Below are 141527 nucleotides of genomic sequence, written 5' to 3' on the forward strand. Positions count from 1 at the left end.
CCATCTATATTGATTTTGATCACTCCACAAGGAAGGCATCTCCACAAGACTAGTTGCACCTTTTCCACTCAGGTCCTGCAATCATTGCCTCCGCCAAATAAAGCCTGCCTGAACTATCTAAACCTGTTCCTCAAAGTTGGACCTATTGCATCCCGCAACTTACCTCTGTCTTCATGCGCTATCTCATATTAATATTTCCACAATAACCACAAAATAATTATAGCAAATAAAACAAAATCTTGAGCATCATCGTTGTGAATAGGCAAAGCTTCACAAGGATTCAAAATCGCACTCATAAAATTCTCCACTGAAGGAAAACGAGTCCCCATCTAATGCCTCGAGGTGTAGAAAATCAAACCAACCTACCAACATAGCAGTAGAAAAACAAGTATGCTTCATCTTCCATGCACCGAAGAAAAAATAATAATGTAGCCAAAAATGTACTAAATTTAGCTGTTTTATAGTCCAAACTAGTTAGGATACTCACTAAAATATTTTTTTAAAGAAAAGAAAAATATAATTTAGAGGATAACGAATCCCTTTTGCAATATTTGTTTGAACATGATCCTCTAAATATAATGAAATAAATGTTTTATTTATAAGTATCTTTTCATAGCTATTCTAAATTTTACACATAAATTAAAAAAATGGAAAAGCAATAAATAATTTTTTCATTAGAACCAAAAGTTTACATAAATTTCTTTGTAGAACAAAAAGAAATTAAATAGATACTATACTGTTCAAAAAGAATTTTTCTAGTTTTAATTATAGATATATTGTTCTATTAACTAGAGATTAAATAAGTATAATATAGCTAAGAAATTTCTATTAAGTATTACAAGTATAAAATCTAAAAGTATAACAAAATTTTAACTAAAGTGAGAAATAAAACATAAATATAGATAACTAATAAAAACGAAGAGAAATAAATATTTAAATAATAATATATTACAAGTGTAAAATCTATAAGTATAATGAAATTTTAGATAATTACAATAGGAAAGATATAATATAGAAAACTAATAAAAATGAAAAGAAAGATAAAAATAAATAAATAATAATAATTATTATTATTATAATAAATGAAAAGCATCTAGGGTGTAGGAAAATTACCAAAAATAAGGTCCAAGTGTGTAAGAGAGGGGGGGGGCCCAATCATGTTCAAGAGGGTAAATAGTAAAATAGATAAAGAAAATTTAAAAAATAATAAAAAAGAAAAAAATTGAGATGGGATACGTGCCCGTTGGGGCCCTACTTTGGTCCGCCAGCCTATTGTCACGGACTTGTTTGTTTACCTTTCAAGCCGTGCGGCTTTAGTTGTTATTACAACCCTTTATTGCAACTAAGTAAGCCTTTTACTCACAAGAAGTGAAAGTTGAGCAAAGAAGACTAGAGCACAAAATAGAGTTTGGGAGAATGAAAGTATATTACTTGGAAGAGAGCTTTACAAGTGAATGTGTGGATTCTTGGTTTTATTTACAAATGAAGGTTCACCCCTTTTGTATAGAGGGCTTCGCACATAGTACGAGGATACAACATTCTAGATATTGTACACATGGCACTATTCTAGATTAGTTTCTAGATAATTCTCCTAGACATTTCTATGGACTATTCTAGAAAGTTATCTTACTACATAATCCTAGAATGTTCTAGAAAGGTACATAAGTTCTAGATTGTTCTATAGTGTTCTAGAACCTTCCAGAGGTCTCTTGAATCATCTAGAACCTTCTAACATTCTCTTGAATCATCTATAACTTTCTAGAATCCTCTTGCTTAGAAGCTTCTAGAATCTTCCGGACCCCTCTAGATTTCTCTTAAATTATCATGAATTCTTAAGGATTCCTCCATTTTCATGCGGAACGTGACACTCTCCCCCACCTAATCTCGCAACGCCCTCGTCGCGCCTTCTTCCTTGAACCTTCGAATATGATCTTTGAATTGCCAAAATGCATCAGTGGTTTCCAACTTGCTTCGCTATTGGGTAGTCCCTTCCATTTCACCAAGTACTCATGACTTGGATAGTTATCCCTTCCACGAACTACTCAATCAGCTAAGATGCTCTCCACATCCTTGTCATAAGTGTTGTATACACCTATTGGTGCTCGCTTGGACTCCCTTCTTGTATGGTCTTCCTCATCCTTGTAGTATGGCTTTAAGCAACTTACATGGAAGACTGGGTGAAGTTTGAGTGTTGGAGGTAACTCTATCTTATAAGATACCTTACCCACCTTCTTGATGATCGGAAATGGCCCCTCGTATCGGTGAACAAGGCCTTTATGTAGCCCTCGGGTAGACTTGTGTTGGGATGGGAGGATTTTGACGAACACCAAGTCTCCCACTTGATACTCCACATGCCTTCTTTTTGTGTCAGCCCACTTCTTCATTTTCTTGGTTGCTTTATGAAGGTATGACCTTCCTAAGTCCACTTACTCATGCCAAGTTTTAGCAACCTTGAATGCGGTGGGACTCCTTCCTCCATATTTGGTAACAAGAGTTTGTGGCGTGAGTGGTTGTTGCCCCGTGGCTAGCTCAAACAAACTCCGATTGGTGGACTCGCTCCTTTGCAGGTTGTAGGAGAATTGGGCAATATCTAGGAGCTTTGCCCAATCATGTTGATTGGCACTCACAAAGTGCCGTAAATATAGCTCCAATAAAGCGTTAGCTCGCTCGGTTTGCCCATCAGTCTGTGGATGAAAGCTTGTAGAGAAATGCAACTCTGAGCCTATGAGCTAGAATAACTCTGTCCAAAATCTCCCAGTGAACGTGGAATCTCGATCACTTATAATTTTTCTTGGTAATCCCCAATACTTCACCATGTGCTTGAAAAATAGTCGTGCCATCTCCTCAGCTGGACATTCCTTTGATGCGGCAATGAATGTAGTATACTTGGAGAATCGATCAACCACCACAATAATAGTGCTACATCCTTCGGACTTGGGTAAGTCAATGATGAAGTCCATGGAGATGCTCTCCCATGGTCTCTCGGGCTTTGATAAAGCCTCCAATAAACCTGCGGGATGTCGTTGCTCCACTTGTCTTGTTGACAAACAAGGCAAAGTCTTCACATACATCTCTATGTCGTCCCGCAATTGGGGCCAATAGTAATTTGTCTCCAACAAAGCTCTTGTACGCTTTTGCCCCAGGTGGCCGATCCATTTGGTGTCATGGCATTCCTTGATCAAGTTCTTCCTTATATTGCCCCACCTTGGCACATAGATGCGACGTCCCTTCATGTAGAGAAGGCCATCTTCAATCTAAAACCTCTTGGTCTTGCCTTCCATGCAAGTTGTAAAAGTTGTTTGGCTATAGCATCATGATCCATGCCTTCCTTTATCAAGTTGAGCAGCTCCCCTTGGAATTTGGTTATCGATGCTAACTCGACCTTCCTACTTAATGCGTCTGCAACCACGTTTGCCGTACCGGACTTGTATTCGAGCTTGTAATCAAACTCGGCAAGAAAGTCTTGCCAACGAGCTTGCTTGGGGCTTAACTTCTTTTAAGTTTGAAAGTAACTTGTGGCCACATTATCAATCTTCACCACAAACTTAGACCCAAGCAAGTATTGCCTCCAAATGCACAAGCAATGAATGATAGTGGTCATCTCCTTCTCTTGAACCGTATACCTTCTCTCGGTATCATTGAGTTTGCGGCTTTCATATGCAATCGGATGCCTCTCTTGCATTAAGACGCCCCCTATGGCAAATTCAGAAGCATCGGTATGCACCTCGTATGGCTTGGAGAAATCGGGCAATGCCAAAACAGGTTCTTTCATAATGGCCTCCTTCAAATTCTCAAAGGCTTATTGGCATTAGGTGGACCAACTCCATGTCTTATTCTTCTTTAATAGATCGGTGAGTGGTGCGGCTAGGGCGGAATACCCTTTGATAAACCTCCTATAATAATTGACAAGGCCAAGAAAAGATCGTAGCTCACTCACCTTGGTTGGACGATCCCATTCTTGAATGGCTCTCACTTTGGATTCATCCATGTGTAGCTTGCTGTCCTTGATCTTGTGGCCAAGAAAGTACACTTCATTGGTTGCAAATGAGCACTTCTCTTTCTTCACATAAAGCTCGTTATCCTTGAGAACCTTGAACACAATTCGTAAGTGGTGGATATGCTCCTCAAGTGTCTTGCTATAGATGACAATGTCATCCAAGTAGACCACCATGAACTTATCCAAGTAAGGATGAAAGATCTTATTCATGAGAGTGCAAAATATGGCAGGTGAATTGGTGAGACCAAAGGGCATAACGAGGAATTCGTATGCTCCATATCGTGTAACGCATGTAGTATTTGGTTCATCACCCTTTGCAATTCTAACTTGATAGTATCCCGACCTCAAGTTAAGTTTAGTAAAGTACCTCGCTCCTCCAAGTTGATCAAATAAGTCAGCTATCAACGGTATAGGGTACTTGTTCTTGATGATGACCTTGTTAAGTGCCCTATAGTCGATGCATAGCCTTAACGAACCATCGTGCTTCTTTTGGAACAAGACGGGTACTCCATAAGGTGCTTTCGATAGTTGAACGTAACCAACATCCAAAAGCTCTTTAAGTTGTCTCCTTAGCTCCTCTAGCTCCGAGGGAGACATGCCATATGGTGCCATTACGGGTGGTTTGGCACCAAGCTCCAAGTCAATGCAATGATCCACCTCCCTCCTTGGTGGAAGTCTTTTAGGTAGTTCGGGTGGCATGACATCTTTAAACTCTTCAAGGACTTGGCTAATCTCCTTTGGTGGCTCCTTGGAAGTAACTTCTTTTTCCTCACGTAATGTCGTAAAGAATGTAGCATCTCTTTTCCTTATCTCTTTCTTGAGTTGTATGGCAGAGAGATGGTTGGAAGTTCTCGGCTTGTGCATCGTCGGGATCATGCAAGGGCCTCCCTCCATTATACACACCGTGTTGTAGCGAGGGAGTGGCACCACATTGAATTGTCTAAGAAATTCCATGCCAAGCATAATATCAAAGTCATCCATAGGAGCAATGGAGAAGTTGACTTTACCTTGCCAAGTACCAAGGTGTAACTCCACATTACCAGCCATGCCATCCAGTGGTTTAGCTTCAGCATTCACAGTCTTTAACCACCCTTGACCCTTGTCAAGTTTTAGGCCAAGCCTCATGGCCTCCTCCCTCTTTATGAAATTGTGAAATGCTCCAGTGTCCACCATGACTTGAGCATCCTTACCATTAATACGTGCCGCCACGTACATAAGAGAGTTGTTCTTTGCATTGTGAACTGGGATCGGTCTAGCCTTCAATGAGTTGAGGAGTTGTAGACAATCCATTTGTGTTCGCTCTTGAGTTTCCCTCTTTTTGAGCATGACACTTAATGACTTCCTCTTTGGACAATCTCCTGCCCAATGGGGACCGTCACACAGGAAGCAATTTTCCTTCGGCTTTAGTTCGGGCTTGGCTCTTTTCTTCCAATCTTTGCTAGGTAATGGTGGCCTTCTTTGATGCTCCTTACTCTGGGGAATTTTATGGAACTTGGCTCCCCCACATTTAGTATAATTATTCTTAGGCTTGGGGTTAGAGGACTCACCTCGCCTATATTCAATAAGAGTTTCAACCATAGTGAGTGCAGTTGAGATGTCTTGTACCCCCCTTCGTTGAAGCTCTTGACATGCCCATGGATGTAATCCATCCATGAAGTTGAAAAGGAGATCCTCCTCACTCATGTTGGGAATTTGGAGCTTTAGACCGGAGAATTGCTCCACATACTCACGAATGGATCGTTGATGCTTCAACTCTTTTATGCGCTTTCTAGCATCATTTTCCATATTCTTGGGCTAGAATTGCTTCTTTAGTTCGCTCTTTAATTCTTCCTAAGAGTTGATTACACATGTGCCTTTCTTTATTTCTTCATGCTTTTTACGCCACCATACTGCAGCAAAATTAGTAAGATAGAGGGTTGCGGTGTTTACCTTTTGTTTCTCATTTTGAAAATCCAAGGCCTCAAAGTATCGCTCCATATGCCACATGTAGTTGTCTAACTCCTTGGCATTTCTTTTTCCACTAAACTCCTTGGGCTTGGGAACATTCACCCTTGGTGTAGAGACTACTTGTTGAGTAGTAATGGTGCCCTTAGTTGCAGCTTGCTTGCATAATGCCCAATTCCCACGTGTCTCCTCTAAGCTTTTCTTAAACTTGTCCAATTAAGCTTGTATGAGGGACAAGGTTTCAATTACCTTTGTTTAGAAAGCTTGGCTTTCATGACGCCATGCCTCGGTGTTGGCCTCGTTAGTGCTTCGCATGGTACCTTTAAGCTCCCCCACTTGGTCATCCACAAGACCATCGAGCTCCTCCATGCCTTGCTCCACATGATCAAGCCGCTCCAACATGTCGGCAACAGTCAACTCCATCTTGACCACTTTGGTCTCCATGGCAATGAGAACGTCCTTCGACTTTGAATGCCCTCGTCCTTTCCTTCCAACATTAGGGCTGGTCTCCCTTCCCCTTGTCTCCTCAACTACAACCTCTAATGAAGACATGTTGCTCTAGATGCTAGCTCTAACCAAAGCTCTGATACCACCTGTCACGGACTTGTTGTTTACCCTTCAAGTCGTGCGGCCTTAGTTGCTATTCCAACGCTTTATTGCAACTAAGTAAGCCTTTTACTCACAAGAAGTGAAAGCTAAGCAAAGAAGACTAGAGCACAAAAGAGATTTTGGGAGAATGAAAATATATTGCTTAGAAGAGAGCTTTACAAGTGAATGTATGGATTCTTGGTTCTGTTTACAAATGAGAGTTCACTCCCTTTATATAGAGGGCTTGGCACGTCGTACTAGGATACAATATTCTAGATATTGTACACATGACACTATCCTATATTAGTTTCTAGATAATTTTCCTAGACATTTCTATGGACTATTCTAGAAAGCTATCTTACTACATAATCCTATAATGTTCTAGAAAGGTATATAAGTTCTAGATTGTTTTATAGTGTTTTAGAACCTTCTAGAGGTCTCTTGAATCATCTAGAACCTTCTAACATTCTCTTAAATTATCTATAACTTTCTAGAATCCTTTTATCTAGAAGCTTCTAGAATATTCCGGACCCCTCTAGATTTCTCTTGAATCATCATGAATTCTCAAGGATTCCTCCATTTTCATGCGGAACATGACACTATGCAGTCATAAATTTTGTACTTAGTGAAATGATTGGTAAAACCATTATGAGATTCAAAAATTGATTTGAATAAAAAATTCCCCTTCTTCCATGTTGTTTAAAAAAAAAAAAAAAAAGAAGGAGAAGAAGAGAATGATATATATATATATATATATATAAAAGGTCTTCAACATTATAATAATAATGGTAACAAAATATTGGAATTTAGTGGGTGATCACATTTTTATGCATGTCTTGACTTTTTGAATAGTAATGGTGATTTGGAGCAAGTGAATTATATCTTTTGATTCCAAAAGTTAAAGATCCTAAGCTAGTTTTTGAATTTAGGCCAACAATTATTTGTCATATTTTGCATAAAATTATTGCAAAGACTTTTACTAATCTCTTTAAGCTGATATTTTCAGACATAATTTCTTTGAAATAAATTATTTTTTGTCTCAAATACGACATATGACAAAAATATAACGGTTGCTTTTGTGATAATGCATGCGTTGCAAGGTAGAAAAACTAGTACTGATCATTTGCTTTTTTTGTCCGTAGTATGAATCATTTGCTTGCTTTTAAACTTGATATAAGTATAGCATAAATCATGTGGAATATGGGAGGGCATCGATGGAAAAAATGGGTTTTTGTAGCTATTGGATTAATTTGACCATATGTATAATGCATCACCGTGGTTAATTATTCCCTTTTGATCAATGAAGTGTCTTACGGTTCAATTATTTTAGAAAAAGGCTTGAGATTAGGGGATCTATTATTTCTATACTTAATTTTTTTCTTAAAAAAAATATTATTTATTATTATTGAAAAATAATTATAAACAGAATTTATATATTAAACGGTAATTTAAAAAAATTACCACTAAACTTTTTAATTTTAAAAATATTAAAATAAAAAATAATATAACTAAATCCTGTGTGAAACATCGTATTCATGGCATTAAATTTCTAGAAGCAATTCAAGTATATCTCATTTATTTTTTTACTGATAATAGACAAAAAAAAAAATTATTAATAAAGAAATGGAAAGAATACTATAAATGCAAAGCATAAAGCTGGGACGGATACAGGCCAGAATATAGCTGACAGTTCTGGTCTGTTCTTCATTGTTTCGTTTATCAATTGCAATGGCGTATTCTTCTTCATTCCGCCTGGAAATTGACCAGGTTAACCTTCACTCTTATTTCCCATCGTTTCCCTGTATAATATCTTATTGCTATATATATATATATTACCGAACAAATTCATACCATATATATAATTAAGCACCTAGTTTTTTCTTTTTTGGTGCTGAAGTTGATGATCATTTGTGGAGTAGGGAGGCTTTACGACCAGATCAGATCAAAGCATATGCAGATGTGTATATATATATATATATATATACTGAAAATTGTATATGAACTATTCCATGAATATAAAAAATTTATGCAGTAATAGGTTGTGTTCTGCTTTCTTGAAAGAGCAAATATTTAATATTTATATATATATATATATATATAAGCAGATTTTATTAAGTTGAAACAAGTAACTATATTGAAATTTGTCATGTATTCCATTATGTTAATATTTTCCAATTAACTAGTAAGCTGAAATTCCATACACTGTTGAGCAGGTAGTTTTTGAAGAAAGCTCATGTGTGCGCAAGGTGGTGCTAAATAGGCCTCAAAAGCTCAACAGCCTCACTTTTGATCTGGTACATCCGTTCATATAAATATATGTTCACTTAAAATAATACAATTACTTCTTCTGTTTTTTTTTCTTTTTTTCTTTTTTTCTTTTTAAAGAAATATAATGACTTTTTCTAGCGTAAATATTTTTCATATATAATATCGTTTTTTTATTTATGACTTATTAACCAAGTCAATCTCATGTATTACTCAATTTAATAAAAAAAATATAATATAGTATTGAATAATACTGTTGTATGAACTTAGGTATATCATACCTAAATCATTTCCATATATTCCATTAATTTTTTGTTTTTCAAAAAGGCATATTTGATATATAAATTAATTTGTTATCAATTTCAATTTGCAGGTTTCTCAAATATTTAAAGCCTTGGAAGCATATGAAAATGATTCTACTGTTAAACTAGTGATTTTGAAGGTAAAGGAAGGCACATAGACAAACTAGCTATGATTTAGCAAAAAAATAAAAAATAAAAACACAAATAAAGATACGATTAGATTTACTATTAGCGCTTACTATTAAATGTAAATTTTTATTTTCTTTTTCAATATATTACCAACTTCTATTTAAAGTTTTATGGATTTTTTTTTTTTTTTTGGGAGCCTAATCTAATACAATAGTTGACTTTTTTCATCTGACTTTTCTTTTACTTATTCTATATAGCATTGGACAATTTAATATGCTAAAATGAAATTACGAAACTATCGTCCAGCTGGTCTACTGTTTACAAATTCTTCATCTTTGAGGAAATTAGTGCGTTTGGATAATTTTTCATTTTAGAGAAAAAAAAAAAAACTTAATATGGGATTTTTTTTTAATAAGGATAAATCTTATATTATCAATTTTTTTTATTAAAATTTTAGTATTTATGATTTGACAACTTTAAATGGTTTATCTATCTATATATATAAAAAAATATTAATTTAATATTATTAAAAAATTATCACGTAATTGGTTATCAAACTTTTGATAAAAAAAATTTAATACCTATAGCATTATTTTTTTTTTAATTTTTTAAAAATTCGTAACAAAATAGTCATATGTTGTACTTTTTTTGTTCTCAGATTTCGAACTGATCATATGCGACTAATTTCATTTGCTTTTCTTTTACATAATTATTGTAGGCTTTTAATAAAAGTTGGAAGTTTTTGATTCAAAAAGAAAAAGAATTTTATTTAGGTTTGGTCTTTTATACAGGGGAAAGGAAGAGCTTTTTGCGCTGGAGGGGACTTAACGGGATTTTTCTATTCTGCATTTGGAGGTCATATTCTTTCCTTCATTTTTGCACAATAAGTTTACTAATTACAGCATATTTTCCGGTGAATTAATCAACTTGTAATAAATTTTGTGACTAAATTATTTTTCCACTTGAATTGAATGATATTATATTATAGAACACTGGAGCTTCGCTGCGAGATTTTACAAGAAACAACTTGCTTTAGACTATTTGATTGGTACCTACAAGAAACCTTTGGTGAGCCAGACTATATATTTACATATATATATATATATATATATAAATTATATTTATTATTTTTCAATCATAATTTTTTTTATTTATTCTCTTAATCTACTTAAAATATGATGACTAACTAATAAAAGGTTTCACTCATAAACGGAATTGTAATGGGAGGTGGAGCCGGACTTTCAATGCAGTCAAGGTTTCGCGTTGTCACAGAGAACACTGTATATATTCTTTCTTTTCTTGTTTTCTCTTTTTTTTTTTTTTTAAAAAAAAAATTTTGTATGTTACAGTATATATTTATAATTCATACAACAATGATGTAGAAAACCGTCAGTTCATCATAATTGTGTGTGATTTGATAATCGTTACCATCATAAAGGAGATGACATCTTCATGTAGAAAAATTATACATCCATATTTATACACATTGGTAATATTTTGTGTGTACAAGTATAGGAACAAGTATAGAACTATTCCCGGATGTTAGTTCATCCTATTTCCTTTCTAGGCTCCCAGGCCAATTTGGTAACAGTATCTCTCTTTCTCATCTCATCATATACTATATATATATATAGTTGCACTATTTACTAAGTTTAGAGAGTTTTGATGTCAAAAAAATGAAAAAATTCAAGGCTGAACCGAGTAAAATGAAAGAAATCAATAAGTTCATCAGATATTCCTTTTGTATTATCTTTTAACAACCTTAGATTTTCTCAAATAATTTTGTGGTATGCAAAAAGCACATTAATAATTGGGTGTTTAACACTACACAGATGGATAATTGTGTTTTTCTTGGGGCACTATCATATATTACCATTTAACTATTTTTTTAATTTATGGTAAGAAATATAAATCTATAAAAAATAATTTAACATTTGTTTTACGATTTCGTAGTCTAACAAATTACAGTACTCACCACAAAAGCAAGGACTCAATATTTTTTCCTTCTCTCCAATATTTTTTAAAGAAAAATATATGATTTTAACACTTTCACATTACACAAGAAATTGATTGCAAATTCTTATATAAACAAAATCCTCGAGGCAAAATAAAAAAATAATAATAATAAATTTTGATTATCTTAGGATTAAGAAAAACAACTAATTAAGAAATTGAAAAGTAGGAAAATATAATTTTAACAGCAAAAATTTGTAATTAAAACTTAAAACAAAATACAGCTTAGTTTCTCTATAATTAATACAAAATTTAAATAAGAATTATATTATAATTATTTCTTTATCAAAAAAAAATATTTTTGTTATCAACTAATTGTATGAAATAATTACACTTCTATATTCTATATTTTTTTTGAAAATAATTACACTTCTATTATTGTTTTTTTTAATACGCCATACACTTTTATCATAATAAGAACCTTGATTAGATAACTATTATATTGTTAAAATATTATAGATAAATACTATAATTACATTAAATAGCTTTCATAATGTGATAATTATGAACAAAAAATATATACAAATAAGTTAGAAAATGAATTAAAAACAGGAAAAAAAAAGTAAAGAAAATGAAAAATTAAAAACTAAAAAATACACGTGGCTTTTGGAGAGAGAAGGAAAGAAGCAATTATAGAGAAACTAAGCTGTATTTTTTGCCAATTATGTTTTTGCATAACATTAATTAAATAATTGTAATAATGTTATGTAGGAGACTACCTGGCACTCACCGGAGCTCCAATCAAGGGTGCTGAAATGCTTGCCTGCGGTCTATCAACACATTTTGTCCCTTCAAAGGTGGTTAATTGAGCTCCAATTTTTTATTTGAAAATTCCAACAAACTCAAATTATTTTGGGTTAGTAACAATTTTGCCGCCAAACTACTACGCACTTTTAGTTTCCCTGCAAACTTAAAAATTAAAACCCTTTTCCTTGTCAAATTTAAGTCTAATCATGTAATTGAAAAAAACAAATTTGATGAAATTAATCATGTACATTTCATGTAACTAACTCTAAACCCCTTTTTCTTCAATATCGTATCTTTTATTTTTTGTTAGATTACTTATTAGTGTCTAAAATTTTTAGACATGATTTAAGTTTGGCACATAAAAATTTAAGTACCACAATCCCAAGAACAATTAAATACCTATCTAGCTTCACTTCCACATCCTTGATGCAATTATGCCACAGGCTCGATAATTGGTTCCACTGGCAAGACCTAACTGGTACTCAAATTTTAATTTGTTCGGTAAAGATGAGCTACACGCAGATTCACCAACTTACTCTCCTGCTTTATAGTTCTTTTACCAAGTTACAACAAGTTTGCATTGATAGATTCGTCCATACGTGATGGAATTTAAACGGATCGCATTGACCAAGGTCATAGCATCGCAAAGCAATTTAAGAAACCACCACCAAACAAGCAAATAAACATAGAATAAAAATAGCAACTGACAAATTGTGTGCGATTATTTACTTCATACTCCTAATTTTTAGTAGTTCCAAACACACAACATACGAAGAACATAATTCCCAAACCTGAACATTCACAATCAACCAGAATCCAACACTACCACCACGCACACAATAGGCTAAAATCCATAAAGGTCAAACTCAAACATCACCACCTCCACGAAGGCGGAGCACAAGGTGGAGTGTAGACTCCTTTTGGATGTTATAGTCAGCCAGAGTGCGCCCATCCTCCAGTTGCTTGCCGGCAAAAATAAGCCTCTGCTGATCAGGAGGGATCCCCTCTTTGTCTTGGATTTTCGCCTTCACATTGTCGATTGTGTCCGAACTCTCCACCTCAAGAGTAATTGTTTTGCCGGTCAGAGTTTTCACAAAAATTTGCATCCCACCACGAAGGCGCAGTACAAGATGCAAAGTTGATTCCTTCTGGATATTATAATCTGCCAAAGTCCTGCCATCATCGAGCTGCTTTCCTGCAAAGATAAGCCTCTGCTGATCAGGTGGTATCCCTTCCTTATCCTGGATCTTTGCCTTGACATTGTCTATCGTATCAGAGCTCTCAACCTCAAGAGTGATGGTCTTTCCCGTCAAAGTCTTGACAAAAATTTGCATCCCACCCCGCAGACGAAGAACAAGATGCAAAGTGGATTCCTTTTGGATATTGTAGTCAGCTAGTGTTCTACCATCCTCCAGCTGCTTTCCAGCAAATATAAGTCTCTGCTGATCTGGAGGAATCCCCTCCTTGTCCTGAATCTTTGCCTTGACGTTATCTATGGTATCGGAACTCTCCACCTCAAGTGTGATAGTCTTTCCAGTCAAAGTCTTGACAAAGATTTGCATTCCACCCCTCAACCTTAGAACAAGATGCAAAGTGGATTCCTTCTGTATGTTGTAATCAGCAAGAGTCCTACCATCCTCCAGCTGCTTTCCAGCGAATATAAGCCTCTGCTGATCAGGGGGAATACCCTCTTTGTCCTGTATCTAAGTCTTGACATTGTCAATTGTATCAGAACTCTCCACCTCAAGGGTGATGGTTTTTCCAGTCAGGGTCTTAACAAAAATCTGCATTCCACCCCTCAACCGAAGGACAAGATGCAAGGTGGACTCCTTCTGGATGTTATAATCAGCAAGGGTCCTACCATCCTCCAACTGTTTTCCAGCGAATATAAGTCTCTGTTGGTCAGGTGGGATTCCCTCCTTGTCCTGTATCTTAGCCTTGACATTGTCAATAGTATCGGAGCTCTCCACCTCAAGGGTAATAGTCTTGCCAGTAAGAGTTTTCACAAATATTTGCATGCCACCTCTCAACCTGAGAACCAAATGAAGGGTAGATTCTTTCTGGATGTTGTAGTCTGCTAGTGTCCTGCCATCCTCAAGCTGTTTCCCAGCAAAGATGAGCCTCTGCTGGTCAGGTGGTATCCCTTCCTTGTCTTGAATCTTAGCTTTCACATTATCAATGGTGTCGGAACTCTCAACCTCGAGAGTGATGGTTTTCCCAGTGAGTGTCTTCACAAATATCTGCATCTGTTGCATGATTCACTTAAGTGTTAAATGGAATCAAAACTCCAAAACTAGCTCGAGTTATTATGTGAAAGTTTTTACATAAACAACATAACAAATTTATTTCCGTACCATACTTTCAGTTTTTCTACAACAATCTTTACCCAAAGAAATCAACCTCATTCATGCGTGTTATAATAAGCGATAAATAAGAATGAAACACACATAGTTCCTCAAGGCATTATCAGAGAAATACTTCAGGAATAGCGTACAGAAACTAAAACCAGAAAGCTTTTAAAAGAGGAGGGACCGCAAACCTTCTGCAACAATCTAAACCTAATGGAAGTACCAAAGAATTGAACACCACATATATACAGAAAAGAAAAACGCATATACAGATGCTCTGGATTGAAACAAAAACAAGAAAATAAAGAAAATCGAACCACGAAATAAGGAAAATAAACAATTTATTACGATACTTCCAATCAAGGAACAAAAACAACCAATTTATTACATAAAATTTCAATTGTTTCAAAAAAAGTAAGAACAATAATATGATCTCGAACAATTTTTATCTCCAAAATTTTCATCAAAAAGAGAGAGAGAGAGAGAGAGAGAGAGAGAGAGAGGGGGGGGGGGGGGGGCGGGGGAATTCTTTAAATCATAAATCAAAATTAAAATCGAACCTTAACGACACCGATTACACAGCAAACTCCGCCAACGATTTGCCCTAAATCTACAATTTCTAATAATTTGATGATAATTTCCTCCAAAAAAAAAAAAACCTATGCAGACAGATCTCTATAGATCTACTATTTTTCTTATTCAGATCGAAGGAAAAAAAATAATATCGCATATAATTCGAAAATTATCAGACTTACCTTGAAAGCAAAAGAAGGAGACTCTGTATCTTCTTGCTTTTTCTTTTTTTTTTTCTTTTTTTTTTTTTAATGGTTTTGAGCAATGGTGGAAATAAAATCTATCGAAGGAAGGTATATATAGGGCGGGTTCGAGGCTTGAGTCGGTGGTGGTAGCCAGTTGGAATATGAACACGCGTCTTTTTGACTTTCCTTTCTTCCTAAGAAACCAAACGGCGTCTTTGGGCTTCGAAAGCCCTGGACAATCCTAGATATCCCTCTAAAGCCCAATTTCCCCTCTTTTCCACTTCAATATATTGTATATTTTAAAAATATATATTTCAAAAATTATAATTTCCTCCCTTTTTTTTTTTTTTTTTTTTGTGGCTAGGAGCACAATAAATCTTTTATTCTAATAAGACAAAAATCAATCTAAATCAGCATTTCTTTTTCTTTTTTTTATCACAATTACTTTTGTTATTTAATTAATTTTATTAAATAATATATTCTTGTAAGCAATTGTACATATAGTGAAATAATAATAATAATATATAAAAAGGTAAATGTTTTAAAACAAGAAGAAAAAAAATGTAATATATGCATGCAACTTTTTATTTTGAGCGCAAAATTCTTTTTGGGATAATCGGGAAAGATAATTAATAAATAAGAAAAAAAATATTTAACATATAAAATGAGAGAAAAATGAATTTAAAATTTATTTTTTCCCAAAATTGATTTTTAAAGGGGCTTGTTCAAAAACTGTTGAAGGACATTTTTCTCATGGAATCCAACGGCAGGTGACAAATGCAATTGAGAAAAAATGTCAGGGAACCTTTTGCAATTAAGGCAAGCCTTATGGGGTACAGGTGTAATATATTCTAATTTAAATAAAGTTTTAAGTGTTGGATTAGTGTATAAGAATTTTTGAATTTTTATTGCATACATATGTAACCAAATTTGATTATGCATTGTCCCATCATCTAGGAGGATTAGAGAATTATATCGTAATAACATAAGCATTCAAATTGAAATTTATTTTAAAAGTGGAGGTGAAGATGGTTTTGTCTTAGTCACGTTTTTCTTCTTCAAAATTGAACTCGCAAATGAGTATGCTTTTTTCCGACTAAATCAGAAGCCTAAGTAGGGTAACCAACCAACCCATATGGCTCATTGACTAAGTATTAAACAAGGCATACTAAATTCAATTAGCTTCCTTGCTTTAAATACTCTTTGATATAATAAAAATTGGAATCAAATTTTCACAGTATATGAAACTCCTGCAAATTACAAGTAAGACAAGAACTATAGGACGATCTATTTCTCATTTGTTAATTTCTTTTACACCTTTTTTTTTTTTTTTTTTTTGGCCTCTATTAGACTCTACACTTTTAGGTCATATTCAAAATTGGGTTGAATATCTAAGTCCAGTATTCTTTGAAGTTCCTCCATCTAGTTTTAACTTGAACTTCATGTCCTCATTATTCCTGTGTTTCCAAATCTTCTCCCACATTCTTCAAGATTCTTCTATGAATACTAAATTAGAATATGTACACAAATCACGAAATTATTAACTTTTTTTTTTGGTACAACATGATTTATATATATATACATATACAAGTATAACTCAATAATGCATCTACTCGAGTAAAAATGAATTTTACATCGAATTATTTATGATAGGACACGTATATATAGCAGTGGACCTTGTATCATTTATGATACAGCATATATATATGTGTGTGTGTGTGTATATATATATAGCAATGGAAACCCTCAAGGATAGAGCTAGGCCTAGGCAGTGAAAGAAGGGTGAATCAGCATTTTCTAAAACTATAGATGTGAATTGGGAAGATCTTCAACTTCCTCTTTGGCATAATATGACCAACAAAGCAAAGGCACGAATCTAGCCTAATTGCACTATATAATCAAGGAGACACAGGTAGCGCTTTCAACATTCAAATGCCATCAGTACGATGATTATTTCTGTGATAATTGAACGCTCCAAGTTTCCAACAATAAGAAAAATGAAAACTTACAATATCAATTCAATATCATGGTTGAACAAGTTTTCATATTCATGTTCTTGTCATATGATTGATCATATAACAAGTGATAATAAATTTTCAATATGAGTTTAAATATAAGCTCATTAAATCAATAGTCATTAGATTAAAAGTCCATAAATGAGGTAAATAACATTTACCATATGAGAATGAAACAATGAAGTATTTCAACAATCATCCAAGATGATACAATTTCAATTGGACCAAGCTATCCTCTATTACAACCATAAACAGATCTTAACAAACTAAACCAATCAGTTAAAATAAAAGCTACAAGAATATGATTAACTAAAACTTGGTTAAAATTTCTACATCCTTATAAGCAGTTCTACTTACCAGTCTCATGATATCAGACTCAGCAGTGTCATAACTAGATCTCAGCACTGCTACTTTTCTTTTAAAAAAATTTATCTGCACTTCCCTTGCAAGATAGAAAGATGACAAACACGCTGTAGTTCCTGTATGAGTACTAATATAAGGAGAGTTTAGTTATGAAAAAACTTTAAAAAATGTGAGAAATATGAATGATGCTGCTTAACTGAAAGACTAGAATTAAATTCCATTTATTGGTTAAAAAACTGAAAAGCATCAACCACAAAATCAATAAAGCATTCAAATTTATAATCCAATTGTGTTTCTAAGAGAAACCTCCTCTCAGACTAACTGTTAAAAAGAAAAAAATTGATTCTTTATTGAACAAACTTTATTCAACAATCTTGCTGTAATTGTTTCATCCAAAAACATGAATGAAAAGTTAAGAACTAATTATCAGTCTTTCTCATTAAAGCAAGTCACATCGACAAATAGCCTTCCAAAGAAGGAAAAAAATAGAAATTTCACCTCTAGTCCACTAGAAAAGGACTGTAATGATACCCACTGTGAACTTGTGTGTGTGTGTGTGGAATAAGCAGATTGCAATCAAAGGGCATTCAGAAACAAAAAGAGGTGAAAGGGCTCGCTTACATAAAAGACCTGAAAACATAGGCATTGAAGCAGAAAATTTGTGTGTCTCCTAGATATTACAGGGTGCCCTTCACGAAGATAAGAAATTATCTATTGATTTCAGTAAATGGTAAAATCTAAGCAGTAAAATCAGCCTAAGGTACCAAATATAGGAAGCGCCATAATTGTTAAGGTTGCACAGAAGAAAAAGGAGAGACCCCAAAAACAAAGAGATAAAAACACAAACAGGTTAAACTAAATACTAGAAAACAGAACTTAAAGGATCTAAAATAAGTCAAAGAAACAAAAATGGGGGAGGAAATTGCTTTTTTAGTCATACAAACAAAGAATGCGAGAGTGCCATCCACCAAATAGGGATGTTATATTTGGTCCACCACCTACACATATCGCCATTCTTTTTCACAAAAAATTTACCAAACAGTAAGGCAACCTTATATTTGCCTTGCCAATCTTCAAAAAACGGTTGAGAACCAACATAGGCACCATCGGACTTCCCCTTCTTGACCCTCTTCCCATTCAAATCACTTGTTTGATTTTCACTCCCACAACCTCTAGATTCTTCCCAAGTTACCCTAACAAAATGAATAATTCAGACTGCTATTTTCATAGAAATGCCACTTGTGACTTTCATTTCTATATATCATCATTCTAATACTTAAATTCAACAAATTTTCTATCAAGACTTCTACTTCAGAGACTAAAATGTCAAATGGAAAAACTTAAAAGTATAATGCAACAATTTCACATGTAACAAAGAGCAAAACAATGCATATGCAAACAACAAGACAATAGTAATTACAAAAAATTAATCATTAGACGAGGAGCTGGTAGTCTCACCTTAATTACCATGTCATGTGAAATAACATGTTATATAACTTGTTTCTTGCTTTGATACATATCCAGAAGCTGTGGAAGTTTTTCCTCATATTCCATGACAAAGTTCTTCAAGAATTTATCCTCCGGCAAAATAAACCCAGAGCCCATCTTTTTCTTGTCAATATGACCCTTTAAGATCAAAAACTTAAGTATAATTGACCTCGGAAAAACCCTCCTCTCAAAGCTAAGAAGAAGAACAGTTGGATATTTGGAAATATCATCCACACTCCATCCCAACTTGTTCATGAAGAAATCCAAGGACTTGTTCAAACGCTCACTAGACGAGTTCATCACCTTCGGTTGCTTAACAACCAATGACCGGACCTCCTCCTCCGACCATCCAAACCTCTTAAACACTTCCAATTTCGATACCCACTTGTCCTTCTTCATCCCCGAGAAGGTACACACGCCATGGATGAACATCACGCTCGAAGGGTCGAAACCCATTTCCTTAACCACCCTCACGAATTCACTGAAGTCGTCTGCGAATCGAGACAGAGCTGCCGGCCTCACAATTATCATCTTCTTAATACAAGCATCCGACACGCCATGGCTTCTAAGAGTTTCGATGTTCGGGGCCATTGTCTCCGAGAACTTGTGAATGACCCAAGTTCCGCGCTTGACTGACAAGAGAGAAACGATTTCAGCCTTGTTATTTTTGAAGAATGTCTTGAGGAACCCAATACAGGGTTCGATTTGCTTGTTCAAGCTCCGCAGGAGAATGGTGGGGTCCGTGGAGACAATGCTGAGAAGAGCTTGGCCGGAAATGCCGTTCTTAGAGAGGAATTCGAGCTTGGGTTTGAGATTCTTTTGTGGGTCCGATAACAGGAGAGAAGGGAATCTTGAAAAGATGTCGGCGATTTGGGCGGAAGAGAAACCGTAGTGCCGGAAAAGCTCGAGCACGGAATCGGATTTCGCAGTGGGTTGACGGCGGATGAGCTTGGCCGCCGTGAGAGCTGAATCTGGGGAGAGGCCGAGGGAGTTTATGAAGTAGTCCACAGTCGAATCTGATGAAGAAGAAGGAGGAGAGAGGGTGGAGAGGGATTTGAGGAATAGTTGTTGTCCAATGGCATTGGAATTGGCATTGGAGGTTGGGATAATGAAAATGGCGATTTGAGGAAGACGGATAGGTGTTTTGGAGAGAAAACGAAACATTTTTGGGAAATGAAGAATGGAATCGAAGATTTTGCTGCAAAGAAAGAGTTTTCACGGAGCTAAAGACATGGAGGTTTTTTCTCTGCTCAGTCTGTTCTTCCCCTTTCTTTCTCTGTTTCTATGTTCTTCAACGGCAAATTAAAATATTACTTGAAATCTTTCAAGAAGAAAATAACTAGCGAAAAATCTGCCTAAAATAAAACCAAAAAACTCTCGATTTTTATTATTATTGTTTTTGCAAAATGTTTATTTAAATTTTTTCAATTTTGTATTAATTATAGTTAAAAACTCACATTTTTTTAAAATCATACTTTGACATCTCTATTAGTTGTTTTACTTAATTTTTATAATTAAAAATTTTGTATATAATTATGACCAAATTAGATGGTTTAAATAAATTTTTTCAAAATTATAAAACTAATTCAATTTATTAAATTTGTACAGTTAAACAAAATTCCTAATTTAACTGATTCAATTTATTAAATTTGTATAGTTAAACAAAATTCCTAATTAACAAATTTTATTTATATTATATATATTTTCATTTTTGGCCTTCTCACACTCTTTGCATAAGCTTTTCCCAATTTTTTCTTCCCTCAAATAAAATCAGAGTCGCACAAGGAATAATATTTACCTCGCACTTGTAACAGCCACCGAAGCTTAAGATAAAAATCACGATTTGGGGAAGATGAGAGGGGTTTTGGAGAGACAATAACATATTTTGGAAGTGCAAAGAAGAGTTTCATTGAGCCATAGCCATGGTCTTCCCTTCTCTTCTCTTTTTCTTTTTATAGTTCTACAACAACAAATTATTATTATTACTATAAAATCCCTTTTGGACATTTTCATAAAGAAGAAAAAAAATTCACACAAAAAAAAAATATATATATATATATATATTTATTGTGATTTTGCCGTTAAATAAATATTAAAATATTATTTTATATTATTTCAAGAAGGAAAAAAACCAGCTAAAATTTTGAGTGAAATGGAACAAAAATGCTCTCAGTTTTTTCAATTTATATAGGTTTTTTTTAAAAAAAAAAAATCATAGTTATTATGTTTGTATAATTCGTCTTTTATTGATTTTGTCACATGAAAGTCACGTGCCAATATAAAAGAAAAAATAACAAAAAAAGAAAAAATAAAAACTCACGAGTTGGCGCGCAATACAAAGCTCCAAATTCCGACACTGCTTAGCCCATTCCTCTCCCTTTCTAGGGTTTTAGGACAAAACCCCTCCAATCCTCAACTTGCAAAACCATAGAAATGGAGCTCCAATACCTTACCCTATGAACCCGTCTTTCTTCAAAACCTCGTCGTTTCGTTCGGACCTTTGTCCAATGGCCTTCTCCTACTCCGGACTCCGTTTCTCTTCCATCCTCCGCTGCCGCCTCTCTTCCCCTCTCTTCCCTTCTCGCTTCTCCCGGCTCCGGCCGGACCTCCCGGAGCTCCGATTCCTCTCTTCTTATTCTACTACACCTCGGTTCCGGACTCTCCGGCCGGTGAAAGCCAGACGCAGGGACGAGCCTGTGAAGGAGGAGGAGGGAGAGGATGGAAATGGGAGTGTGTTGGTGAAGGATAGGAATGGGAATGATGGTAGGGTTGTGCCAACTGAGCTTCATAAGGAAGCTACTGATGCTTACATCGCTTATGCCATGTCGGTTTTGCTTGGCCGGGCTTTGCCAGATGTTCGTGATGGTTTGAAGCCTGTGCATCGAAGGATACTGTGAGTTGGTTTTCTGTGGATTGTGTTGTGTTGTTTGGTTGCTGAGAAAATGTAGGATGTACTATGAGAAAATTAACTAGAAATCTGAGAAAGGAACTTCTTTTTTGTTGTTTGTGAAATGAACGGAAGACAGATAAGGAAATTGGAGTTTTATACTCAAATTGGATATTTATACTTCAATCTTTGCTCGAGTTTTAAACATGTTGAAATTAATTTGTCTTTTTTCATATATTAGAACGAATTAAGTTGGTTTTTATGTCATAAATCTCAATTTTTGGCTTTTTTTAAAACTTTTTTCGAATTTAACCTTTCGTTTATTGTAGGAAACTTCTGTTCAATGGACGAAACGTTCACTGTTAAAGTAGTTAGAAACCGACAGCCGAACAGTCAGTTATATCTTTGTTTTCTTGTTTTATAATTATTTTGAAAAACGTTGCATGAGATTTTCAGTAAAGAATCTGGGAATTTGTATCTTCTGTTTATATATGTTACCCATCTTAAGATTTATTGGACACTTGTCAGCAACTTTTAGAAAGAGAAACTAATGAGATTCTATGGGATTTTATAAACTAATTGGAGTTGTATTTACATGGTTATTTACAGGGACATATATATCCCATATGTAATAGAGATTGACCGAAAACTATGTCTATACTATCTCTTTGTCTGATTTTCCTGTGTCTGGTGATCTATGAGCGGTATACTGATGTTTTTGTCGATTGTCAGTCTCTTATTAGATGCTCAAAGAGAACAGTTTCTGTTATTGTGCGTTAAAATTTTCTCATATTTAATGTTTGTTTAACAAGTTGCTAATTAGGATGAGTCTTATGTTCATGTGCTTGTAAGATTTAAGCATCATTTGCCATTATGCTTCATAAACACATTTTGAAGTTGTATCAATGATGTCTGAACATTGATTTAATTTGTATGCTGCAGATTTCTTTCAATTTGGATGTTTTCTTGGTATGGTATTGGCATACACATATATTTTCCTATGAAATTGGAGTAACCAACTAGTCACTGGTTTGTTTTCAAACTAGGTTTGCAATGCATGAATTGGGCCTTTCTTAGATGCTCAAAGAGAACGGTTTCTGTTGTTGTGCGTTAAAATTTTCTCGTATTTAATGTTTGTTTAACAAGTTGCTAATTAGGATGGGTCTTATGTTCATGTGCTTGTAAGATTTAAGCGTCATTTGCCATTATGCTTCATAAACACATTTTGAAGTTGTATCAGTGATGTCTGAACATTGATTTAATTTGTATGCTGCAGATTTCTTTCAATTTGGATGTTTTCTTGGTATGGTATTGGCATACATATATATTTTCCTATGAATTTGGAGTAACTAACTAGTCATTGGTTTATTTTCAAACTAGGTTTGCAATGCATGAATTGGGCCTTTCTTCAAGAAAACCATTCAAGAAATGTGCTAGAGTTGTTGGAGAGGTAAATAATTGAAATTGTTGTTTTGTTTTGAATGAAGCATCAATACCCTTTTTCCCCCTATAAATAATGTGGTGTTATATCTTTCTCTGCTTTATATGCAGTTAACTTCTATGACGCTGTATGTCAGGTCCTAGGTAAATTTCATCCACATGGAGATAATGCAGTTTATGATTCTTTGGTGCGAATGGCTCAGGTAATTATTGTATTTTCATTGATGAATAAGTAAATTTATTAGATAACAGAAGAAAAATGCACATTGAAATGAAACTAGAGAATCCCAAATTTTGGTTTTACTGGACTTTGGATGTTGTGCATAACTTTGTAGAGATGTTACTGTTCACTGATTGTGTGTGTGTGTATCTTTCCTCTCCTTTCCTTCTTCCTTTCAATTCTATAAATGTTACTATGTGCATTGCAGAAAAAAGAAAAAAAATAGAGTTTTTTAATTTCTTTGGAATGCTTGATATGTTCATTTTCGGTCAGAGCCCTGTTGAAGCCCCCACTTGCTCTTTCATTTTTATTTGGTCTATGTAAAAGTTATTCACCTCCTTTTTTTTAATTACTTGAATACTATTTCAGGATTTTTCCTTACGATGCCCGCTAATCCGAGGGCATGGGAATTTTGGTTCGATTGATGCTGATCCTCCTGCTGCCATGCGGTACACAGAGTGCAGATTGGATGTATGTTCAAATGTTTTAGTTTCTCCTTATCATATTATGGTCATGCTCAGAAGAACCTTCAATACCTATGATGCAGACTGAATGATAAAATTCTCCATCTTCTATATTAAAAAAAACTTTAAATTCTTTACTGCTTCTTCATCTTTCTTCCTCATGATATAAATGGGAACTATATTGTAACTTTTACCTACATTTAAATTAATCAAAAATTAATGGGAAAGGTTTTGTCCATTGTTAAATCTTTGTCTATTGCACGTTGACTTAGAGTGGTGCTCATGTCCGTTGCAGTTAACATTTTGAGAGTGCAGGAGAGCTGTTATTCTTCAAGACATGTTTATCTTGGACAGATCATTCATGGAAGTCTGTCACATAACCACTTAGCCAAACACTTGTGTCATTGACAATTTGTATGCTTTAAATTATATTCATTTGGAAAAACCAAACTTTTACTTCACGTAAATTGCTTGTCTGTAACTTTGGAGTGTAATGATTTCATGCTGTTGCAGGAGCATGCAGGCATTTTGTAGTGCTTTTGTCCCATATTTGCATAGCACTTCATTAGTTTAAGCTTGGAAGAAAAGATGCATCTTAAGTTTAGTTTTTAAAACTTACAAGACATGGAAGCAATACCACATTTATGACGATCTTTTTCCCAAAAAAAGGGAGTTTTCAATATTGATCTTATCACCATATCTTAATTGTGTATGTATCTGAAAGATGACCAAACACATCTGCACAAAAATAGGACCTATTAGTGTAAGATTGTAAAATCTGCATAGATATTTTTGGATGATTGTTGTTTTGTTGATTTCCACATTGTTTTACTTACCATACTCGTAAATTTTATTCACATGACTTTTCTACATGTATACCTTTAATTTTTAAGGTGTTTATGTATCTTGTGATACACAAAACCGTAAATTTAAAAATTTTTAGTTGACAGAATTGATGATTGAGAAATTTAGGTCTCAAGGAATAATTTTTTACATATTTTTTTTTGCAGGCACTCTCCGAAGCAATGTTACTAGCCGATCTAGAACTGGATACAGTGAGTGCTGTTCCTTGCGTTACATTGTCATGAAAAACTATTTTTCTGTCATGATCAATATCTTTGTACATTATATGTTTCATTTACAGGTTGATTTTGTTCCAAATTTTGATAATTCACAAAAAGAACCATCTCTTCTGCCTGCCCGACTTCCTACTTTATTGCTAAATGGTTCTTCTGGGATTGCAGTAAGTTGGCTTTGCTGTTCTTTTTCAATACTTTATTATCCTGGATTTCAAGAGTTGCTTCTGCTCCTTTCTCTTATCTTTTACACAATTGTCTATTGTTTATTCTCACTAGGGTACAATTGTTTTCAGGTTGGTATGGCAACCAACATTCCTCCTCATAATCTGGGGGAGCTGGTTGATGTTCTGTGCGTTTTAATTAACAATCCAGAAGCTACAGTAAGCACTGAAATCTCCTGGCCTTATTTTACAAAGTCTAGTAACAGTTGGAATTTTTGGCACTTAGGGAAAAACATTGGTAATCTTTTTGGGATGAGAAAACTGCATGTGATTATATTAGAATCATTTTGTTGGCATCAGTTTGCTTAGTCTAAAACTAGATATTAGAATCATTTTGTTGCATCAGTTTGATTAGTCTATAACTGGATACATGGGTTAGTATCAGTTGGACTAGACTTTTGTGTTCTGTTGTTTTGAAAGATTAAATTTTTCCTGTTTTTATCCCAGAAATCCCATTGTGGAAAGATGGCCCTAAGGATATTATTTTGGTCAGTCCAACTGTTGGGGCATTTGTTCTGACATTCTGTTGGGCAAGTTTGATGTTTGAAACTCCTCAATTCTTGGGGTGTATGTTTACTCAACCAGATCATCCATCATCTTTGTATTAATATTTTCTACAATTGGGCACTTTCTAAGTGTCTGAGTAAAATGAGGGAAACTGGATATACTTATTCACTATTGCTTTTGTTTTCCTTTTCCCTTCATGCTTGATTTTGTGGTTCTCATATTTTTGTTTGCTCTGTGGTAGCTGCAAGAATTGTTGGAATACATGCCTGGACCTGACTTTCCAACTGGAGGGCTGATTATGGGAAACATTGGGTAAGTTAAATATTTGTTGGTTTTTTTCACATATGCAATGTCATGGGACGTTTCAGTTCTTTCTCTAAATTGTTTTTACTTGCACTATGTCTTGTATTTGAAAATGTTTTGGTGTATATTTATTTTGTTAAGCATCCTAGAGGCATATCGGAGTGGGCGAGGGCGTGTTGTAGTTAGAGGAAAAACTGAATTTGAATTGGTTGATTCGAAGACAAAGCGAACTGCAATTATCATAAAAGAGGTTAGACTGGCTATTATATATGTTTTGGTATTAGTCGATTAGATAAAATTCATAGTTTTTATTTAAGAGTTAATTAAGTAGTGTTTTTTTTTTTTTCTTTTTGAATGAAACAGATCCCTTATCAGACCAACAAATCCGCACTTGTGGAGAAGATTGCAGAACTTGTGGAAAATAAGGTAATGATTCAGTATTGCAAATTATGATACAAAAGTTATTAATTTGCATGTCTTTGTTGAAGTCAGTTTGGTGATGTTTATGTGTATATTTGTTGGATGATTAACATTTTAATTCTAGTTCCGTGATATCCATTATGTCTACGTGTTTTTTCCCTGTGATGTTTGATGAGTGCCTGTTCTATATATGGATGAGTGTGAAAGACTTTTGCTGGTTTTTAATTGCCCTATTTTTTATCTTAGCTGATATACCTTGTTTGTAATTTATGAGAAAAAGGAATGAGAAGAATGATTGAGTGGTGAAGGTCTAAGGAAGGGACCTGCTCCTTCTATCTAAGTTTACCTGTTTGGCTGACTGAAAAAGAAAAAGAAATAAAGGAATGTCTATGCTAATTTTAAAACTTGTTACCATTTTTGTCATTGTTCTGCCAATTGGATTTTTGGTTGCTTTATCATTTACATGACAGTTTTTTTTGTTTTGTTGCTATTCTCATATGATGCAGGAGACTGGATTATACTAATTTTATTCATCTTTTCTCTTAACAGAGTCTAGATGGAATAAGTGATATTAGGGATGAAAGTGATCGTTCAGGAATGCGTATAGTCATCGAGGTATGAAGAATAATTGTAACTGTGTACTTTGAGTCATCTAACCTCTCCCAGTAATTAAATAAGAATTAAGTGATTATTCACATATCATTGAAAGTTTGTGAGGAAAACAGTTCCTTTTAGGTAACAGTACAATTTTTTTTCCTCAAATTTTCAGCTCAAGCGAGGATCAGAGCCATCAATTGTCCTCAACAATCTCTTTCGGCTCACGTCTCTTCAGTCCAGTTTTAGCTGTAACATGGTGGGGTAAGTTATTCCTTCTAGCTGTCGATAATGTGAAAAGAAATTTAAGATTATGAACTTTGTTGCATTACTGTATGTGAATCAATATGATATTACCAATATGTGGTCATCTGTTCTAGATTCAATTTTAATGCTTGGGTGTGTCTTTGACTCATAACCAGTATATTTAACTTTTGTTTTTTTGACATATCTCTATCTCATCCTTTAAGTTAGAAGTGAAACTTAAATGTGGTTTTGGGCTTAGGGAAATGCATTGCTTTATTGGAAATTCTGTGGAAAAATATCTATAGTCGCTCAAATTTTAGAATCTTCATTGTGAATGAGAAACGATTTAAACTACAAAATAGAAACATAGCTGGGAATTAAAAAAAAGGTTGAAATACAGCCTCAAATATAACTTAAATTTTGTAAAATTGGTTATTTTTTCTTTTTTAAATAATAAAACCAAATAGCCCACTAGAAGTTTGTGGAAAGAGTAATCTCCTCTGTTACTGTGTCTCATTCTATTGATGAGCCATGTAATAAAATACAGTTTTCCTTTAGATAATTGAAGTTTTTTCTGTTGTTCACACATGTTGCCACTATTGATGAATCATGCTTTCCCTTTCTTTCACCATGCCTTCTAACTGATGTTTTATTTGGATCTCAATATTCTGTCTTTCAACAGTATTCTCAATGGACAACCTAAACTGATGGGTCTGAAGGAAATGCTGCAGGTGAGTCGTTAATTTTCATGTCTTACATCTCTTTCTCTTGTTTAGGCAATTGCATTCATGCACAAAGACATCCATATATAGTTCTCTTTCTTATTTATTCCTCTTGCTTATTTTTTAAACAATAATGGTGGAGGTTTTAGCACTGTGTTGAGTTTAATGATTTACCATTTTATTTGATAAACTTAAGTTGGGATGAGTTTTATTTTTGGATAGGAGTATTTAAATTTTTGGCTACTTATACTCCTTTTTGGATTTTAATACAAGTATATTCTTCTTTTTGAAGAATAATAAAAGAAAAAGTAAAAATTTGGGTAAAGTGCCTTTGTAACTTAAGTTTTAGTTTTGAAACAAAAGTTATGCATTGTGTAGTTCACTTCTTATCTGGCATCTTATTTAACTAGTTTTATGATGCACTTCACATTTTGATTGTAGTATGCTTTAGTGCTTTTCTTATTTCTGATACATAAGGAGCTTATAGAGGAACTTTTGTAAAACTATTTATAGGCATTCTTAGACTTTAGGTGCTCTATTGTTGAAAGACGTGCCAGGTTCAAGCTTTCCCAAGCACAAGCAAGAAGACATATTGTTGAGGTATGTTTATTTTACTATAAAAAAATTGTTAAATCATCTTATTTAAAAATTATTTAGAGATGCTCTTTGGTATCAATAAATTATGTTTCGTTAACACTAAAAAAAAAAAAAAAAAAAAAAAAAAAACACTAAAGATTATTACGAGATGCTTAAAAAAGAAAAGATTATTACAAGATGCTTAGGCATCTATCATATGCTTCATGAATTATTTAGTTTTCCTTTTCACACTGCATATGGGGTTATTTTATCCTCTATCTGTTTTATAATATCTGTTGTTTCTATATAAGTGTGTGGTTATAGCTACCTTGTGGGTCTTGCGGTTGGAAAAAATTCCTTCTGGGTAGAATTCCATTTTTGGGTCCATTTGGGCTTCCCTTGTCTAAGGATTTCATTGATTTAAAAGAGCTGGAAAGATCTTATCTAATTTCTTTTATAGCCAGTGGTATATGTTTAACTTTAGATGATACCTCATCCTCTTCAAATCTTGTACTGTATTCACAAACAATGAAATGTATGTTCATTATTAATATATCTATAGATATATATGGTCTTTCGGTGACTCCATATTTATCTGATTATGTCATCATGCTGCAAAATGAGTTGATCCTTACAAATTTGTTACTTTGAATTAGAAATGTTGATTGGGTTATGGGCTGTATAAACACTTTTTGAGTGATTCCTGCTCTTTTTTTTGGCTTTGTCATGTTTAATGTATGCTTTTCGCTGTGAAGTTAACTCATACTTTTGTGTACCTATAGGGTATCATTGTGGGGCTTGATAATATAGATGGAGTGATTCATTTAATAAGGGAATCTTCAAGCAATGCAGTCGCATTAGCTGGTCTGAGGAATGGTAAGCTTCATTATTTGGTTTTCTTCCTCTTAAATGGAAAATTGAATCTTTTTGTAAATAGTGATACTATTTTGCCCTTCCTTTTTCATCTACTGTTTGATAATTGTTTTACATCATAGTTTATTTATTTTGTTTATGAAGTTTCCATTCGTTTCGTCTAGTACTTAGTTGTGGTAGGGTATATAAGTTATTGATCCATTCTCCTAGTGAGGCTTGGATTTTGAAGAAATGTCTAGTATATGCTTTCCATATACTATCTACCTAACTAGCGTTGCTTTACTGGAACAAAGAAAAAAACAATAGAAAAGCTTTTGACTAGTGGATGAGAAATCAGAGACATGAACTTTAACAGTTAATCCTTTTCACATTTTTGTGTGACCAATACTTTTCCATATGTTATTAGTTATGTTTGTATAATAGTATGTTTCTTAACTTCTGTTAACAGCTACTCATGTAGTCTTGATTATTGCAAACTTGTCATATGCCTGTTTTTAGTATCCTTAAATTTATTGTGATAGCTGCTTTCTAAAAATTTATGTTGTTGAATGAATGATTTTTTCATTTTCTTGACTGCAGAATTCAATCTCTCTGAGAAACAGGCTGAAGCTATATTAGACATTAACCTACGAAGACTGACATTGCTTGAGGTATGTTGTTATCCAGTTATGGATGTATTCTCTATTTGCTTTCTTAGATCCCTTAGGTTTTAGTGTGCTATGAAATTATATTAAACATATTTTCTTCTCCAAGTACAGAGGAAGAAATTTGTTGATGAAGGTGAATCCCTGAGGGAGCAAATATCAAAACTGGAGGAACTTTTGTCAAGCAAGAAACATATATTTCAGGTAAATTACATAATTGATCAGGCTTTGAGTATTACTGCAAAGTTCTATATCTGAGCAATCACCAGTCAGGTTATTTAGATGACTTGTTGGGTCCACCTTGTAATTTTATGAACCCTTTCTATATTGTTAGAGGTTGTTTGCCTGTGTGTTAATTTCAGTTTAAGCTTCATTATTCTTGACATATATATATATGTATATATATTGTCTGCTAACGAAAATGCATTAATAAACTTGAATATATAACGGGCAATGATTAAAAATTATAAAAGATATGGATGTTTGTTTATTTTGATTTCACTTGCTCAAACATTGATTTCACTTGCTCAAGATCTATGAATGTTCCTTTTCTATGCATCTGTTCTGTGCCTGTATTAATATTGCAGTTTGAAACCCGCATCTAGGTTCTTTCATTTCTTCCAATTGTACTATTATCCATAAATTATGTTCATTACAGTGTGCTGAACGTTTTTTTAGGTAATAAAAGAAGAAGCAATTGAATTGAAAAACAAGTTTTCTAGTCCAAGGCGATCAATGTTGGAGGATACTGATGATGGTCAACTTGAAGACATAGATGTGATTCCAAATGAAGAAATGCTACTGGTACAAGAAAATACCCAAAATTTTCATGAATATTTCTTGTTTCTTTACTTAAAAAATATTTATATAATCTGCTTATGTTATTTTTCTGTTGTTTTATAACAGATAGTTCTTTCGTTAGATTAATTTCTCTTAAATTTTCAGGCCTTTAGTGAAAAGGGTTATGTTAAGCGAATGAAGCCCAGCACCTTTAATCTCCAAAATCGTGGGACAATTGGTAAATCTGTTGGGAAACTCAGGGTAAATGATGCAATGTCAGACTTTATTGTTTGTCGTGCACATGACCATGTCCTCTACTTCAGGTATTCCTAATTTGTATTGGTCTATTTATTCTATTTGGTTTAGTTTTATTGATCCAAGTGGTGTGTGGATCAAGATTACATGAACTCCTTTTTTCACTTTATTGTATATCCTGAATGATATAATGAAAGGTTAGGATGTCATCAAATGCTTTTATGCAGCTTAGTCCTTTGCTTCCACAAGAGACGAGGAACTTTAGGCGTGAATTCCTATTTAAATTGCAATTTTCCTATCCATGACTTTGATAATGCTACTACCTGTGGCATGCCAAACAATATTTTTTGGTTAGGCTATCTTAAACTAGTATCATAAGGAATCATTAATTGTTAAAGATGGCCTTGTTTAATTCCAATGAGGTTTTAATTTGTAGATTTAGGTGGCTTTCGACTCTAAGTAGTGCCCTGATAGATTTTACCTTTTTGAACCTTACAAAAAGATGTGAATCCAACTGGGAGAGTTATACCTTGTATTTTTCCATCTTGAAGATGATTTTGTTTCCTAGGCTCTTGCCATCATAATTAGTTTGCAGCAATTATATTTCCAACTATCCAAAAGAAGAAATGGTTCCATCTTGTTTGGATTTTTAGTTGTTATTGTTTTATCTTAATTTAAATATATTTTCTTCTAAGATGACTTATAAAAGTTATTTTCAGTGACAAGGGAACAGTGTACTCAGCTCGTGCATATAAAATTCCAGAATGCACCAGGACAGCTGCTGGTACTCCACTGGTTCAGGTATCACCTTTTTTTATTTTTTTGTTTGTCAGTTGATTCTTTTGTATCACTGAATATTTGTCTTATTCATTTTATGCTGGAGCCAGATCCTGTCTTTGTCTGATGCTGAGAGGATTACATCGGTTATACCTGTTAGTGAATTTGCTGGAGATCAGTTTTTAGTAATGCTTACAGCTAATGGATACATCAAGAAAGTCTCTTTGAGTTCTTTTTCATCAATAAGGTCAACGGGAATCATAGCAATCCAACTGGTTTGTACTGTCTTCCTGATTTATCATTGGCTTCTTGATTGTATATATTGTTATTTTTCAGCTTATACATTAACTGAACAGGTTCCTGGGGATGAACTTAAATGGGTACGCCGTTGCACAAATGATGATCTTGTTGCAATGGCTTCACAAAATGGAATGGTCACTCTAAGTGCCTGTGAGAATGTAAGTTATATTGAGGAGTTTCTAGTATCTATTCATGAGTTAAGATGCAGTTTAAACCTAAATTAGTTTCATATATTAACGTGAGGTAATGTTATAGATGCTCTATCATAACTGGAGGCTCCTCTGATTCACTATTTCAGAGATTAGTTTTGAGTATTATTACCTGTAAATATGATAATCATATAAAGAGGTGAATAGAATTTGAATGGTTTGTAAACTTCTTGTTTCCAAGTCAAATTGTTTTCCCGAGATTCCATTATTTTGTTTATTTATAAAAAATAATTCTCCCCTTTCATGGCTTCATCTTGTATGCTTCCATGTACCTGGGTTGCTCTCCACCTCAATGGTTACTTATATAACATAAAGTTGTGAAGTAACTTGAACCTCATGCCCACCTACTAAGGAATCAACCATCTTAAAAAATATAACCAGGGGTGGTTATAAACTCTACTATGAGAATTTAATATAACCAGGGGTGGTTCCTACCTGTAGTTTGTTTGAAGGACCATGTATATTCTTGGGATATTTCTGTTCCTTCACTAATGGTTTTTGTGATACAGATTCGAGCACTAAGCAGAAATACTAGGGGTACAGCGGCCATGAGACTTAAAGGAGGGGATAGGATGGCAAGCATTGACATTATACCAGCAGCTATACGGAAAGACTTGGAAAGGCTGTCAGAATCTCCACATAGCAAGTAACTTCTTTAACAATCTTTTGGATGCTTTCTATACTTTATTACTGATTAACTGCATAGTAATTTGTAGACTGCTAGATTAATAGGTAATGCACTAGAAATACCTACCTATATGATCCTCCAACTAGAAAGATAAAGAGGTTGAGGTTTGTAAAAATAGAAGGTGATTAGATTCGTTTCATGCTATTTTTCGAATTTGGATTCTACTAAGGAAGAGAGAAAGGACTTGTTTCCATGGAAAGTTAAGAATTCTAACATGCATATTTTTTAAGTTGTGCACATTTTTCTCTGTAATTTTCTCTTAACTAAACAATGGAAACCTACTTTTCTTTTTCACCTTTAGGGGGAGGTGGAAGGCATTTTTGGATAAGATGAAAGAAAGTCACTTTTCAGCATCATCTACAATTAACAACTATAAATCACTATTTAGAAAGATTTAATTGATTGAGTCGAGAACAAAAATTGCTCATACCCGAAAGTACCATGGGTAGTTGTGAGGAAAGTTATGGTTATTAAGAGAGGATTTAAGTAAATATGGTCTAGGAGTGGGGTTGAAAGGTGGAATAATATCTAGTTGAAATTGAGATTTAGTTTATATCAGAATTGTTTTTCTTTGTCAAGTAAATATTTCCATGATTTTATGATAATAGCATATTATATTTGCATTCTCCATTATTTTCACAGTGCTAAAGGCCACAACGGTCCATGGTTGTTGTTCATATCTGAGAGTGGATATGGAAAGCGTGTCCCTGTGAGCAGCTTTCGTTCATCGCCTTTGAATAGAGTTGGTTTGATTGGATACAAGGTATTCCCAGCATCAATTCGTATTCCCAGCATCAATTCAAACTTCATTTAAAACTCTTAAAACTCTTTAATTTCTCTTGTCTTGATATCTTTACTGCTTTGTTTTCAGTTTTCAGCTGAGGATCGCTTAGTAGCAGTTTTTGTAGTTGGATTTTCGCAATCAGGTAATCCTGTGATTGGCATTCTGAGGCTAGTTGATAACTTCTATGAGCATTCTCCTAATATTTTATTCTGAGGCTAGATGATAACTTCTATGAGCATTCTCCTAATATTTTTGCTTTTATTTTATTTTATTTTATTTTTTAAAAATAAACAGAAGATGATGAAAGTGATGAACAAGTGGTTCTAGTAAGCCAAAGTGGTACAGTGAACAGAATTAAGGTGCGGGATATCTCAATACAGTCTCGTTACGCAAGGTAATTGTGGATTGAGTAATTTCTATTTTTAAAAATAATATTGGCTTCATATTACTTGTCTGTTTTCTTTTTATTATTCATTTTATTTATCCAAAAGAGAATATGCTTTGTATAGATACTGAATTGTGGGATGATGTCACTTCTGCTCCTGCATCCCTTCCTAAAACAATATGATAATTTGTATTTCCTTTAACAACTATGTAACAATTTGATTTCTATGAACTGCGACAAGTACTTATTGTGGCCTTTTAGTAGGCAGTGCTTACTTGTTCTTCACTTATATTTTCGAGGTTTTTCTGTTCTTTTTTTCTCAGAGGAGTTATTCTGATGAGGTTGGACCATGCTGGGAAGATTCAGTCGGCTTCATTAATCTCAGCGACAGAGTCCGAGTCCGAGGAAGAATCGACGGTTGCTATTAATGGCTAGGATGCTGATTTTGTTGTCAACTTATTTTTTGGCCCTTTGTTTTCGGATTTCATCCACAACTATATGGTCTCATATGCAATGTAAATGAATCAGGAAGAAGTGAATACTCCATGTATGTAGCTGGTAGGATTGATGAAAGTAGCCGAAGTCTGTACAGGATTATTCCTTTGTATTTGTAGATCGATCTGCACAAGGGTCAAATAGTGTTACAAACATATTTCTTCCCTAGAGTTTCTGCTAATTTTGACTGTGCCTTACTAAAACCTGTTGTCTGGAATGCCACAGAATCACCCCCCCCCCCCTGCCCCTTCTTTTTTTGGCTGAAGAATGCCACAAAATCTTTTTGAAGGACAAATTACGTCTAGTAGATTCAACAAGGAATAAAACTAGGGCAACTTGTTTACTCGATTCTTAATATAAATTATAGGATGCCAATGGTTGAAAATAAATGGATATTCAAAGTCTATGTATGTAAAATATAATTATTTAGTACATCCCTAATCTTTTATAAACGCTTATTTTATTGGACAAAGTTGGGAGTCTTTTGTCGCCAGCCATATGGAACATTTAAATAGTTAAAATGTATATTAGGAATTAATATATAATTTTTAACATTTAAATAGTTAAAATGTATATTAGGAATTAATATATAATTTTTGTATTAACTTATGGATGACCACATCAGGCACCTTGAAATAAAAGAAAATTGCAAATATCCGCAGGCAGTAAAAAGACTAAGGGATAAACAGGAAAATATAAGAAAGAGAAAAGATGAATAAATAAAGAAATAAATAAAATTGTCCCAAGATACATGGACTTGATTTGTATGTTAAACTTATTGCGTCTTTTACATTTAACACCCCATGTTTTACCGTCAACTTTTTTTGAGTGCTAGCATAATTAATTGTTTTAAGAGTAATATATTATAATAAAATTCCACTAAAGATGACTTAAAGAGGGGTTGATCCCCAAAGAGAGAAAAAAGTTGTCTTTTCTTAATTTTATGATTATTATTTTTTAATATTATAATTAAAGCTGCAGTGGAGAAAAATGAAATATTAACCTTAAGAAATTAAGGTGTTTGTTTCAAGGTAGAAGTATAATATTTTCCTCCACCTATTTTTACAATCGTTCATACATGCCATTCCCATTTGCATATGCATGATCACTTCTTTCCTATATAAATAAACAAATCTCAGGCTAAGCTTTACTGAAGCTTCAAAAACCTTTAGAAACAGAAATCTAGAGCAAATCATATCCTAGAAGAATATATATGGATCCCCATTTACATAGAGCTGCAATCAATGGAAGCCAGGATTTGGCTGTGAAGCTCAATGGTGTGGATTCGAATCGGATGGTGGTCAACACCATGCCTCATTTTGAAGCAAAATCTGGGAAGCTGCAGATTTCAGAAGGTGATGATCATGATCATGATATCATCATGTGCTGCTTTATCTGTCCGAGCAAAACAAGAAAGGGAACACTCCACTTCGTATTGTAGCAAAACTAGGACGTCTGGAAATGACAAAAACTCGAGTTAGTAGAGCAAGAAAGACGGATGTTGAAAGGGATTTGAAGCTGTTGAGGATGGTGAATCTGGAGAAAGATACAGCTCTACATGAAGCTGTTCGCCATAATCGGTTCGAGGTGGTGAAGTTATTGTTAGAGGAAGATCAAGATTTGGCGTCTCTTGAAAACAATTAATGATGGAGAATCCCCTCTTTTCATAGCTGTGGATAGATGCTTTCACCAAATTGCTTTCCATGTCATTAATCATACCATTCCAAACTGCTCTTATTCATGAAGGAACGGCATGAATGTCTTGCATGCAGCTGTCATTCGCTCCCAAAGACATCAGTGTATATATAAATATATTTTCTTATGATGTTGATATTTACAAGTTTTAGTTTGTAGATTCGTAAGTTAAAAATATTTATATTTGCAATTTTAACTTTTTTATTACATTTGACAAAGTACCTTATTTTATTTTATAGTGTTATTATATTATATATATTATCAAATTATTTGATCTCTTATAATTTATGGGATCACTCTCACGTTATATCACCCTAACACACTCTTACATCATATCACCCTAAGGGGTCGCTGATTTTTTTTTTTTTTTTTTTTCAATGAATCTGTTAATGATGTTAGGAATGTTGCAATTTTGAGCTTAATAAGAACAATAGATTAATATTTTTTTTGTTTTTTCAGATCTGGAATAGTTGAAAGCAATAGAAGGACTAATTCCCCCGGTAGAGCCTTAGTTACCCGCAAATCATGAGCTGGTAATCAATGGAAGAGCAAGAACTTTTAGGTGAAAAACCTCATTCGAACTCAGTAGGAAGGCAAGCGCACAAGAAAGAAGCTTCCGAAGCTGCTGCCTTTACCTTCTTCCTTGGGAAAATAGTCTTTCTTTCATTTGGCCTGTCAATCACTGATTGTTCTGGATCAAAACTGATGGTGGCACTTGGAATCTGTGGCTTGTGATTTTTTTTTTGGGTAAATGTAGCTTTTTTTTCTTTGAATATCTATATATATATATATATAGATATATTTTTTTTAAGATCTCTTTCTTTTTCTGAGTTTTTTTTTTTTCACAATATTATTTCTTTCCTTCTTTGAATATTGAACAATTTTTTTTAATTAAACTGTTATAAAAGGATCATGAATACTAATTCGGACTGAAAAAATATTAATAATAATAAAATATATAAATTTGAATATTTTATTTTAATAAATATATAATATATAATATATAATATATAATATAATACATTACATTACCAAACATAGTATAGTATTAATATTATACAATTCATTCGAATACAATCAATTCCAATTTGTTTCAGACACACCAAACAAGTCTTTAATAATTTTAGTATTAGATTTTTTTTATTGTTCTTAACTAGATCAAAAATTAAAAATTAAAATTTAAAATTTAATTAGTAGTCAAATATAAATTTAATGATATATTAAAAATTTATATTTGGACAAAATGAATTTGTAGAGATTTAAAAAACCATAAATATAAAGAAGTTATGACGTGATACTGGTTGGTGCATTATACAGCAATCTATTTGATAATATAATTTACTCTTTTAAAGGACAAAAGAAAATTATGACGTGATACTGCAGGTTGGCACATTATATGGCTATCTATTTGATAATATAATTTATTAGGCTAAAGGATTTCAGTGCTCGTGATCTAATGATTCCATAGTAGGTGCTAAAACTACGATTGGTGAGGAAGCTCTTTAACTTTTTCTTTGGGAATCCTATTAATATCCTTCCTTGTAAATTATTGCCTAGAAAGATGTGTTATATATTTGTGAATGAAAACTTTTAGTGATAATTCATTGGAACAGGAAGAAAACAGGAAGAAATAGTTGATTATTGTTAGCACAAAACAAAGGTAAACCAAATATATGTTTTGTCTATGGCAATTAAATTTCTTTTGTGATAACTAATTAGCTACTCTACTCCTATATATATTATATATAGATTTCCTCCTTGAGGTGTTGAGAAAACTTCAATCTTCAATACTTTTAGAAAAAGCGGATAATTTTGTTTGGACTCCTCTTCACTATGCCGCAAATTCCTGGGAAAGATGAAATTTGTTGAACTGTTTCTGGATCAGATGAATAATGATAAGTTCCTTGCAAGGGACAAAGAAGGTATGACTGCCCTTCACATCTCAGCGACGAATGGACATGTTGATGTAATTACAACACTGATGGACAAATGTCCAGACATCTACCAATTGTTGGATGAAAATGATCCAACAGCTCTTCATGTTGCAGTTGAAAGTAGAGAGGAAAAAGTGGTGAAATTTTTTCTTCAATCGATTACATTTCAAGATCTTGTAAATGAGAAAGACAAAGAAGGAAATACAGCTTTTCATTTGGTCTCTGCTCAAGTTGATGTCCAAATTTTAGGAATGCTGGCAAATGACTCTAATATTGATAAAAGGGCTACAAACGATGAAGGAATGACATTTGTTGGCATTATCCTATCAAACAAGAAGCTCAAGGATATAGAAATTGTAAGTTTTTTCTCTCTCTCACATACGCATACAAACATAGGATACAAATACTTAATTTGGGATGCATCTTATTTCAATCATCTATATCTATATATATATATATATATATATAGATATACAGAATGGATCTCGGAAAAATAGTTGCTTATCCTTCAACAAATTCTGATGTGGATGCTTAAAAAATAGTCATTTTAATTCAATAGTCTCCATTTTTGAAAATGACCATATGGTCGTTTTTAAAACTGAGTCTTGGTAATTCTATCTAGTACTCTAGACATATATGTCATCAAATTAAAATATTTATCAATAAAAGAAACATGTTTTCCTTGTCATGATTTATTGATATATTCAAAATTAGGCAGTAACTAACATGCATACACGTGCCCAGTTGAAAATAATGCTGGAGTTGAAGATAGATACTGGTGTAGCAAGTTCGGAACAGAAGTTCATAAGAAAAAAATAAAGAAGCAGAGAATGAACAAGAAGTTGAAGAAAAAAATGAAGGAGAAGAAGACGTACAAAAGCAGAAAGCATCAGATATTCCAGAAGTAAGAGAAAGGGCTAAGATTTCACAAACGTCAATTTACTGATAGCCACATCATAGCTGCTGCTACCTTTGCAGTGACTGGTCAACAGGAGGCAATTTCGAAAGCTGCTCAATTGGAAGCAAAAGTAAGTATCAAAAGTTTCCTGAGTGGAATACTATGGCTTTTGTTTTTTCCACTGCCTCCATGTTGATCCACTTTATTGCCCATTATTCGGACAATCGGTAAACCACAAATCCCCATATTTATTCTGACACTACTAACAGGAATTTCACTTTCAGCAATGGTTGTTGCTACAGGCTTACAAGTAGCCTATCCTGGAAGTCTTCCTCGTGTCATCTTATTAACACTTGTGTTACTGTTTCCCATCGTCTTCACGGCTATTATGTTTACAGCAGTAAATACTATTAAAATGTTCAGATCTACCAGGAGAAAAGAGCCTCACAACACCGTTAGTGGACTCTGGAGCTGAGACCCACCAAGATCCTTAATGCAATAGCAGGTGTATTTGAAAAAAAAAAATTTTGTCAAATGGGATTTGCCAACAATAACAATATAAATAAGCTTCCTAACTTGTTTCAGCCACTGTACAGAAAATTTGCTTCCTTAACAAGAAGTTCAATGTTTTGTCTTTCTCATTTTATTCAAAGTTTCAGCCACCCTGCGGAATCAGACTTTCCTAATTTCCATCTGTCAAAGAGCAAGGACATAGGTTCATGGTTTTCTTCACTTGAACTTTGACACTGAAATCTTATTACAATATGGGCGTCTTTCCAGTTGAGTACATGATAAAAAGGTTTTGCAGTCTAAAAGGTTTTGACCTGCCAATGATAACTTTTAATAGTTTCAAAACTCAGGACCCAAAAAAAAAAAAAAAAAAGGAAAAAAAAAAAAGAAAGAAAAGGAGAGATCGAATCAAATGAGCAAAACGAAGCTAGCAAGAAAGTATTTCCCATAACATGAGTTGGTGCCCATAGTATTGCTCCGACAGCAAACATATTGCAGTAAATTCAATCGGTTGGCCTGACTAGTACTTGAGAATCTATGACTTACGTACATGTTACCAAGTAGCAGATCTCACACCTGGATTTCAACCAAACCACTATAAATTACCATTTTTCATTTTTTACCCAATTGATATTTTGTTTCTTGCTCCACACACACTTTTGTGAACTTCCATGAGACTTTCTTGCCAAGCAATCTACGGTTAATGAGGATTTTAATTCACTCAGATTCAAGGGCAGCAATTTCATATCTGATCTCTTCCAAATGCTCATTTATAGCAGTCACAGTATCCTGTACTCCTCTAATCGCCTCGTTGAGAGCATTATCATACTCAGCATCTGCTTCTGCCTCTTCAGTTCCAGCAGCTTCTGTTATTTCATGGACGTGCACACACTCATGCTCCATTGGTTTCTTAAATCTGCAATTTTCATGACTCACTAAACGTTCCGATGGGCGACCAGCCTTCTTTAATACCTGTATTGTAGCTGTCTTCAAGATATCAAAACTCAATGTTAGTATTAGAAAAAGATAATAATAATAATAATAATAATAAAGCAAATTCTACAAAAGTATTGTCATAAGTATTAAAAGAAAAAGAAAAGAAAAAAAAAATTTCTACTTAAATATTGTTGCAGGAACAAAATATGTTGAGCTCGAAAATAGGACCAGTGTACACGAGCTTGTTAATATGTATATTGATTATAGTACAGCATATTTCTCAAAGAATCGGAAATGTACTAGACATGTCATAGAAAATCAAGTCACCAGTCAGAATTGGATCAATATGTTTCATAGAAAAGTAGTTTAAAGCAATGCCTATATATGTACATTTAGCCAGGTTTTGCAACAAGATCAACGATTTTATGATTGGTTATTCATCTCTATTGTTCCACAACCAACCTTCCAAGCAATTAAAACACAATTACCTCCTTAAAATGGGAAATTTTCAAAAAGCATCACCTTCAGGTTGCATAGTTCTCCATGACAACCCCAAAAGAAACCTGTGGATCCTTGTGAAGGTGAGTCATCTAATTCGAAACTTAGAAGCAAGACGTTAACATTATAAACTAAATTTAATCAAGGGCATTTTATTATAGAGATGCATAAAATTATCAAAAATCAGATGCAATTTTCGATAACTAAAGCTTCTTGTTGATTCTACTTTTCAATCAACAAGTTGTCTTTGTATGCTTCTAGGGCCTGCTGAGAGGATTTTAACACAATATGGGAGCAAGATTTCTTTAGTGCTTAGTGGCTTGGCTACCTTGTAATTCATCAGGATGCTTACCAGCAGCAGGCATGTAAATTTCTTTTTCATTCCATGTGCAAACTTCCAGTTTTGCGCAATCACCATAACATACTCTATCACCCTTCAAAAACTCCCTAACTGTCTCAATCATTTCCCTAAATGCATTTATGGAGTCTAACCACCATAAAATATTAACCAAGGGAAAGTAAATGTTTTCTTAACTTGGTACAGGGTAACCTAATTTTGGGCTTTATCCAAACAAAAATATTAATATAAATTGTGTTTAACATGGTAAGCAAATTCAATGGTGAACATTTATGCAACAAACGTCAATGTGAATTATGTGAAGCATAGAAAAATGATTATGGGGTTATAAACAGTTCAACCCATTTCAAGTTTTCTAAGCAATCAACCCATTTCAAGTTTTCTAAGCAACATAGTGCTCAACAGCAAAGGAAATATCTAAATTCTTAGAAAAGGGAAAGAGCAAGCAAATACCAGATTCAACTTCTGCTTTTCCTGATCTTGAACAGCTCTTAAAAGTTGAGCCAGATCAAGCCGACTATAATCGGGCTTCTTAAACAAAGCCTCCATTTCCAGAACCTGCCGAAAATAAAAATAAATAAAACCCAACAAATTTACTTTAAAAAAATAAACGAAAAGGGAAAAAAAAAAATTAAACTGAAATTTACAAGAAATGGGTATGATCGAAGACTTTAAACCTGTTTAGAGCAATCGTTGAATTCGACGGTTATCTCACCGCAAAGTTGCTGGTATGCCAATTCCCCTCCCGAAACCATGTAGTCCGAAAACCCACTGTTCAAAGATTCGTCGTCAATAACACAACCCAAAAAACCCTAATCACTATAATAAAATAAAATAAAAAAGTGAAATTGGAAAAAAAAAAAAAAAAGATTACCTTTTGAGCTTGGAGTAAGCTTCGGCTCGACGCTGCTGAATGGCAAGAAACTTCCGAAGCAAATGCACAACGGATGAGGACGACTCACAACGTCCGGTTTCCTCTTCCATGTCCGTACTCTCCTCTATTCTCACCTTCTTCGCGAAATCCTCCATTCTCTCTCTCTCTCTCTCTCTCTCTCTCTCTCTCTTCCTTGCTTGCACCCTGTTTCTGTTATTCACTCAGGGGATTTTAAGAAAATGGGAGTTTTCTTTCTATAATTTTAAGAAAGTACAGAGGCATATTTGAAAATACGACAAAAATAGGGGGGCATCATTGCAGTTTATAGAAAAAATTGAAATTTCATAGCAATAGAAAAATGGGAACTTTCTTCTCCAACCCACAAAGTCACATACAGAAGCAAGCTGACGCAGAGTCGGTCCCACCGAGACCTTTTCCATGGCCGCCGGGAAATTCCTTCCGCCGGTGGAGCTAACCACAAGCGGCCGACCGGTCCTCCTCCCGAACGAAATCGAATGCTCTCTCCTCTCCTCTGTCGACCTCGAATCCGATGAACTTCCAGCTTTCCCTCTTCTCAAATCCGGTCTTCTCATCCTCACCACCCACCGCCTCATATGGATTCCTGAATCCTCGTCCACCACCACCACCGCCGCCTCTGCCATCCCACTCTCCGCCATTACCCATATCTTCTCCCCCAAGAAGTCCCTCCGCTCCATGTTCGCCTCCCCAAGGTTCCGCTTCCAGCTCTCCGTATCCTCCGATGGCCGCGGAGTCGGTTCGGGTCCGGGTTCGAGATCGGTGGTGGTCACCGTCGTGGTGAGGGGGAAGGGGGACTCCGACGCGTTCTATGGGAAGTTCTGGGAGAGTTGGAGGGCGAGGGTGTGGGAGAGTGATGTTGTGGTTTCGAGCTCCAGTTCGAATTCTCAGTTGGTTTCCGGGTCTGGGTCGGGTTCGGATTCTGGTGGGTTGTATACGAGTCAAGGGACGTTGAGGATGGCCGGAGTTTCGGGGATACTGAGGAAGGAGCAGGAGATGTGGGAGAGTACTGATAAGAGTTTGCAAGATGCTTTCCAGGATTTGAATGCTCTCATGGTAATGCGGTTTTGTTTTGGGTGCTCTTGGATTTATTGGAATATGCTGAAGAATTTAATTTTTTTTGATTGTTTGGAAACAGGGAATATATAAATAATGAGAGTTTCTGAGGTTTAGTTGAACCAGATGGTGAAAATGTATGTTATCCATTTCTTGTGAATGAAGTAAATAAAGACCAAAAAGAAAGCACTTGAATACTAAGACTGCAAAGGATGATGATGAACGTTCAATGTTTAGAATTTTTATGATTTGGGTTTAATAGTTACATTGCTTGTTTGCTTTTAAGGTTAGTGCTTTTTGGTCTGTCTCTTTGGATGCAAGAAACTTAGATTGCTAAATCAACCCTGTTAAAGCTTAGGAAACAATAGCATTACATGTATTTTCTTTTATGGAGGGAAAAAATAATTAATGAAAGAAAACGAAATATTCTTTGTATAGGTGTTGAGAAATGGTATCTAAAGGTTAGCTAATTGTTATTCTAATTTATATCATTTCAGACTCAATGTGTTTTTTAATACCTATTTTATGCGTTTTATGTATATTATACTCTTTTGTAAAACCATAGTTATTACATGTTTGATCATTGAAAAACCAAAAGAAAATAGGCTTCCAGTTATAAGGTTCTAATCTGTATGTCTGTATAGATCATACACCATGGCTAGATTTGATATGTATATTTATATATTATTTCATGAATAGTTTGATATTTCTTCGGTTTAGCTGTTTTTGAGGATTTAGAGTGATACTGGGTTTACAGAGTAAGGCTAAAGAGATGGTGGTGCTGGCAGAGAAAATGAGACTGAAACTCTTATCTGGCACAAATTCTCAAACTGGTGCAACAGCTGATGAGGAAATGGGCTCTAAACAAGAGATGCAAGATTGGTTGCTGAGTGTTGGTATTGCATCGCCTGTTACCAAAGAGACTGCTGGTGCTCTATACCACCAACAATTATCCCGTCAGGTTGTCTTTGCTTCTTATTTTCTGTAAACAAAAAGGAATTTGTTTTGAAATTGCCTTTATATTTTTATTATTGATATTTGAATTGGATCCGACATTTGTGAGGTGTAATTTGCACTTGAGATAAACACACTGAGATGATCTATTTATTTAAACATTTGGTTACTTTTGTTAATATGGATAGTAAAACTTTTGGTGTTGATGGATTTTCTGAACTTTGAAAATGTCTCGAGCATATTGATATTGATTTTTGGTTTAGTTGTCATTCTTAGAAAATGAATTTTACCTTTCCTTCATGGCATTCAGTTGGCAGATTTTGTCAGAATTCCACTTGAGAAAGCTGGAGGAGTGATTAATCTTATTGATGTCTATTGTGTCTTCAACCGTGCTAGAGGCACAGGTTTACTTAATACTTCTTTCAACCTTTCTCTTTTCCATAGTTTGTGTATTATTTTTGAGATATTGATTTTGCTCTTTTATTTGTATAGGGTGAAAGATCTTAACGTACTTTTATTTGCTGCAGAATTGATCTCTCCAGAGGATTTGCTGCAAGCGTGTTCCCTTTGGGAGAAGTTTGATGTGTATGTGAGGCATTCTACTTATTTATTTGAAATTTTAGTCATATTTGAGAAAAGATTTTTATAAAAAGAAAATAAAACAAAACACAAAGAAGTGAAATTAAAAAAAACTAGTTGAAATAATTAAGAAATTCCACTTATTTGTTGTTCTTTCTTCGCAGACCAGTAATGCTTCGAAAATTTGATAGTGGAGTCATGGTCATCCAGAATAAGTCCCATAGTGATGAAGAGGTGATCTCTTTTATATTTATTATCTATTTCATGTTGATGACTGCAAGTTTTAAATATGTTTTGAGTAAAGGAAAAGCTGTTTTCTTTATTTTTTCTTAATGTTGGTATACACCATGAATGAGGCATAGCAAGCAAATCAATTTAAGCCTTATCATAGACCTTGGAGATTTTTTAAAATGTTTCAATTATGCTCTTTATTTTTTTCTTCTTAATGTTATTATTTTCTTTTTGCATCATCAATTATAACATCTCCTATCATTTTAGTAACCATTTCAAATTGCGTGACAACAACTAACTAGGTTTGTGAAGTGTAGGTCTTTGCTAGAATCAAGACCCTTGTAACAAAGCCTGACACTCTTCGATCTGGGATAAGTGCCAGTGATGCAGCAATGACATTAGGGATTGCACCTGCAATGGCCAAAGAGCATCTTCTTACTGCTGAAAGCAAAGGTAAGCTGCTGCATAACTTGAATTTGAAATTTCTTTGGAAATTGTTAAGGTCTAAACTACTATTGCATATGTTGGCAGGTATACTGTGCAGAGATATAAGTCCTGATGGGTTTCGCTTTTTTATAAACCTCTTTCCTGAGATTGATCCCAATGGCGTGTACTCGTGAGTAAAAATCTACTATTGGTTCTTTAGTTAGATATTTAATTTGAAATATTATGTTCTTGACTCGATATATTTAAATTCCATGCATCCTTATTATTTGTTATTGAAGCCTATCCAAGTTATATCTGTGATATCACATGTTCAAGTAATTTTCAATGTATGTGGTGTTTGACAGTGTGTTGGACATCAAAACAGCCTCTCTCAAGGCACATTGAGCTTTCTTGATCATTAAGAAAGCAATTGGGATGTGTTGGTTCTTTTGCTTGGTTTTGTCAAAATTTTGATTCTTGGACCACCTTTTATCTATCCATTCATTATGTTATTAATTGTAAGATTTTTTGAACATCTCGATTTATATTTTGGTGACCGTGATGAATCTTTTTGTGTTTGGACAGAGTGAAGGAGTATGGGATTTATGCTACATGGATTAAAGCAACTTCTGCATCGAGATGATATTGGCATTATCTGTTAATAACTTTTCGTACTGCATAATGAGAAGAACTAAAGATAAAATCATGTTCAACTAATGGATGTCAAGAAAGAAACTGAAGTTTCACGGCCAGTTCACAATAATATACCATTTCTATTTCTCTTTGAAATGACCACTTTTCTTCTAGATTGGGGTGATTCCAGACACTCAAGGTTGGGTCGATTTTAAAAAGACTCTCCGAAGGCAGTGGATTCTACTACACTAATCTTGCTTTTCAGGACTGTTCTTTTTTCTTTTCTTTTTTTTTTTTTTGTTTTTTTGTTTTTTTTTTGTTTTTTGTTTTTTGTTTCATCTTCTTCTTCTTCTTCTTCATTGTCAATTTTGCCTATTGCTTCTCAATTTTCGTATTGTTACTGTGTGAAAGCCTGCAAATATGAAAGATGTGAAGCCAGGGTTGACTGTACTTTGGTCTTGTAAAGTTGTAATTTTTATGTCGTGCCAATTTAGACCTTAAAATACAATTTCTTATAATTGAGATCTTCAATTTACATTTTATACTATTGAAGTCAATTTTAAAAAATTGAAGGGTTGTAGTTTTTTTTTGTATCATTATCTAATTTGCTGTTATACTTGGGATTTAAAAAAAAAAAAAAATCTCTTTTTTATGTTTAATTTTTAATGAAAATAAAATATAAATGTGTACATGTTTTAAATGAAAGAAATATGTTAAATTGGATTGCCTAACGATGTAATTCCTTTTCTTCCAATTTCATTTTGTACAATTATTCGTTAAATATGCAAATTACTCAGTTACAAATTATAGTATTTTGAATTAGAATGGCTAGATTTAAAAATTAAAAACAACTAAAATAAATACAAGCAAATTTATTTATCATTTATCAATTTCATTTTATTTTTATATGTTTTAACAATGCATTCTAAAAATCGATACAAAAAAAATATACATATATTTTAAAAAATTGTTGTGTGGTATTCTATTAATTTAGAGAAATCTTAACTTTTATTTTATTTTTGCTTAAAATATATAATTCCATCCTTCCTTTTTTTATTTTTTATTTTTTTGGTTATTTAGATTATTTATTTTTAAAAATACAAAATAAAGATAAAAGGCTAAAGCCTTAAACCCTAAGCCCTACCTCTGCTGCTGCTTTCCTCTTCCAGCCCCAACTAGATGCTTCCTTTTCACTCTTCGTTTCCTCAGCTTCCCAACCAAACCCAAACCCCTTCTTCCTCTGCTCCAAATCGTCAACAGGTACTCTTCTTCTCTCTCCAAAGTTGTTTCTTTTTGTTTTCCCGGTAGTTTCATTTTTTTATTTTTTATTTTTTTTTAGCTTTCCCCATATAGGAGGTTTTGTAATAATCTAACTATTTCTTCCTTGCAAATTTTTGTGTTCTATTTGCAGAATTCCATGCCAATTCAACCTCATTTTGGTGGAGGCAATCCTCAATTTCCGATTCCTTTCAGTAATTCTGGCAACTTCTTGAGCAATGGCCATGGAGTTCCCATGACCAATGTCCCGCCATCAATGGTAACTCAACCTGGTTTCATGAATGCTCAGAACCATCTTCTTCCCTTGCAAAATAGTAATCTGGGTATGCCTTATTTAGCTTCTTCAGGTCCTATTCCTCAAATGGGTCAACCCCATGTGGGATTTGGTTCACAGGGTAGTGTAAACAATATGAACTCGGTTGGATCGTTTCCGTTTCGTGGGCAAGTATGCAATTTGGCACAGCAAGGCAATCCATCTCCATCTCCTGGGCAAGCATTTGGGAATAATTTATTGAATTTACCACAACAGCTCAATCAGAGTATGGGTTTGCCGTTTGCGCAATTATGTATGCCGAATCAGTTTCAGAATATTAACCAGTTTTTGCCCATGCAAATGTCTAATCCTTCTCAGTTTGTTCCTCGTAATAATGCATTTGGGTTTCTGAATCAAGCTTCTCAGGCTACGGTTCCTCATAATCCCACCTTTTTAGCAAATTCACAGTTTGGTAATGTGCAGTCCAATCAAGTTGGACAGCAAGATAACCAGAATCAGCATAACTTGCATCCACCTACGGTGGATGTGAATGCGTGGAGACCATCACAGGTTGGAACTCAGCAATGGCAAGGGAACTCATCTACACCGAATATACCAAGTTCTATTCAACCAGATAAAACTGATAACTTGCAACCTTCTGCAGTGAAGGGGTCACAGGTAAACAAAAAAAAAAAAAAATTCTCTGTTTTCTTAGCCTTGTGAATTTTTGAGTTTATTTTCTGTGGAAACAGTTTTAGTAAGCTTTCTATTACTTGCAACCTGCTTTATAGATGTGTTATCAGAACTCTAGTAAGTCAGTTTATATGTGATAAATGAATTGTTGAATTTTTTTATGAGTTTGATGGAAAAATTCATTTCAGTACATAGATATAATGAGCTCATTTTTCTTGAATGAATTTCTTTAGTTTGTTTTTCTATCGTTTGTAATTGTTGGCATCTTGGCATCTTTTTATATGATATTATGGCTTGGATTTATTTAAATTCTTTTCATATTTCTTAATAATTACTTTTCAAATAATTTCTGTTTATAAATGAGCTACGTTTTTTTTCGTTTCATGTAATAATTGCAGGGAAATCCTACAAAACTTAATGGACATAATAATTCAAATTCCAACTGGAGAAATCCCCAGGGCAAAAATTTTACAAGGAATCCAAAAAGAGGGGTGCAGCGAGGAGGGTGGGTTATTTTATGAAGATATTTCTTCATTTTGCTGACGTGTTGCTTGTGATTCACAATTGGTTCAATTTATGTAGATTCCAGAATTCTCAGTTTCATCATATGAAAAATGGAAAGAAAAAGTTTGGTTTTCCTAACGGACAGAAGGGAAAAGGTTTGTGGAAGCTAACTATTCTGCCAAGTTTGTTTATTATGTAAACTTGAAAAGAATACTTGACTGAAACAAGATAAGTTGTAATGTGACAGAAGGGAAAAGTTTTGTGGAAGCTAACTATTCTGCCAAGTTTGTTTATTATTTAAACTTGAAAAGAATACTTGACTGAAACAAGATAAGTTGTAATGTGACTTTCATTGTATGAAGATCTGAAACATGATAAGTTGTAATGTGACTTTCATTGTATGAAGATCATTAGATTAAGTAGTTGACATGTATATTTTTTACCATAAACATGAATATTCACAATTGTCTAGTAAATTAACGAAAGAGGACTGGCCGATAATGTTTTTTAAGTTTAAAAAAGAAAGCCTTAAGTAGAAATTTACTGAAGCCCTACTCAAGAAGAGCTCCATTTATGTACGCATATTTTTCTATCAATGTTAATATCTATCTTATGCTACTTTTATTAAGAGCTCAAACTTCTGCAACATATTAGAGATTGTAAACCCTAAAGGTGTCCCATTGATCTGCTTGTGCTATCAATATGAGATCCCGAGCATCTATGAAAGCTTTTTGCTGGTCATAGAAATTGTTTTATTTAACTTAGGGTGTGAGGATGTATATGGGTGAGTTTTCATGTGAAAGTTGGTTGGGGATGGAAACGTGAGTGTAAGGCTACAAAGGTGTGTTACTTTAGCAATCTTTGAATATTTAAGCTGCAATGTAAGCATGATGTTTAATGTGTTTAATATATATTTTTGTTCCCAAAACAGGGCTAAGAAATGAGATGGCAGGAAAGGCTGGTATTGCCAACTCTTCCAACCAAGGCAGGGAACAGAGAAGGTACCTTCTGTGTGATCTGTGTTCTATATTTTTATTAGTGAGTCCTTATTTTTCTTGTTGAAATTAAAAGCAGTATATGCGGTTATAGATCACCAAGCTAAGTCATGCCTTCACACTTTTCTTGTTGGCTCGTATTGAACAATCATTCTTATACCTAATTGTCACGTGTTTCGTATATAGAATATTAACTATTTGTTTTTGTTTTTGTTTTTTTGTTTTTTTGTTTTTTTTTTTTTTTTTTTTTTTTTTTGTATGTGTATTTTTCATTCTGCAATGAGAAGATCTCTTTCTTTGTTGTACTCGGAAGAAGAAATTAAACAGTGGCGTGAAGAGCGCAGGAAACACTACCCATCAAAAGCCAACCTAGACAAGGTTTCGTTTTCTGTAATACATTCCTTTCTTAAATTTTCACCTGTTATAGATGTCCTGATAGTTAGATGACCTGCAGAAGCTAGCTGCAAAGATGATAGGCACAGAAGTCATTGAGAGAGAGGCACAAATACGACGAGAGGTACATTTATGAATCTTCCATAATTTGATTGTTCATTTTATTTCTATTTGTTGCAAAGAGCTGCGAAGTTCTTTCAGTTAACCTCATTCATGCAATTAAGGTAGAACATCATTACCTTTTGTATTTTCCTCAATTTAGGAAGAGGCATGGAGTGGTCTTGTGTCATATCTTATGCTAATTATAAAATCAATCTTAGCCTGTTAGAGTCTTATGCTAATTATAAAATCAATCTTAGCCTGTTAGACTCATTAGTCAGTCGCTAGCTTGTATTAAACATACTTCAGAGAATGTCCTCTTAGTTAGCTTTCAATAAACTTTCTTCTTGTTACATACCCTTGGGAATTTGTCATGTTTTGCAAGGTGATAGACTGGTTTGTCTGATCATCAGATAACGATGAACTAGATTTCTATCATCTTGTTGTTTACAGTAGATTGACTTTTTCCTTTAGGAGAGAGCCAAAATCAGTGCCCAACTATGAGCTAGCATACCATGTGAATTCAATTATAGCATTGGTAATCTGTAAATCCCATGTGTTTAGGTTCCTGTTTCCTAAAAATGTTGAAGATATATCTCATTGCATTTCTTTTGATTTCAGTAAGGATACGTTCCTGTTTCCTGAAAATGTTGAAGATATATCTCATTGCATTTCTTTTGATTTCAGTAGGAAACTCGCTTTCATTTGCGTACTGTTACATAAATACTATTTCAGCTTTTGGCAATTTATTGAACCCCTTTTGTGGCAGCAACTCAAGGAGATTCTAGCTAAGCAGGCAGAACTGGGAGTTGAAGTTGCAGAAATACCATCTCACTATCTCTCAGATTCAAAAAAACAAGGGCATGGAAGAGAAGAGAGTAGAGGACCAATGACAAGGAATGAAAGATTGCAAAACAAGTTTGATAAAAGAGGAAGATATGATAAAAAAGACCGGTTTGGAAAGAAGCGAAGATTACATAATGATGGTTCATCTGATGTTCCTTCTTTGAGTCGGAGGAAACCAACACTTTTGCAGAAGCTTCTTGATACAGATGTAAGGAGAGATAAAAGCCGCTTGCTGCAGGTTTTTAGGTTCATGTCGTTGAATTCTTTCTTCAAAGATTGGCCTGGAAAACCTTTGGACTTTCCTTCTGTAATAGTCAAAGAATCTGGGTGTGGGGATAATGTGGTTGAAGCAACGTCTCCACATGCAGGAAAGGATGTCGCTCAAGTTAGTGTTAATACCATGGTTGAAAAAGTTGATGATAATGACAATGACGATGATGACGAATATGAAGATGGAGATAACAGCACTGATGAGAATGAAAATGACGAAGATATACAGGAAGAGGGCGAAATTATCAACTAGATTCTCTCTCTCATAACATTGTAATATATACTTTACTCTCTCTCTCGTAACATTGTAATATATACCGTCTTTTCTTGGTAATTATGAGAAAGTTGTCAACAGTTTTGAATTGGAACTTGTTGGAATTGGTAACAAAAAATATGATGTTCATACTAATCATTGGTAAAAAGCCCTGCCAAACACACCAAACCTGCATTATGAAGCACACAATACCCTGACGGTGCTTATTTATGAGATTTCTAGAGCTAATTTTCAGGGAAGTTCTACAAGTACTGGGAGGCATTTTCTAATATCATTCAAATTTCAAAACTTGTAATCTTTAACCTTTAGGTTTTAAGCACAAATATTATAATTATAAATATTTTGAATAAAAAATTTCTTTATAGATTATTAATGTTTGTTTGAAGATGGTTATGAATTAAGATAAGAGGCATATGTGCAACCAATCAAGCTTGTTAATTACAGTATACTTTTGATGTTTTTCATGTAATTAAGTTGTTAATTTTTATTTTCTTGTAAGGGGTCTTTTCAAGACTACATTGGATTAATGTATGTAACAATTGTAAAAGGAGAAAAACTCCTATATAACGGTGGCAACAACCAATATCTATTTACTTGTTACATTTACTTGTAAGATTAGATTATCAAGTATTTCCCTCTCAATGTCATGTGTGTTCTTCATTCTGCAATGAGAATGATCTCTTTTCTTGTTGCATACGGAACAAGAAATTAAACAGTGGCGTGATTGGCTTTTTTTCCTAATTCAAGTGTGTGCATATTCCTGTTTACTAAAAATGTTGAAGACATCTCTCATTACGTTTTCGTTTGATTTTTCAGTAGGTAAACTCGCTTTCATTTGTTTATTTTTACATAAATGCTATTCTCCGCTAATTTTGACAATTTATAGATAGATACGTTTTTTTTTTTTCTGGCAGCAACAAAGGAGATTCTAGATAAGCAGGCTGAAATGGGAGTTGAAGTTGCATATATACCATCAGAGTATCTCTCAGATTTGTTTTAAAAAAATAATAATAATAATAAAAAATAACCAACGTCAAAGCCATGGAAGAGGAGAGTAAAGGACCAATGACAAAGAATGGGTGATTGCAAAACAAAGTTAATCTACACTATCGCAGAAGCTTCTTGATACAGATGTCAGGAGAGAAATAAAGGCCACTTATTTGGCCTGAAAAACCTTCGAACTTAATTTTCTTGTGTAATAGTCAAAGAATGGCGTGTGGGGATATATATTGTGATTGAAGAAGAAATGTCTAGGAAAAGACGTTTCTCATGTTGTTGTTAATAATATGGTTGGAAAAGTCGATGATAATGATGAGGAAGATGATGATGATGATGATGATGATGATGATGATGATGATGATGATGATGGTGAGAATGAAAATGAGGAAGAGGCTGAAATCATCATTGTAATATATAAACTAATATTTTCTTGGTAATTATTTGAGGTTGTCAACAGTTTTGGATTGGAATTTGTTGCAATTTGGGAATGAAAAATATGATGGTTCATACTAATTTAAATTAGTTAAAAAAAAAATTTGTAGGAATAATTACAATTTTTTAAATTGAACCCTTCAAACCATTCTAGTTTGGGATTTAAAAAAAAAAGAAAAAGAAAATGCTTGTTTCTATATTGTATTTGTTTTTTCTACTCCAATCTAACCATAAATCTTTTTACTTTTCTAAGCGGTCATTGTTGGATGACACCTAAAATGTGTTTATTAAATTATATTTGTCATTAAGAATGAAACAATTAATATATAAAGTAAGAACAATGCATGTGGACGAATCTTTCTAAAATTAATTTGTTGTTTTCAGCCTATTATTATTATTATTATTATTAATTGATAGAAAGTGGAAAAACTACCTAACATTTTAAAACACATGTAAGGTAGAATAGATGATGAGCTTTATACGAAGGGAATAGAAAGAATAGGGTGGTTAAACTACTACTAATTCAAAAGCATATGGTGACAATATTAAGATTTTTAACAATATTTTCCAAGACTAGAGGAGGTCTTGATGTAGCTCCATACGAGATTGATTTTGTGCTAGGTACAATATATTTAGTTCCAAAAAAGTAAAAACAACAATCTATGTAAAAGGCTTTTTGTGACATGTCATCCTTTTTTTTTTTTTTTTTTTTTTTTTTTTTTTTGGGGAAGAATGAAAACGTTACCTTCAACCGGATCATCATACTACAATACAATCTTTTATTAGAAAAAAATCTTCAATACCGTCATGATCTTAAAAAATATTATATGTAGTGTCACATAAAATTTTATGTAAATATATTTTATTATTAAACGTAGAAGTACAATTGACTCATTAAAATACTAAATTATATTGAATTGAACTAAACTATTTTAGATTTCTAATGAATTAATTAAATCTAATTCAATACAGTAATAACATTTTAAACATAAAAAGATCAAAATTTTCCCATTAATAACTCATTTCCATATCAATCTCCAATTTATAAATTAAAAAAAAAAATACTTTTGTCGTTTGTATAGGGTTGCCTTAAAGCATGAATATACCAAAAGGCTAAATAGCTTAGAGGATGTGGAATTAGAAGATAGAACTAGCCAATGCACATCCTATAATGCTCTACCCATGTGAGAGGCTTATAGAAGAGCCCCATAGAATCTAAACCATCTTAATAAGAATTAACATATAGACAATAAAATGCCATTTTGTTTGATAGTAATTTAATGACCTAAAATCCCTAAATATGTAAGAGAATGTATGTCATGCAAAGCCATAAAATTCCTTTTAAAATAATTGACAGATAGGAAGTACCTTATCATCGTTATTTAAAAGGATTGAGATTTTATTTTATTTTATTTTTGTTATTAGTTTCAAAAGAATCAAAATTTTTAATTTATTAAGTATCATACGGATTAATTATTTTGATGTAGTTTTAATAGTTTAAGAAGAAAGACATCGAAGAAACTAAACAATACAATTTATACAAATGCAAATTATATATATACAAATCAGAACCCCCTTAAATGCAAATTATAAATATCTTTTTTTTTTTTTCCATCAAACATCCAAGTGGGCCAGAAAGACATTAATTGCATGACAATTTATGTACTTGCATAAAAAATAGTAAAAAAAAAAAAAAAAAAACATAAAAACAAAAAAATGAAAGGAAAGCAACAAGACATGAAAAACTCTCTGCGTGTCTCAGAGTTTGGATGTGGATGTTTAATGGTAGTACGAAAAGTGTGTTGTTGAGGGAGTGAGTGAAAAAGGGCGTCAAAATCAAAAACCAACAGGAAATTTGAAAGAAACGGCATTGGAAACTCCGTCTTCAAGGGTTTTTGTTTTGGATACTTTCTCACTATTTGGAATTTATAAATAAAATAAAAAAAAAAAACAATCTTTTGGGGTCAAATTCGGACAATCTCTTTCCTCTGTAATAACTAATAATATATAATCCCAAAAGTTATTTTTAATACAAAAATCGTTTAGCAGCCAAACAATAGTTCCAGAAGAAAGAATTTTTAAACCCAAAATTGAAAAAAAAAAAAAAAAAAGTCTCTCTTTCTCTCTCATTGGGTTTCTTGCATCTGGAAGGAAAAGACTTTTTTTTTCCAACTGACCAAACAGAAGAGGAACTCCTTTTCGGTGTCGCCACCCATTACGACTTCTTCCACATTTCTTGCGAAAGCCGGCTCCTTTCCCTCTTCCTCTCTTTCTAGATTCTCTCTCTTAAGTCTTTGTGTCTCTGTCTCTCTCTAAATGCAATGCATTTGTTTGACCTTTCCCAATTCGACCTCGACGACACGCTTATTCAACCAACCAACATTTTAGTATTAGAAAAAAAGAAATAAATGAAATGCATTCCCACCACCATCCCATCTTTTGTATAAGCTTTCTCTATCTCTATCTCTCTGTCTCTACCTCTAAGATGCCTTGGTATACAAGCGAGTAAGTTCTAGCAGAAAACTCAGCTCAGCACTAGAAGAAGAAGAAGAATAGGTTCTGATTCTTTCTCCAAAATAACATCTTTGTTTCGGCTTTCGACATCTTTTAGCTGAGTGGTGAATTGGATTTTTATTATTATTATTTTTCTACTTTTGGGTTCTTGGGCACAGTTTGTTTATGCTTTTTTGATTAGTTGTTGTTCGAGAATTTCCTGTTGGTAAATTTTTCTTTTTTGATTGGATTCAGAATCTGGGTTTTACATGAATTTGTCCATTGAAGACTTTTTGCTGCTCCAGAGACCATTGATCTTCAGATCATGGCCTCAAAGCGGCCCCTTTTGATCCCATCTCCAAGAACTCCTAACACCCAAAACCTCCCCACCACCATACCTGTCTTTTTTCTGATTTGACAAAACCAAATAACTCTAGTGGATCCGGATCGAATCCTGGGATGGAATCCAGAAACCCAGTTGAGAATTCCATTGAATCTTTTCACACATCCTCTCAGAGAAGCATTTCTTCGAATCGTTCCAAATATTCCAATGCCAATTCAATTCGGGAAGTGGGTCTTGATGATCTGGGTTCAAAGCCCGTGCGGTATGGTTCCAGGGCGGACTCGGAAGCTTTTAGCATGTCCCAGAAGGAGATCAATGAGGAGGATGCGAGGTTGATATATATAGATGATCCTGAGAAGACAAATGAGAGGTTTGTGTTTGCTAGGAATACCGTAAGAACGGCAAAGTACTCTATCTTCACGTTTTTGCCTAGGAATTTGTTTGAGCAATTTCATAGGGTTGCATATATATATTTCCTTGTAATAGCTATTCTCAATCAGCTTCCTCAGCTGGCGGTTTTCGGCCGGGGAGTCTCTATTTTGCCTTTAGCTTTTGTCCTTCTAGTTACTGCAGTTAAGGATGCCTTTGAGGATTATAGGCGGCATCGGTCCGACCGCATTGAGAACAATAGATTGGCTTCGGTCTTGGTGAATAATCAGTTCCAACCCAAAAGATGGAAGGATATCCAAGTTGGTGAAATCATCAAGATTCAAGCTAGTGAAACTATTCCTTGTGATATAGTACTGCTCTCAACTAGTGATCCAACTGGCGTTGCATACGTGCAGACTATCAATTTGGATGGGGAATCGAATTTGAAGACCCGGTATGCGAAACAAGAAACCCTCTCAATGGTGCCAGAAAAGGACAAGATTGGTGGGTTGATTAGGTGTGAGAAACCCAACAGGAATATTTATGGTTTCCAGGCTTATATGGAAATTGACGGGAAAAGGCTGTCGCTAGGACCCTCCAATATTGTTCTCCGAGGATGTGAGCTCAAGAATACTACTTGGGCCTTTGGGGTTGCAGTGTATGCTGGCCGCGAGACGAAAGCTATGCTCAACAGTTCTGGAGCCCCATCTAAAAGGAGCCGGCTTGAGACCCGTATGAACAAAGAGATCATCCTGCTCTCGTTTTTTCTTACTGCTTTGTGTACGGTAGTCTCTGTTTGTGCTGCTGTTTGGTTGAGGCAACACAGACATGAGTTGAATGACTTGCCTTTTTACAGGAAAAAAGACTACTCTGAAGAGAAACCGGAAGATTATAACTATTATGGATGGGTAATGGAGATTTTGTTCACTTTTCTCATGTCCATTATTGTGTTCCAGATCATGATCCCCATTTCTTTGTACATATCTATGGAGCTTGTCCGGGTTGGTCAGGCATATTTCATGATAAATGATACCCAATTGTACGATGAGGCCTCAAATTCAAGATTTCAGTGCAGAGCTTTAAATATAAATGAAGATTTAGGACAGATAAAATATGTATTCTCGGACAAAACTGGTACACTGACAGAGAACAAGATGGAATTTCGGTGTGCAAGTATTTGGGGAGTAGATTACAGTGGTGGGAAAGACAATGCAGAAAAGGATCAAGTGGGATACTCAGTGCAAGGTATTACATTTTTGGTTTTCAGGAAGGTTGTTCTATAACTTTGATCCATCATAGCGATAACATTTATACAATCATCATTTTCATTATCATCATTATTGCAGTGTATTTGTAAATGTTATTATTTTTACGCGAGGCATACAAATGAAAATTTCTGAAATGCCTTCTCTGGTTTCAGTTGATGGTAATATTTTGAGGCCAAAGATGGAGGTGAAAGCTCAAAAAGATCTTCTATGGCTAGCAAAAAGCGGAAAGAAAACAACTGGAAGCAAACACATTCATGATTTCTTTCTGGCCCTGGCTGCTTGCAATACAATTGTGCCTCTTATTGTGGACACATCTGACCCTACTGTGAAGTTAATAGATTACCAAGGGGAGTCTCCTGATGAACAAGCACTGGTTTATGCTGCCGCTGCCTATGGCTTTATGCTTATTGAACGAACCTCCGGCCATATAGTTATTGATATTCAAGGAGAAAGGCAAAGGTAATTTGAAGCAATGTTATTGATACCATTCCTCTTTTTGGTTTGTTTCTAATTTTCTTTTCTTCTTTTGATTTTAGTATTTTCCAGCTAGATTTTCTGTTATTTTGCTACTCTTATTGCCACTATTATAATTGCTTCCACTGTTTTTATTATGATGAGTGATGGCTAGTCCAGCACCTAAGTAGTGCTTGCAAATCACTAATGCTACAGAAGTAGACACTTGGAGATTAGATAGTGTAGTTTTTATTAATGCTTTGTTTTTAGTACTAGGAGATGGAGATTACAGTCTGAATTTTGAATCTCTAAGTATCAAATTTGCTGAGCAGAGAAATGATAGTTGGAAAAATTCTTTTCTAGTTTTGGATGGACAGTGACTTATTTTATCATTTCCTCTTGAATATTTTTTCTGGAATATAGGGGTTTTGTGTCTCTAGTTCATCTCACTTACCCCATTATCATAATCATAATAGAATGGCAAGAGAATGGGAGAAGTAGCTGGAATCAATTCAGGATCAATTTTTTGACATGTTACAGTGGTTACATTACCATAGCTGATCAACTGTTCCATTAAGTAATACTACAATACTGTCTCATTTCAAGAAATATTGACATTAATTTTTCTCCTTATTCATGAAGTTTCCCATTTCAAGAAATATTGACATTAATTTTCTCCTCATTCATGAAGTTCTTGATCTTGGGCAGTGCAGGTTCAATGTCCTGGGTTTGCATGAATTTGATAGTGACCGGAAGAGAATGTCAGTTATACTAGGGTGCCCAGACAAGACAGTAAAAGTCTTTGTAAAGGGTGCTGACACTACAATGTTTAGCGTCTTAGATAAATCTTCAAACTTAGATGTAGTACGTGCAACTGAAGCTCACCTACATGCTTACTCCTCTCTGGGTTTAAGAACACTTGTTGTTGGGATGAGGGAACTGAGTCCTCCAGAATTTGAGCAGTGGCACGAGTCGTTTGAGGCAGCTAGTACAGCTCTAATGGGTCGGGCTGCTCTACTTCGTAAGGTTGCTAACAATGTGGAAAACAGTCTCAGCATACTAGGTGCCTCTGGCATTGAAGATAAACTGCAACAAGGGGTTCCAGAAGCCATAGAGTCTCTAAGAACCGCTGGAATTAAAGTTTGGGTTTTGACAGGGGACAAGCAAGAAACTGCCATTTCAATTGGTTACTCATCAAAGCTCCTCACGAGCAAGATGACCCAGATTATAATTAACAGTAACTCCAAGGAGTCGTGTAGAAGGAGTTTAGATGATGCCATAGTCATGGCAAAGAAGCTCGTGACTGTCTCTGGGGTTGAAAACAATACTGAAGGAAGCTCTGGAGCTGCTGCAACTCCTGTAGCCTTGATTATTGATGGTACCAGCCTTGTTTATGTTCTTGACAGTGAACTTGAAGAGCAGGTAATTTCTTCTAAGCCTAGTTCTCTTATCCAAATTTTCTATTTTTATGATGTATCATATGCTGAGCTAACTTTCTTGTTTTTAAAACTGCAGCTCTTTGAATTAGCAAGTAAATGTTCTGTGGTGCTTTGTTGTCGAGTGGCTCCATTACAAAAAGCTGGAATTGTTGCCCTTGTGAAGAAGAGAACTTCTGACATGACACTGGCAATTGGGGATGGTAATTTTCATAGTATATCTTATGTTCTAAAATTAAAATATAGATTAGCCTAATTTCTTGCTCATATTTTGGTCTGATGTTAGAAATTCTGATAAAACATCAACAGGTGCTAACGATGTTTCGATGATCCAAATGGCTGATGTTGGTGTTGGCATCAGTGGCCAAGAGGGTCGGCAAGCAGTCATGGCATCAGATTTTGCAATGGGGCAGTTTAGGTTCTTGGTTCCCCTTTTACTGGTCCATGGGCATTGGAATTACCAGCGGATGGGATACATGATTTTATACAATTTTTACAGGAATGCAGTATTTGTCCTTGTTTTATTTTGGTGAGTTTTTATATGATAATCTATATATATTTACAATTTTTCTACTAGCTTGCAATTGATCATACGTCTACCATCTACAGTTTGCTAAAAATGGTGGAGGTTGTTCTGTATAGCTCAGTTTGGCTTCATGCTTGGTCTGAGCTATATTTTCAGTTGCCTTTTCCTTTTACAGACTTGTTACTCATTGTCATCTACACTTTGAAATCATTTTATTTGCTGTATTTCCAAAACCGTTCCTCCTTTTCCGTGAAAACATTAAAACAGAGATTCTTCATGCCTTCATGTTAATAGCTGCTTATATATTGTGTATTCTTTGTAGGTATGTGCTATTTACAGCTTTCACTTTGACAACAGCAATCACCGACTGGAGTAGCATGTTGTATTCCATAATTTATACTTCTGTGCCTACTATTGTTGTTGGAGTTCTCGATAAGGATCTAGGTAGAAGAACACTTCTAAAGTATCCTCAACTTTATGGTGCTGGGCACAGACAAGAATGCTACAACTCAAATTTGTTTTGGCTAACAATGGTTGACACATTGTGGCAAAGTATAGTTGTCTTCTTTGTCCCTCTTATTGCATATTGGGCGACCACCATTGATGTATCTAGTATAGGAGATCTTTGGACTCTTGCAGTGGTTATTCTGGTTAATTTACATTTAGCCATGGATGTTGTTCGGTGGAATTGGATTACTCATGCAGCCATTTGGGGATCTATAGCAGCAACTTGGCTCTGTGTTCTTATCATTGACGCTGTACCATCACTAGTTGGTTACTGGTATGCCCTCTTGTCTAATGTATAACTTGTTATACATTTGTTTCTGCATATATCCTCATGTGAACTTATTTATATTGTTGCACACAGTAGGATAAAGTCAGGCCTTTTACTATACTTCATGTCGCCATCAGGTGTATCAAAAATAATTAATCCTAGTTGCAAATGCCTTGTATCTGAGTAACTAAAACAATTTCCGGTAGTTTACTCTCTTTTCACAAGTCATTGCATTGAGTATCCCTCTGTAGTGTCATGTAGGTATTAGCGATGTTTGAATTCATTTTCAAAATGTTAAGTGTCTAATGTGTTAGATTTAGCTTAAAATACATAGTTTGATTTTCTAAATACCAGATTAAGGTTGTGGGATTGATGGTAACAGAACATTATTATGTTAAAATTGTTTGGGCTGGTGGAAAGACCAATTCTCAGTTGACTTCATGTGCACTGCAGCATGTCAAAATCAGGAGGCATGTTCTGCATTGTTTTTATCTCTTTTTTGAGTGTCTTAATAAAACTTCCCGATCTTCTATGACTTTTCTGTTCATATACGATGCATTTCAGACCCTTACTGTTCTCTTACTCTACGTTTCGGATAGAGATAACTACTTAAGCCCTCTACTTGCTCCTCTTCCTCCCACTTTCCTTACCCTCCTAACCTTAGAAAGTTGCCAGAAAGAAATTGAGCATGTCTGTTCTTGTGTTTCCTTTTAGCATACTGCACTTTCTTTTACCTTGCATTTTCCAAGACCCGTTTAAGCAGTTTTCTAGTATGTTAAAATACATAGCTTCTCTAATCTTGTATATATTTTACTGATGATTGCAACTCCAAATGCAAATTTTGACAGGGCCTTCTTTGATATCGCAAGCACCAGATTGTTTTGGTTATGTTTGCTTGCGATCATTATAGCAGCGATCCTTCCTCGTTTTGTTGTAAAGTTTCTTTATCAGAGCTATAGTCCATGTGATGTTCAGATTGCCAGGGAATTTGAGAAGTTTGGCAATCCAAGAGAGTCTGCAAATGTACAAATAGAAATGAATCCGATATTGGACCACCCACGGAGGTGACGAGTTGATTTTGTTCCTTCTTCAACATCTCCTTTCTTATTCTTCTGTAATGTTTATATTCTTTAGGCTGCTTCAAAGCGTCTTCTCTTGGTTGCCAGATTGTTATTTGTTTGCTATCCAAAGGATAGAGTCTGTAATACTAGGCTTTTATTTATTTATTTTTCAACTTTTTGTTGTATCTCTGCGGAATTGTTCATTGGTTGTAAATTAGCATCGTGTACAATATTACGAAGAGTTAGACGCATTATAAATTTTACCACAAAAAGATCAGTTTCAATGTGAAATTTTTGGTTGCCTATGATAGAAAATTTGGACTTTTTATTTTGTTTCATTGTTTTTATTTAGTTTGACCATAACATGAATGCTATAATAAGTTGCTTCAATGGGAAAACTCTCATACAAAATTAGTATAAAATATGAGTGAAAGTTATATCCTTGTTTGTTTACAATCCTTGAAATAGAAATTGGAATGGAACATACCTATTCCAGTGTTTGGTTATATGGAAAAGGAAAGCAGTAAATTATGTGAACAATAAACAAAAATTCTTCTATACCTGTCTTAACATGGCTTCCATGGGACCCAAAGCTCCAAATAGCAAACATGGTGGAATTTAGTTTTCTGGTGATCCAAACAGTGGAAGATGTATAAATAAACCAGACAATGAAATTGGTTTCAATAGGATATGATTTAACTCTGGTTCCAATGAAAAGTGGGTTTTCAACATGTCAATTTGTAGAAAATCTTGGTGTAAACAGATCCAACTTTATAAATTGTTGCCTTTGCAAATCAAATAATGAGAGCGTCATTTCAATTGTTTTTTCTGTCATAATCCAATGCCTGTCATATTACTTATTCCTAGTGAAAGCTTTAGAAGAATAAAAAGGTCTAAAACGTGGCTACAAATAATAAATTTTCTAGTTCTCTCCCATATTTATTTATTTATTTTTATTAGTGTTTCAAGGGCTAAACTTGCAAAGGAAATAACATTCAAAAGAAATCATATGTAAAAAATAAAAAATATAATGGTAGTCCTGCAAAAGTTTCAAGGACCTGTTTATTTAAATATTTTTACAAATAATTCTTGCAATATTTTTTTTTTAAAAGTTCCAACAGTCTTCCTCATATTTGACATCCTTAATCACCAACACATCTAAAAAACATGAGGACCAAATAAATAAATAAACCTTAAAAATATGATGTCCAAGATTCTTGTCATAAAAAAATCATGTGATGTGTTGCATAATAAACTAGAATCAAACTGATTGATAATAAGAAAGAATCTTTCCTTCTTTTTTTTAGATGAAACATGCATTGCTGTAAAGATTGTAGCAAATGATGTGTATCATAGAGGTTCTATTTAAAACTATGATAATGTTACAAAGTTGTTGGTCCACTATGCTGCACATTTGGCATTACCAAAAAAAAGTCTTTGACCTTCCATTGTTGGGTGACCAGATTAGTGTCATGGTCTCCACCAAGTCCAACAATCTCTTCCAAAGACTAAATTTGAATTTGAACCATGAATTTTCGTCACTAGTCATGGAAGTAGTTCAAAAGTGTAATGTTTCCAATTGTCGGATAAAATGAATTATTTATTGTAATATTTGGAAGCATTGTTTTTGACAAAATGCACAAGGAATTGAGGAATGTGCCTTTATTTTAGAAGACAAGACAAGAGAGATTATATTATAAAAACAAGTTACTTATTGTTGTTATGATTATTATTATTCTTTTGTATTGGAAGTTTGAGATTTAAATTTAAAAGCATTTTCTGAACAATAATGATTAAAAGTAAAGAGATTTTGCATCATAATTTTACCGAAGGAATCATTTAAATTAAAAAGGGTAAACTTGTAACATCATCTTCTGTTTATTATTATTATTTTTTTCGCTATTAGCTATTAGTGCATCATTGGGCTAAAATTGGAAGAAATTGAAAATTTGCAATGATAGTAAAATAGAAGGGGTTATTTTAAAATTTACAAAAATAAAAATTTTTTTGAATAAAAAGTCAAGAGGAGGGTAAATCAGTCATTTCAGGAGTATTCCCTCCTAGATGGAAGGGGAGGTCCACGTGTCCAAAAGTGAAGCAATGAAAAAAGGTGTCCCATAATTCCACCAAGCTGCACTTTTTTGCCCTCTCCCTTTTCTTTTTTGGGTTTCTCTCCCCTACATTGACCATCCATCCGAAACACCATACCCTAGAGCAATCTCAGCCACACGATACCAAACCATTAAGTTCCTGAGGCCCACAATCCAACCCTCTAGTCCTACGTGGCACCACCGGTTAACCTGCTTTCCAAGTAATAATTTGAAATAAAATTCAATTAAATAATTTTAAGGAAAAAAAAAAAAACAAAAAAAAACCAACACAATCTCCAAAAAGTACCTCTCACTTTCATGAATTGTTTAAATCCCAATGGACAAAATGTCAGGAAAAAAAAATAATAAATAAAATTTGATTTTTTTTTTTTTTTTTTTGAGGGTGTTTCCGGTAGTGGGTTCAAAGTGTGAGTCTCCTTCATTTGGAGGCTCTTTCGTCAGTGTGGGTTAGAGAAAGAGTCTTTCACCTGAGACCATGTCTGGTTCTCAACTCGGAGATCCGGCCATTAAGCTCTTCGGAACGAATATTCCGGTGCCGGAGTCTGGTTTTCCTGTGGGTTCCGTACACAGCTCCGGTTTCAGGTCCTGGGTTCCTCCTTCTGCTGTGCCTTTAGTCATGGTAGCTTCCATTGTACCACCAACCACACTTCCAAATTTCTTTGCTTTTTGTTTGCTTTTGAAGTTGAAATTTCAGTTTTCCATGAAAGTTTGTAACTTTGTTTATTTATCATGTGTTGCTGTCTTCCTTTTTACTGTTCTGTTTCTATTAATGGAATTCTGGATTTTCTTCAGCTATGTAGATTCCTTTCTATGTTTGTCGAAAAATCACATGTTATGCTTTCTGTTTTTCCTTTTTTTTTTTTTTTTATATTATTTTTTTTCCTCAGTGTGTTTGCTTTGTTGGTGCCTGTTGCGATTTGTCTTTGTCTTTTAATGTGTGTTGGTGAGGCTATATGGATTTTGCCATATTTTCTGTTGCAAACCTTTTCCTTTCTTTTTGAACTTCTATGCTGTTTTTGGTAGCAGGAAAAGGATGAAAACATAAAAAATGTCAGATTTCTATTGTTTGCTAATGAGAAAATTACCAGAAAATGATATTTGACTTTAAAATAAGAAATTTTTACTTTTCCATGGTAACAAGTACGGAATTCTTCTTCTCTTAGTTTTTGCTTTCCTGAATAGTACTCTTACTCTAAATATTGCATAATTGTTTGAAATGACTTTCTGTATTTATTTGAAAACCCATTTAGTTCGAGGAAAGCCCATATTTTTTGGAGCTATGTACGACAATCTGATCCAGAGTAATTAGGAATATGGAAGATTTGTAAAAATCCATAGGGAAATAAATGAGAGAGAAAAATTTTAAAGAAAAACTTGAGTCTTGCATAGAGGCCTGCAAAGTTGAGTTTCCAACAAGAAAATGAGTATTCCCAGTACCAAATAAGGTCTCGCTAGTGTCACAAATTCATAATAATTCTATTATCACTTTTGATCAGAAATGAAGAACGCAACCATCTGCTATCCCGATAAATCAGTGGAATGCGGAATGCATGCTTATTTATTTGTGTTTCTGAATATTCTTCTGTGCCAATGAAGAGTGGCAGGTGCACAATTAACATTTCTTCATTTGTAATCATAAGCAACAATAGTGAATCCATTTGATACCTGCTTTAAACTGGCAACAGCAGTAGCGATAGGTTTTCTGTTCAATAGCTCTGTGGTAACCATAAATTGATGGAGCATAAGTTAGAAATTTTTCTCTGATTAATGAGATTGCTTTCGCGTGCTAGATAAATTGGAGTTATGTAAGAAATTGAAAAAAGAAGAAGCTAGGTTTAAGGGGAAATGTGATACAACTTCTGTAATATGCTTGGTTTGTAATAAGACTACAAGAGGGGAGAACACATATTTCCAACATGGACAGTTTAGAAAATTTGGTATAATTATTTTCTTGTTTTCCAAGTCCTACTTGCTTTTTGTGTCTGTTGTATAGCCTTTCATTGAATTTGAGCTAACATAATATAGAGTGTCTAGTTTTGTTATTTGGTCCATTTAGTTATTTGTTTTTGATCCATGTAATTGAAGTTTGAAATTCATAAACTGTCATCTCCTTCTCTAGATACTTATTCAAGAATGTACTATTAAAGTTTCAATTTTCAGGATGAATGTAGCGAAGCAAAGAAAGCTGAAGTGGGGGATCCTTCTGTAGAAAAGTTTTGCAAGCAGGATAAACTTTCTGAATTAGATAATGGCAAACAGACCGGTTTCCAAATTCATGGCCACAGGAAGGAGAATGAAGTGAATCACAACTCTGAAGACGACAAAGGTGCTGGATGTGATAAAAGTGGAAAAGAGAAGGCTTTGAAAAAGCCAGACAAGGTCCTCCCATGTCCTCGCTGCAACAGCTTAGAAACAAAGTTTTGCTATTTCAATAATTATAATGTTAACCAACCCAGGTATTTCTGCAAGAACTGCCAGAGATATTGGACAGCAGGGGGTACAATCAGAAATGTTCCTGTGGGGGCTGGACGGCGTAGAAATAAGCATTCATCTCCACAATATCATCAAACAGTGGCACATGCCGATGCAGCACCTGTCACCCAGGGAGACACCCTTAATTCTGATAACCATCATCATCCATCATCCATTATCATTCCTGCCTCTGAAAGACCTGTCAATGGAATGGGGAACAGCCTAGAATTTGGAACAGATGCTCCATTGTGTGAATCTATGGCAACTGTACTTAATCTCAAAGACCACAATAGAAGCGAAATTAGCTCTGCAGCAGTTGGGGATAATTGTGAGGAGCCATCATCGTCCACCTCTTCCTTGACAGACACTTCTCCACTGGAAAATGAATATTCTGGAAAAGAAAATGATGGTTCTAATCCTACACATCCCATCCAGTATTACCCTGTTCCTCAATGGACTTATCCTTGGAATCCAGGGTGGAGCTTTATGACTGTAGGACCGGATAGCAGTAATACAAATCATCCTTACATGGGTTCTCTCCCTATGATGGCAGTTCCTGGGTTTTGTGCTCCTAACATCACTTTTCAATTATTACCTGCCTCATGTTGGGGTTACATGCCAAGCTGGGAGGCTAGAAAATTGGTAACGCCATTGCATGGGTCTACTGAGAACCTGATACCTTCATCTTCCACTAGAAACACTGGTTGTTCAGGCTCACCAACCTTGGGGAAACATTCAAGAGATACAACTTTACAGGCAGAAGATCAAACTGAACAATGCCTTTGGGTACCTAAGACATTGAGAATTGATGATCCAGATGAGGCTGCAAAGAGTTCTATATGGTCTACCTTGGGTATTAAGCCTGATAAAAATGAATCTTCAGTAAGAGATGGTCTTTTCAAAGCTTTACCGAACAAATCCGGTGCTAATTCACATACATCAGATGCTGATCAGGTTTTACAATCAAATCCAGCTGCTTTTTCTCGCTCTCAATCTTTTAAAGAGAACACGTAAAAAGCCCTCATCTATTTTAATATGAAGGGAATGTTTATGCTGTTTGTCTATCTGGCATTGTAGTATGGAAACAAGGAATGCTGTGCATATTCTGTCTCATGGTTCAATTCCAAGTTTAATGCTGTTTTGAAGATGAATGTGCTAGTTGAGAGAATTTTGGGATATTTCTTTGGCTTTGTCATAAGTAAAAGAACCTATACACTGTCAAAACTTGAGAGTCATGCATTTTGTTTGGGATTTGATGTTGTGAGTTGATGGAGAGTATTTGTAAAAATGACCTCTATCATCCAAGTCACATGTTAGAAAATTTGTGCAATTAAAATATTTGACTTCAAAGAGCTTGGCCAGAAGAAACAGAAATGACTACGACTAAGAGGGAACCGATATACTTCAAGTAGTCTACCTTTTGGAGAGAATTGTGACCTTGGGATCGTAGTTAATGTTTTTCTGATCCACCATATGAGATCAAGATAAGACACTAAAGATTTACGTATGTTAAGCTTTCTCTACCTTCTTGTACCCTGGCGATTTTTCAAGTAGTTTTTTTTTGCTGTCATACTTTTTCATTCAATCCCATTAAATATCTTATTCAGAAAAGGAACATTCAATTTTTGTATCGTCTTTGGATGTAAATTAAACGTTCTTTTATTGTTGAAGTTAGTAGCTATGCACTTAGACAGAACTGCCCTCCTTATCCATGAGAAGTGACAGTTTATGTTATAGTTAACGTTTCCATTATGTATTTAGTATTGCCAATATGTTTTCTCTCATTCATCAACTTTCCTTAAAAATTTTATTGCATAGTGTCTTCCGTTCTTCCTTTTATTAACATTTTTCTTATTTACCCGCTTGAATTAAAAACAAGATTGTTGCAATCTTGAATGGTAGTTTAAGAATAATCTATTTCCTCTTATGCACCCGTTGATAACAAAAAAAAAAAATATATATATTGGTGAAAAATTAGCGGTACATAAAAGTTTTAAGAAACCATTGAGTTACACGTGTTGATCACTGTTTCACATGGCTTGGTGGTTATTCTTCAGTCACTTTATCATCCAGAACATGATCATCGCAGTAAAAGATGATATTTTGAGTTGAAGAAGTTTTGAATTTTCCATTGCGTAAGACAATTATTTCGCAAGCAGTAAATAAACCATGACCATCTCCAGCTGCAAAATTAATAGATCAAGGTTTTCCGTGCATCACAAGTTTGTCACTCTAGATGCTTTGGTAGTGAAAATGCACTGGGATATCCATCGTTTTTTAGGGTATTGAAGATCAACCACTTAGATTAGCTACAGAAATAATCAAAATAAATGAACCTGCATGCAAACAGAAAAGGGAAATGGGCACCATGCATTAGCTGCTAGGTGAGAATATTTCTGAAACTCCATTAAGATAGATTAGAAATCTTGTATGATACATTATAATGGCATTTGTGATTGTACAAAATACTAAAACTCTGCTCGCTCATTGCTGGTAATCAAACTAGTAGGCGGTTGCATTTCTCTGGTTGATGAGATTGGTGACTCTTGATTATCTGGGGAGTCTACTCTCCCTGTATCCTGAACTTGTGCTGCATACTGCAAATTCCATAGTATATCTTCGACGGAAGGCCTATCAGTTTGCTCATTCGACAGACACCTAACACATATTTCCATCATCGTCTTCAATGATTTATCTAAGCACTCCTTCTGTACTGCTGGATCAACAATGCTCCTTCGGGCTGTGTCATCAGTAGTTATACTTACTCGTAACTGCACAAGCGATGAAATCAAATTCCCAGCTTTAGTTACAATTGATGATTCTTTTGATCCAAAAAGTATAGTTTTCACAAAACTAGGTTTTACATGACAAAAATGTAATGGGATAGCTTATACTTGATCCTTTTTTTTTTTTGGCAAGCTAGTCATATTCTTTTAGATAATGCATCATTTGACAGAAAAGAACTTACAAGATCTTTTAGAATACCAACTTCATTTTGGAACATGATAGGCCTTCCCAGAATGATTTCCAGTAAGACAACTCCTATATCATAGACATCACTCTTATCCTCATGTTTTACGCTGCAAAATACATGCAACAAACTTCTGATGATACCAAACAAACTTCTGATAATACCAAACAATGTATTCAGATTAGTATAAGATAATAGTAATGGCTTAACAGAAGCCACATCAAGAGCAAGAGGAGAATAAAAAGCAAACATCAGATGTCTTGAATCAACTACAATTTAGTATTGCCCAAATTATACTGAATAGTCCTGAGGTGTTACATTTTACAGATTTTCAGGACATTGCTGTATTACCTAATTTGACCATTTCCTTTTGGTGCAGAGTGAGAAATTCCAGGACCCATCTGAAAAGGATTAAGAAGCAAATATCAGCTAAAGGATATAATTAGGTGTTGACCTGAATTAAATATAAAAAATGTATTACAGATATGTATATAATATAGATTTACTATACCGTTTCCGATAGAAGAGGCAGGTTATAACTGCTGAGCTTCACATGCAGATCATGATCCATTAAGACATTAGTTATTTTTAGACTGTTTGAGTATACACCAGGAACAATCCCAGTGTGAAGAAACTGAATACCCTTTGCAACTCCAATTGCAGCTGAAATTCTCTGCGTCCAAGTAAGCTTTTGTCCTGGAGGTCCTGCAAAACTAAATTGTTAGGTAAAACTTTCCAATTTTTTGGAAAATGAGGAAAAAAAAAAAAAAAAAAGAGAAAAAAAAAAGAAGGAAAGGAATAGGTTAAATCAATAATAAGACTCAACTATAAACTTCATATCCAAAAAGTGCAATTATAATCATTAGAAATTAACATTAAGACTCATTCTTACACTTAATGAAAAAATAAACTTCAAAGTATAAAAACTGCAAATTTTATTTTATTTTATTTTATTTTTCCTTATGTGAATAACCGTACTGGGAAAATCACTTTTACCTGAGATGCAGCCTCTTAGAGTACCATTTGGAACAAATTCAAACACAATATATATTCTGCTGATGCCTGAATCATCGGCTTGGTACTCCAAGCAGTGTCCAAGAGCACTAACCAGATGACGATGTCTGAGTTTTGAAATCAGTTCAATGTGGTGCATATAGACCTGGGGACTGTGCCTCTTCCTTATTTTCAGTACCCTGACTGCAATAAGTGTTCCATCGGAGAGCTTTCCTCTGTAAATCTGATATTACAAGTGCAGCCAAAAAAAAAAATAAATAACAACAACAACAGGAATGTAAGTTGACCTTTCAAAATAGGAACTGCATGCTTAGAAAATTCATGCTACATGGAAACTGATTTTTTAATTCATATCCAGTGATCAACAAGTATTGAATGCTTACCTCACCGCGTGAACCTTCCCCCATGAAAGTTGAAGTTTCAAAGTTATTTGTAGCTTCTTTAAGCTCTTCAAAGGCAAAACTTCTGTAAGCAGGAAGATTAGCGCCCATCTTCATCGTCTCCGAAATATACCCTGCAAAAATGAGGGTGGAAAAAAAGGTTTAGCTGCATTCTTAAGGGCATTCGTGTACATCAAGCTCATAGACATGAATACTCTTTATCCATAAACCAAATTCCTTGAGCAAGAACATTCACTACTGTTAAATCTTATGCCTATAGTTCCATTTTCAGAATGTGAAGTCAGAATTTAACAGAGTTAATTTTATGATAAAATTTGGAAAAAGGTACTAATGTAATTCGTAAATATCAAACTAATTTTAACTTGCTAAACTGGAAAGTGAAAAACCATTGAAACCGAATATCATGGACAGGATTTAACTCATTCAAAACAACAGAGACAGAGAATAAAATCAAAGATTTCTAAACATATGCACAATGGAATTGGAACTAAAATGAACTAATCTAGCAAACCAATACCGTTCAAACTGCGGTAATTATAAGTTCAAAGTCCCCTTAATTACTATCAGGCTAGATAGCAAGAGTAAGGGGCTGGAAACAGAAACACTACATAAGAAGCATATAGTTCTTGTACTTTCTATAGAAAGTAACATTTTATACTAAAGCTCAAGATTAACTATCCCGTAATCATTATTTCCTTGAACACTAATATTAGCAAAATGGACCTTGAGAAGAAGAAGAAGAAGAAGAAGAAGAAGAAGAAGAAGAACTTACTTGCATCTGAAAGTAGTTTTGCGAAGAAGAAGAAGAAGAACAAGATGCAAGGAAGAAGAACTTACTTGCATCTGAAAGTAGTTTTGCGAAGAAGAAGAACTTACTTGCATCTGAAAGTAGTTTTGCGAAGAAGAAGAAGAAGAAGAAGAAGAAGAAGAAGAAGAAGAAGAAGAAGAAGAACTTACTTGCATCTGAAAGTAGTTTTGCTGTGTTTACTGTTGATGCATTCTCTGTTATGAACCTTGTTGAAGGCTTTTTCTCAGTATTTTTACCATATGTCCTCCTAATATGCATTGAAACCAGACCAACAACGACAATTACACCAACAATTCCACCAGCTACACTTGATGAAAGAACTTCTGTACTGTATGTTTTCTTTTGCGTGGGTATGCGATTTATGATTTCGACAGCCAGAGCCTCATTGTGGCAGAAGCTAGAAGGGTGTTGTTCCTGATCATCATTTGATAAACAATTTCTCGCATACCAAACAGCCGTTTTCTTGGAATGCATGGTCAGACAACTAGGCAAGTCTCCGGACAAAAGATTGGTTGATAAATTTACAAAACTAAGCTCAGTACTACAAGACATGTTTTGGGATAGTCTTCCTGTGAATTTGTTTCCACCAATATCCAGATAACTAAGAGAAGGCAGTGAAATTAGTGATGGTAAAAAAGGTCCAACAAATCCATTCAAAGAGATATCCAGCTTCTGAAGCTGATAATAAGAGCCTAATTTAGCAGGGATGCCTAAACGAAACCTGTTCTTTCTGAGTATAAGAGTGATTAACTTTGTAGGCAAATCTGGAAAGTTATGACCAAAACTGTTATCTTCCACATCAAAAACTTGCAAGTTTGTCAAATGGCTAAGATTAGGCACTTCACCAGAGAAGTTGTTTTCTGATAGAGAAAGAACTCGGAGGTTATGCAAGGTACCCAGAGAACTTGGCAGAGACCCAGTAAACCCATTGTTCTTCAAACTTAGTACAGTCAACAATGGCAGTGAATTTAGCCAAACAGGAAGCTCACCTGTGAAGTTGTTATGGTCAAGAATGAGTGTCTGAAGGTTCCTCAAATGTAACAGTTGAACTGGAATCACACCATTGAAGTAGTTTGAGCTCACATTCAGAATCTCAAGTGAAGATAATTGACCAATATTGCCAGGCAATGGACCCCATAGCCCAAGAGAAACCAACGAGAGTACTTTCAAGCTTGGAAGGTTTTCCAAGGTGGAAAAGAAAGATTCAATGGAGAAGGTCTGAGGCAATGGAGGAAATTCATTATTCCCAATGAGGTGCAGCTGGGTTATGCTTCCTTCATAACATTGTAGAGTCAAAGATGAAGTTGGTTCAATGTTGCAAAGGTCTGTGGGATTGCTGAAACTGCTAAGAGCTGAAGGATAGTTGAGAATCTGGTGGATTTTGAGAAGGGTCTGGGACTGAGAAAGCTGGAACTGGTCTGAAATTTGGAAAGAAAGAAAAGACACTACCAGAAGAAGAAGATGGGAGTGGGAAACTGGTTTTGCCATAAGAATCTCTAATGGAAAATGATTGTTTTTGTATAGATGGTTAATAGAGGTTTAAGAGCTTTGACAAAGCATAACCCCAAGTTTCAGAGGCACTTCACCATTGGTACAAATGAAAGCCCTTTTTTCCTCCTTCCTCCACTTCAATTTCTCATTCTGCAATTTTACTTTCCTGTCAAAGTCAGTTTCTTAGCTTTAGTCGGTATTTAGTGGAGGGTAAAAATCTGGTGTCTATAGCGTTGAATGCAAATTTGGCGGTGAAAGCTGTACTCTTCCTGTTGCTGATAAGGTGATGTTATCAATTCTGTCATTATTAATGAAAGCTGTTAAAAAATGGAAATCTTCTGCATTTTTTCTAAAGGTGTTAAATCCAACTACTTTTCATTTATCTTTTTTTTTTTTGGCTTAAAACTACTTTTCATTTATCAGGTCTGTTTCACTTTACCTTTTTTGATAACAATGTTTTCTTTATAGTCCTACATGCACAATAAATGTGACAAAAAATATAATTTTTTTTTTTTTAAAGAATTAAAACCAGGGTCTTATCATGTTCTTGTTAATTTCCTTTATTTTCTTTTGTTTTACAAAGAAGTTTTTTAAGACACAAATATTCAGAACTGGATTAAGAATGAGCTTCACCAACTTTGACTCTTAGTCAAGGCAAGCATTCTTTCTTTTTTTCATATATATAATATTTGAAAGAAAATAAGCACAAGATGGGTGAGTTTTTTGGTAAATTGGGAAGAAAAGTATCAACCACATAAAATAGATGGAGAAGCAACAGAGCATGATGTGTGTATGAATAAATAAATATGTAAGTGGATATAATAAATGGAGTTAATGGAAGATAAATTGAAGCCGGCAGAATCCAAAGACGAACAAAACATAGGCCGTGCTTCTTAAAAAACTATGTTCACGAGCAACCTACAAAACACAATGCACAAATCGATGCAAAGTGTCAGGTGAGCCTGCCTCAAGCCTAGGTATGTGTCATTTGCTCCATTGTGCATGCCTGATGGAGTGAAGTGATGGTGACTCATATGATCAGGTAGGTCCCATTGAATTCTGTTTTCAAGGGTTCTCGTTTACTCATCATCCAAATTGTAAATAAGGGATTAAACCCAAAAAAAAAAAAAAGGGCAAAAACCAAATCCATATATTGAATGGTTAAAAGTAAATTAATGACAATTTATGAATCTAAAAGTTGGGTTGAGTTCCAATGTGAAGGGTAAAGGATAACAATCAGATACTTCCAAACCTTACTTTGTTGGTTTTACATTTGAGGCAGGAAAAACTTGTGAACCTCTAGAATCCTTGTAGGAGAGAGAGAGGAAGAAGAAGTTTTAGTCCCACATTATAGAATAATCATCATATTTATGGAACTCATTCACACCAAAGTTTTCCCGTTAAGGAAATGCCATTTCTTGAAGTTCAAACCATTTGGGATTGTGTATTCCCTGTTGTTCTGTCCTCTATGAGTGTTTTCATGTTCTCTTTTTTTTTTTTTTTTTTTTTTTGGGTAACAATTTTTCATGTATATCTTACTAGTCAATTAATAACATTGTGTTATAATTACCAAAAAATAAAAACTGTGCATATAAAAAAATTTAAAAATGGCATGTCATTGATTGATAGGTGGGGCAGAGCTGCAGAGATTATATTCGCTTGTTACACGTGTACACTGTAATACTCTATGTTTTTACAATAATATAATATATATGCAACCATATACAAACAAATCCATCTATTTCATGGGGAAAAAGGATCCAAATATGAGAAGTGGAATGTATTGAACATGCCAATAAGGAAAAAACAAAGCAAAAGTTTGTTAGGAGTAGACAATTTCTAGTAATGGGAGTCACGGGTGGGGCTCTGAAATTGGAATTGCATTCCATTTGATTTGAGTCACGGGGTGAGTCTCTGAATTCTAAAATAAAGTGCTTTTTATACTTTACACATGGCTGTTCAAGATTCTATTTTCATCATTCACTTTCACAATTTTTGTAGATTTCTATTAACCACTTTTTACAGTCACATGAAGCTATTCCACATTAAAAAAAAAAGAAAAAAAGAAAAAGAAAATCTAAAAAGTTAATCAGAGACTAGTAATATTTGGAAACGTATGATTGGGTGGTCATTAAGCATAGGTGCATTTCTTAGAGTTTGTAAAAGTTTTGCAAATGCCAAGACCCTGTTGATGCATATGTCTTTGTGTCCGTCTTTTCTTTGTTTCTTTTTTATGAGTCTGTTATTTTCTTCCATTCTATGGTAAAAGCACACGTTTATGTTTGAACAGTAGGAAAACAATCATGTTCGGAAACTGAGATAAGCATTTGGACTGAGCAACCAAAAAGTATGCCGTCTTGCCTACTCAAAAATCTGAAAAACAAGTACGCTATCTTGCAGACGGAAATTTCTAGCTCAACAAGTTAATAAAAAAGCCTATGGTTATAACTTATTAGAGAAAAAAAAAAATTAGTGAAAAAAGAAAAGAGATATTAATTTCTATTGTTTTGTTAGGCGGAATATATAGAGAAAGAAAATACTTCAGTTAAAAAGTCAGGATGAAAGGCAAATATTAGAGAAATTTTATTTTTCCATATAATCAAGTGAATCCAAGCTCCAAATCTCATGGAAATAAACTCATCCAATTTCCATGTCTTAATCCTCTGATAATTTGATGATGGCTTAAAAGGTAAATAACTACAAGCCCTCTTTGCATAATAGATATGTTAACTCAAAAAATGCCACTCAAAGATTAGATAAATAATGTTACAAAAAAATATATTTTAAACTCTCAATGAAAAGAAAGAAAAAGAAATGAATACATTTACTCTCATCCCAATCAATCTTCAGGCACATATCTGTTTCTTCTAGCACCAAAAGCAATTCTCTGTACAAAGAAGTAAACACAGAAAAATTGGTCAATTAAGTTTTTCACATAAAAAACATTTCAGAATGTTTTGAAACCGTATTTGAGATCAAAATCCATAATTGTAACTAAACACATGGCCTTTTTCTTTCACTTAACTGAGAAAATTTGAGTGTAGGCTTTCAAGCCAGTGAGAAAACGGATGTAAGTTGGCTTCGTGGATCCATTGGCAAGGATGGATCGAATGTTTGGAACGAGATACTCCGCAACCTGATAACAGCGACAACTACATAAATAATACAAATAAAAGAATAAAAAAAAAGATGCAGAAAATTAAACCAAATATACAAAATTGATCTTCCATTCCATGTACCTGCAAGTCATGCAACCCATGTTTACAAACATAGCAAATATAAGCTCATTTTCCTTTCTATGACATCTACAAATAATCTCGAACATCAATGATTGAGGTAGATTTTACTAAGCCAAATTATATAAGGTAGCAACGATTCATGACATATTGACATATAATTCGTGAATCATGGGTAGCTGACGTGGCACTGTAATTCAAAAAGTAATAGGAAGCAGTCGTAGTCTCGTTGGAGGATCAACATGGTAATCAAATAACCATGAATGACCAAAAGGCTTGTGGATTGTTTAATAAGACATTAGTAATCTTATACTCAACAGTAAATCCCTGAAAAAAGAGCAACATCTTACCACTTCAGCTGGTTCTGCCAAAACATTGATAAAAAACTTGGCCTGCAAGAAGTAAAATAATTTGATTTTCCATCAAAAGCATGTCTAAGAATAAACATACAAAAGTGTAATTCTTATTTGACCTGCTTTGTAGTTGCACCAGACATGAGAAGATCAGTTGTGACCATTCCTGGCTGCAAAAACAACAAAAAATTAGAAAGAAAGTAAAACATGTTATGCGTGTCTACAGTGAGCGATAAATGGTTAAATCATACGTTAGATTCTTCTTTTGCTTCTGTTCCTTGTATATTAATTTATAACAAATACAAAAATAGAATTAAGAAAAATTGTAGTTTATTGTTATTCTTGAAAATACTGTCCAATTAGTATTTTTCTTTGAGGTAAAAAGAAGTATAACTACACAAATTATGCACGAACATACCGAAAGGTTATGCACAACAACATTTTTGACATCTTGCATCCGCAATTCTGCCTGTGAAAAATCAGGGAGCTCTTCATTGTGGAGTTTAAAAGTAATATATTCAGAAAGAAACTAACTTTGCTTACATAAGAGAAAAACCAGTAGAGCATGCACCTGTAATGATTTGGTTAAATGTACCACACTGCGTTTTGTTGCCCCATATGCAGCAAATCTATGAGAAAAAAAAAAAAAAAAAAACATAAATAAGGAAATATAAAAGAATCAGATAAACAGAGAGGAAAAACCATTGTGACAATCACCACAAAGTCTTGCTCATTAAGTGTACGGTAATAATATACATTATACCAAAAAATACAAGTGAATCATGATTTCATAATTCTTGACAATTAGTTTCCACACTAGCATCCAACTGTGTGCATCATCTGAGACCAAAGTCATCAAAGATTCAATGAAGAGCTATTTTAGGCCAAATATGGAGTGTCTGGGTGGTTATGATAGACACTAAACCAAATTTCTGAATGGCCATTGATGAGGTGTTTGGAGTGAAAGATTGCAGCAGGATGGAAATTAAATGAAAGGATACTGCCATCCAATGCAAAGATTTATGGTACACATAAGATGCGGGAGGTGAAGGATAATACAAACCAAATCTTTCTTCGTAATATTACAGTAACTGCAAACTAAAATGGCACCTCGGGGTTGGTCTTCCATCTGAACCAGCTCCATCAATGTTGAAAATATGCCCTCCTCGAGGCTGGTTCAACATCATCTTTATCGCCTACGGGAAGTCAAAAGTCATGTATATATATATATATACATATATCAGCCTAAAAGAATTGCCAAGTAGAAAGAAAACTTCTCACTACCTCTCGGCAACAGATCATCAATCCAAGAGAATTTGTAGCAACAACTTCACTGCATGTAATGGAACCCCCACAGTGATCACATGTATGAGTATAGATGAGGGAAAAATATAAATGAAACTGAAACGAGAAAGAAATCATGAAAGGGGGAAAAAAAAGGAAAACATGAATTTAAGAAAAAAAAAAAAAAGAAGAAGAAGAAGAAGAAGAAAGAGACTGACATGAGATCTTCATCTGAAGCCTCTGCCAGTGGTTTATAACTATATGCATTTGATCCTGCATTATTAATCTGCATATTCTCAAGATGCAATAAGATATAATTGAACCTTCTGAAAATTAACACACAGTAAAACTTCAAAAATGAAAAGAACCACAAAGAGAATTGATTGTATGTACTGCAAATCAAATTCTAATTATGTCTTCTTTTTTTTTTTTTTTTTTTTTTTTTTTTTATTTTCCATGTAAAATCGCATGTGTGTGTGTGTGTGTGTGCGTTTTATGTGAAGGATGGATACATTGAATATGACTATCTACATGAAAGCATTTGGACATTTAGATTTTGGAATAGACGAAATTATCTAAAGAAGACAAAATATCTGACATTAATACCCATATATCAATGTATCCGAGGCTTCTTTGTGCAAATGCAACTAAATCTTTCACATCCTGTCCTTCTCTAACATCACATTGAGTACCCTGTAAAGAAGGTAATTACTAAGAAACAACAACATATATAATGAAGCAACAGACTAACCCAGTAGAGAACTATGAAGGAAAATTATGAAGAAGATAAAATAGAAAGAAATATTTAACAAATATGAAAATAGGTACTTAAGGAGGTACCCACACATGCTGCTCCCCAAATTCTTGTCTAAGTTGTTGGACAGCTGATTCCACACCATCTGCTGGGATATGATACACCAAAAGATTTTAAGCAATTTACAGAGACCAACCATTTGGAAAACTCAAGTTTAATTTCTCAAACCACAATTTCTCCTTTCTGACAAGTATATTTGCAAATATGGTGATCAATTTATATGACAGAGAGATCTCAAATAATACGGACACAAGGTCAGTTCTTACCTGATCTTGAGCAGATTACAACATTGTCACCTGCTTTTAGAAACTCTTTGGCCAGAGCATATCCTATACCTGATTCAAATATAAGGAATAAAAACAAAGCTTAGAACAGAGCTTTTCGAATAAACAATCTCAATGCTAGTTGAGTGAATAATTCTGTAGCTAAACTTTTCCAAATCATAAATAAAATGTCACTTGTCCATGGCTTACAAAGATTAATTTGAACTGAGAAAAAGAAAAAAAAAAAAGAAAAAAAAAGGGGCAATGAGAGGAGCTACATTACACAACAAGCAATATATGCAAGTATTAAACAATAAGAAAAAAGAGAGAAAAAAAGGTAATATCTTTTTCTAAACGAAAATACAAAAAAGTACAGGACTTTCATATTAGTTCTAAACTTGACTTGTAAATTTTTCCCGTCATGCGCAGCCTAGCCTGGTCTGTATCCCAGTAGCTTATTAAATCTAGATTAGATCCTTTCATGTACGAAGGTACTCATTCCAATATTTCATTGAGATATCTAAGTATAGGCATATTGTATTGAAATGAAATTGCTTATGATTTTCCATAATCTGACTAACCACTACTAGAGCAAACGTAATGTCTGGTATCAATGTTGTCTGAAATCCCATGTTTGAAATGTCCTTTTTAACTGGTTCTTGACTGCTAGAATCGCTTCTGCTCATCGTTACTTTGGAAAAAACAAATGCTCCTTGAAACAAAAAGACTTGTTGGATTACAGAAGCAGAACCATATCTTCTAATAAGGTCAGAAGAATAAAAACTTTTAAAGTCTGTCAACCCTCCAAATACTCAATGAAAAAATTGAACTTTGACATAATTATTTATACCACAATCTGTTTATTCATGAGAAATTCCTTTAGAAAACAGAGAGAAATTAAAAAACACATAATAATCAGTGTAGTGAAATTGTTTGTGATTAATTCTTCTCAAACTTCTTACAGCAAATTGAAAGCCTACAAAACAATTAGTACTGGAATATCACAGTAACAAAACCAGCAGAAACCAAAAAACTAATACAAAAATAAAAAAATAAATAAATAAATAAAAATTAGAACTTCATGCAGCAGCACAATTAGCAAAGAAAAAAACAATCCCAAAAGCCAAAAAATGAAAAAGGGACTGCGAACCTTTGGTTGAACCGGTAATAAGAACATTGTAGGGGGGCAGCATAGGCTCTCTGTTGATGCTGGGTTTGGATTCGGACCTTACAGTCAGAGAATTGAAAACCCATTTGCCATACTTGCTCATCAGATGGTGAGGAGGAGTTTGGCTGAAAGAAACAGTGGGAAAAGTACTGTGGTAGAGAGAATGAGAATATGGGTATTGTTGAGACAGAGGAGAGTGTAAGAAATGACTGGTTTTGGAAGAGAGAAGAGGAAAGAAAGATGGGGAAGGAAGATGGAGGAGAGAAGCACAAGTCGTCGCCATTGTTGCAAGCACTGAAAGCTTCAAGCTTCACAGTAAACTGTAGAGCCTACCACCAACTGCCTTAGCGCACACAGACACCAGCCGATAAACACGTGTCTCTACATTTCTTGTACGTACTTGCTACATTTAAAGTGTGTTTAGCCCAAAATTACCTTATCTCATACCTTCGATTTTTCTCACGAAAGAAGGTAAAGATGATAAGGGCATTTTGGGAATTTTAGGTTGGAGGGGTGTATAAAGAAGGTTTTGGTTGTTTACCTTTGACTGTCGGATATAAAAAATAAAATTTTGATGTGATAGAGAAGATTGCTTACTTCGAAATTAATGGGCGTTTCACGCTGGGTTATACATAATTATAGATAATATTTTTATGAGTTATATTTTTTCTCAATATATATATATATATTTATAAATTATGTGTATTCAAATAACATATCACTATATATGAACGCCCTCCTTGAACATAACAGAACGGTATAAAATACATATTTTCTATTTTCTCCTCAAATGTTATATATCCATGTTACAATATCCCCTTATATCAACTTCATAAATCTTCCAATGAAAATTAAATAAAATGAGAAAAAAAAAACACAAGTATATGATATGCTAAACAATCTTAAAACAAAAAATTATTATAGATAACAATTTTGATACATGAAAATTGATAAATAATAATAATAATAACACACAATTTGCATACACTTTCTATATATAATCAACTTGATGGCTTCCTATTAAAGATACTAGGTCCATAGGTAAATTTCAATAAGAAGAGGGAATTGCATCAAAACAAACAAAGTAACTGGAATACTAGCCAGAAAAATTATAAAAAACGCAACCCAAGATTTCTTATCATCAAGCATCATGGAAACAGCAGCACAGAAAGTTATCATCATTGCAGCAATAGAGAGGAAAAGTGTGCCAAGACCAATCATGAGCTTCTTAGGCAAGGATTTGAGGAAATCATCTTCAGCATTTGTTGCAGTGAGGATTCCCAAGAACATCAAAACGGAAGTAGTGGAAGAGAAAAGCGAGATTGGATCTGATATGATGAAGAGCATGAATATTTTGCCATCAACAAACTTTGGGAAACCAGTTTTTTCATCATTTCCACCAGGAACAGTGAATGTTGCAGCGAACATGATTGTAACAATGAGTGCACCAACAACAGTACATGAAGTTGCTGTCTCTTTCATCCATTTTTCTCCCTCAGATAACAATTGTTTGTGTTCTTGTCTTGGTGTCAAGAACTCTGAGTTTGTGTGTCCATGTGTCCATGGAAGTACAACTGACTCCACCTCCTGTACATATATGGTATGAATATTTGTCTATAATTAATTTAATTGATAGAAAACAGATTTATATATGTATATATATAGACATTTATATATATATATATATATATATAAAAGGATTTTATGGTATGAACATCTGTACTTTATTGTAGTAAGAACATTCTCAAAGACATAATTTTTTCATAAACTATTATTTTTTAAGATATCTGTATCATAAAAAACTTCTATATATATATATATATATATAAAAAATGTTATAGCAAAAATATATAATTAAAAACTTTTTATTTCCCTATATGATTTGGGGAAGTTCCACTTTAGAGCCCTATTATATATATTTTAGTCCAATCATTTATTTATTTTTTATTTTTTATTTTTGTTAAGGATGTTAATGGTTAGAGGGTACTAAAATATAACATTTTTATAAATTAGTAGAGGGTTTAAAGTACAATAAAATTAAAACTAGAGTCTAAAGGAACCAAATAACAACAAATTGTTGTTTATGTGGGATGGAGACTAATGCTAGTCAAAATGTCTAGCTGTCGCAAAATGCAACAAATTTTAATTTGAGAATCTAAATTAAAATATTTTAAATAAAAATCTAAATTAAAATGTTTTAAATTTGAAGGATGCAAATTTAACTTTTTCAAATTAAAGGATACTAAAATAAAAGTGATCCTTATTTGAATTGGCCAACTACTAATTAATGGTTGTTGTTTTTATAAGAAAAAGTTAATAATAAAGCCACTATTATTATATTAGACAATAATCTCAAATTCTAGATTTTTGCTAGAGAAAATAATAATTTTTCCACTATATTATCTCCTTAGAAATGCATGGTTAGCTAAAGAAATTAATATCTATATATATATATATATATGTATATGTATTACGTACCTTAAACCATTGTAATTCTCTCTGCATTTGTAAAGCAGCTCCTGAAATACGATCAAGTTGTGGGTATGGCAATAATAAGCCAGCCATATGTAGCATGTTATTTCTATCTGCATTTATATGATTTATTGCTATTATTTTGGGGCGAACTCCATGAATAAGGCTAAAAATATTTGCCTGGCGACAATAAATTGCAGCCATAAATATGTTCCTCCCACGGATATCGTAGGCCTCCGCTAGATTGGGAATCGACTTTAATATACTTTTAACAAATTCAAAATTTTCCTTTTCCACAGCTTTAAAAAGTGCAGGTATAATATCTGATCTTGATATTTGGATTTCATCTAATTTTTTTATTTCTTCGCACATTCGCCGTAGAAGTTCAGAGGTTTGAATGTGGACCAGTTTCATTTCATATATTTTTTTAAACCTTGTGTAATTATTAATAATGAAAAAAATTATTTTAGCTTGGATGTATGAAACATATAAACAAATAAATAAATGGAAGGAAGAATTTAAACAATAATTGTAATAATAAAAATTGAAATATAACTAATTAATTACCTAAAATGTCGATGCAATGCGATTCTTTGTAATGACCAAACTTCAACATGTAATTCCTTATCTGTTGATTGGCTAATAACTTTGAATTAATAGTATATTTAGAAGAAATATTGTTACAATTATAATTACAAACATTTATTGAGCAAATTTCTAACAAGCTTCAATAACAAATGGAGATTTTTTAGTAAAATTGTATAGAAGCTATCGTGCAAGATTAACATATATGCCTAACCTTTCAATTCTTTAATTTTTTGATATTGTAGGAAATTACTTCAAACCCTGGATCATTGAACAGGTGGAAACAATGGTTTTTGTCACTCTTTTGTATTCATGAAACAAGTTCTTAATATCTTTGACTTAATTTAAATATTCAATGTCATTTACAAGGTACTTAATAAAAGTTTTTTTTTTTTTTCTTTTTCAGATGCTCATTGATATTAATTTTTATCAATTGAATATATACTAAAACTAGAGCAGTTTGTAGAAGTTACCTGCAGGAAATTGTGACAAAGTTTCTCATAAATTTTTGTACTAATTGTACACGTGCTTCCACCTAAATAATCTAAATTAAAATATCGTGGAGAATTTAACAAACCTGAGCTCATATTAGTATTGGTGGAGAGTTTTGTATATATCTCTTTAATGATGCGGTCTCCATCTATAAATATAGCTATTGAAAACAAAGGAATGTATTAATATCAATGTCATATACATATATTTATACAGATATAAATTATATTCTGTATTAATTAATATGATATGTACTAACATTCATATATCCATTTTTGCCAAAATTTGAGCTGACGTCCACTTGGAAATATTGCGAATGCATACACAGGTGTATGAGAAGAAAACATTCCCAAAGTTGTGGCCAACTGTGGACGACGCTGCAGAAGATGCAAAGCAACGTCTACATTGTACATATGAAATGAGAATTTTTAGAATCACCATCCCAAAAAAAAAAAAAAAAGGGCCACAACAACAATAATCATTTGCACCACAATTGTCAAACACCATATATGTTACATATAATAAATATAAGATATGATGATTTGAGTCTGACTATGCATATAATATGTGCATATATGTATTATACTCTTACCATAAAATTTCGTAGCTATTGTTTGGCATACGAGATCAGCAGCATATGCACGATTGTGGTCCGAAAATATTAAATCTTCTATCTGTGTAACTGAATATAGATAACGACCCATCTCGACATGACATTGCCGAAAGGCCCATGTGACCGGGGTGAACATATCACGATCATCGTCAGGCACAGTTGGTAATTTGTTGTTCTTTTTAACCATGCATTCGGCTATTTTGATATTTGCATTGTAATTAATAGCTGTTTTAAGAGCTGTAACACCACTGGAGTCTTTCATTTCCAAGTCTTCTGGTGACATGTTCTCCACCAGTGTCTCCACAATTTCTGTATGTCCGGCCATGGCCGCGACATGAAGGGCCGTCCTCCCTCCTGTACGTGTGATTATTGTTCTCACTGCATTTGGGTATTGCGTAATGAATTCCTTTGTAGCATTTCGGTCTCCATCTTGCAGAGCTTTGTGAAACCGTTCGTATTGTTGGTATTGATCGTTTAGAATATTCACTACAATACAAAAATTACTGTAACAATTTAACTTAATATCAAAGCAAAGATCCATAATATTCAATCTTAATAATTTCTGTTAAAAACATATGGAATGGCTCAATTGAACACAAAAGATAGCCACAGTGGGTTTACATGAGAGAGAATATTAATATATATATATATAATTGAATATAATGATAACCTCCATTTCTATAGTTTAATCTTTTATACGAATGTGTTTAATTCAATGTAATTATTTAAAATTACGATAAAAAGTTTGATTCAAATACAAGTTAATTAAAAAAAAAAAAATCAAATATCATACAAGATTAAATGGTCTTTGGAATACAAGCTAGTAAAAAGGAGAAAAAAAAAATTAAAAAAATCAAATATTATACCTGTGTCGTGGAAGATTAAATGGTCTTTGGGTTCTACAGGCTTGAATCGTAGAACAAAGCTTTCTTAGATATAGTCGTTGCATTTATTGAAGTTCACTATTGTATTTTATTATATAATCTTTTATATGAACAATAGTTTTCTTCATTATTGTATGAACAATTCATACAATAGTTTATATGATAGTTTTCTTCACTATTATATAATCAGATATTGTATAATCTTTTATATGAACAATAGTTTTCTTCACTATTGTTTTTTATTCTAAGTTATTGAAGTTCTTTCTTTAGGCATTAAAAAAAAAAAAAAAGCTTTTTAAAATTGTTATTTTTGTTATTCTTAAATATAGTCGTTGAATTCAAAATTACATTACCGTGGATTATTATTTTTTCTTTTTACTATTCTTTCTCAAATTTAGAAATGGCCCGCTCGCAATAGCTTTTTAGTTATCCAATCAGCACCCACCTCTCAACAGTTTAATCTTTTATATGAATTTGTTTAATCCAATATAATTATTTAAAATTATGATAAAAATTTGATACAAATATACAAGTTAGTAAAAAAAAAAAAAAAAAAAAATCAAATATTATACCTTCGTCGTGGGAGATTATTTCGTCTCTGGATTCTGGTTGAGGCTTGAATTTTGCTTCCATAATATCCCAAGCTTCTTTAGCAGAAGTCATATTTCTGATCTCAGAGAAAGCATCATCGTTACAAGTACTTTGGATAACATGGAGGGCAGAGGCATTCTTGGACCTCCAATACTTGAATTCATCACCATCTTCTGGTTTTGGAGGTTCATCCATGGATTCCACAATGTCCCAAAGATCTTCACCCATCAAGTAGGTTTTCACCCAAACGCTCCAATCCAGGTAATTTTCATTGTCAAGAAGTCGACGAACAATTAATCCAGCTGGGACAACACCTTGACGGCTCATAATTCTAAACATCAACAATAAATTAATATTATTAATTATTTCTTTTTTGATTAAAGACACAATGTAGTATGTGCATACATATATATATATATATATATATATGTATATATGAATAATGAATAACTATTACAATATTTATTGATTTGTAATATAGATAATAAAGAAAATTGTTTATGATCAAAATGCATGAGCCTAATTTAATTAAGGTAGATTTCAATGTGAATGATAATGGAAAAAAAAAAAAATTATAACTAAGTGCGTAGCTAAATTTAAAAATCTTTTAAAAAAAAAAAAAAAAAAAAAGATGAAAAGAAAACTGAAAACATCAATGTTACCAAATGGCCACTGCTAGTTTACCACTTTGAGAATCGCTGACCTCCTGAAGAGTAGGGCCAAACGAGTTTACCACTTTGAGAATCGTTGACCTCCTGAAGAGTAGGGCCAAAAGAGTTATATCTGCAGGACTGCAACCCCAATCCTGAAGAGTAGGGCAAAACGAGTTGGATCTGCGAGACTGCAATTCCAATCCTGTTTTTCCTCTCTATAACAAAAAGGGTACAAAGAAATGAAGGTGGGAAATATTTAGAGTTGAGAGATTCGAAGGGAAAGGAAAGCTACAGTGAAAAGGGTAATGTTCAATATCAATATTACAGCAAATCTATGAAAAACCCACCTCAAGAAGACAAAGGCGAAGACTCGCAGTATGGAGTTTGAAGTTCAATCCTTCTCTCTCTCTCTCTCTCTCTCTCCCTCCATTTCAGAAAGAGAGATTGAGACGGTCAAAAATTGCTACCCTTTTCCTGCCTTTTACATTCTCTATACCACTCTCGGCTGTGTGGCGCGTGGTGCTTAAGCACTTTGGATCACATACTCCTTAATCATTTTTTTTTAAAAATTTTTTTTATATATATATATATAAATTAACAAATACAAATAAAGTTGCTCATCCCAACCCAATAATTTCGTTCATCTTAGAAGAAAGATGAAAATTATTTTATCTTATTTCAAATAAAAATATTTAAAATTTATCAATAAAATAATAAAATAATAATAATAATAAAATAATAATGATATATATATATATATATATATATGAATTTGTGCATATTAATTTTAATTTTCTATATTATTCCCTATTTATGATAAAAAAAATTTGAAATTAATAATATCATTTGTAATATTTTAAATGTATAACATAGATGGGAAGGAAAATAGGATGGCTTCAATTATTGAATTATTTAATGTTGGTTGGGAAATGCTATCTCCATCCCCATATACATTTTAGAACGAATATTGTAGTTCATTTCAAAGGCAATCATTGTACTGATATAATTAATTAAAGTAGTTGACTAAATATTTAGCTGTAGTTTCAATTTTGTTTTTTCTTGTTACTGCTTTTTTCTAATTTAACTATATATATATATATATATGTATACATATTTTCTAATCACAGTGATAAAACAACCATTACAAGGGTGATTTTATATAACTTCAGAAGGAATAAAGAATGAGTTCATTGAATAATTTACAGAAAATTACAATATTTTATGTGATAAAAAGTATACAATTTTTCACAAAGCTATCGAATGTAATTCAGTTTCCTTTCTGAGGGAGACTGCTTGGTCAAGCTATTGCGCTCTCCATCTTTTTGCTCACCTGAACTAGTTTCAACTAGAGATAGATGAAACCCTGTATTGTTGGAAACTTTCGAACCTTCAGATCCCGTGTGCTAAGTTATGACACTCGCGATTAAGTTACAGAACAAGGGGTCAAAACTTTGATCTCATTGCTATGGCACACTAATGCAATCATAGTTAACCTTTGTTTGTAAAGATTATCTCATTTGAGGGAAGCTGTTATTCCATGCACCCAAACAAAGGTAACCAAATGAGAATTTACTCGGCTAGAAAACTTCCCTGCACCCTCCAGCCGCCAAATTTTACTACATGATGCATTCTGCAGGTCACCAGTGCAGAAATCCTAACCAAGGATGCCGAGAATTTATATGTCAATCTGTTACGATTTTCCATCATCCATCATCAACCAGACCGACGTTTTGATCTTCTACGTTTCCCAAGAAGTTTAAGCATGTTGTCAGTCACATCAGGTGGGGACTTGTCATCTTCATCTCGACTGTTGTCAGAAGTATGAGTCAACCATGCCAATGCCTCTACAGCAGCATCCCTTTCGGCAAGCTTGCTTGTTTTTCTTATGTTTTCCAACAAATTGCATACCCTTGAACTCTACCAGCGCACTAAACTCATTTGTCTTGAGGTGCTTTGTTTTGTATTTTGGAGGAGAGTGCCCTGCCCTCATCATCAGAGTTTGAAGCAAGCTCTTGGGATTCGTTCCATCTCTTGTGAATCTGTCATCGTTACCAGACTCCTTTGGCTTCTTGCTATCCCTGCCAAATACAAATCTCCCTTCACATTGATCTCCAGATACCAGCTCCTGAACTGCAAGCATAAGATATTTCCCTTCCTTGTGAATGTCCAGGCTAGGATCTTCAAGCTGCAAAATTGCAGGAGTATTACAGTTCAAAAGATTAACTAGATTACCTACAGCGATTGTTTTCTTTTAACGCCAGACCAGAAACAGTCATCAGTGGAAGAAATCTGATATGTAAGGCAGCAAATATGTTGTGAAATTTTAAAAATAAATAAATAAATAAAAAACAAGAATACTATAACACTTGTTAATGAAAACAATGCAAAATTTTCAAGAAAAAAGTAGGAAATCAAAATCTAACAGCAAAAAAGAAAAAAAATCACTGAAAAAAAAAAAAATGATGAACAACAGTGTTTGGAGTAGTTCATTAATGCTAGGCTGCACCATATATAGGATGCATGCAGGTATGGTCTTTAAAGCACTGATGCTGATATATTTTCTTATATCCTATCTATGAACTAGCTATATCCATCTTTAATAAAATAAGTTATCTCAGAAAAAGGTCTCGATGATAGTGCAACATTTTAATAGAAACGAAAATACATGTTATTTTATGTTTCCAACAATATTTTGTAGTGGACACAGTCAAAGGTCACAATATCACGCCTAAGACAGAGAAACAAAAGCATATCAGCAAAATCAAATTCCAGGAAACATTATGTTTCGCAATGAAACACTCAAATGCTCCATCTATATGAGACATATTTATGAATGTATAATACAGTTCATGAAAGAAACAATTTATTTATTTGCCTATTTAATTCTAAAAGGCTATCAGTGCGGGCTGGAAAATTGAGCATGAATGTTTTGGCTAACACACCTTCTTTTGGATGAGCTTATTAAGTTCTTCCCTTAGCTTCAAATAGCATTCTGACAAACTAGGATCCATAAAGAAGTCGACATACCCTTCAAACATTTTCAAATGTCCAGGCTGAAAAGAGTTATAATATAATGTGAACTGTAAATTACAAAATCCAAGCAGTAAATTTCATTAACATTAAAACTTGGGGATATATGCCAGTAGAAACGATACCTGCACTCCTTGGTTCAGTGCACCACCAAAAAGAATGAGTATTGAATCAGAGACACCAGTGGAATCACGTATGAAAACAGTATTGTCCTTAACTTTTTCACCAAATACCAGCCATGGATAAGGAATAGTTTGGTAATGTGCATTCACAGAATTCTGGAGCAAAATAGTTGCTAGTATCTATTAAATGCTTGTAAAACCATGGACAAATTAGCAAGACCACATAAACAAACTGAAAAATAACTTCAAATTTGTTGCTCGAATAGGAAGCTAAACTAGACTGCAGACTTCGGGGATGGTTAATAACAAGAAATAGTAATGTATTAATAAACTTGATTTGGATGACTTAAATTTAAATGATTTCAAAGTTCACAAATGCTGAATTGAGATAAGAATTCACTTTTGAGGCATTAAACTAGATTGTAGACTTCTGACACGCATTAAAGTACACGATCATAGCTGTAAAGCATGAAAGGTCATTAGTGGAAAGGTAAGAATCTGCCACCTCCCATTCCCATGTAGATAGATTGAACTCTTCCTAGCAGCTTCAACTTGACGATAAAATAGTAACTTCACATCATATTTATGTTGTTTGCTCTTGACTCGTGGTATTCACAACCCATGGTTGTTTGGTTGTTTACGCATAAGAACCACATTTGGTTCCCAAATATTATTTGGTGGGCAAAAAGAAAGTATACGAGTATATGATGCTGGCTTGACATACATAACTGGACCTTAATTATCATACATGAAAAAGGGTTCAGAGGCGTACCACATCCTCTGTGAAAGAGCAAATAGGCAGAAAAAAATAACATAAAATAAAATAAAATAAATTAATTAAAAAAGAAACACAAAATCAAAACCCCCCCCCCAAAAAAAAAAAAAAACAAAGAAGGATAAGTGAAGGGGGATGGATTAAGCATTGTTACTCACTGCATATGGTAAAACCTGGCCATCATCCATTGTTTTGAAAGACATTGATGTCTCTCAGTGCTGCAAGTATGAAAGATAAGTATCAATAAAAATCTCGATGTCTAGGATTCGACATTAGAGTACATCTCCAAATAGAGAGTCCTACCACTACAGACGCTATGCCAGGAAAAAGGCCAGAACAAATAATTGCATGGACTAATGATTGGTTGTGACTTAATCTGTTGTTGATGCTTGCATATTCATCTACCAAGCCGGCATCTTTTAAAATGAAGCTAAACTGCTTCTGAAGAGAATGGATAGCCTGAAGAGTTTGAGCTGAGATGAAATGTCTCCAGCAATACTCATATGCAGATCCTTCTCTTTCTGCATCTTTCCATCCTTCATATGCACGAACAAGAGCCATATGATCACTGTAATCCTTTGCAGAAAATCTAGACTTTGCTGTCCCTGCTAACAGAACCACACAAAGAAGGCAGTTAACATTGTTTCCTTGCAGAAAAACTTCACAAGCCAAGTAGAATCCAAGCTACAATTTAAATATCCCAAAGGACAAATGGTTTATTGGTCAAAGAACGCTCAAACCTGTGACATATTAAACAGTAAACAATAGAAATTATGCATGGACCTTGGGAGCTGTAATCACAAAGTGGATTGGGAAGAAGAAAACATTGGTAAATGGACAAATATGCAAACAGAGAAAAAGCTATTTCTATTGGAGATTGGTGAAGAATAGATGGCCTTCTGCCTTCCTTCTCACTTGCCGAAATAAGGTATGACTAGAAGCTAATTGGCCAACAGCTAGTAGGGATGATGAAATAGGTAAGGACTACAATTCGTTCATTTTGAAGCACTAGTAGGTACTATTTTGAAACTGGCACTTATGTCTTTTTTGACTTGAGGCAATAAGAAAGGATCCCTGCCACTAAGCCCAAATACTATTGTAAGAATAGGATCAAAGCAACGAAAGTTAGCACCCATGATCAGCATTTTCCCAAGCTTGGGATCTACTGGAAGCATTGACAAGAAATTTCCTGATCAAAACAAAACAGGGAAAAAGGCAAAGTATAAGTAGTGAGACAACTATAAGTAGTTTTATTAAATACAGAGTACCACGTTTTCTCATGCAGGCTTCAACTAACCAAGCTCAGTCAATTTTTCCTTCTCATCTAATGCTCCAATCATCTTCAGAAAACCAATATCATTTTGGACCTGTAATTTGAGGACTTCTTAATTTGTGTGCAAACTGATAAGTAATCAACGAATAAACATAGAAAACACCACTTTCCAACAAAAAGAGATATAAATTGGAAATGAGCAAACCTATGTGATACATAAATAGATAAAAATAACCCTATTATTGATTGGAAATTTTTATAATTGATCTAGGATAGGGAAAATGATATTACAGCTGATTGGACCAGGGACAGGTTTTCCATACACTATACCAAGACAGGCATCAAGTAGAGTAAGCAGTAATAAATATTTAACCGAGCAACATCACTTACAGCAAGTGGTTCTGGTGGCTGCAGAGCAGATGACAAAAATTCTCCTATACTTTCAACCTGCAAGCTTTTTATTTGCAAGCAGAGAGAGTTCAAAGGAGTTCTCGGAAGTTCTGGAAGTTGATATTCTGCAAAAGCTTCATAAACACATTTGGGGTAGAGGTGGTAACATTCACGTGGTTGTACACGGCCAGCCCTACCCCTTCTCTGCAGCAAAGAAGATTTCCAACAAGACCCAATGAAAAAAAGAAAAAAAGAAAAAAAAAAAAGAAAAAAAAAAGAAGGTTTTGTGCATATTAGAATGACAGATCTCGACAAGAAAATATAATAAATGAAGATGAAGTAGGAAAGACAATTGAAGGTGGCATGAGATTCAAAATGCTTCATATACGATGTGCTACTATGATGCTATATCTATGAACCAGTCAAACACTTCCTAACAGGACATAGGTCTCCTAGGCATAGCTACATGTAATCCATGCTGTTTAGTTGCAATTGGTCCTAAAGTTTAAGTTATTAGTGAGTGAGCTAAATATAAATAAAAAGCAAACAGAAACACACACTTATCAACCCCATATTCACATGTACATCAGCCTATTAACTGGAACAAAAAGGGTCTTAAACATGCAGAACAACAAATCACCAAAAATGAGGATCATCCATATCTGAATATAAAAAACAAACAGGAGCTCTAGTACCATGTTCTGCTATTATCCATCCAAAAGCATTAAGGTATTAGGAAATGGACCCACTGATGTAAATCAAACTAAGATAAACACACAATTAACACAAGCAAGGTTCCACCTGCTCATAGCATGTCCATTCAAATACTTTTATGGATAGAGAACTGAAAAGAACTGAAAAGGTTAAGTAATAAGTTTGAAAACTAAGCCAGTTTCGCTGATGATTTCTAGATGAAATTAACCATTACGCACTACAAATATATGGCAAAATATAGGCAAAGTGGGCCTAATTAGCTCTCTTACTTGTTGTGCAGATGCTTGTGATATCCAAGATGGTAGTAGACAAGGTGTATTATTTAAAGCATCATAAGTTGTCTCTTTTGCTTTTCCACAGTCAATAACAAAAACTCTATCATTGATTGTAATGCTTGCCTCCGCCATATTTTGTAGCGAGAACTACTTTATGCACATTATGAGGTGGTCTCTCAAATATGAGTTTCTGCAGAAAATGACATCCAAAAATAATAAGAAATATGATCTGAAATGAGTACCCACTTAATAAAATGTCTCATTTTCTGCAATAACTTAACAAATATATGTCTTAAGTACAAACCTAATGCACAATATGCAAACAGAAAGCATTCAATTGAAAGACACACACTTACAGGTGCAACTTTAACCGTACAAAATAACAAATGATATGAAAGATCTTGAAAAAGCGTGCACATCTCCAAGAATTTACTTCTACACTAAATCTGATGAAGTATCCAAACAGTAAGGATTAATAAGTTAGGATAAACTTAATAAACCAACCTGTTCATATGTTGCCATTGAACCATAGCAAGTCAGAAGCAAAATTCTGCCAGCTCAACAAGTTATAAAAAAGCCTATGATTATAATTTGTACTTGCAAATCACTAATTAGAGAAAAAAAAAATTGTGAAAAAAGAAAAGAGATATTAATTTCTATTGTTTGGTTAGACGGAAAATATAGAGAAAGAAAATACTTTAGTGAAAAGTCAGGATGAAAGGCAAATATTAGAGAAATTTTATTTTTCCACATAATCAAGTGAATCCAAGCTCCAAATCACATGGAAATAAACTCATCCAATTTACATGTCTTAATCTCTGATAATTTGATGATCACTTAAAAGGTAAATAACTCCAAGCACCAAAAAAAAAACAAAAAAAACAAAAAAAACAAAAAAAAAAAACAAGAAAAAGACTCTTCGCATATTAGATCTGTTAACTCAAAAAATGCCACTCAAAAGATTAGATAAATAATGTTACAAAAAAATATATTTTAAAACTCTTTAAAGAAAAGAAAGAAAAAGAAATGAGTACATTTATCTCTCATCCCAATCAATCTTCAAGCACATATCTGCTTCTTCTAGCACCAAAAGCAATTCTCTGTACAAAGAAGTAAACACAGAAAAATTGGTCAATTAAGTTTTTCACATAAAAACATTTCAGAATGTTTTGAAACTTTATTTGAGATCAAAATCCATAATTGCAACTAAACACATGGCCTTTTTCTTTCACTTAACTGAGAAAATTTGAGTGCAGGCTTTCAAGCCAGTAAGAAAACGGATGTAACTTGGCTTCATAGGTCCATTGGCAAGGTGGATCAAATGTTTGGAACGAGATACTCGGCAACCTGACAACAGCGACAACTACATAAATAATATAAATAAAAGAATAAAACAAAAAATGCAGAAAATTAAACCAAGTATACAAATTGATCTTCCATTCCGTGTACATGCAAGTCATGCAAGCCATGTTTACAAAAACAGCAAATATAAGCTCATTTTCCTTCCCATCATATCCACCAATAATCTTGAACAAGAATGATTGAGATAGATTTTATTAAGCCAAAATATATGTAACACTCCGTCTCGAAGTACATCGGAAATTTCTCAAATTTGACCCAGGTTGACCAGATTTGACCATCATTGACCGAGAAGGGATCAAATGTTGACTTTTTGTTTCCGGTGGAATTTCACATTGACCAAGGTCCCGTTACGTAGTACACATTGGCATAAGTTCATAGACTAGTAGCACGTCGAAAACGGTGCTACGGTTTGAAAGTTATGAGCAAAATAAATTGAGGTCCAAATTGTCCAAGGGTGCCTAGTTGACTTTTTATTTTTGGAGATATAAGCTTTGACTCATGTGCGAATGTGAATTACTCATTGATACGAGTCCGTAGACTGATTTGGATTTTGTTGAAAAATTATGGACCTGTAAAATATTTCAAATACAATATTATTTTAATATTATTTTTAAATATATAAACAATGTAACACGTGTGACTTAATAAAAGATACCATGTGTCACAATGAGAAGATGCCACATGTCACCATATTAAATATTATATTATCTTAATATTATTTATTTATTTATTTATTTTTTTTATTATTATTATTTAAAAAAAAAATTTCTTTTTTCCTCACGTGGGGAAACACCCACGAAAATTTCTTTCTTTTTTCTTTTTTCTTTTCTTTTCTTCTTCTTCTTCCTTCCTTCTCCCTCTTGGCTTCACCCCGTTTCTCTTTTTTTTCGATTATATGAAGCCACATGCATCTGATGGGGAGGAAGAGGGGGAAGATTTTGGCCAGCAGCCGGAAAATGGCGGCCAACCATCGTTGGATGCGGCCGGATTGGGCTTCATTGCCGATGACGGCAAGATTGGCTCTGTCGGCAATCCGGCCACTACCCGGCCAAATTGATACTCCTTTCCATCTATTTTGGACCTCCAAAGCTCAATTTTGAGGTCCATTCAGCTCAATTCCTTGTCGTTTGGGAGATACGACAAGTTGAAGTTCGGCAGAAAGCTTCCGTCCACTTTCCGGCCACCTCCGGTCAAGTTGAGTCCAACAGAGATCGGTAACGTATTTCTCGTCCCCTTAGCTTTCTGTTGATACTTTATTTACAAATTTTGGACACCGTTTGTGTTAAACCCCCCGGGTATCGGGTATTATTTATCCGAATAAAATATTAATTTATTTGATCCTGTGTAATATTGTTGTTTTAGGAGCACGTGTGAGCCGTAAAATTGATCCTATGGAGGATCTTGGTTGGATTGCATGCTCGAGGTGAGTGATCCACCTTCAAATTAATTTCGGGAATAAAATTTGTGAATATTTTGTATTAATTGAATATTTGAAATTGATATTCTATGTAATAAATATTTAGTAGATTTATATTTGGAAATTTGATGCTCAATTGAGTAAATCAAAATATTTATATATTAAGAAATATTTTGATCTAAAGAATTTTATGAAATTGAAATTGAAATTATTAATTATTAAATTAATTTGTTGGAATATTTCATAATTGAATATTTCAAAAATATGTTTATGTGTTCGATATTAAGAGAATTTCTATTTATAATTATATTGCCAATTTATAATGTTTTTAATATATATTTTGGTGCCAAAAGAATATATTTGAGAATTTAAAAAAATTTTGGTTTTGATTTATTTTAATTATTGCTATAGTTATTATTCAATTATTGTGCACAATTATATGAATTAATTATATATATAATTTATATAGTTTTCATATTATTGATTTAAATCGATTTTTGAGAATTTGAGAAAAATATGGATTTAAATTATATATTTCAAAAATATTTATGCATTGAAATATTAATGGCTTGACCTTATGCCATTGAAAAATTTGTATAGTCAAAATTGATGGATTTGAACTTGATGGATTTATAATAATGATTTAAAAGAGAATGTGGAAAATTACGGGTTTAATTGGATTGAATAAACCCGATGATATTCATGAAATTTTAAGATTTTGAAAAATATTGATTTATGATTTACGAGTTTTTAGATACACGTACTGGTGTTCTGTGTATATGGATGTTATTAGTGCACACATGGATATGACTAGCGCGTAGGTGGATGTGAGTAGCATGCAGGTGATTTATGGGGTTGTCCTGTGGTTGCCATCGGATGAGGGTAGACCACCTCTCCATGGCCGGGATGCCTGTAAGCAATGGCGCGGTGGGACGCCACGCGACCGTATGCCGGTTACTCTCTTTAACCTCTTGTCTGGCGGTGCTTGGGACGTTGGGTACAATTGGCGCTACTAATATATAGTGGGTTTATCAAATGGTTTTCAGAACATGGATTTCAAATCTAATATTTTGAAATTGTATTTTAATTAAGAATATATTTAATGTTGTTTTTATTATTGATTTCAAATGGAGATTTTAATTTGATTTAATTTTTCCAATGCTTAATTGTTCAATAAATTGATTTATTTTAATTACTTAATTATTCTATGAATTGTTTTAATGTGAGTTTTATTAATATTTCGGTATTAATTGTTATGACATGCATTAATTATTTAGTAATTGCTACAAGTTATTTTTATTTCTATTTGTTTCATTATAAATTTTGGATCCTTGAATTTTCGTGTTTTATTGCAAAATTATTGACTACTTGTTTTCCTTGGTTTTCGGGGCATACAAATAGTGGGTTTTGTGAAAACGTTTTAAAAAGGGAAACTTTTCCAACGGAGTGAATGGTGAGAGTTTTGAAGGAAAATATTATTTTCAATTAATTATCATTTATTTATTCGTTGATTATTCTTAACTAATCAAGTATACTATGATTGTTATTATTACCATAATTGTGTATATAGATAGGATCACTCACTGAGATGATTAGCATCTCATGTTTTTAAATTCCGTTCCCCTAGGCCCAGGTTGGGAGACGTTGATCGTCCGGGACGAACCTGATGTCTCAGTTCATTGCCGAAAGTCCAAAAAGCATTTCCTCTTTTTTTCTCTCCATCTTGTATTGCTTCGTCTGTCATTGTATTAATTTCATATTTATTTGTATAATGCTCTGTGTACGGATTGGACAGATATTTGTTTAATTGCTTATTGATTCCATGTTATTATTTTGGAGTGCTGAAAATTTGTCGAAAAAAATTGTAGTAAGGTGGGAGGAATAAGGAGATGTTTCTAAAAGTGTTTTTCGTGCAGGAAAATTTTGTGGTAAGTCCAACCCTTAGGGGAGGTTCTGCCAGATTTTTCATTGGAGGGTCCGGTAGGATTTTCCTGGGATCAGGGTTTGTCTAGGGTTCTGGTGAGAAATTTTGGACGGATCCTGACAATATATGAGGTAGCAATGGTTCATAACATATTGACATATAACTCATGAATCATGAGCAGCTGAGATGGCACCATAATTCAAAAAGTTATAGGAAGTAGTCTTAGTCTTATCGAAGGATCAACATGGTAATCAAACAACCATGAATAATCAAAAGGCTTGTTTCATAAGACATTAATAATCTTATACTCAATGGCAAATCCCTGCACGAAAAACAACATCTTATCACTTCAGCTGGTTCTGCCAAAACATTGATGAAAAACTTGGCCTGCAAGAAGCAAAATAATTTGATTTCCATCAGAAGCATGTATGAGAATTAACATACAAAAGTATAATTCTTATTTGACTTGCTTTGTAGTTGCACCAGACATGAGAAGATCAGTTGTGACCATTCCTGGTTGCAAACACAACAAAAAATTAAAAAGAAACTAAAACATGTAACACATGTGTACAGTGGGCGATAAATGGTTAAATCACATAGTAGATTCTTCTTTTGCTTCTGTTCCTGGTGTATTAATTACAACAAATACAAAAATAGAATAAAATAAAAAATTATAGTTTACTGTTATTCTTGAAAATACTGTCCAATTAGTATTTTTCTTCGAGGTAAAAAGAAGTATAACTACACAAATTATGCAAGAACATACCAAAAGGTTATGCAAAACAACATTTTTGACACCTTGCATCCGCAATCCGCCTGTAAAAAATCAGGAAGCTCTTCATTGTGGAGTTAAAAAGTAATATTTTCAGAAAGAAACTAACTTTGCTTACGTAAGAGAAAAACCAGTAGAGCATGTACCTGTAATGATTTGGTTAAATGTACCACACTGCATTTTGTTGCCCCATATGCAGCAAATCTATGAGAAAAGAAAAACATAAATAAGGAAATATTAAAAAAAATCAGATAAACAGAGAGGAAAAACCATTGTGACAATCACCACAAGTCTTGCTCATTAAGTGTACGGTAATAGTATACACTATACCACAAAATACAAGTGAATCATGATTTCATAATTCTTGCCAATTAGTTCCCACACTAGCATTCAACCATGTGCATCATCTAAGACCTAAGTCGTAAAAGATTCAAAGACGAGCTATTTTAGGCCAAATACGGAGTGTCTGGGTGGTTATGATAGACACAAAGCTAGTTTATCTTAATGGCCTTTGATGAGGTGTTTGGAGTGAAAGATTGCAGCAGGATCGAAATTAAAATGAAAGGACACTACCATCTGATGCAAGGATTTATGGTACACATGAGATGCTGGAGGCAAAGGATAACATAAACCAAATCTTTCTTCATAATGTATTACAGTAACTGCAAACTAAAATGGCACCTTGGGGTTGGTCTTCCATCTGAACCAGCTCCATCAATGTTGAAAATATGCCCCCCTCAGAGGCTGGTTCAACATCCTCTTTATTGCCTACGAGAAGCCAAAAGTCATGGGTGTATATATATATATATATCAGCCTAAAAGAATTGCCAAGTAAAAAGAAAACTTCTCACTACCTCTAAGCAACAGATCATCAATCCAAGAGAATTTGTAGCAACAACTTCACCGTATGTAATGGAACACCCACAGTGATCACATGTATGAGTATAAATGAGGGAAACATATAAATGAAACTGAAACAGAAAAGAAATCATGAAGGGGGGAAAAAGTAAAACATGAAAAAAAAAGGGAAAACGAAAAACTGAAACAGGAAAGAAATCATGAAGGGGGGGGGGGGGGGGGAGTAAAACATGAAAAAAAAAAAGAAAAAAAAGAAAAAAGAAAATGAGACTCACATGATGATGTAAGACAGATAGGAAAAGAAAGAAAATAGAAAAGAAATAGATAGGATTCTAGTGTCACACTAGATTGATTTTAGGAATCACTCCCAAAACCCTAGGCATCACACCTAAGTTTGTTTTGCATCACACAAAACCAGAGAAAATAATCTCATAAAATTCTTGTAATATTGATTAACTCCTCCAAGAATTACAAAAAACCCTATTTATATTAAAAATCATCTAATAACATTAGGAAACTAAAATAATAGGAAACCTAGTTAAATAAGGAAACTAATAACATTAAGAAATTGAAAATAATAGGAAACCTAATTAAATAATAAAATACTCTAATTAAAAATAGGAAACTAAATTAATCTACTAAAATCCTTGAAGATCCCAAATAAGCCCATCTTGTCCTAGATCATGCCAAATTAATGTTTAGGCCTTAGAATCTGTTTTTCCTCTTCTCTGATAAGTTTTCAGAGGTTGCTTCTATCTTGCATCAATTCCCCTTGGCTTAGAAAAACTCGACCCCGGCGAGTTGATGGCATGAAATTAATCATAGAGGTCTTGATTGAGTTTCTGAAATTCTTGGTCAGTGATCCATGTGCAATCTGAAAGTGGTTGATTCTTCCACTTGACAAGATACTGTTGATATCCTCCACCTCTAGTTGATACTATTTGATGATCAACAACATCTTCAATTTCCTCTTTTAATCGAAATGTAGAGGGTAGACTTGCTGCCTTGCTACCACTTGCTGTATCATTTTCATGTCCCTCATAAGAACTTAGATCCTCAATATTGAAGACATTACTTATACCCATATCCTTTGGTAGATCAAGGACATAGGCATTTGAGCTGATTTTCTTTAAAATCTTATATGGACCAACATTCCTTGAATGTAGCTTCTTATAAGTGCCCCTAGGAAAACGTTCAGGCCTTATCCGAACCATTACCATATCCCCTTCATTAAATTCAGCAAATTTTCTCTTCAAATCAGCATGTGCCTTGTAGCTTTCATTACTTAGAGCAATTTTTCTGCGAATATCATCATGAATTTCTTGAATGTGTCTTCCAAAAGTTTCAGCTTCAGCACTTGGTCTTGCTGCCAAAGGTAAAAGAACCAAGTCAATAGGCTTCCTAGGGAGCATCCCAGTTACAATTTCAAATGGGCTGCGACCTGTGCTCCTATTTATGGAGCTATTATATGCAAATTCTGCCATAGGAAGTATTTGATCCTAACTAGTTATGTGATCTCCAACTAGACAGCGAAGTAAATCTCCCAAGCTTCAATTTACAATTTCTGTTTGACCATCTGATTGTGGATGAAAAGCAGAAGAGAACTTCAATTTGGTATTCATTGTCTTTCATAAGGTTCTCCAAAAATAACTCATAAACTTTACATCTCGATCTAAAACTATTGTCATAGGTAGTCCATGAAGACGAACTATTTTTTTGAAAAATAATTTAGCTACGTGAATGGCATCCATGGTCTTTGAACAGGCAATAAAGTGTGCCATTTTTGAAAATCTATCAACCACAACCATTATGCAATCATGCCCCCTTATTGTTTTAGGTAATCCTAAAACAAAATCCATGCTTAACTCTTTCCATGGCTCATGAGGTATGGGAAGAGGCATATACAAACCTGTATTCTTCTTTCTTCCTTTTGATAATTGACATATTCGACCTCAAGAAATTGTTTTGATAACATCCCTCTTCAAAGTTGGCCAATAGAATCGATCATCAACCATGGCTATGGTTTTATCTTTTCCAAAATGACCAGCTGCCCCTCCACCATGTAATTCCCAGATCATTTGCTCACGTAATGATGTATTAGGCAAACAAAGTTTGGTTTCCTTAAAAAGATAACCATCATGTAGTGAAAAATTAGGATATTCACCTAGCTATCCTCTTGTTAAAGCTGCATGTATAAGGTTGAAATCCTTACAAGAAGGATAATCCCTTTTAAGAGATTCAAACCCCACAACTTTAATTGCCATAGAAGCTAAGATATACACAACTCTACTCAATGCATCAGCAACCTTGTTTTCTGCACCAGATTTGTGTTTGATAAGGAATGAATATTCTTGCAAGAAAGAAATCCATTTCCCATGCCGATAATTCATCTTCTTTTATGAGTTGATGTACTTGAGGGCTTCATGATCTGAAAATAGAATAAACTCATTTGATATGAGATAATGATGCCAATATCGTAAAGCTTGAACCACCGCATAAACTTCTTTGTCATAAGTAGAATACTTTTGCTTAGCTTCATTGAATTTCTCACTGAAAAATGCAATAGGATGCCCTTCTTGACTAAGTGTGCCACCAATTCCCACATTAGATGCATCACATGATACCTCAAAAACCTTCGAAAAATCTGGTAGTCGAAGAATCGGTGCTTCAGTCAATCTTTTTTTAACCTCTTCCAAAGCTTTTGTTGCTGTCTTGGTCCAAAGAAATTGGTTTTTCTTCATACAATCAGTTATTGGAGCCATAATCGAGCTGAAATTTTGAATAAATCTTCGATAAAATGTAGCTAATCCATGAAAGCTTTGTACCTCTTGCAATGAACTAGGAATTGGCCACTCTAGGATAGCTTTAATATTCAAAGGATCCATTTCCAGTCCTCTTGACGAAACAACATAACCCAAGAATACCACTGATGATGTCATAAAACAACATTTCTTCAAATTTATGTAGAGCTTCTCTTGTCGAAGAACTCTCATAACTTGCTGCAAATGTGAAAGATGGTCTTCCCCACTCTTGCTATATATCAATATATCATCAAAATATACTACCAAAAATTTACCAAAGAATGGCTGTAGAATTTGATTCATAAACCTCATAAATGTACTTGGAGCATTTGAAAGACCAAATGGCATTACCAGCCATTCATAAAGACCATCCTTTATTTTGAAAGCTGTTTTCCACTCATCTTCGGGCCTTAGACGAATTTGGTGATATCCACTTTTTAGATCCAATTTTGAAAATATACACGAACCAGCCATCATGTCCAACATGTCATCAAATCGAGGGATAGGTAAGCGATATTGGATTTTAATCTTGTTAATCGCACGACTATCAACACACATTCACCAACTCCCATCTTTCTTGGGTGTAAGCAAAGCAGGAACAGCACAAGGACTTAAACTCTCACGGATGAATTCCTTGGACAGCAACTCCTCCACTTGCCTTTTAAGCTCCGCATGCTCGTCAGGATTCATACGATATGCTGGAAGATTAGGTAATTGAGCTCCTGGTACAAAGTCTATGGCATGCTGAATGTTACGTAAAGGAGGTAATTCACTTGGAAACTCTTCCGGAACCAAATCTGAAAAATCAGACAACAAATTCTGAATCTCTATTGGAAACGTTTGCTTGCTGGTTGCTGTTTCCTTCTTTGTTTCCTTTGCTAGAACAGCATATACAACTCCATTTTTCTTAATTTCTCGCTCAAAATTCTTCTTAGTAAGAATATGTAGAGATTTTTGTGGATTGTTAGAAACCTTACTTGGTTTTTCCACCTTATATTTATCCATCTCCGCTACCGTCATAGGCTTCAACACAACCTTCCTACCTTTGAACATGAAAGAGTAGGTATTTTCTCTCCCACAGTGAAACACATCTCTATCATACAGCCAAGGACGACCAAGAAGAAGATGTGTTACTTTCATCGGAATCACATCACACCAAATTGAGTCATTGTAAACCCCACATGAAAAAGAAACTAGACAGCGTTGGGTTATCGGAATTGAAGTACTGTCAATCCATGCTATTTTATATGGAAGTGGATGCGGTTCAATAGGAAGTTTTAATCGTCCTACCATAGATGCCGAAACAACATTCATACTACTATCACCATCAATGATAAGTTTTTGTGCTTGATTTTCACAACGAACCAACATTTGAAAAATAGAGGTGCGTTTCCAATCTTCCTTCTCATCTTTCGGAATTGAAAGGATACGTCTAACAACAGCATTTAATGAAGTATCTACTTCATCTTCTTCCAAGTCATCAGGATTATAAACTCCGTAGTTGAAATTGTCTTCATCTTCCTCTCTTTGTTGATCAGGTTCTTCATGATGTTGTACATCAAGATGTAGGTTTCTTTTAGGACAATTATATGCCATATGACCAGGTTGTCCACATTTGAAACATTGGTTGCCTTTTCCTCTAAGTTCAGAAGCATTAGGAAAAGGTACCTTGGCCGTCATAGGTTGTTTTGAAGGCTGATTTGCTATAACTCTGTTGCTGCGATTTATATTAGGTCTTTTGAAACTTCCAAGATACTCCTCCAATCCAAAAAAACTTGAAAAGCTTGCTCTAAACCGTAGATAGGTTGTCTTAGTAGCTCCCTCCTAATGTCGGACCTCAAACCAGATTTAAATCTTGCTAATGTTTGCCTTGGATTTTCAAGTAGTTGGCTTCGAGTCTTCAACTCATCAAACTTCTGCATATACTCAACAACTGACAAATTACCTTGCTTCAAGTGGATTGCTTGCTCACATAATTTATCATAGTAATTGGTAGGCATGTATTTTTCCCTAAGCTTAGCTTTCATCTTTTGCCAAGTACCAATGGGTGGTGATCCCATTCTTCTTAAATCTCCTTCAACACCCATCCACCAAATTTTGGCAAGACCTACTAGCTTCATCTTAGCGAACCTTACTCTCCGATCATCATCCATATCATACCAATCAAATACTCTTCAATGGAAGAAAGCCAATCAGCAAACTCAGTTGGATTTACTTTACCTTTGAAATCTGGTACTTCAATCTTTACCCTCTTTGTGATGTCATCAAAAGTATTGTGACGTCCTTGTGCTGATTGCAATATATCTCTCACCTAATTAGGTGTCTGTTGGGCTGTAGGGAAAGGCACTGGAGCAATTGTCTTTGCTGACAGCTTCTCTTGACTTTTATCATCATTGGCTTCAGGATTCTCATCTTGTTCATTGTTGGTTGAAGAACTGCTAGGTTGAGATATTTGGGCTTCAATATTACCAACCCGAACATTAAGAGACTCCACTTGTTCGACCATACGAATAAATAATTCTTCAAATTGATTATCAATTATTCTACCTCTAAAACTCTTTCCAGATCTTGTAGTCATGATTCCTTAATCCAAAGAAACAATCTGATCACCGGATACTATTCACATCGGATTACTGTTCACACTACGGGTTACTGTTCATGCCGAAGAATTACTGTTGACGGAACTGCTTATGCGGCTAGGGTTGGAACCTGGCTCTGATACCAAACTGATGTAGGACAGATAGGAAAAGAAAGAAAATAGAAAAGAAATAGATAGGATTATAGTATCACACTAGATTGATTTTAGAAATCACTCCCAAAACCCTAGGCATCACACCTAAGTTTGTTTTGCATCACACAAAACCAGAGAAAATAATCTCATAAAATTTTTGTAATATTGATTAACTCCTCCAAGAATTACAAAGAACCCTATTTATATTAAAAATCATCTAATAACATTAGGAAACTAAAATAATAGGAAACCTAGTTAAATAAGGAAATTAATAACATTAAGAAATTGAAAATAATAGAAAACCTAATTAAATAATAAAATACTCTAATTAAAAATAGGAAACTAAATTAATCTACTAAAATCCTTGAAGATCCCAAATAAGCCAATCTTGTCCTGGATCATGCAAAATTAATGTTTGGGCCTTAGAATCTGTTTTTCCTCTTCTCTGATAAGTTTTCAGAGGTTGTTTCCATCTTGCATCACATGAGGTCTTCATCTGAAGCCTCTGCCAGTGGTTTATAACTATATGCATTTGATCCTGCATTATTAATCTGCATATTCTCAAGATGCAATCAGATATAATTGAACCTTCCGAAATTAGCACACAGTAAAACTTCAAAAATGAAAAGAACCACAAAGAGAATTGATCGAATGTAATGCAAATCAAATTCCAATTATGTTTTTTTCATGTAAATTGCATGTGTGTGTGTGTGCGCATTTTATGTGAAGGATAACCACACTGAATATCATTATCTACAAGAAAACATTTGGACATCCAGATTTTGGAATACATAAAATTATCTAAAGAAGACAAAATATCAGACATTAATACCCATATATCAATGTATATGAGGTTTATTTGTGCAAATGCAACTAAATCTTTCACATCCTGTCCTTCTCTAACGTCACATTGAGTACCCTGTAAAAAAGGTAATTACTGAGAAACAACAGTTTATATAACGAAGCAACAGCTAATCCAGTAGAGAATTATGAAGGAAAATTATGAAGAAGATAAAATAGAAAGAAATATTTAACAAATATGAAAATAGGTACTTAAGGAGGTACCCACACATGCTAGAAAGAAACATTTAACAAATATGAAAATAGATACTTAAAGAGGTACCTACACATGCTGCTCCCCAAATTCTTGTCTAAGTTGTTGGACAGCTGATTCCACACCATCTGCTGTGATATGATACGACAAAAGATTTTAAGCAATTACAGAAACCAACCATTTGGAAAACTCATGCTTAACTTCTCAAACCACAATTTGTCCTTTCTGACAAGTACATTTGCAAATCTAGTCATCAATTTATATGACAGTGAGATTTCAAATAATAAGGACACAAGGTCAGTTCTCACCTGATCTTGAGCAGATTACAACATCGTCACCTGCTTTTAGAAACTCTTTGGCCAGAGCATATCCTATACCTGATTCAAATACGAGGAATAAAAATAAAGCTTAGAACAGAGCTTTTTGAATAAACAATCTCAATGCTAGTTGAGTGGATAATTCTGTAGCTAAACTTTTCCAAATTATAAATGAAATGTCAATTTTCCATTGCTTACAAAGATTCGTTTGAACTGAAAAATAGAAGGGGGGAAAAAAAAAAAAAGGCAATGAGAAGAGCTACATTACACAACAAGCAATATATGCTAGTATTAAACAACAAGAAAAAAGAGGGAAAAAAGGCATTATCTTTTTCTAAACGAAAATAAAAAAAAGTACAGGACTTTCATATTAGTTCTAAACTTGACTTGTAAAATTTTTCCGGTGATGCGCAGCCAAGCCTAGTCTGTATCTCAGTAGCTTATCACGTCTAGACTAGATCCTTTCATGTACAAAGATACTCATTTCCAATGTTTCATTGAGATATCTAAGTACAGGCATATGGAATTGAAATGAAATTGCTAATGATTTTCCATAATCTGACTAACCACTACCAGAGCTAAAGTAATGTCTGTCTGGTATCGATGTTGTCTGAAATCCCATGGTTGAAATGTCCTGTTTAACTGGTTCTTGACTGCTAGAAACGCTTCTGCTCATCTTTAATTTGGAAAAATAAATATCCTCCTCGGAACAAAGACTTGTTGGATTCAATACAGAAGCAGAACCATCCCTTCTAACAAGGTCAATTGGAAAAAAAAAAAAAGAAAAAAAAAGAGTTTTTTAAAGCCTTTCAACCCTCCAAATACTCAATGAAAAAATAGAACTTTGACATAACTACTTATAACACAATCTGTTTATTCATGAGAATTGCTATAGAAAACAGAGAGAAATTAAAAAACACATAACAATCAGAGTAGTGAAATTGTTTGTGCTAAATTCTCCTCAAACTTCTTATAGCAATTTGAAAACCTACAAAACAATTAGTACTGGAATTTAGATATCAAATCACAGTAACAAAACCAGCAGAAACCAAAAGACTAATACAAAAAAAATTTGGAACTTCATGCAGCAACACAATTAGCAATGGAAAAACAATCCCAAAAGCCAAAAAATGAAAATGGAACCGCGGACCTTTGGTTGAACCGGTAATAAGAACATTGTACGGGGGCAACATAGGCTCTCTGTTGATGCTGGGTTTGGATTCGGACCTTACAGTCAGAGAACTGAAAACCCATTTGCCATACATGCTCATGAGACGGTGAGAAGGAGTTTGGGGGAAAGAAACAGTGGGAAAAGTGCAATGGTAGAGTGAATGACTGGTTTTGGAAGAGAGAAGAGGAAAGAAAGATGGGGAAGGAAGATGGAGGAGAGAAGAACTATTCGTCGCCATTGTCGGAAGCACTGAAAGCTTCACTCGAGACTGGAGAGCCTACCACCAACAGCCTTAGCACACAGAAAATACCAGCTGATAAACTATAAACACGTGTCTCCACATTTCTTGCACGTACTTGCTAATCTGTTTAGTCCAAAATTACCTCATCTCATCCCTTCGATTTTTCGCACGTAACAAGGTAAAGATGATAAGGGCATTTTGGAAATTTAAATGTTAAAGGGGTGTATGAAGCAGGTTTTAGCTGTTTACCTTTGATTGTAGGATATAAAACTTAAAATTTTGCTATGATAGAGAAGGTTGTTTTCTTCAAAATTAATGGGCATTTCACCTGGATTATACATAATTTGAAATAACGTTTTTGTGAGTTACATTTGTTCTCAAATATATACTTATAAATTACCTGTATTCAAATAGCATATCACTATATTAGTGATATGAACATTTTCGTTCAACATAATATAACAGTATAAAAATGCATATAATTTTTTGCTTTCTCCTCAAAATGTCATGTGTCCATGTTACAATAACCCTTCATATCAACTTCATGAACCTTCCAATGAAAATTAATAAAATAAGAAAAAAAAAACATAGATATATAATATGCTAAACAGTCTTCAAAAAAAAAAAGTTTATTATAGCTAATAATTTTGATACATAAAAATTGGTAAAATAATAATAATAATAATAATACACAATTTGCAAACACTTCCCATATATAATCAACTTGATGGCTTCCTATCGAGAATATTAGGTCCATAAGTAGAAAGGTAAATCTCAATAAGAAGAGGGAATTGCATTAAAACAAACAAAGAGACTGGAATACTAGCTAGAGAAATGATTAAAAACGCAGCCCAAGATTTCTTATCATCAAGCATCATGGAAACAACAGCACAGAAAGATATCATCATTGCAGCAATGGATAGGAAAAGTGTGGCAAGACCAATCATGAGCTTCTTAGGCAAAGATTTGAGGAAATCATCTTCAGCATATGTTGAAGTGAGGATTCCCAAGAACATTAAAACTGAAGTAGTGGAAGAGAAAAGTGAGATTGCATCTAATATGATGAAGAGCATGAATGTTTTCCCATCAAGAAACTTTGGGTAACCAGTTTTTTCATCGTTCCCACAAGGAATAGTGAATGTTGCAGCAAACATGATTGTAACAATGAGTGCACCAACAACAGTACATGAAGTTGCTGTCCCTTTCATCCATTTTTCTCTATCAGATAACAATTGTTTGTGTTCTCTTGTAAATAGTTGTCTTGGTGTCAAGAACTCTGAGTTTGTGTATCCATATGTCCATGGAGGTACAACTGACTCCACCGCCTATATATATTTGTTTATAATTAATTTAATTGATAGAAAACTGATATATGCATATACATATATACACATATACATACATACATACATATATACCAGATATAGTTGCTTTGAAAGAGCGAATGTCAAGTTTGAAAAATGAATATGACTCATGCAGACAACAAAATGAAGAGTGGATATCAAGTTTGAAAGAAAAATATGACTCACGGAGTCAACAAACTGAAGAAAAGATGTCAAAGTATAAAGAAGATATGAACCAAATGAGAAAGTTTATACTACAATTTATGGCACAGAACTCTTGCTCTGGTGATCGTACATCGTTTAGTAGATTTTGTTTTCCTCCACCTCCTCCATTAGCTTACTTGTTGATATTTTTTTATTTTTATTTTATTGTAGTAGATTTATAAATTTTAGTAACATATATATATGTTCATATTTACTATTAATGATAAGAACTATCTTATGAATATTTTTATAATATTTATGTTGATAAAAACAACTGGAAAAAATTACTGGGAAATAAAATTAAAATAAAATTTACAAAAATAAATTATTTGCAACATTTTTCAAAAAAATTTAAAAAAAAAAGGTTGGAAAGACCTTTGCCGATGGAAGCATACTTTTATCGGTAAAAACAATATTACTGTAAAAAATTTAATTGCTGAAAGACATTTACGACCAAAATACTTTTGTTGCTAAAATAACCTTTTCCAACGAATTCCACTTTTGATGGAAAATTAATTATTGCTGAAATATCTTTGTCGCTAAAATAACCTTTTCTGAAAATTAATTATTGCCGAAATACTTTCGTCGCTAAATAACCTTTACCGATGAATTCCTCTTTTGATGGCAAATTAATTGTTGCTGAGTAAGATTATTCCATCGCTAAAATAACCTTTGCGGACAAATTGACTTTTGACGGCAGATTAGTTATTGCCGACAAAAGATTTTGCAGTGATTATATATTCACCAATAAAAAAATAGTTTTCCTTGTGCTATATTTTGTCGCCAAAATCTTTTACCAACAATTTGAAACTTGATGGAAATAGTTTTTGGCATGACAATTGAATTTTTGTTGGCAAAAGTTCTAGCTAGGAAAAATTAAAAATTTCTCAGTAATTACAATCACAGAGGGGGAATAGGCGATGAAACTGCAACGGATTTTTTTCATTGGTAAAACATTTACTGATGAATTTTATATTTTTTCTGACAATATTGTTATGTCAGTAAAATGTGAATTTCTTGTAGTGTAATATCAAATGTTAGAGCAAAAACATATAATTAGAAACTTTATTTTAACCCTACATGATTCGGGGACATTGCACTTGGGCAACATTAAGTTTCAATTGTTATATATATTATAGTCTATTCATTTTTTTTTTTGGTTAAGGATGTTAATGGTTAAAGGGTACTAAAATAAAAATAAAATTAAACTAATAGAGAATTTAAATTACAATGAAATTAAAGCTAGAGTCTAGAGGGACTAAATAATGACACTGTTATTTATGTGTGATGGCGACTAATGCTAGTCAAAATATCTAGTTGTTCCAAAATGCAATAAATTTTAATTTGAGAATCTAAATTTAAAAATGCATAAATTTAATTTTTTCAAATTAAAGGACACTAAAATATAATTGATTTTTATTTGAATTAACCAATTACTAATTAATGGTTGTTGTTTTTATAAGGACAAGTTAATAATAAGTTAAGCTATTATTTTATTAGACAATGACTTTAAAGTTTAGATTTTTGCTAAAGGAAATAATAGTCTTCCCACTAGATTCTGTCCTTAGAAATACATGGTTATATTAACTATATTTTAAAACATACATCTAAAGAAATTAATATATATATATATATATATATGTAACACCCCATCCCGAAGTATATCGGAATTTCTAAAATTTGACCAAGGTTGATCGGGTTTGACCGTCATTGACCAAGAATAGGTTAAATGTTGACTTTTTGTTCTTGATGAAATTTCACATTGACTGAGGTACTGTTAAAAATTACATGTTATCACGAGTCCATAGACTAGTAGCACGTTGAAAACGGAGCTACGGATTGAAAGTTGTGAGAAAAACAAGTTGAGGTCCAAACTGTCTAAGGGGTGCCGGAATTGACTTTTTGTTCATGCAAAGTTGAGCTTTGAGTCATGCATGGTTGTGAAGTACTCGTCGATACGAGTTCATAGACTAGCGACACGCTTAAATTGGACATCTGGTTAAAAAGTTATGGACATGCAAAGTTTTCCGAATACAATACTATTTTAATATATTTTAACTTGAGTGAACAGTGTGTGCCATGTGTTTTATTTTCCACCAATCCCATGAATGAACAGTATCACCCACGGGTGGCTTTTATTTTGGCCAAAACACGTGAGCCGGGGAAGGAGAGAGAAAGAGGGGAGGGGGGAGAGAGAGAGAAACCCAACCAGCCAACCGCCGTTCATCCATTTCTGACCACCAGAACAGTACACGCGCTACCCCACCTTGATGCCCACCTGAAAACCGGCCGACTAGCCAAAAACCACGGCCAACCGACCGCCGACGCGCCCGGATAGAGACTTTTTTTGGCGGCGGTGCCAATTACTTCAAACCCATATTTCTCTCCATTCCGACCTTTGTTTGCCTCACCGCTAGTCCCGTTGAGTCACCCATTTCCCGATCTACTTTCCCACCAAAAATCACGACTAGTGGCCACCGGATGCGCCGCCGACGGTGACGGGTTCCGGTGACCACGACGGCTCATCGGGAAATCGACTTTCCGGTGAGTTTCCAGTTGCACCGCCCATCCTTTCCCACTAATTCTGACCATTTGAACCCAAATCCAGTGTCCACTTTCCTCAATTCTTAACGGATTATGAGAATTGAATGCCTAAAATCCAAGAGCTTTCCGGCAAGATTTCGGCCACCTCAGGTCCGATCTCTGGGAAGTAAGACCAGATTCGTAATCCTTGTTCCACAAACTTCGATTCGGTATATTAATCATAAATTTTGGTTAATGTTTGTGTTAAACCCCCTGGATACTGGGTATTATTTATCCGAATAAAATATTAATTTATTTGAGTTGTATAATATTGTTGTTCTAGGAGCACGTGTGAGTCGTGGAATTGATCCCATGGAGAATCTTGGTTGGATTGCGTGCTCGATGTGAGTGACCCACCTTCAAAACTATTTTGGGGACTATTAAAAATATATATTTTGTGTTATTTGAAATTATGAAAAATAAATGTGTTTGATATTGTGAGGAATTGATATTTAAAATTTATAATGTCAAATTATGATTGATTAATGTATGTATTGTCACCGAACTATATTTTGGGATTGTGAAAAAAAAAAAATATATATATATATATATACATATGGTGCTAATTGAATTTATGAAAAATGTGCTATATATGTTTAATATTTAAGAAATTGTTATTTGAGCTTATGATGATGATTTATGTTGACTTAGTGCATGTATTGCATCAAAAATTATATTTTGGGTTTTTAAATAAATTATGTTTTAAATTGTTATTAAATTTATTTTTGAATTTATGATGCCAAAAGTTTATTAATTTAAGCATATATTGCATGGAAATCATATATTTGGTTTTAAAGAAGTTATGGATTTAAATTATGATCGATTATTGTTAAATTTATATTATGGAATTTATTGCATATAATAAATGTACTTATACGGATTTAAGCAAATATGAAATTTATGTGATTTTGATACAAATTGATTTTAAGATTTTGAGGAAAATAATTGTATTAAAGTATTGAGTTCAAAATCCGTATTTATATGTTTGATTATTTATAGATAAGGTTTTCATGGTGTTGAAAATTATTATATTTAAATGGATTGATTTGAATTGATGAATTTTAAAGTGATGGATTTATGTTGAGGATTAAAGAAAAAACGTGGGATTGTGAATTTGAAAAATGGTATGATTCCCACGGTGAGTTTTGGAAAAATGGTTATTTTTAAAAATAATATGGTTATTTGTTTTAGACGCACTCATACAGTACTGGTGTTCTGTACTGTGTATGTGGATGAGCGCACAAGTTATAATGTCTCCCGTGAGTTGCCATCGGACCGAGGGCATGCAAGTTTGATATTGGCCATAAGCCGTCCCCCCCATGGCCGGGATGATGGTTTAAGCAGCGGCGCTGTTGGGACGCCGAAGCGACTGTATGCAAGTTTATCACTTTAACCTCCTGCCAGATGGTGCTCGGGACGCTGGGTATCACAGGGCATCACTGGTATATAGTGTGGTGTTTCAAGTATTATTTTTCAGATATAAATTTCAAATCTTAAAGTTTTAAAGTAGCATTTAAATTAAATGTATTTAATTTGTTTTATCATCTATTTCCAATTAGTATTTTCTAAAATGTATTTATTCATATTTTATGTCATTTATTTTAAATTAATGTTTTTAAAATGCATCTTGCCATAAAAATATTATATAGGTTGGTTGAATATTTCAAAATGAATATTATAGTATTTTTCTACCACTTATTTTATATGATTGTTTGTAATTATTTAAATTATATTTTTGAACTGTTTATTTTGATTTATTAAATCAAATTTTATGAATTATATATTGAATTTTACTTTTATGTTATATTTCTTTAATGCAAGTATTCTAAATTTATTTTATTATATTTTATTCGTATTTGGATTATTTAAATTTTTATTAAATTAATTATTCCTTGATTTCTGGGGCATAAAATATTGGGTTTTGCGAAAATATTTTAAAAGGGAAACTTTTCCAACAGAGTGAATGGTGAGGGTTTTGAGAGAAAATATTATTTCCAATTAATTATTAATTATTTATTTATTTATTCTTAATTAATCAAGTGTACTATAATTATTATTACTATTATAATTGTATATTAGATTGGATTACTCACTGAGATGATTAGCATATCATATTTTTAAATTCCGTTCCCCTAGGTACAAGGATTGGTAGACGTTCGTCCGGAGCAAGCTTAATTTTCGTTGCTGTCGTATTGCGAGGAGTTCTCTTTATTTTCATTTATTTCTATTGTAATATTTCTTTCATCCTTGTTGTATAACTTCCATACTTAATTGTACTCTATGAAGCTCTGTATACTGTCTTAGACATTTATTTATTAGTTATGCCCTGATTTCTTATTATTCATTTGAAGTGCTGCAAATTTGTGGAATTAAATTGTAGTAATGTGGGAGGAATAAGGTGGTGTATATAGAAGTGTGTTTTCAGTGCAGGAAAATTATAACACCCCGTCCCAAACCATGTCGGAATTTTTGCACGTTGATCGAGGTTGACCATTGACCTAGTGGGTCAAAAGTTTTCCAGCTGAAATTTCTAGTTGACCATGGTACCTTGGCGAAGTGCATGATGCCCCGAGTTCGTAGACTAGTAGCACGTCGAAAACGGAGCTACGGTTTGAAAGTTATAGGCAAAACAAATCGAGGTGTAAACTGTCCAAAAGGTGCCGGGAGTTGACTTTTTATAGTTGTATAATTTTGTTTTGACTTTTGTATGGTTGTAAAGTACTCGTCGATACGAGTTCATAGACTAGCGGCACGCTTAAATTGGACATCTGGTTAAAAAGTTATGGACATGTGAAGTTTTCCGGATACTGTAATATTTTACTATATCTGGCTTAAGTGCACAGTGACGCCACATGTCGACACCTGAGTGGTCCATGTGGGTGAACAGTGTCACCCACGGTGGCTTTTATTTGGCAAAAACGACGGGGAAGGAGAGAGAAAGAGAGAGAGGAGAGAGAGAGGGAGAGAGAGAATCGCCGGCCACTGGAGTTGTCAAATTTTTCGGCCGATTCTTGCTACACGCATCGGCCAGACGGGAGCGCCTCCCCATTCCCAGCCGAACCCAAAATCTCACGGCCAACCGACCGGCGATGCGCCCGGATCGAGGCTTTTTCTGGTGGGGGCGCCGAATCCTTCAATCGTCGAGATCTCCACATTCCGGCTCCGTTCTTGTCACCGCTGGTACCGTTGGAACCCTCTCCCTTCAAGCTACAAAACCTCCAAAAATCTTGGCCATCAGGCACCGCACGCGCCGCCAGCGGCGACGGTTGCCGGTGACCGCGACGGCTCGCCGGAGAAATCCCTGTTCTGGCGAGTACCCAATCCCGTCTCTGGTCCCTCTCTACTAATTCCAACCCCCTAAATCCAAATCCGGCGTCCTTTTCCTCCAATTCGCGATGGTTTGAGAGAATCGAAGAGTTGAATCCCGAAAGCTTTCCGGCGAGATTCTGGCCACCTCAGGTCTGATCTCTGGGAAGTAAGACCAGATTCGTGATCCTCGTCACTCAAGCTTCAATTCGGTATATTACTCGTCAATTTTGGTTGTCGTTTGTGTTCGTTCCCCGGGTACCCATTTAGGAGTTACCCGATTAAAATATTAATATAATTGGTTTGGTGTATTGTGGATGTTTTAGGTATACGTGTGGGTAGTGAAGTGGATCCTGCAGAGGATCTTGATTGATATACGTGCTTAAGGTGAGTGACCCACCTTGAAAAAATATTTTGGGGTAATTAATTATATTTAATTGATGTTAAATTTATATCTGGAATTATGCTCATGTGGTGAAATTTAATTATAATTGAGGAAAGTTATTATTTTGTAAGTACGTATATGTTTGTTGGTGCTAAATGGAATTTGGGTTATTCAAAAACCCCGATTTTTATTATGGTGATTTAATTGTATTTATTACACATGAGCAAAGTATTTTCATTAATTAATTGTAATTGGATTTTAATATTATTTTTGGGCATAATTGGTGGTTTAAATTTTATAATTATGCCCGTAGAATATTATTTGTTGAACCTCGTGTTACGAGAAAAATTATTTTTATATTGTTATCGATGGTTTCGTACTAGAAATGTTAAAGGAAAATGTGGGATGGTGAATTTGAAAACTGGTATATTTCTCACGGTAATTTTTGAAAAATCGGTACGGTAATAATAAGAAATTTAATAATTATTTTAGAAGCACTCGTACAGTATTGGTGTTCTGGTTGTATATGTGGATTAGCGCGCAAGTTATTATATCTTCCGTGAGTTACCATTGGACCGAGGGCAGGCAAGTTTTATATAGTGCACATAGCCCCCCCCCCCTCCGTGGCCGGGATGACGGTTTCAGCAGCGGTACTGTCGGGACGCCGAGGTACCGTATGCAAGTTTCTCTCTTTAATCTTCCCGGCAGTTGGTGCTCGGGACGCTGGGTATCGGAGGGCATCACTGGTATATGGTGTGGTGCGCCAAGTATAAATTTTTGGATAGAAATTTCAAACCCTAAAGTGTTCAAAAATTATTTATTATATTTTATTACATTTTATTTATAATTGGGTTATTTAATTATTATTTATTAAATTAATTGATCCCTTGGTTTTCGAAAAATATGAATAACGGGTTTTGTGAAAATGTTTTAAAAAGGGAACATTTCCAACAGAGTGAATAGTGAGGGTTTTGAGAGAAATTATTACTTTCAATTGTTTATTATTTATTTATCTATTTAATTGTTGGTATTAATTAAATTCCTTTATTTTTTATATTATTAATATTAAAAGTGTTCAGTAGATAGGGTCACTCACTGAGATGATTAGCATCTCACGTTTTTAAATTCCGTTCCCTTAGGTGAAAGGGGGTGGTAGACGTTCTTCCGAAGCGAACCTAATCTTCGTTGCTGTTGTAGTTCGAGATGTACCTATGTCTTCATTTATTTCAGTTGTAATATTTCTTTCATCCTTGTTGTATTCTATGCTTAATAGTATTTCAGGAAGCTCTGTATACTGTCTTGGACACTTTTGTATTAATTATGCACTGGATTACTGTTATTCTTTTGAAGTGCTGTAAATTTGTGGAATCAATTTGTAGTATTGTGGGAGGAATAAGGGGATGAATATAGAAGTGTGTTTTCAGTGCAGGAAATTGTGGTAAGTCTAACCCTTAGGGGAGGTTTTGCCGGATTTTCCATTGGAAGGTCTGGTAGGGTTTCCTTGGGATCAGGGCTTATCTAGGGTTCCGGTGAAGAATTTTGTACGGGTCCTGACAGTTGGTATCAGAGCATAGGTTCCTATAATCCTAAGGGACTATGCATGGCTGTACAGCCCATCCGTAAATTTCTCCCTTTTTGTAATCGTGCTTAAGTGTCTTTGTTTCTAAACTCTTGTTTGTTTCTTCAGAATTTGCTTCGATGCGTAGGCGGGACGCACGTAGTACTCGAGAACACTCGGCTGAGAGTTTCGCGAGTCGATTGAGCCTTAGGCAACTTGTCTCTCAACTAACTCGAACCTTAGGGGGTTCAAGCTCTAGTAACCAATCCGTGGAGCAAGCTCGACGATTGGGAGCTGTGAATTTCAATGGAAACCAAGGCCCAGCTGCAGCCATGAATTGGCTATCCAGCATGGAGAAAATCCTAAAAGAGGGGATGCAGTGCCCCGACAAAGATATGGTGAGGATCTCTAGTTTCATGTTAGAAGGAGACGCCCGGAAGTGGTGGAAAGTAGAAAAGACTCGCAGAAGGCATACATGGGATCAGTTTAAGGTTGCCTTCACTGCCGAATATTGTCCTACTGCCTATCGTGAGGCAAGAAGGAGAGAGGTCAAGGAGCTGCGACAGGGGAACATGACTGTGTCTGAGTAGGAGAGAAGGTTTCGAGAACTATCCGAATTCTGCATGCACATGATTCCCGATGATCATGCGAAGAAGGTGAGGTTCATAGATGGCTTGAATGAAAACATAGCCTCACCATTGCTGGATCAGTACATCCCACTTATCAGTCCGCCAGGGATGCAGCGCTGGAGCTAGAGAGACAGGTGGAGATGCGCAAACCCTCAAGGTATAGATCATTCGAAGGTTCATATAGTGGGGCACCTAGTCAAGGAGCGTCCAAGAAGACCCATAGTTCAGGCTCATCGGGTAGTGGTGGACCGAGCCCACGAGGTAGATTTCAGTGGAGAGGCAGTTATCGTATGCCCCAGACACCTCGCCATTCGATTAGTGGGGATACAAGCTCGTATCAGCAGTCACACTTTGGTCCTACGCGGATTTGTCCAATTTGTAAGAGGAAGCATTCCGGGCAGTGTCAGATGGATGGTATATGTTTTCAGTGTGGGCAGCCAGGCCACATAAGGAGGGAGTGCCCTTATGGTAGTGGCAGTATGCTAGGGGCAGGTCAGGGAGCACAGCATACTGGTGTATTTCAGGGTCAGAGTTCCCAGGGGAGTCAAGCAATAGGAGGTTCTTCGGGATTGGCCCAACCGTCTGCAGGATCGAGTCGAGGTAGAGGAAGGAAGCCCCAGCAGACAGGTCAAGGTCGAGTGTTTGCTATGATGCAGCAGGAAGGCCGGGCCACACCTGACGTTGTTACAGGTACTTTGAATATTTTTGGTAATGACGCACGTATGCTTATAGACCCGGGAGCAACACATTCATTCATCTCAAAGGAATTTATCACTCGGGTCGGTATGACCCCTACTCCTTTAGGATGTCTATTAGAAATAGCCACTCCTGCAAGAGAATCCTTGTGGCCCAGCCAGTTGATCAAGGAGTGTTTCTTCTGCATCGAAGATCAAGTGATGGAAGCGGACTTAATCTTGTTGGATCTATCCAAACTTGACGTAATCTTGGGCATGGATTGGTTAGCAAGGAACCATGCTTCCGTAGATTGTTTTAGCAAAGAAGTTACATTTAGGAGGCCAGGTTTGCCTGAGGTGGTACTCCATGGAGAAGTTGGGAGGCCTTTACCAAGATTAATATCTACCCTCACCGCCAAGAAGCTACTGAATAAGGGTTGCTAAGGGTATTTAGCTCATGTGATAGATACCCGAGTAAGTGGGGTCAGATTGGAAGACATGCCCGTTGTGAGGGATTTTGCGGATGTGTTTCCTGAGGAGTTACTAGGATTGCCTCCGGAAAGGGAAGTTGACTTTCCCATTGAATTAATTCCGGGTATCGTGCCTATTTCTCTACCACCGTATCGGATGGCTCCAGCGGAGTTAAGGGAGCTAAATGTCCAATTGCAAGATTTGGTAGATAAGGGGTTTATTAGACCAAGCATATCGCCATGAGGAGTTCCAGTGTTGTTTGTGAAGAAGAAAGATGGTAGTCTAAGACTGTGCATCGACTATCGACAACTTAACAAGGTGACCATCCCTAATCACTATCCGTTACCAAGGATAGATGATCTATTTGACCAACTCCAAGGTGCCAAAGTGTTTTCCAAGATCGACTTCAGATCTGGATATCATCAGTTAAGGATCCGAGAGTCGGATATTCCTAAGACTGCCTTTAGGACGAGGTACGGACATTATGAATTCCTAATGATGTCATTCGGACTCACCAATGCCCCAGCAGCTTTTATGGATTTGATGAACCGGGTGTTTCATCCGTACTTGGATCGTTTTGTCATTGTATTTATAGATGACATCCTGATCTATTCTAAGAGCCAAGAAGAGCACCCGAGGCATTTGAAGAGAGTGCTCCAAACTCTAAGGCAGCATCAGCTATATGCTAAATTCGATAAGTGCGAGTTCTGGTTAAATCAAGTGGGTTTTCTCGGACATATCTTGTCAGCCAAAGGTATCTATGTGGACCTTGATAAGGTGAAGGCAGTGTTGAATTAGGAGCACCCTACCACTATGAGGGAAGTATGAAGTTTTCTTGGATTAGCAGGATACTACCGTCGTTTTATAGAAGGGTTTTCGAGAATTGCTGGACCGCTTCATAACTTAACCCGAAAGAAGGTTGAATTTAGCTAGACGGACAGGTGTGAGCAGAGTTTTCAGGAATTGAAGCAAAGGTTAACATCCGCACCTGTCTTAACTTTACCTAATGAGAATGAAGGTTTTGAAGTTTATTGTGATGCATCCCATCAAGGGTTAGGTTGCGTGCTAATGCAGAATCAAAGGGTGGTAGCGTACGCATCACGGCAATTGAAGCAGCACGAACAAAATTACCCTACGCATGACTTAGAATTGGCGGTGGTAGTCTTTGCTCTAAAGAAGTGGAGACACTACTTGTATGGGGCCACATGCCAAATTTATACCAACCACAAAAGCCTCAAGTACATTTTCACTCAAAAGGAATTAAATATGAGGCAAAGGAGATGGATGAAGTTATTGAAGAATTATGACTGTGTGATTGATTATCACCCAGGCAAGGCAAATGCAGTGGCAGATGCTTTGAGTAGGAAGGCTATCGGATCTCTTGCTCACATTCAAGCCATCCAACTACCTCTCATGGTGGAGTTGAAGAAAATGGAGGTGTTAATGCATATGCATCCTTCGAGAGTTCTTATGGCTAGTTTTCAGGTGCGATCGGTGTTAGTGGATCGTATATTGGAGACTCAAATGGAAGATCCTAAATTGAGAACAATTAAGAGCAAGGTACAAGAAGGTCTTGATCCGGAGTTTTCCATAAGGAGGGATGAAGCCCTCGTGTATAAAGGACAATTTTGCGTTCCTGATATTCTAGAACTCAAGAAGGAGATCTTAGAAGAGGCGCATAGCTCGATATATGCGATGCATCCTGGGAGTACCAAAATGTACCAAACGCTTGTTAAGTATTATTGGTGGATTGGCATGAAGAGAGAAGTGGCAGATTTTGTATCAAAATGCTTAATTTGTCAACACGTAAAGGCAGAAAGACGGAAGCCTTCAGGACTACTCCAATCCTTACCTATTCCCATGTGGAAGCGGGAGGAACTCAATATGGATTTTGTGTTCAAGCTTCCCTCTACAACCAGGAGATATGATGGTGTTTGGGTGATCATTGATCGTCTTACCAAGTCGGCACACTTCTTACCAGTACGAGAGCCTTTTTCACCCGAGAAGTTAGCCCAGTTGTTCGTGCAACGTATTATGAGTCTTCATGGAGTACCGCTAGCCATCGTATCCGATCGAGATCCACGTTTTACTTCACGACTATGGCGGAAGTTGGCTGACGCATTAGGAGCAAGACTTAACTACAACACTGCCTTTCACCCGCAATCTGATGGACAAGCTGAGCGTACAATTCAGACATTAGAAGAAATGCTGAGGTCTTGTGTTATGCAATTTCGCAGTAGCTGGGATGAACAATTGCCATTGATAGAATTTGTCTATAACAACAGTTATCAGGCGAGTATTGGGATGTCTCCATATGAGGCTTTATTTGGGAGGCAATGTCAGACACCTTTGTGCTAGAGTGAAGTAGGAGAAGAGAGACTCCTTGCAACCAATAATGCAGTTGGATCTGAGTATTTATGGATGACCTTGGACAAGGTGAAGATCATTAAGGATCGGTTGAAGGTTGCCCAAGATCGACAGAAGAGTTACGCCGATGTGCGTAGGAAGGATTTGGAATTCGAAGTACGAGATTGGGTATTCCTAAAGTTATTTCCATGGAAAGGAGTAGTACGCTTTGGTCGACGAGGTAAGTTGGTGATGCGAATCCACCCGAGACAGCTCGACCAACAACCCGCTGGGGTGCTGACCCATTACAAATGAAGGTGGGGCCGATCACTAGGGCCCAAGCCAAGAAGTTCAAGGACAATCTTGCTGTCTTCATACAAGGAATAAGTCATAGTCAAGAGGGGTTGGCCATATCTAAAGAACAAAGGCCTGTTTTACTCATACAAGCAATAGAAGCCAAAACGGGGTCGGGTGACGTTTTTCGTGACAATAAAGAGGCCGGGTTGTATGAATTGGAACCCCATCTTTATGGGTTTAATTTATATGGAGGATGAGTCATAGAAACCAGCCAAAGCAGCTTCAAAGCCGACCAACAAGGTGGTTTGCGCACAAAGGGAAGGAAAGGCCGGATTTGCTGTTTTTCTTCGCGGGTTTTACTGTATTTTACTGTATTAACCTTTTCTCATACTTCCAAGCAAGGGCAACGTGGGGAACTTCACAATAAGCTTATTTGGCATCCTACAAAGCATAGTGAAGCTGATTTGGAGATCAATTTGGTCAAAGAATAGTCAAAGTCAAATTAGTCAAAAAGCTAGTATTATAGTTTCCTAATTTTATTCTACTTTTTGTTTTAGGAAACTACCTTTACTTTTTAAGTTTTATTTATTTATTTTCTGGATAAATAAGTTTAGGAAAGTTTTTATTTTATTATTTTCATTGTAAATTAATTAATTCCTAAATTCAAAATAAAGGAATTAATTAATCCAAATTAGTTTAGGAATAGGAAAGTTTCGGCCAAGGTAGGATTCTCCATTGTGTGGCCGGTTTTTCCTAGGGTTTTTAGGATTTATGTTGTTTCTTTCAAAGCCTATTTAAAGGCTTATTTTTCATTAATAATATAACTTTGAAACTTTGATTTGATTAAGAAAATACTTGTGAGATTAATTATCTCTTTGTTCTTTGAGAACACCTAAAACACCATTAGAGAATTGGTTGTTTTAGCTTGACTTATCAATAGGTTTTCCATCCCCTATTGTGGCGTCTACATTATACCAAGGTTTCTAACCACAGGTTGGTTAGGGGTTGAGGTCATTCCATTAGAACTTGAACTTAATTAAAGATCCGGGCTAATATAATACGGGTTTAGGAGCAGGTCGTCCTAGGTTCGTATCATTTGGTATCAGAGCTAAATTTTGTTCAGGTTTGATCTATCTTTATTTGCTTTATTTGTTTTTGTGTTATTCTGCAATTTTAGCATTAGGTTAAGGTTGCATCCATCCCATACACGTTCTGCATCTTAAAAAAAAAAAAAAAATTTCATTCCTAGTTGAATTAGGTTTCCTAGTTTTATCGTATTTTTGTTTCCTAATTTGTTGGTTGTCTTTTATCATTGTTCTTGATAATTTTGGTTTTTGTTGATTTTCCTTTGCTGTTTTAGTCTTAAATATTTGCATTCATATATTCAAAAAAAAAAAAAAAAAAAAAAGAAGTTTGCGGCAACATTTAAAAAAAAAAAAAAAAAACTGCACATTTTGTTTATTTGGAGGTCACGGGTTTGGTATTTGTTTTGGAGTTGGAATTGCAATTTTGGTAATTATTCTTGCTACTGCAGTTGTCTGTGTTCTGTGAGTGAAAAAAAAAAAAAAGAAAAAAAAAAAAGAAAGAAGAGGTAAAGTCGAATAAAAAAAAAAAAAATTCAGTTTGTTGGAGTTTGATTTGTTTGCTGGATATTTGTTGGAGCTGCTGGTTTTTGATTATTTATTCAATATTTAAGTTGCTGGGAAATTATTCTTGCTGCTGGATATTTGGATTTTGGGTGTTTAAATTTTTCTGGATTAAAATTAGTTAAAGGAATTGATACAAAATTTGAATTACAAGAACAACAACCAACACTTTTCTATAATTTTGTTTTCTTTGATTTTTGTTCGTATTTGAATTTCTTTTTCTGGAATTTTATTCTTGAACTCATAATCTACTACCATCTGGTGCAGTTTTCAAAAATTCCAACGTTTTCCCATTATTTTGTGATTTCTGGTCTAGAAAGCCGAAAAATTAGGATTTGTTGGATTCTTTCGGTATTGCTTATTTTTTTGCTACTGTCTTGTTGATAAGTTTAATTAAAACATACTAGTGATCTAATTGCTGTTTTGTGGGTGTTTAATTAGAACTTTGAGATAATTCATTGAGTGGAAAAAGGCAAGAGTGTGTGAGCTTAAAAGAGGGTAAAAGCCGAAACTAGTGTGCAAACACGAGTGTCGAGACCTTGTTTGAGTAAAACACGTAAGGGAGTGAATATTGTGAGGATTTATTTTATTTTTTTTGTAGTATTTTACTAACATGGCAGATTCTAGAATAAGAAGAGGGGATCCACCCTTGAGGATCAATGAGGAAGAGTCCGTAGCATTTCATGGCGATGACCGAGCTACCGGAAGTGGAGACCAAGTGGACTTGAGAACTATTTTGGAATCAATACAGCGGATGAGTGCTCAATTTGAGCATGTAAACCAAAGAGTGGGAAGATTAGAAGCCTCACAAGGAAGGCCGAATACAAGAAATAGGCAAGAATTCCATGGAGGACGAGGCCGAGGACGAGGAGGTCGCGAGAGGCCGAGAGAGGAATTTGATGAGGAGCCATTGGACGGTGACTTTGAGGAAGGTATGGACGAAACCTTTGCTGTCCAAGATAGAGCTGGCCATGGGAGATATAGGAGGGAGGATACAGATGAAGATTTGGGAAATATCAAGGTTAATATCCCACCTTTTATGGGTAAAAGTGATCCTGAAGCTTATTTGGAGTGGGAAGAGAAAATGGAGATGATTTTTGACTGCCACAACTATTCGGAAGGTAAGAAGGTGAAGATGGCAGCAATGGAGTTTGGCCATTATGCACTCCAATGGTGGATAAATGAGCAAAGCACCCGAAGGAGGGTTGGTGATGACTTAATTACAACATGGCGACACATGAAAGGAGTCATGAGGAAGCGGTTTGTGCCATCCCATTACCAAAGGTTGCTGCATCAAAGGCTTCAATCTTTGTCTCAAGGAAGTAGGTCTGTGGAGGATTATTACAAAGAGATGGAGATGTTAATGATGAGGTTAAACATGAGGGAGGATAGGGAGGCAACAATGGCAAGATTTCTTGGAGGGTTAAACCGTGACATTGCCAACCAACTTGAATTACAACAATACTTGGAATTGGAGGAGATGTTGCATGTAGCCATTAAGCTTGAGAACCAATTCAAGAGGAGGGGTGTTAGTACACGGTTTGGAGGAGTTTCTAGCAGTGGAAGGACAAGTTCAAGTGGCTGGAAAAACAATTCCACTTATGAAAACAAGTTGAGGCCGAAATTAGGAGAAGAATCAACCAACCGGCCAAGGAGGGAGGTCAAGACCGAATCTGTCCAAGCACTTAGAGGTGAGATAAAATCTGACCCTAAACCTCAAAAATCTAGAGAAATAATTTGTTTTAAGTGCCAAGGAAGAGGACACATATCTAGCCAATGCCCAAATAGAAGAATCATGGTATTAAAGGGTGATGGTGAGCTGGAATCCGCAAGTGAAGAAAGTGGAGCTGAAACCGAGCAAGAGGAGGGTTGTAATGAAGATGAAACCGAACCTGTAGATACATCTAATGCCGAGTTGAGCTTGGTTTCAAGGAGAGTACTTGCTGTCTACAAAGATGAAGAGCAGATACAAAGAGAAAACATCTTCCACACTCGCTGCGAGATACAAGGTAAAATCTGTAGCATGATTATAGATAGTGGGAGTTGTACTAATGTAATAAGTAATCTTGTAGTTGATAAATTAGGCTTGAAAACAATTAAACATCCAGAACCTTATAGATTACAATGGTTAAATGATAGTGGTGAGATGAGGGTAAATAAACAAGCCAAGGTAAAATTTAGTATAGGTAGATATGAGGATGTAGTCTTGTGTGATATTGTTCCCATGATTGCTGGACATATACTATTAGGTAGACCATGGCAATTTGATAAAGATGCTACTCATTTTGGTCGAGAAAATAGTATTGTTTTCAGGTTTAAAGGGAAGAAGGTCAAGCTGGAACCATTATCTCCTAAAGAGGTTTACAAAGACCAATTACAAATGCAACAAAGGAGAGAAGCCGAAAAGCTCAAGGAAAAAGCAAGTATGGCACCAATGGCTTCACCATCTATTCAAGAAGGTAAGGTTGAGGTTTCTGACCAAGGTAAGGTTTCTAAGGTTCATATTGAGTGGAAAGACCAAGAAAAAGCCGAGAGAGAGGTGAGAAAAGAGAACAAACCCGAGAGCATACAAAATCCGGAAATTTCCGCCAATGAGAGCCAAACCGAGGGAAGAAAAAGAAAAGAAAGAAAAGAGAGGAAAAACCAGAATTTTTATTTGAGTTTAGGGGATATTAATAAGGTTATTGAGTGTAAGAAACCTTTGCGGTCATGCTTTACAAAGAAAATTATTTAAATGATCAAACTAACTTTGAAGAACTTGAATTGCCAAGTTCAATGATTTCTCTTTTGAAGGAATTTGGAGATGTCTTCCCAAATGAGATTCCAAGTGGTCTACCACCTATTCGAGGGATAGAACATCAAATTGACTTTGTTCCGGGGGCTGCCATACCAAATAGACCAGCTTATAGGAGCAATCCCAAAGAAACAAAGGAGCTGCAAAAACAGGTAAGTGATTTGCTTGATAAAGGATATATTCGTGAGAGTTTAAGTCCATGTGCTGTTCCTGTTTTGTTGGTACCTAAAAAGGATGGTTCTTGGAGAATGTGTGTTGATTGTAGAGCTATAAATAATATTACCATCAAATATAGACATCCCATTCCTAGATTAGATGATATGCTTGATGAATTGCATGGTGCTTGCATGTTTACAAAAATTGATCTTAGGAGTGGTTATCACCAAATTAGGATGAAAGAAGGTGATGAATGGAAAACCGCATTCAAAACTAAATATGGACTGTATGAATGGTTAGTTATGCCTTTTGGATTATCCAATGCACCTAGTACTTTCATGAGGCTTATGAATCATGTAATGCATCCATTTATTGGTAAATTTGTGGTTGTTTATTTTGATGACATTTTAATATATAGCCGAAATTTAGATGACCATGTGGATCAACTTAGGCAAGTTTTGCAAGTTCTTAGAAAGGAAAGATTATTTGCTAACATTAAAAAATGTGACTTTTGCAAAGAAGAGCTTGTGTTTCTAGGTTTTGTAGTAAGTGCTGCAGGAATCAAAGAGTGGCCGGTTCCTACTTCCATTACCCAAGTGAGGAGCTTTCATGGCTTGGCAAGCTTTTACCGAAGATTTGTCAAGGATTTTAGTACCATAGCAGCACCATTGAATGAAGTTGTCAAGAAGAATGTTGGCTTCAAATGGGGGGAAGTACAAGAAAAATCTTTTAATTTGTTGAAAGAAAAATTGTGTAATGCACCTTTCTTAGTTTTGCCAAATTTTTCTAAGACTTTTGAAATTGAGTGTGATGCTTCGGGTGTAGGTATTGGAGCTGTTTTAATGCAAGAAGGAAGGCCCATAGCCTACTTTAGTGAAAAATTGAATGGAGCTGCCCTAAACTACCCGACTTATGACAAGGAGATGTATGCTTTGGTGAAGGCTTTGGAGACGTGGCAGCATTATCTTATGCCAAAGGAGTTTGTGATTCATACGGATCATGAGTCTTTGAAGCATATCAAGGGACAAGGAAAGCTCAACCGAAGGCATGCTAAGTGGATTGAGTTTATTGAAACATTTCCATATGTGATCCGCTACAAAAAAGGTAAGGAAAATGTGGTTGCCGATGCATTATCCCGAAGGTATGTGCTCTTTTCTACTTTAGATGCTAGATTGCTTGGATTTGAACAATTGACAGAACTTTATGAGCATGATAGTGACTTTGGAGAAATTTTTAGAACCTGTTTGAAACATGGATTTAATAAATTTTACATATTTGAGGGATATTTGTTTAAGGAAAACAAACTTTGTGTGCCTAATTGTAGTATAAGGGAATTATTGGTTCGGGAAGGACATGGGGGTGGTTTAATGGGTCATTTTGGTATTTTAAAGACTTTATCCTTGCTGCAAGAACATTTTTATTGGCCTAACATGAGGAGAGATGTTGAGAGAATTTGTGAAAGATGTGTGAAATGCCGAAAAACAAAATCAACATTGAAACCGCATGGATTGTATAAGCCTTTGCCGATTCCTACCTATCCTTGGATAGATTTGTCTATGGATATTATTCTTGGGTTGCCTAGGTCAAGGACAGGTAAGGATTCAATATTTGTTGTAGTAGATAGGTTTTCTAAGATGGCACATTTTATTGCATGTAATAAAACTGATGATGCATCCAACATTGCTAATTTATTTTTCAAGGAAATTGTGAGATTGCATGGAATGCCAAAAACTATTGTGTCGGATAGGGATGCTAAGTTCTTAAGCTATTTTTGGAAAACATTGTGGGCTAAATTAGGTACTAAGCTTTTATTTTCAACTACTTGTCATCCACAAACTGATGGACAAACCGAAGTAGTAAATAGAACCTTGTCTGCATTGTTGAAAGCATTAATTAGTAGAAATTTAAGGACTTGGGAAGAATGTTTGCCACATGTTGAATTTTCATATAATAGGTCTTTACATTCAGCAACTAAATTTACTTCATTTGAAATTGTTTATGGTTTTAATCCTTTGACTCCATTAGATTTAACACCTTTGCCTTTAAGTGAGCGTGCTAATCTAGATGGAAAACAAAAAGCTGATTTTGTAAAGCAGATTCATGAGAAAACCCGAGCAAACATTGAGAGGAGGACCGAGCAATATGCAAGGGTGGCTAATCAAGGCCGAAAATCAATGGTGTTTGAACCTGGAGATTGGGTGTGGCTGCATTTAAGGAAAGAAAGATTCCCCGAACAAAGGAAATCAAAACTCATGCCGAGGGGTGATGGACCTTTTCAAGTTTTGGAGAGGATAAACGACAATGCTTACAAGCTTGATCTACCGGGTGAGTATAATGTTAGTGCTTCCTTTAATGTTGCTGATTTATCTCCTTTTGCTGCAGGTGATGATTACGATTTGAGGACAAATCCTTTTCAAGAGGAGGGGAATGATGCGAATCCACCCGAGACAGCTCGACCAACAACCCGCTGGGGTGCTGACCCATTACAAATGAAGGTGGGGCCGATCACTAGGGCCCAAGCCAAGAAGTTCAAGGACAATCTTGCTGTCTTCATACAAGGAATAAGTCATAGTCAAGAGGGGTTGGCCATATCTAAAGAACAAAGGCCTGTTTTACTCATACAAGCAATAGAAGCCAAAACGGGGTCGGGTGATTTTTTTGGTGACAATAAAGAGGCCGGGTTGTATGAATTGGAACCCCATCTTTATGGGTTTAATTTATATGGAGGATGAGTCATAGAAACCAGCCAAAGCAGCTTCAAAGCCGACCAACAAGGTGGTTTGCGCACAAAGGGAAGGAAAGGTCGGATTTGCTGTTTTTCTTCGCGGGTTTTACTGTATTTTACTGTATTAACCTTTTCTCATACTTCCAAGCAAGGGCAACGTGGGGAACTTCACAATAAGCTTATTTGGCATCCTACAAAGCATAGTGAAGCTGATTTGGAGATCAATTTGGTCAAAGAATAGTCAAAGTCAAATTAGTCAAAAAGCTAGTATTATAGTTTCCTAATTTTATTCTACTTTTTGTTTTAGGAAACTACCTTTACTTTTTAAGTTTTATTTATTTATTTTCTAGATAAATAATTTTAGGAAAGTTTTTATTTTATTATTTTCATTGTAAATTAATTAATTCCTAAATTCAAAATAAAGGAATTAATTAATCCAAATTAGTTTAGGAATAGGAAAGTTTCGGCCAAGGTAGGATTCTCCATTGTGTGGCCGGTTTTTCCTAGGGTTTTTAGGATTTATGTTGTTTCTTTCAAAGCCTATTTAAAGGCTTATTTTTCATTAATAATATAACTTTGAAACTTTGATTTGATTAAGAAAATACTTGTGAGATTAATTATCTCTTTATTCTTTGAGAACACCTAAAACACCATTAGAGAATTGGTTTTTTTAGCTTGACTTATCAATAGGTTTTCCATCCCCTATTGTGGCGTCTACATTATACCAAGGTTTCTAACCACAGGTTGGTTAGGGGTTGAGGTCATTCCATTAGAACTTGAACTTAATTAAAGATCCGGGCTAATATAATACAGGTTTAGGAGCAGGTCGTCCTAGGTTCGTATCAGTTGGGTCCTTGTTATATCGGGCCTTACGAGATTACGGAGAGGATTGGCCCCGTGGCTTATAGATTAGCATTACCGGAAGAGCTAGCCCGAGTGCACAACGTATTTCATGTTTTGATGCTAAGGAAATATATTGTAGACCCATCACATGTACTCGAGACTCCTGACATAGAATTAAGGGAAGATCTTTCGTATGTAGAGCAACCAGTGCAGATTTTGGATCACGAGGAGCAGGTGCTACGTAACAAGACTATTCCTTTAGTTAAAGTTTTATGGCGGAATCATTTAATCGAGGAAGCAACGTGGGAGCCCGAAGCACAGATGCGTGATCAGTATCCCTGCCTGTTTCAGTGACGTGCGGAATTTCGAGGACGAAATTCTTATAAGGGGGGAAGGTTGTAACACCCTGTCCCAAACCATGTCGGAATTTTTGCACATTGATTGAGGTTGACCGTTGACCGAGTGGGTCAAAAGTTGACTTTTTGTTCCAGTTGAAATTTCTAGTTGACCATGGTACCATGGCGAAGTGCATGATGCTCCGAGTTCATAGACTAGTAGCACGTCGAAAACGGAGCTACGTTATGGGCAAAACAAGTCGAGGTGCAAACTGTCCAAAAGGTGCCGGGAGTTGACTTTTTATAGTTGTATAATTTTGTTTTGACTTTTGTATAGTTGTAAAGTACTCGTCAATACGAGTTCATAGACTAGCGGCACGCTTAAATTGGACATCTGGTTAAAAAGTTATCGACACGTGAAGTTTTCCGGATACTATAATATTTTACTATATTTGACTTAAGTGCACAGTGACACCACATGTCGACACCTGACTGGTCCACGTGGGTGAACAGTATCACCCACGGTGGCTTTTATTTGGCAAAAACGACGGGGAAGGAGAGAGAAAAAGAGAGAGGAGAGAGAGAGGGAGAGAGAGAATCGCCGGCCACCAGAGTTGTCAAATTTTCCGGCCGATTCTTGCTACACACGCCGGCCAAACAGGAGCGCCTCCCCATTCCCGGCCGAACCCAAAATCTCACGGCCAACCGACCGGCAATGCGCCTGGATCGGGGCTTTTTTCGGCGGTGGTGCCGAATCCTTCAACCATCGAGATCTCCACATTCCGGCCTCCGTTCTTGTCACCGCCGGTACCGTTGGAACCCTCTCCCTTCAAGCTACAAAACCTCCAAAAATCTCGGCCATCAGCCACCGCACGCGCCGCCAGTGGCGACGGTTGCTGGTGACCGCGACGGCTCGCCGGAGAAATCCCTGTTCTGGCGAGTACCCAGTCCCGTCTCTGGTCCCTCTCCACTAATTCCAACCCCCTGAATCCAAATCCGGCGTCCTTTTCATCCAATTCGCGATGGTTTGAGAGAATCGAAGAGTTGAATCCCGAAAGCTTTCTGGCGAGATTTCAGCCACCTCAGGTCCGATCTCGGGGAAGTAAGACCGGATTCGTGATCCTCGTCACTCAAGCTTCGATTCGGTATATTACTCGTCAATTTTGGTGGTTGTTTATGTTCGCTCCCCGGGTACCCATTTGGGAGTTATCCGATTAAAATATTAATATAATTGGTTTGGTGTATTGTGGATGTTTTAGGTGCACGTGTGGGTAGTGGAGTGGATCCTGCGGAGGATCTTGATTGATATACATGCTTAAGGTGAGTGACCCACCTTGAAAAAATATTTTGGGGTAATTAATTATATTTAATTGATATCTGGAATTATGCTCATGTGGTGAAATTTAATTATAATTGTGGAAAATTATTATTTTATAAGTACGTATATGTTTGTTGGTGCTAAACGGAATTTGGGTTATTCAAAAATCCCAATTTTTATTATGGTGATTTAATTGTATTTATTACACATGAGCAAAGTATTTTCATTAATTAATTGTAATTGGATTTTAATATTATTTTTGGGCATAATTGGTTTAATTGGTGGTTTAAATTTTATAATTATGCCCGTAGAATATTATTTGTTGAACCTCGTGTTACGAGAAAAATTATTTTTATATTGTTATCGATGGTTTCGTACCGGAAAGGTTAAAGGAAAATGTGGGATGGTGAATTTGAAAACTGGTATATTTCTCACGGTGATTTTTGGAAAATCGGTACTGTAATAATAAGAAATTTAGTAATTATTTTAGACGCACTCATATAGGATTGGTGTTCTGGTTGTATATGTGGATTAGTGCGCAAGTTATTATGTCTCCCGTGAGTTGCCATTGGACCGAGGGCAGGCAAGTTTTATATAGTGCACATAGCCGCCCCCCTCCGTGGCCGAGATGACGGTTTCAGCAGCGGTACTGTCGGGACGCCGAAGTACCGTATGCAAGTTTCTCTCTTTAATCTCTCCGCCAGTCAGTGCTCGGGATGCTGGGTATCGGAGGGCATCACTGGTATATGGTGTGGTGCGCCAAGTATAAATTTTTGGATAGAAATTTCAAACCCTAAAGTGTTCAAAAATTATTTATTATATTTTATTACATTTTATTTATAATTGGGTTATTTAATTATTATTTATTAAATTAATTGATCCCTTGGTTTTCAGGAAACATGAATAATGGGTTTTGTGAAAATGTTTTAAAAATGAAACATTTCCAACGGAGTGAATAGTGAGGGTTTTGAGAGAAATTATTACTTTCAATTGTTTATTATTTATTTATCTATTTAATTGTTGGTATTAATTAAATTCCTTTATTTGTTATATTATTAATATTAAAAGTGTTCAGTAGATAGGGTCACTCACTGAGATGATTAACATCTCACGTTTTTAAATTCCATTCCCTTAGGTGCAAGGGGGTGGTAGACGTTCTTCCGGAGCGAAACGAATCTCCATCGCTGTTGTATTTTGAGAAGTACCTTTGTCTTCATTTATTTCAGTTGTAATATTTCTTTCATCATTGTTGTATTCTATGCTTAATAGTATTTTAGGAAGCTCTATATACTGTCTTGGACACTTTTGTATTAATTATGCATTGGATTACCGTTATTCTTTTGGAGTGCTGTAAATTTGTGGAATCAATTTTTAGTATTGTGGGAGGAATAAGGGGATGAATATAGAAGTGTGTTTTCAGTGCAGGAAATTGTGGTAAGTCCAACCCTTAGGGGAGGTTCTGCCGGATTTTCCATTAGAGGGTCCGATAGGGTTTCCCTGGGATCAAGGCTTGTCTAGGGTTCCGGTGAGGAATTTTGGACGGGTCCTGACAAAAATTGTGGTAAGTCCAATCCTTAGGGGAGGTTCTGCTGGATTTTCCATTAGAGGATCCTGTAGGGTTTTCCTGGAATCAAGGCTTGTCTAGGGTTCCGGTGAGGAATTTTGGACGGGTCCTAACAATATATATATATATATATTTATATTATGTACCTAAAACCATTGTAATTGTAACACCCCGTCCCGAACCATGTCGGAATTTTTGCACGTTGACTGTTGTTTACTGTTGACCGTTGACCAAAGGGGTCAAAAGTTGATTTTTTGACCCGGTTGGAATTCTAGGTTGACTGAGGTACCGTTACGGAGTACATGTTGGCACGAGTTGGTAGACTGGTAGCACGTTGAAAACGAAGCTACGGTTTGAAAGTTATGAGCAAAACAAGTTGGGGTCCAAACTGTCCAAGGGGTGCCGGAGTTGACTTTTTATTCATGCAAGGTGGAGCTTTGACTCATGCATGGTTGTGAAGTGCTCGTCGATACGAGTCCGTAGACTAGCTACACGTCCGATTTGGACATGTGGTTTGAAAGTTATGGACCTGTAGAGTTTTTCAAATACCGTATTATTTTAATATTATTTTTAAACACGTAACGATGTGCCACGTGTGACTTAATGAAGGTGACCATGTGTCACCATGGTGAAATGCCACATGTCAACCATGTTTAAAATAAAATTATTTTATTATTATTTTAAATAATAATATTGTTATTTAATTATTTTTATTTTTATTTTCCTTTTTCTTTTTCTTTTTCTTTTCCTTTTTCTTTTCTTTTTCTTTTTCTTTTTCTTTTTCCCCACGTGGGAAAACACCCCCTTTCTTTTCCCTTCCCTTCTTCTTCCCCGAGCCCGACAGAGGCAAGACAAAACGCACAGCCTTCTCTCTCTCTCTCTCTCCTTTGACTCTCTCACCCTCTCTCTGTTGACCGGCATTTTGATCGGATTTCAGTTGCCGGAATGCCACACGCGCTGGCCACCGGGGAAGCCCACCTTGCAGCGATCTCGACCCCCAAATTTCCCGGCTTGTCGCCGCCGGGCGCGCCCAGATCGGGCCGGTGAAGCCGGCGGCGGCCGGTTATGTTTTTCCGGCGATTCTCGCCGTTTCCGACCAAACCAGCCCGACCCAAGTTTTGTCCCACCATTTTCGACCCCTCTGAGTCCATTTCCGGGGTTAGATTGCCCAAAATTTCCACCGTTTGAAAGATCCCTCAAGTTTAAAACCGGCTGAAGCTTTCCGGCCAAATTCCGGCCACCTCCGGCGGAATTGGGGTCGATGGAGACCGGTAATGCGCTCCTCGTTCCACAAGCTTCGATTTGGTATATTATTCGCCTATTTTGGTTAACGTTTGTGTTTGACCCCCCGGGTACCGGATATTATTTACCCGATTAAAATATTAATTTATTTGACTGTGTGTGAATTGTGTTCTAGGAGCACCGGTGAGACGTGGAATTGATCCTATAGTGGATCGTGGGTTAATTGCGTGCTCCAGGTGAGTGGCCCACCTTTAAAAATATTTTTGGGGTAATTAATTGTATTTATGTGGTATTAAATTGATATCTGTAAATTGTGCTCATGTGGTGTATTTTAAATATAATCGGGAAAAATATTATTTTATATATATGTTTATCCATTGGTGCTGAATGAAATTTTGGGGTCATTAGAAAATTCCCGATTATTATTTTATTGTGATTAAATGGTATTTATTACACATGAGCAAATATTTTCAGTAATTGTTTGTGTCTGGATTTTACATCATTTTTGGGCAATTAATTATGTTTAATTGGTATTTAAATTGATATTTAAATTATGCTCATGTGGTGTGATTTAATTATGGTTGTATTGTGGTTTAATTTATTTATTATGCATGAGCAAAGTATGTTTCGGTATTAATTGTACGTGGTTTTAAGTAATATTTTTTTTTTGGCATAATTGGGTTAAATATTTTACGAAAATATTTGTTTAACGTTTATAAATTATGCTCGCAGTATTTTTATGGTTGTATCTCGTACTTTGAGAAAATTGTGGTTTGTTGGTTATCAATGCTTCGTACCGGTTTATTAAATAAAAATATGTGGGATGGTAAGTGTGAGAATTTAATGTATTTCCCACGGTAATTTTGGAAAACGGTACGGTTGGTTAATAATGTTCATTTTTAGACGCACTCATACAGTATTGGTGTTTTGGTGTATGGACACGTGTTAGCGCGCAGGTATTATGTGGTTTAGCGCGCAGGTATTATGTGGTTTAGCGCGCGGTTATTATTTCTCCCGTTGTTGCCATTGGACCGTGGGCAGGCAAGTTTGTTATTGGCCACAGCCGCCCCCCTCCTTGGCCGGGAGATGGTTTCAGCAGCGGTATTGTCGGGACACCGAAGTGCTGTTGCAGGTTTCTCTTTTTAACCCCCCCGCCAGTCGGTGCTCGGGACGCTGGGTATCGGAGGGCATCACCGGTATATGGTGTGGTGCATCAGGTGTAATTTTCAAATAATGTTTCAAACCCCAAAGAGTACAAAATTATTTATTATAAATTATTACAGTTTATTTATATTTGGGGTATTTATTTATTTATTTGTTGTTTATTAAATTATTTGGTCCCTTGGTTTTCGGAAAGTACGAATATCGGGTTTTGTGAAAATGTTTTAAAAGGGGAACATTTCCAACGGAGTGAATAGTGAGGGTTTTGAGAGAAATTGTTACTTCAAATGTTTATTTAATTATTTATTTATTTAATTGTTCGGTATAGATTAATTAAATTCTTTTATTTTTTATATTATTAATATTAAAGGTGTACAGTAGATAGGGTCACTCACTGAGATGATTAGCATCTCACACTCTTAAATTCCGTTCCCCTAGGTCCAGGTTGGAGACGTTGATTGTCCGGGGCAAGCCCAACGTCTCAGTTCGTTGCCGAAGGTTCAAGAAGTTTTTCTTCCCTTTTTCCTCTCCATCCTGTATTGTTTCTTATCTGTCATTGTATAAATTTCACATGTTTTTTTATAATGATCTGTATACTGTATTGGACGTGTAGTTGTTTTATTTATGCACTGGGTTGCTGCTGTTGTTATTTGAAGTGCTGAAATTTGTGGAATCAATTTGTAGTTTGTGGGAGGAATAAGGGGATGTTTTTAGAAGTGTGTTTTCAGTGCAGGTAATTTTTGGTTAGTCCTACCCTTAGGGGAGGTGCTGCCGGATTTTCCGTTGGAAGGTTCGGTGGTATTTCCCTGGGATCAGGGCTTGTCTAGGGTTCCGGGGAAGGAATTCTGGACGGGTCCTGACAGTAATTCTCTCTGCATTTGTAAAGCAACTCCTAAAATACGATCAAGTTGCGGGTGAGGCAACAAGGAGCCAGCCATATGTAGTATGCTATTTTTATCATCATCTATATAATTTGTTGCCACTAATTTGGAGCCAAGTTCATGAATAAGGCTAAAAATTTTTGCTTGGCGACAATAAACTGCAACCATAAATATGTTCCTCCCATGGATATCGTAGGCCTCCCCTAGATCAGGAATCGATTTTAAAATACTTTGAACAAATTCAAAATTTCCCTCTTTCACAGCTTGAAGAAGTGCAATTATAATATCAGATCTTGATATTTGGGTTCCGTCTAATTTTTTTATTTCTTCGCACGTTCGCCATAGAAGTTCAGAGGTTTGAATGTGGATCAATTTCTTTTCATACATATTCTTGAATCTTGTGTAATTATCAATAATGAAAAAAATTATTTTAGCTATTATTGGATGTATAAAACATAAAAACAAATAAATAAATGGGAGGAAGAATTTAAACAGTAATTGTAATAATAAAAATTGAATACAACTAATTAATTACCTAAAATGTCGAAGTGCATTGCGACTCTTTGTAATGACCAAACTTCATCATGTAATGCCTTATCTGTTGATTGACTAATGGCTTTGAATTAATAGTATATTCAGAAGAAATATTGTTACAATTATAACAACAAACATTTATTGAGCAAATTTCTAACAAGCTTCAATAACAAATGGAGATCTGTAGGAGAATTATATATAAGCTATCGTGCAAGATTAACATATATGCCTAACCTTTCAATTTTATTTTTTATTTTTTATTTTTATTTTTTGATATTGTAACTGTAGGGAATTAATTCAAACTCTGGATTATTGTACAAGTGGAAACAATGGTTTTTGCCACTCTTTTGTATTCATAGACAAGTTCTTAATATCTTTGACTTAATTTAAATCTTCAATGTTATTTATAAGGCACTTAATCTCAGATGCTCATGGATATTAATTGAATATGTACTAAAACTAGAGCAGTTTGTAGAAGTTACCTGCAGGGAATTATGTCGAAGTTTCTCAAATATATAGTTTTGCACTAATTGTACACGTGCTTCAACCTAATTAATCTAAACTAAAATAACGTGGGAAATTTGGCATACCTGAGCTCATATTAGTAATGGTGGGGAATTTTGTATATATCTCTTTAATGATGCGGTCTCCATCTATAAATATAGCTATTGAAAACAAAGGAATGTATTAATATCAATGTCATACACATATATTTCTATAGATATAAATTATATTCTGTATTAATTAATATAATATGTACTAACATTCATATATCCATTTTTGCCAAAATTTGAATGGACGTCCACTTGGATATATTGCGATGCACAGGACTACGAAGTGTAGACGTATGAATAGTTGTGGCCAACTGTGGACAACGCTGCAGAAGATGCAAAGCAACATCTACATTGTACATATAAAATGAGAATTTTTTAGAATCACCATCCAAAAAAAAAAAAACAAAAAAAAAAAAAGAAACACTACAACAACAATAATCATTTGTACCACAATTGTCAAACACTATATATGTCACATATTAATAAATATAAGATATGATAATGTGAGTCTGACTATATATAATGTGTATATATGTATTATACTCTTACCATAACATTTTCCAATTATTGCTTGGTTTATGAGCCCAACAGCATGTGCACGATTGCCGTCCGATGCTAGTAAATCTTCTATTGGTGTAATTGAGTATAGATAACGACCCATTTCAATATGATTAACACGAAAGGCCATTACCAGCGGCATCACCTCCCCTTGATCAACCACGATTGGTGATTTCTTGTTCTTTTGAATCATGCATTCGGCTATTTTGATATTTGCATTGTAATAAATGGCCGCTGTAAGAGCTGTAATACCAATTGAGTCTTTCATTTCCAAGTCTTTTGGTGACATTTTCTCCACCAGTACTGTCTCCACAATTTCTGTATGTCCGGCCATGACCGCAACATAAAGGGCCGTCCTCCCTGTAAGTGTGATTATTGTTCTTACTGCTTTTGGGTGTTGCGTAATGAATTCCCTTGTAGCATTTCGGTCTCCATCTTGCAGAGCTTTGTGAAACCGTTCGTGTTGTTGGTATTGATCATTTGGAATATTCACTATAATACAAAAAATACTGTATTTATACAATGACAATTTAATTTAATATCAAAGCAAAAATCCATAATATTCAATTTTCAAAACTTAATAATTTCTGTTAAAAACATTTGGAATGGCTCAATTTAGCACAAAAGATAGTCATAGTGGCTTACATGAGAGAGAATGGTAGAAAAAATATACTTGTATAATGATAATAACTTGCCTTGCCTTTTAATATCGTAATCTTTTATATGAACGAGTTTAACTCAATATAATTATTTAAAATTATGATGAAAAGTTTCTTTTAAATACAAGTTAGTTAAAAAAAATATATCAAATATTATACGAGATTAAATGGTCTTTGTAATACATGTTAGTAAAAATGGAAAAAAAAAAAAAATAAAATATTGTACCTATGTCATGGAAGATTAAATGATCGATCTTTGGGTTCTACAGGCTTGTATTGTAGAACAAAGCTTAGAACAAAGCTTTTTTAAGTATAGTTGTTGAGTACATGAATTTATTGAAGTTCACTATTGTATTTTATTATATAATCTTTTATATGAACAATAGTTTATATAATAGTTTTCTTCACTGTTATATAATCTTTTATATGAACAGTAGTTTTCTTCACTATTGTATTTTATTCTAAGTTATTGAAGTTCTTTCTAGGCATTAAAAAAAAAAGCTTTTTAAAGTTGTTATTTTTGTTATTCTTAAATATAGTCGTCGAATTCAAAATTCGATTACCATGTATTATTTTATTTTATTTTATTTTTTGTTTTTACTATTCTTTCTCAAATTTAGAAATGGCTCGCTCGCAATAATTTTTTAGTTATCCAATCAGCGCCCACCTCTCAACTGTTTAATCTTTTATATGAATTTGTTTAATTCAATAGAATTATTCAAACTTATGATAAAAATTTGATACAAATATACAAGTTAGTAAAAATAAAAATAAAAAAATCAAATATTATACCTTTGTCGTCGTCTTCGGACTCTGATTGAGGCTTGAATTTTCCTTCCAAAATATCCCAAGCTTCTTTGGCAGAAGTTATATTTCTGATCTCAGAGAAAGCATCTGCGTTGCAAGATATTTGGATAACATGGAGGGCGGAGGCGTCCTTGGACCTCTAATACTTGAATTCATCACCATCTTCGGGTTTTGGAGGTTCATCCATGGATTCCACAATGTCCCAAAGATCTTCACCCATCAAGTAGGTTTTCACCCAAACGCTCCAATCCAGGTAGTTTTCATTGTCAAGAAGTTGATGAACAATTCCAGCTGGGACAACACCTTGACGACTCATAATTCTAAAAATCAAATTTTGCTAATAAAAAAAATTATGTACAATCCGTCGTCGTGAAACGCCATTAATTAGGAAAGCAACCTTCCCCAACATATATATATATATATATATATTTAATTATAAATTACGTGTATTCAAATAATACATCACTATATAACATATCATTATATATGAACATCCTTATTCAACATTCCATAACAGCATAAAAGACATATTTTTAACTTTCTCCTCAAATGTCATATGTTCATGTTACAATAACCCTTCATAGCAACTTCATCAATCTTCCAACGAAAATTAAATAAAAAAAGAAAAAAGAAAAGAAAAAGAAGATTATGTGCTAAACAGTTTTGAAACAAAAGTTTATCATAGCTAACAATTTTAATACATGAAAATTGATAAATAATAATAATAATAATACATAATTTGCATACACTTTCCATATATAATCAACTTTATGCCTTCCTATCAAAGATATTAGATCTATAAGTAGAAAGGTAAATCTCAATAAGAAGAGGAAATTGCATCAAAACACACAAAGTAACTGGAATACTAGACAGAGAAATGATTAAAAACGCAACCCAAGAATTGTTATCATCAAGCATCATGGAAACAGCAGCCCAGAAAGATATCATCATTGCAGCAATAGAGAGGAAAAGAGTGCCAAGACCAATCATGAGCTTCTTAGGCAAAGATTTGAGGAAATCATCGTCAGCATATGTTGAAGTGATGATTCCCAAAAACATCAAAACTGAAGTAGTGGAAGAGAAAAGTGAAACTGCATCTGATACAATGAAGAGCATGAATGTTTTGTCATCAAGAAACTTTGTAACCAGTTCTTTCATCATTCCCACCAGGAACAGTAAATGTTGAAGCAAACATGATTGTACCAATGAGTGCACCAACAACAGTACATGAAGTTGCTGTCTCTTTCATCCATTTTTCTTCATCAGATAATAATTGTTTGTGTTCTCTTATAAATAGTTGTCTTGGTGTCAAGGCCTCACGGTTTGTGTGTCCATATGTCCATGGAGATACAACTGACTCCACCTTTTATATATATATATATATATATATAGAGTAAGAATATTTGTTTGTTATTAATTTAATTGATAGAAAACAGATATATATGTATATAGATACATATATATATATATATATATATATCAAATGTTATAGCAAAAATATATAATTAAAAACTTTTATTTGAATCCTACATGATTTGGAGAAGTTATATTTCAGGGCCCTCAAGTTTCAGTTGTCATATATATATATATTTTAATCAAATCAAATTTTTTTTTTTTTAGGTTAAAGATGTAAATGGTTAGAGGGTACTAAAATATAAAAATTTTAAACTAGTAGAGGGTTTAAATTACAATGAAATTAAAACTAAAAGTCTAAAGGAACCAAATAACAACAAGTTGTTTATGTGGGATGAAGACGAATACTACGCAAAATATCTAGTTATCCCAAAATGCAACAAATTTTAATTTGAGAATTTAAATTAAAATGTTTTAAATTTAATGATACAAAT

General features: G+C 34.6%; 15 protein-coding genes and 2 pseudogenes across 36 annotated transcripts; 6 read left to right on the top strand and 11 right to left on the bottom strand.

The window, feature by feature from the left end:
- Window positions 1-12682: 12682 nt before the first annotated feature.
- LOC107412890 (polyubiquitin) lies at window positions 12683-15022 on the bottom strand. Its single transcript, XM_048470156.2, is given in 2 exon segments — window positions 12683-14231; window positions 14894-15022. A coding segment is annotated over 1 exon segment (1380 nt). The 5' UTR covers window positions 14894-15022; the 3' UTR covers window positions 12683-12851.
- Window positions 15023-17213: 2191 nt separating this feature from the next.
- On the bottom strand, window positions 17214-20280 carry LOC107412946 (uncharacterized). 4 transcript variants are annotated; one of them, XM_016020788.4, is made up of 2 exons: window positions 18928-20279; window positions 17214-17585 (listed from the first exon to the last, which is right to left on the bottom strand). In XM_016020788.4, exon 1 carries the CDS (start codon window positions 20119-20121, stop codon window positions 18958-18960), a length of 1164 nt encoding a protein of 387 aa, XP_015876274.2. In that variant the 5' UTR covers window positions 20122-20279; the 3' UTR covers window positions 17214-17585; window positions 18928-18957. The 4 variants fall into 4 exon arrangements, with proteins under 4 accessions (XP_015876274.2, XP_015876273.2, XP_060675689.1 ...); XM_016020787.4 differs by having other exon boundaries at window positions 17214-17596; XM_060819706.1 differs by lacking the exon at window positions 17214-17585 and adding an exon at window positions 17639-18158 and having other exon boundaries at window positions 18928-20280.
- A 1005-nt stretch (window positions 20281-21285) lies between these two features.
- LOC107412954 (DNA gyrase subunit A, chloroplastic/mitochondrial) lies at window positions 21286-35029 on the top strand. Of its 2 annotated transcripts, none has more exons than XM_016020802.4 (27): window positions 21286-21850; window positions 23225-23294; window positions 23422-23487; window positions 23874-23975; window positions 24979-25023; window positions 25113-25211; window positions 25341-25427; window positions 26017-26087; window positions 26220-26328; window positions 26442-26504; window positions 27048-27113; window positions 27268-27356; window positions 28021-28069; window positions 28574-28660; window positions 29419-29512; window positions 30089-30159; window positions 30268-30357; window positions 30832-30957; window positions 31099-31256; window positions 31908-31989; window positions 32076-32240; window positions 32322-32423; window positions 32984-33120; window positions 33805-33925; window positions 34034-34088; window positions 34241-34340; window positions 34655-35029. In XM_016020802.4, the coding sequence occupies exons 1-27, from the start codon at window positions 21414-21416 to the stop codon at window positions 34764-34766; spliced, it is 2853 nt and encodes a 950-aa protein (XP_015876288.3). In that variant the 5' UTR covers window positions 21286-21413; the 3' UTR covers window positions 34767-35029. The 2 variants fall into 2 exon arrangements, with proteins under 2 accessions (XP_015876288.3, XP_024927780.2); XM_025072012.3 differs by having other exon boundaries at window positions 21798-21850; window positions 23396-23487.
- Window positions 35030-38376: 3347 nt separating this feature from the next.
- LOC132805023 (ankyrin repeat-containing protein BDA1-like) lies at window positions 38377-39828 on the top strand. Its single transcript, XM_060819767.1, has 4 exons — window positions 38377-38811; window positions 39170-39255; window positions 39405-39487; window positions 39638-39828. The coding sequence occupies exons 1-4, from the start codon at window positions 38377-38379 to the stop codon at window positions 39826-39828; spliced, it is 795 nt and encodes a 264-aa protein (XP_060675750.1).
- A 436-nt stretch (window positions 39829-40264) lies between these two features.
- LOC107412953 (uncharacterized) lies at window positions 40265-42696 on the bottom strand. The gene is made up of 4 exons (XM_016020801.4): window positions 42530-42696; window positions 42333-42426; window positions 42109-42213; window positions 40265-40850 (listed from the first exon to the last, which is right to left on the bottom strand). Exons 1-4 carry the CDS (start codon window positions 42682-42684, stop codon window positions 40581-40583), a joined length of 624 nt encoding a protein of 207 aa, XP_015876287.1. The 5' UTR covers window positions 42685-42696; the 3' UTR covers window positions 40265-40580.
- Window positions 42697-42960: 264 nt separating this feature from the next.
- Window positions 42961-46986, top strand: LOC107412952 (vacuolar protein sorting-associated protein 36). 2 transcript variants are annotated; one of them, XM_016020800.4, is made up of 8 exons: window positions 42961-43621; window positions 44379-44582; window positions 44886-44979; window positions 45103-45160; window positions 45319-45388; window positions 45703-45838; window positions 45917-46001; window positions 46397-46986. In XM_016020800.4, exons 1-8 carry the CDS (start codon window positions 42968-42970, stop codon window positions 46452-46454), a joined length of 1359 nt encoding a protein of 452 aa, XP_015876286.3. In that variant the 5' UTR covers window positions 42961-42967; the 3' UTR covers window positions 46455-46986. The 2 variants fall into 2 exon arrangements, with proteins under 2 accessions (XP_015876286.3, XP_060675622.1); XM_060819639.1 differs by lacking the exon at window positions 46397-46986 and adding an exon at window positions 46177-46375.
- Window positions 46987-47544: 558 nt separating this feature from the next.
- LOC107412948 (uncharacterized) lies at window positions 47545-52143 on the top strand. Of its 6 annotated transcripts, none has more exons than XM_048470475.2 (9): window positions 47545-47704; window positions 47856-48261; window positions 48394-48653; window positions 49067-49173; window positions 49251-49327; window positions 50104-50173; window positions 50455-50545; window positions 50622-50684; window positions 51429-52143. In XM_048470475.2, the coding sequence occupies exons 1-9, from the start codon at window positions 47624-47626 to the stop codon at window positions 52026-52028; spliced, it is 1755 nt and encodes a 584-aa protein (XP_048326432.2). In that variant the 5' UTR covers window positions 47545-47623; the 3' UTR covers window positions 52029-52143. The 6 variants fall into 6 exon arrangements, with proteins under 6 accessions (XP_048326432.2, XP_015876281.3, XP_015876278.3 ...); XM_016020795.4 differs by having other exon boundaries at window positions 47856-47981; window positions 48117-48653; XM_016020792.4 differs by having other exon boundaries at window positions 47856-48653.
- Window positions 52144-55587: 3444 nt separating this feature from the next.
- LOC107412949 (phospholipid-transporting ATPase 1) lies at window positions 55588-62519 on the top strand. The gene is given in 8 exon segments (XM_048469731.2): window positions 55588-56376; window positions 56379-57930; window positions 58106-58412; window positions 59120-59828; window positions 59922-60045; window positions 60152-60371; window positions 60691-61149; window positions 61992-62519. Coding segments are annotated over 8 exon segments (3669 nt in total). The 5' UTR covers window positions 55588-56298; the 3' UTR covers window positions 62212-62519.
- Window positions 62520-64704: 2185 nt separating this feature from the next.
- On the top strand, window positions 64705-68602 carry LOC107406554 (cyclic dof factor 1). 2 transcript variants are annotated; one of them, XM_016013697.4, is made up of 2 exons: window positions 64705-64934; window positions 66476-68602. In XM_016013697.4, exons 1-2 carry the CDS (start codon window positions 64791-64793, stop codon window positions 67799-67801), a joined length of 1470 nt encoding a protein of 489 aa, XP_015869183.3. In that variant the 5' UTR covers window positions 64705-64790; the 3' UTR covers window positions 67802-68602. The 2 variants fall into 2 exon arrangements, with proteins under 2 accessions (XP_015869183.3, XP_060675619.1); XM_060819636.1 differs by lacking the exon at window positions 64705-64934 and adding an exon at window positions 65019-65919 and having other exon boundaries at window positions 66463-68602.
- Window positions 68603-69147: 545 nt separating this feature from the next.
- LOC107406553 (probable inactive leucine-rich repeat receptor-like protein kinase At3g03770) lies at window positions 69148-73705 on the bottom strand. Its single transcript, XM_016013696.4, has 7 exons — window positions 72131-73705; window positions 71156-71286; window positions 70755-70995; window positions 70270-70463; window positions 70110-70159; window positions 69756-69867; window positions 69148-69558 (listed from the first exon to the last, which is right to left on the bottom strand). Exons 1-7 carry the CDS (start codon window positions 73467-73469, stop codon window positions 69256-69258), a joined length of 2370 nt encoding a protein of 789 aa, XP_015869182.3. The 5' UTR covers window positions 73470-73705; the 3' UTR covers window positions 69148-69255.
- Window positions 73706-76031: 2326 nt separating this feature from the next.
- On the bottom strand, window positions 76032-80988 carry LOC107406552 (chlorophyll(ide) b reductase NOL, chloroplastic). 10 transcript variants are annotated; one of them, XM_060819938.1, is made up of 13 exons: window positions 80573-80988; window positions 79426-79494; window positions 79186-79244; window positions 78944-79038; window positions 78564-78671; window positions 78346-78394; window positions 78172-78257; window positions 77633-77690; window positions 77497-77550; window positions 77181-77231; window positions 77059-77100; window positions 76498-76608; window positions 76032-76359 (listed from the first exon to the last, which is right to left on the bottom strand). In XM_060819938.1, exons 1-13 carry the CDS (start codon window positions 80871-80873, stop codon window positions 76312-76314), a joined length of 1131 nt encoding a protein of 376 aa, XP_060675921.1. In that variant the 5' UTR covers window positions 80874-80988; the 3' UTR covers window positions 76032-76311. The 10 variants fall into 10 exon arrangements, 9 of the variants coding, with proteins under 9 accessions (XP_060675921.1, XP_060675926.1, XP_060675919.1 ...); XM_060819943.1 differs by having other exon boundaries at window positions 77501-77550; window positions 79186-79247; window positions 80573-80987; XM_060819936.1 differs by having other exon boundaries at window positions 79186-79247; window positions 80573-80986.
- A 603-nt stretch (window positions 80989-81591) lies between these two features.
- LOC132805024 (ankyrin repeat-containing protein ITN1-like) lies at window positions 81592-86554 on the bottom strand (annotated as a pseudogene).
- A 1895-nt stretch (window positions 86555-88449) lies between these two features.
- LOC107435630 (DExH-box ATP-dependent RNA helicase DExH3) lies at window positions 88450-93989 on the bottom strand. Its single transcript, XM_060819769.1, is given in 13 exon segments — window positions 88450-88749; window positions 88751-89065; window positions 89823-89933; window positions 90036-90188; window positions 90966-91025; window positions 91111-91415; window positions 91844-91996; window positions 92105-92174; window positions 92471-92674; window positions 93454-93594; window positions 93596-93717; window positions 93816-93823; window positions 93964-93989. Coding segments are annotated over 13 exon segments (1824 nt in total). The 3' UTR covers window positions 88450-88593.
- Window positions 93990-105807: 11818 nt separating this feature from the next.
- On the bottom strand, window positions 105808-108024 carry LOC132805121 (chlorophyll(ide) b reductase NOL, chloroplastic-like). 2 transcript variants are annotated; one of them, XM_060819946.1, is made up of 5 exons: window positions 107846-108024; window positions 106687-106755; window positions 106452-106506; window positions 106157-106243; window positions 105808-105875 (listed from the first exon to the last, which is right to left on the bottom strand). In XM_060819946.1, the coding sequence occupies exons 1-4, from the start codon at window positions 107964-107966 to the stop codon at window positions 106207-106209; spliced, it is 282 nt and encodes a 93-aa protein (XP_060675929.1). In that variant the 5' UTR covers window positions 107967-108024; the 3' UTR covers window positions 105808-105875; window positions 106157-106206. The 2 variants fall into 2 exon arrangements, with proteins under 2 accessions (XP_060675929.1, XP_060675928.1); XM_060819945.1 differs by having other exon boundaries at window positions 106452-106509; window positions 107846-108015.
- Window positions 108025-108826: 802 nt separating this feature from the next.
- LOC132805025 (ankyrin repeat-containing protein NPR4-like) lies at window positions 108827-109582 on the bottom strand. Its single transcript, XM_060819770.1, has 2 exons — window positions 109526-109582; window positions 108827-109432 (listed from the first exon to the last, which is right to left on the bottom strand). Exons 1-2 carry the CDS (start codon window positions 109580-109582, stop codon window positions 108827-108829), a joined length of 663 nt encoding a protein of 220 aa, XP_060675753.1.
- A 28286-nt stretch (window positions 109583-137868) lies between these two features.
- LOC132805026 (uncharacterized) lies at window positions 137869-139996 on the bottom strand. The gene is made up of 4 exons (XM_060819771.1): window positions 139827-139996; window positions 139666-139748; window positions 138206-138706; window positions 137869-138002 (listed from the first exon to the last, which is right to left on the bottom strand). The coding sequence occupies exons 1-4, from the start codon at window positions 139994-139996 to the stop codon at window positions 137869-137871; spliced, it is 888 nt and encodes a 295-aa protein (XP_060675754.1).
- Window positions 139997-140448: 452 nt separating this feature from the next.
- LOC132799351 (uncharacterized) overlaps window positions 140449-141527 on the bottom strand; it is a 4927-nt pseudogene continuing 3848 nt past the window's right edge.

Source organism: Ziziphus jujuba, chromosome 8, assembly GCF_031755915.1.
Source record: "Ziziphus jujuba cultivar Dongzao chromosome 8, ASM3175591v1".
In the NCBI taxonomy this organism is placed as follows: domain Eukaryota; kingdom Viridiplantae; phylum Streptophyta; class Magnoliopsida; order Rosales; family Rhamnaceae; genus Ziziphus; species Ziziphus jujuba.

Bases quoted from the DNA above. Each gene is read 5' to 3' on its own strand.
- LOC107412946 (XM_016020788.4), bottom strand. From the start codon at position 20,121: ATGTTTCGTTTTCTCTCCAAAACACCTATCCGTCTTCCTCAAATCGCC.
- LOC107412954 (XM_016020802.4), top strand. From the start codon at position 21,414: ATGAACCCGTCTTTCTTCAAAACCTCGTCGTTTCGTTCGGACCTTTGT. The intron at 28,661-29,418 runs GTATGTTTATTT...GTGTACCTATAG, and splicing joins CAAGAAGACATATTGTTGAG to GGTATCATTGTGGGGCTTGA. The intron at 29,513-30,088 runs GTAAGCTTCATT...TCTTGACTGCAG, and splicing joins ATTAGCTGGTCTGAGGAATG to AATTCAATCTCTCTGAGAAA.
- LOC132805023 (XM_060819767.1), top strand. From the start codon at position 38,377: ATGAAATTTGTTGAACTGTTTCTGGATCAGATGAATAATGATAAGTTC. The intron at 38,812-39,169 runs GTAAGTTTTTTC...ATTCAAAATTAG, and splicing joins AGCTCAAGGATATAGAAATT to GCAGTAACTAACATGCATAC. The intron at 39,488-39,637 runs GTATCAAAAGTT...TTTCACTTTCAG, and splicing joins TCAATTGGAAGCAAAAGTAA to CAATGGTTGTTGCTACAGGC.
- LOC107412953 (XM_016020801.4), bottom strand. From the start codon at position 42,684: ATGGAGGATTTCGCGAAGAAGGTGAGAATAGAGGAGAGTACGGACATG. The intron at 42,427-42,529 runs GTAATCTTTTTT...ATCTTTGAACAG, and splicing joins GCTTACTCCAAGCTCAAAAG to TGGGTTTTCGGACTACATGG. The intron at 42,214-42,332 runs GTTTAAAGTCTT...TATTTTCGGCAG, and splicing joins TCAACGATTGCTCTAAACAG to GTTCTGGAAATGGAGGCTTT.
- LOC107412952 (XM_016020800.4), top strand. From the start codon at position 42,968: ATGGCCGCCGGGAAATTCCTTCCGCCGGTGGAGCTAACCACAAGCGGC. The intron at 44,980-45,102 runs GTTTACTTAATA...TATTTGCTGCAG, and splicing joins CAACCGTGCTAGAGGCACAG to AATTGATCTCTCCAGAGGAT. The intron at 45,389-45,702 runs GTGATCTCTTTT...TGTGAAGTGTAG, and splicing joins AGTCCCATAGTGATGAAGAG to GTCTTTGCTAGAATCAAGAC.
- LOC107412948 (XM_016020792.4), top strand. From the start codon at position 47,624: ATGCTTCCTTTTCACTCTTCGTTTCCTCAGCTTCCCAACCAAACCCAA. The intron at 47,705-47,855 runs GTACTCTTCTTC...TTCTATTTGCAG, and splicing joins CTGCTCCAAATCGTCAACAG to AATTCCATGCCAATTCAACC. The intron at 50,685-51,428 runs GTACATTTATGA...CTTTTGTGGCAG, and splicing joins AGGCACAAATACGACGAGAG to CAACTCAAGGAGATTCTAGC.
- LOC107406554 (XM_016013697.4), top strand. From the start codon at position 64,791: ATGTCTGGTTCTCAACTCGGAGATCCGGCCATTAAGCTCTTCGGAACG. The intron at 64,935-66,475 runs GTAGCTTCCATT...TTCAATTTTCAG, and splicing joins CTGCTGTGCCTTTAGTCATG to GATGAATGTAGCGAAGCAAA.
- LOC107406553 (XM_016013696.4), bottom strand. From the start codon at position 73,469: ATGGCAAAACCAGTTTCCCACTCCCATCTTCTTCTTCTGGTAGTGTCT. The intron at 70,996-71,155 runs GTAAGCATTCAA...TTGTAATATCAG, and splicing joins GGGAAGGTTCACGCGGTGAG to ATTTACAGAGGAAAGCTCTC. The intron at 69,559-69,755 runs GTAAGTTCTTTT...TCGCTTGTGCAG, and splicing joins TTGGTATTCTAAAAGATCTT to TTACGAGTAAGTATAACTAC.
- LOC107406552 (XM_060819936.1), bottom strand. From the start codon at position 80,873: ATGGCGACGACTTGTGCTTCTCTCCTCCATCTTCCTTCCCCATCTTTC. The intron at 77,691-78,171 runs GTGCCATTTTAG...TTTTTCTCATAG, and splicing joins GATGGAAGACCAACCCCGAG to ATTTGCTGCATATGGGGCAA. The intron at 77,101-77,180 runs GTCAAATAAGAA...TACTTCTTGCAG, and splicing joins CTGGTGCAACTACAAAGCAG to GCCAAGTTTTTTATCAATGT.
- LOC132805121 (XM_060819945.1), bottom strand. From the start codon at position 107,966: ATGAGCATGTATGGCAAATGGGTTTTCAGTTCTCTGACTGTAAGGTCC. The intron at 106,756-107,845 runs GTCCGCGGTTCC...TATTTGAATCAG, and splicing joins TATTACCGGTTCAACCAAAG to GTATAGGATATGCTCTGGCC. The intron at 106,510-106,686 runs GTGAGAACTGAC...ATCATATCACAG, and splicing joins TGTAATCTGCTCAAGATCAG to CAGATGGTGTGGAATCAGCT.
- LOC132805025 (XM_060819770.1), bottom strand. From the start codon at position 109,582: ATGAGTCATATTCATTTTTCAAACTTGACATTCGCTCTTTCAAAGCAA. The intron at 109,433-109,525 runs GTATATATGTAT...AAATATATATAG, and splicing joins TTTCAAAGCAACTATATCTG to GCGGTGGAGTCAGTTGTACC.
- LOC132805026 (XM_060819771.1), bottom strand. From the start codon at position 139,996: ATGAGTCGTCAAGGTGTTGTCCCAGCTGGAATTGTTCATCAACTTCTT. The intron at 139,749-139,826 runs GTATTAGAGGTC...CTCTGAGATCAG, and splicing joins GAAGATGGTGATGAATTCAA to AAATATAACTTCTGCCAAAG. The intron at 138,003-138,205 runs GTAAGAGTATAA...TGTACAATGTAG, and splicing joins AATAATTGGAAAATGTTATG to ATGTTGCTTTGCATCTTCTG.